This window comes from Procambarus clarkii, chromosome 10, assembly GCF_040958095.1.
Source record: "Procambarus clarkii isolate CNS0578487 chromosome 10, FALCON_Pclarkii_2.0, whole genome shotgun sequence".
NCBI classification, from domain to species: domain Eukaryota; kingdom Metazoa; phylum Arthropoda; class Malacostraca; order Decapoda; family Cambaridae; genus Procambarus; species Procambarus clarkii.
This window is the reverse complement of record NC_091159.1, coordinates 46,819,597-46,963,775: the sequence shown is the minus strand read 5'-3', so window position 1 is coordinate 46,963,775 and position 144,179 is coordinate 46,819,597. Positions and strand designations below refer to the sequence as shown.

Sequence of the window (144,179 nt, the reverse complement as noted above, 5' to 3'; positions counted from 1 at the left end):
CTGGTTGGGTTCATCCTGATAGGTGTGCTCTCTTTCTTTGCGGCCTTACCGAGCTTAGGATTGTTTTGCATGGTAGCAGCAGAGATGTACGCAGGCAGATGGGGTAGACTCGTTGATGTGGCAGCAGCAAACGTCAGGTTAGCTTCCTCCAGGGAGCAACACTAATGAGGTCGAGATGAGCTAGTAGGTTAGGTTTTGTCGAATATTTCGGTCACATTAAGGTCACTGGGTACTTAGCTGCCTTCTGGGGTAGTTACATCATGTTTGGGATGTTGTGGGCTCAAGGAGCAGCTGATAAAGTTAGAGGGGCAGCAGGGTCGTCAGGAGCGGATGAGCGTTCGTTGTTCGTATTAGATATGTATGTGACGGTAACGCGTTGGTGTTCGGCTGTTTAAGGCTAGGGGTATGGCCTCGTCACATAGTTATAAAAAAAAATAGAAAAAACTGGAACTTCGTCTGTGGTAAGGTAAGGAGAAGACACACAAAACACAAGTAAACTTTAACAATGAAATTTTAATTACGTTAAATAAATCAAAACATGAATAAAATGGACAAACAAATTCTTATAATAAAATCAATCAATCAAAATAATAAGAATAATTAAATGACACAATGAAAATTTACGTTAAGACAAAATAACAAGAAGTGCAATACAAAAATAAAGGTAAGGTGCTGGAATATTGGCTTTAAGCTACCACCTCTCTCAGTATACGCTTACGTCTAGCCGGGAGAAGTGTTAACTGTGGAAGCACAGAATATTCTGAGGTCTGAGGTCGTGGCGACCCCAGACATCAAGTAGTATGGGGGGGCGAGTGCAGTTGCAGCCAGACCGGCGACCAATCAGCGAGGAGCCGGCAGCGATCAACAGGTAGTTTGGCGGTTTGAGTCTGAACAGGTGTCCCTGGCTGCATACGTTTTGCGCTCTGGCAAACCTTGGAGATGTTGTTGTCGTTGTTGGACATTTCTTCCCTAGTAGTTTTATATAGTTTGTTGCGACGTATTTGTAGAGGGAAGAGCAGGCTCAATCTCTTGAAGGAGATTACCGTCACAGTATGTATATATGTATACGTATATATATATTTACATGTATGTATGAGAGTGTTCACATGTGTATACAACATTAATAATTTTGTAACTAGCGTCAAACATTGTTATTTGCTTAGCTAAACGAACTAGAGGGTTCAGTTCCTTAACCTTCAATCATAGCTACCTATGTGCTTTAATATACTGTACCTATAATTTTCTCTCATCTTTTTTTTTTTTTCATTCCATGTAATCTGTTATCATTTTTTTGTCTATAAATTTTGCAAGTATTTACCTCCTTAAAATTTTCTTAGATTAAGGACCTGCCCGAAACGCTGCGCGTGCTAGTGGCTTTACAAGACTGTAATTACCATAATTGTATCCTCACATTCCTTATGTACATTCTTGTATATGCATAAATAAATAAAAAATAAATAAAATAAAATAAACCTATTATGTGCCTCTGTAATCCTTTACACCACCGCCCACGGGATGGGTATGGGGTGCATAATAATCATGCCATGATCCAAGCACTACCACGAAGGAAACACGAGATTAATGAGAGCAAAAATAAAAATACTGACGCCATAAAAGAACTACAGGAGGATCAAAAGGTTCAAATTCAAATCTTTATTCAGGTAGAGGACATACATACAAGAGGTTATACAAAAATTGATAAATTTATAGCTAGAGCTAGTACATACAATGCCTAAAGCCACTATTACGCAAAGCGTGTCGGGCAGGAAAAACATTAAAGACTAAAACTTAATACTAATTGAGATTAAAGCATAAAATGTGTTGAGAACAAATAAAAATAAAAAAGGGGGAACATGGCAGAAAAAACAGCACAAACACAATTAGGTCGACAAACAGCGTTGTTTAAAAAATAACAGACATGGGTTGACAATATAGGGGTAAGGTAGGTTACAAGGAATTTATTAAGTAGTGCTTAGTTTTTATCTTAAACTGGTTGAGAGAGGTACAGTCTTTAACATGATTGGGAAGGTCATTCCACATTCTGGGTCCCTTGATTTGTAGAGCATTTCTAGTTTGATTAAGTCGTACTCTTGGAATATCAAAACGGTATTTATTTCTGGTGTGGTGCTCATGGGTTCTGTTACAACCTTCAATGAAGCTTTTGAGGTCAAGATTGACATTACAGTTCAGCGTTTTGTATATATATAAAACACATGAGAGGATGTGCAGTGACTTAATATCTAACATATTCAGAGATTTGGGGTACCGAGTGATGTAGGGGTACCGAGTGATGTCTGGGGCCAGAGTTGGATATTGTTCTAATAGCAGCTTTGTGTTGAGTAATTAGAGGATATAAATGATTTTGGGTAGTAGAACCCCAAGCACAAATACCATAGTTGAGATATGGATAGATGAGGGAGTAATAGAGCGTCACCAGGGCAGGGTGAGGTACATAATATCTGATCTTAGAAAGAATATGTGTTCTTGTTGCAAGGTTTCAATGGCGGTTCTCGAATCTGTATGTATGACATGTTGTCGGTGTTCAGCAAGAGCATGTTCCAAAGCCTTTTGGAATGGCTAGTATCTCTGTTTGTAAAGTCGAACACCCATTTGAGAGTCTCCAACTATTTACAGAGTTTCATGCTTTAACTGCAGCTCCTCTAATTTATGTCCTCTATCTACGTCCTCTAATTACTCATCACAAATCTATTATAACAATAACAAACTCTGGTCCCAAACAGCACCCGGTACCCTTACTTAAATCTTTGAACATGTTAGATATTAATTCACTGCACATCCTCTCAAGTTTTCTCATAAAAACTAATAATAAACTCCATGTAACCTACCTGACCCCCTTAATGGAGCAGCACGCACCTCACTGCCCGTAATGTATATTGTTGTTATAGATTTCGCGCAAGTCCTTAATCCTACGTTCCCTGGAATACGAACCCCGGCGAAGAATCGTTTTTAAAACCAAGTACTCATTTTACTTTTGGGTTAAGCAGAGGCTACAGTTCGATTATTTATGTTGAGGATGATAAGAGTTTCAAAAGTGCTTATTGCGTTGTGCTGTAGATAGAGGAGCGGCGACCAAAACAGAAGTGGGTGTTAGAGGGAGAATACTTCATACCCAAGACTCTTCTACAAACTAGAGGTATTGTCAGGCAACATCACCGTGACAAGGTAACTGAGGAAAGGAGGATAGAAGCACAAACCAGTGAATCTGTACGATGGTACAATATGGTTGCAGCTGGCAATCCCAATCATTATGGACGAAGAGAAGGAGGCCGCGGGGGAGAATCAGTAATAGCGAGAATCCGCCTTGGATACAAATATCCATGGAGATACGGAATGGAAACAACAGTTATAATGATAATAATAATAATAATAATATTTTATTTAGGAAAAGTACATACATAGATGCAGAGTTACAAACATTCTGATTGATTTATATATAGAGGTAGTACATACAATACCTAAAGCCACTAGTACGCATAGCGTGAGTTGCTGCTTGGCTGGTGGTGACGTAGCACACTTGCGATGGGGGTCCCTCTCCCTCCTGTGTTGAGAGTAAACTCCGTGGGACTGGAGTTTACGGGCCGTGTTGGCTATCCTTTAGTTGAGCTTGTCATGTGTGACATGCTCCGTGCTCCGTGTCCCGGTCGACGACGTCTACGGGATTGAGCTGGTAACTGCTCACCGGGTTATTATCAAGTTGGCGGGGGAGGAGGTGTACCGTGCTTTCCTCCGCCGTTACGAGGGGCGTTCCTTGTCGCTGCCAGATGATTCCGGCTCTGTGACTATTACGGACCGTAGTGGTGCCCTGACCTACGTGAGTGTGCACGGGGCGCCCTTGGAGTTTCCCGAGCAATTACTCAGGCGTTAATTCCAGCAGTTTGGCGCAGTCGTCAGTGTGCGGGTGCACACGCTATCCTCAGGGATGTATAAGGGTATGCGGACGAACATTCGTACCCTTGGGATGCGCCTGAGGTCTGACATCCCTTCTTCTGGGTGTAAGAGGGGTCTTTACCATGTGGGACCCGCCAAAGAGGAAAGGATGGATGGAACGACACGAGGACACATTACTTACAAACAGGAAACTTGTAAGATACATCCTAAGAGAAAAGGGAAGGTGAAACGGAGGAGGTTATCTTGAGGTTATCTTGAGATGTTTTCGGGGCTTTAGTGTCCCCGCGGCCCGGTCCTCGGACCAGGCCTCCACCCCCAGGAAGCAGCCCGTGACAGCTGACTAACACCCAGGTACCTATTTTACTGCTAGGTAACAGGGGCATTGGGTGAAAGAAACTCTGCCCATTGTTTCTCGCCGGCGCCCGGGATCGAACCCGGGTCCACAGGATCACAGTCCAGGCGTGCTGTCCGCTCGGCCGACCGGCTCCTCAAAAGTCAGGAATGGATAGTAGTAAGAAAGGAGGAATGATAGTAGAAAGGAGGAATGATAGTAGTAGATGAGAACTTCCAGGTGACAAAGTCGTCTGTCAAATCAGTGACCGGAGACTGGAGACTACCAGCAAAGGTGATCCAAAGACTGCTTGATGGGGTTCAGAGAGTAGTTCTACTCCTCAAGCCCGACCCAAGGCCTTGCTTGATTTGTAGAGAGCTTGATCCACCAGGCAGTTGTTTAGAGCGGCCTGGTTGGTCCGGCACTCCTTGAAAATATCTAGTTCTCTTGAAGACGTACTGCTGTTCCTGCAATATTTCTTATACTCGCTGGGAGGATGCTTAACAATAGTAGACCTCTGATGTTTGTACAGTGTTCTGAGCTTATGGCACCCCTGCTCTTCACTGGTTCTATTCTGCATTTTATATTAATTTATTTATATACAAGAAGGTACACACAGAAATCACAATTGCGTGATGCATCAAATGAACAAATCCACGGCCCTTGTGGATTTGTTCATACAAAAAGGTACATTGGGGGTTAACAGAACATAGAAATTAAGTTGATTTTACATTTTTGTAAAGCCACTAGCACGCATAGCGTTTCGGGCAAGTCCTTAAACCAACAGATAATTTTTAAGACAATTCATAGTAACTATTGACAAAAAAATGTTTACAGGTACTTTACAGCTTTACTTTACAGGTACATTTTCTTCCATATCGTTCACTCTAGTACGTTATTTTACTGTGTAGATTGGGACCTGTCCCTCCAGTATTTTCCAGTGTATATTTGATCTCTCTCGTCTCCAACGCCACTTTCTCGTTTGTCTCGACAACGGCACTCTCCTGCACCGTGGAAGATCCCTCTTTCCACTAAAGAAGCAAATTGAGAGATCAGCCCAAGCTTCGTCTTGGGACAAAGCTCAACGCCAATTAAGTCATTGATGCTGTCCACAAAGCATTCACTCGTCTCTTCTCCTTTCTAGAGTACATTTGGAGAGCTTTGAGACTATCCCAATCATTTAGGTGCTTATCGCGTCTTCTCTGTACTCCATCTATTTCAACAATCTCTTCTGCTCTGGAGGAAGAGTACCGAGCAGTACTTAAAACGGGCAGCACAAGTGATTTAAAGAGTACAACCATCGAGAGGATATCCCTAGGTTTGGAAGTTCTTATGCCATCCTAACTATAAACTAACTGGCTGACGCAATATTTGCTTGGTTATGCTCCCTAAACGTTAGGTTTTCAGAATTATTCCCAGATCTGGTAAGATTTCGATTTGGCTAGTTAAGTTTAGACTAACTAGCTAAATCTTCCACGACAGACGAAGCCTGTTCGTACAGGACAGGCATTTGCATTGGTAGTGCAGTTTAAGCTTACCATATGGCTTGCTCAAGTTTGGGCTCTGAAGCACAGGAATACCCCCTATCAGGGAAGCACAGCGTTGGCAGACGCGTTGCTCCCACTTTTCAACCAGTCTGATGAATACATTCAACACTAATGCAAAGACCCACCTAGCACACAAGCCTTCCTTGTGGATGGCCCAATGGCTAATGTATTTTACAAAACTACAGCCACGTTGACATCTTTTTTTCCAAAGGTACAACGCCCGGACGTTAGGTTAGGCATCCAACTAGTCCCAGAACGTCGTACACGAGCCACTACGGCTTTGGCAGAATACACAATTTAGGAAAATGAATGAACAAAGTAAGGTTATAGAAACAGAAGTTTATTTGTTGCCAATTTCCATTTAAAAGTTTCCTTAGCACACTGTTACAAAGTTTTTTTAGTATTTTATAGATGGTACTGTTATGGGATTTTTCGCCCGTTGTTAGGGCATTTTCAGTTTTTATATAAAGGTTTTACATTTTGTTTACCATTTGTTTTTAGACTAAAAACTGGCATGTCGGAACTGATCAACTAAAACCGGCTTCCTTGCTATTCACTCTTGGTTGACATTGTTCTGACCTGCCTTGTTGAAGTGCATTATAATGAACAGAAAGGTTACATTATAAGCATCTTCAGTTATAGTAGGTTACTTGTCTTAGATTTTTTTGGTTTATTTTACGATTTTTTTTTAGATTTTTTGTTTATATTTAACACCTACTTGACAGACTGTTCACGTGGTTGTGGTCGAACCTAAACAATTATGCCATATCTATTGGAGTCAAAACAGCGTGCAAACAATAACTAATGGCCTTTACTATAACCAATAGACCTTTAAAAAATTGAAAATAAAATTAAAACTCCAATGACAGGGCACAAGTCGAAAACTAAATCAAGCAAAGTACTGCAGCAAAAATGTTTGATGGTAGGGACTGCATGATGAAATTTACATGTCTTCTTTCTTCTGGGCTGCTACAGCCACAGCTACGACTTGTTGCTTAGCTTGGTGAGCCTGCAACACTGCCACTGCTTCTTCAACCTTGGCTTTGAGAGAATTGCGATCCTCCAGCATATGAAGGAGATCAGAATTATCAATTTCCAGCAACATGCCTGTAATCTTTCCTGCAAGTTCAGGGTAAATTTCACGAATAAGTGGGAACAAACGCTCCCCAAGCATCTGTTTCTGCTCCTGGGGCATGGCAGAAGCCAACATTGATGGTGTAAGTGGCTCCTGGCCTTGAATATGGACAGCAGGTTGGGTAACGGGAGCCACAGCGGCAGCAGCAGCTGGCCCACCACCTGAAACTGTAGGAGGATTACGCATGTTGTTGGTGTATTTGTAGTTGGAAGCTCTTGCAGCATTAGAGAGCGCACTAGGTGGTGGTACTCCTCCAGCGTTTGGTGCAACAGGCCTAGCTGCCTGAAGCAAGTTTGGAATTTGCTGCTGTTGAGCAGCTGCAGCAGCAGCAGCCATAGGACGGACACTGCGGGGACCTGGCTGCGCTTGACGAGGAGCAGACCTGAAGGGTGCTGCCTGCATGGGAAAAGCAGTGGTTGCCTGAGCACCTGCTCGCACCTGTGCAGCAGGTTGAGCAGGCCAGCGTGGGGTAGCTCTAATTTGGGCCATTTGTGGTGTATAGAATCGTTGAGCCTGAGGCATGGTTGGCATGAAGTAACTAGTGCCACCAGGTTGGAACATTTGTCCCATCTGTTGCATGCGCATCCCAGCAACACGTTGCATGTACTGCGAAGCAAGATGTGCCTTACGATCTTCACGACGTTGTGCCAAGGCAACATATAGGGGCTTACTAACTAAGATTCTCCCGTTCATTTCTGTAACAGCACGTGTTGCTTCCTCTGGGGTGGAGAAGCAAACGAATCCAAAACCCTTGGAACGCCCATCTTCAGTCATTACCTTGGCACTGGTTATTGTACCATAGTTGGAGAATTCCTTGCGCAACCTTTCATCATCAATGGTGTCATCCAGGTTCTTGATATAAAGGTTGACACCCTGGTATCTGTTCATGCGCTCAATCTTCATCATCTCGAATTTCTTTTTCAATTCAGCTTGTCTTTCCCCTCGCTTCTGGGCTCTTCCTACATAAATCTGTTTGCCATTCATTTCTTTGCCATTGAATTCATCACATGCCTTTTCTGCAGCTTCAGGTTCTTCAAATGCAACGAAGCCAAAACCTTTTGACTTGCCATCCTCGTTGCACATTACTCTATGACTGGTAATCTTGCCAAATGCCGAGAAAACTTCGTACAGCTTTTCATCGTCTAGGTCATCTCCGAAGTTCTTCACGTACACGTTAGTGAAACGCTTAGCCTTCTCTCCTAACTCCTTCTCACGTTCTGCCCTAGGGATGAACTTCCCTACATAAACCTTCTTGCCATTAAGCAACATACCATTGACTTTTTGGATGGCATTTCTAGCTGCTTCCTCTGTCTCAAAATGAACAAAACCATAGCCTTTGGAATTCCCAGCCTCATCAGTAGCAACCTGCAACAGAAGATAATAACCATAAATAATTAATCCTTTGTATATTAAAATTTGTACAGTGTTGTTGGTTGGAGATATGGATGTAGATTTTAGGAATTTTCGGGAACGTGAAAGAACTCTTGGTGGGACATTGAGTGTGACGAGGAAGGCTATGGGGGTCTGAAGGTAGGAGGGGAAGGAGGACCCATCTTTGTTGGCAATAAACCTATAAACTACTGGCAGGGATTTTATTGATTTAAAAATTATAATGGTTGCCACTGGTCTTCATTGTAAGAGCTATCATAGTGCAAAAACGAGTCAAGATTGTGACAATTACTATGTAACTACATTACGCATTCCAATAACAGCCAAGCTTTCACAAGTATCAAGTTTCAAGTTAATACAATGAAACCGAGAAATTGTAATTGAAAAATTTGATATTCTAGTGAAAAAGATGAACCCTTTGGAGATAAATTTAATTCTGCAGTCTGTGATAAAGACAAGATACAATATTAATGCACCAAAAATGAAAAATTTCAGGATATCTATGAAAGCAATCAGCAAAATAAGGCACTAAGCTGGACAAAAAAACTTAAAACTGGGATACCAAAAAATGCAGTTGGGCTAAAATAATTTGCCTCCAGGTAAAACAGAACAGCTACAACAGAGGTCTTGGTGCCAAATGCAGTATGAATGCAAACCTCCAAATCCACCAGGACATTTGTGCTGTGACTTGTTAAAAGTCAAATTGAGGGGGATGGGGGGGTACAACTGTCAACCATACAATACATATTTCCACATGATAATAAAGATTATATAACTAAACAGGATTAAAGAATGAATAAATAGGAATGATAAGAATGAGATTATAGTCTTTAGGGGCAGGTGGTGCTTTGTGCCATTTCTTTACAGGAAGAATAACTGCCTCATGCCAGTCCTCGACATCCCAAATGTATTTATAAACACATACTATAAGGTGTACACACAGATGGAGAAGCATTTCAATGCATACTGCCATGGAATTGTAAAGGGACAAGACACTAGTTCAGAAAAGGTCGAGGTTGTTGAAGAGAAGCTTAAAGAGTGCAAAGGTTTAAGGGACCAAATTCATTGGGACTTGCAGGTACGAAGACCAATTAGAAGCAATGACCTAGAAGTGCAGCACTCCTTCATAACCAACATCATATGAACAACCATGTAGATGAACAGCCAACCTTACAGATCCACTTCCAGATACTAGGAAGGGGGGGGTATCAACAGTAATTTGACTTGTTACTTCTAATGTTTAACTACACAGATGACACCATGTAGCACTGTACAATGGCTTCCAAAACATTGATTCGGGCATCTTTTGGTATACGTGTGTTTTCCCCAGACTGCATGTTTACAGCAAACAGTGCAAGCACAATCCAAATATGGCAAAGAGTAAGGAATGGAGGGCAGCATCTAGCAAGACGAGCTGAAGAGGAACAAGATGGGGAAAGGAAGATTAATCATTCAGCAGCAAGCAGTGGCAAAGATTCCAGCCAGCCATCAAATCCCCACTGGAAGAGGCTGGAGGGTAAGGACAGGCTTTCTTATCTTTTGTGGAGAAAGAGGGAGAAGGATTAGGTTCACACAGACAAGCTGCAATAGATTAAATGTACTGTGCAATTGCCTCCACAATCTCTACCAGAGGAAGGCTGATGCAGCCAGGATAACGGGTGACATCAGCCCTATTGGTCAGTGTCCAGATAAGGCCAAAAAGAGAGGTGGGAAGGTAAAGGAGCTATCAGAGGAAAGCACCAAGCCATTATGACTATATAGCACTAGGAAGAGATCAAGATAAGCATTTGGGATGGGACAAGGGAAAGGAATGGTGCCCAGCCACTTGGGCAGTCAGATTGAATGCCAAACTGCAGAATGCCTTCACTACTGTCCAGCCCAAGTGGTTGGGAGGGCAACGTGAAGAACAAGACCCCCAGAGGCTGGAAGGGGTCACACTTCAGATACACAAGGGCATAGGTTGAAAAGTACAAGTAGGGCAGACGGGTGGAGAAAAAATACAGAACACTGCATTAGATCACAGGAGCGTGTGAAAGTGAGCTAGTGGAGGTAGGTGTCAGGATCTAAAACTGAGGATGTGAAGGAAAGCGGACCGTGAACGAAAGCTAGGCCAATGGTAACATGTCACGAGCATAACTTGTCAAAAAGGCTAAGCAATCTTTTATTGGCATCTTGCCTCAGGGAAGGAAAGAGGGTTGCCAAGAGGGTTTTGGGGTTATGTTTACAATTCGCTTCACTTCCAATCATGAAGTCAATAGGTGAACACTGTTGCAGTAGACAATCAGGACAACCTTAGAGGACAGAACTCCCCTAGGTAAGGAAATTATGCAAAACTGTGTCCAACCACTGACAATATAATCAAATGCCATCCATGCAAGAAACATTTCTCTACCAAGTGGAAGCACCTAATACGCTTGTGCAGTACTCTAAATGTACCACATGCATGAAATTGCAGGAAAAGGGTTAGCATCATACAAACCTTTTACAAGTCATACTAACCTTACAACTGAGAATATTGCCAAAGGCTGAAAAGGTGTCATACATGGCTTTGTTGTCAATTGACTTGTCTAGATTTTTGATGAAAACATTGCCAACTCCAGATTTTCGAAGCGAGGGATCACGCTGTGACCACATGATACGGATGGGACGACCCTTCATTACATCAAAATTCATCGTGTCCAGTGCACGCTCAGCATCTGCCGGTTGTTGGAAGTTGACATATGCATAGCCCAAGGAACGACGGGTGATCATGTCTCTGCACACACGGATAGACAGCACAGGGCCAGCAGAGGAGAACTGTAAAAAATTGGACGAGGTTAAGGAAACTTGTATCTAAATGCTAGGCTCAGGCAAATCCCTTTACATAATTATACACGGTGCATTCCCTATTTGTAACAGTACATAGTATTCTAAGATATGAATAAAACGTGTTATCTTGAGGTTAGAGATGATTTCGGGGCATAGCGTCCCCGCGGCCCGGTCTTCGACCAGGTCTCCTTTTTGTTTCACATCCCCAGGAAGCAGCCCATAGCAGCTGCAACTCCCAGATACGTATTTACTGCTAGCTGAACAGCGGCATCAGTGAAAAACTTTTTGTCCTGTGCCTCCATTGGGTAGTACTTTTTATCAGTGAACCATTAAAAATAAGTTAGAAGACTGGGGTTCCAAGTTGGAGTAACATTCAAGGACTAGCCATGTACATCTATTCTAAAAGGTTTGTTTCCAGTTCTATAAAGCCAGCCATATATTTACTAGTTTTGCATAGGTTGCCATGTTATTGTTAATGTGCACCACCATTGAGGGTAGCAGATACACATGATTTTGGATGCAGTGCAGGATGCAATGTCAATTTTTTGACATTGCACCTACCTCCCTTTAATTCAATTATGTACCGGTCTGATCACCACTGCATTTAGATTTTATTTTTTACATTTAGTATTTTCCTAGTTAAGAGTGCTTTCTCCAACTTTTTAGACAAGTTTTTGGGGGGACAGTGTCAAAGGCTTTGACAAAATTAAATAACTCTTAACTGCATCTGTTAATTGTACATGCATTTCACACTAAACTATGGCCTCTTTCAGAGTAAGAGTCTCAATTTGCCTAGAGACAAGGGCTTTGCAAAATCAAATGCAATTTGATTTTGCATTTGCATTTCATAAATTTTCTTGGCAATAAAGATAATTTAAGGGAAGGGTAGTATACAAGAACTTTTGAATAATTCCTCTCACCAACTGCATCTTACGTAGCAGTAAATAGATTTCCAAGAGTTAGTCATTATGTTGCAGAGGCATTGTGGTAAAATGCTATGCAGCATCCATAGTAAAACTTAAGATCTTAGAAGCTTATCATAGAAGGGCGATTCGAGCAGCATATGCAGGCCTATTATCTCAAAATAGGGGTGGGGGCACAGGCAAGTTATGAAGACTAGGGGGGGGGGGGGTGTAGGAAGTCACAGGTGCACATTTGTTCAATAGATATTTTTCAGGGTTTTTAACTACACTATTTGATTACTCCATGACCAGTGTCTGGCACGACACCTGGAACCCCTCACAATCATAAGCTTGCCAGTATTGTGTTATTGGCAAAAATGGCTGGTGACAGCATTAGTTTTATACAAAAAAATAAAGCCTTCATTTTTATGAATGCATGATACTTATGTTTCAGGATCAACTTTTTCATGTGGATGTAAAATCCTTAAATTGTAGAATGACCAAGTTCTAAAAAACAGTGAATATGGGATAAAACTGGAGCCACAGGAACCCATTAGCCATCATGCTGCGTCGAGTTTGTGAAATTCCCCGTGCGCATTGCAAAAAATCATTTTTTTCTTCGTAAAATGATAAATTCCCTTCCCTGAACAAGTCTATAAAAATAAATACCAAATTCCACTTACTTTGGCTGTGGGGACGTGGATAAGGTGCGCTGTGACGTCATCAGGGCCTGGTCGCCCGTGCATGAATCGCCCAGACACGGTCGCGCGGGCCATTCAAGCACCAGGTGTTGCCGGTGTATATTTTCAATTATTTGTTCTATGTATTTCCAATGAGGTTTTATTTGTTTATCATATATGATGCATATTTGTGTCCATTACAATATGTATACAGTAGAACGTTCATAATGTTCCATGGAACTGTGATACATGTATCAGTTACTGTGTCCACAATAAATGTTTATTGTCACAACATTACTTGTTAAATTAAGATGCAGAAAAAATCTAGGTAACATCTTCATTTGTCAGATTCATCCAAAGATACCCAGGGGAAGGGGAGTCAATTTGTGCAGACAATTTTTATGCTTTACTGTTTCCAGATACAATATGGCTGTAGGAGCTCTTGTGTGCCCAAACAGGACAGTACTAAACTTGTGTAGCAAGTACCTCACCTTGTACTATTTCCAAGAGTCAAAGTCCCCAGGGTATGGTCTCTGGCCTTGTTAGCCAGGCTGTCAGATGCCTGGTTGATCAGGTATCCTTTGAAGGTGTTTAGCAATTTCTTTTAAACACCATGAGAAGTTAACCAGTTATGCCCCTCATGTTCAGAAGTGTTGAAGTGTCCAGCCCTTGATGCTGACAATTCTATTAGTAAACCTGCACCTCTTTCAAAGGGGATATTTTTCACTTCCTTCCATGCCTCCTGGTCTCGTGTGATATTTTCATGTGCAAATCTGGAACCAGCCACCCTCTATTTTTCCTAGTTACCAACTACAGTACCTAGTGACTAACAAAAAATCCTCCCCCTCAAGCAATCAACGTCGGCCAACAATACTTTGAATATTACGCTCTGACACTAACTTCCCGCCCAGCACACGCATTTCATAATTCAAGCTGAGCAAGTCTCCCCCCCACCCCCCTCACAGCAGACATCAGACCCGAATAGTAAACACCACCCTCCGTTAGCTTCATTAAAAACTACACTAGGCAGCTGTTAACTGCACACCAGTTTGTCAAACCTAGCCAATCACTGAAAGACATGGGCCAGTTAATTGCCAAGATGTTTACAAATTCAACTGACAAGTCAGTGAAGTCAGTATTATTTTTGTGTAAGATGTTAGCCAATTATTTAGCACGAAATTAATAACTTGTGAAAGTTTTACCAGCACACTTATTAATGATTCTGACAAGTTTCTTATAAACATTACTAAGTTATACCTTCAGATTTAAGACCCTTCAGCTACAAATTATATTTACTATCTAACATTAAGAATGCCATAAGTTGAACTTACACAGCAATTTTGAACTGTTTATATAACTATTCGTGAAGATTGTCAAACTATTAAGTACAGATTTAAATAATCACTTTAAATTGTCAGCCTTTCATTGATATTATGTAGAACAAGTTGTAAAAATTACCCTGAAGCAAGTTGGCCTTTAGTGGAGGATTTGTAAATGTTTGCTTGTACTGTATTTAAATAACACTGCACAACACAAGAAGATTACACATGCTCACAGTCTTAGCATCTTAGGGAGTGGTTGCTTGCAGTCGTGGTACCTTACCTTGAAGTTACCTTGAGGTGCTTCCGGGGCTTAGCGTCCCCGCGGCCCGGTCGTCGACCAGGCCTCCTGGTTGCCAGACTGATCAACCAGGCTGTTGGACGCGGCTGCTCGCAGCCTGACGTACGAGTCACAGCCTGGTTGATCAGGTATCCTCAGGTATGGTATGAGTGGTTGTTGATGTGGAGTTTGTGGTTTATTGTAATGGTGATCATGGTATTCTGTGGTTAAGAGATTGATCAGGTTACCATGTTCAGGGGAGGGTGTGAGAATGTTGGGCTTCACTAGCATTTAAAAAAAATTGTTAGACCTGCCAATCCATATGGATGAAAAATTTGACTATCAATACAACTTAACCATGTGAGAATGTCAAATAATAGTTATTTTACAAATATTCAACCTTTTACTATAGTCACTTTCTCCAAGCCAATAGAACACAAAGTAAAACAAATTGTCTGATTTTGGGAGTAACGAAGATTTTCCGACTTAAAACATATGGCTTGGTTATTATTTATAGTAAATACCGGACTGTATAGCTCAAGTCGCCAGCGGGTGAGGAGACAACACTGGACGGGTGATCCTGTGGTCCCGGGTTCAATCCCAGGTGCCGGCGAGAAACAATGGGCAGAGTTTTTCACCCTGATGCCCCTGTTACCTAGTAGTAAATAGGTACCTGGGAGTTAGTCAACTGTCACGGGCTGTTACCTGGGGGTGGAGGCCTGGTTGAGGACCGGGCCGCAGACACACTAAAGCCCCGAAATCATCAAGATGACTTCTTGAGGTTATTCCAAATTAAATTTTATATCTAAGCTTTGTGTATAATTATTTTCACACTTCAACCCATTGAGTAATAAGAAAAAGGGGGAAAAGTAGAAGTAACGAACTTTTGTCAAGATAAAACACTGCATGCACTCACTATTTACTATGCAATATATGAATGCATACACTGTAAATTCAATTAGAAAAATATTAATAAAAAAAGTTTACAAATTTGAGTTTGTAGGTTTATAGTTTAACTTTCCATAATGGTTTTGCACATTTCCTAAACATAACATTAGCAATGCTAAGCAGAACACATCAAGACTCAATGTGCTTCTGTACATAAGACCTGCTACACTAGGCCTAGGAGAGGTTAGGGCATTGCCTTAATTCTCATGCATTTTTAACAGTACAAATTTTTTTATTACCACAAGTGCCCTTATTTGAACAATCCAGTCACTATACGTGAACAGTACTATGAATAAATCCACATGGGCCGTGGATTTATTAATGCGTGGACACGCATTAATCGACTAAGCCACGACCCCGTCAAAAGAATTGCAACAGGCATTGCTACTGCTCTCGCACAGATCCCGCAGTCTCTCAGAGACAAACCGAGACTCGTTAATTTGATACATCATGCTATTGTGATTTGTGTGTGTATACGTGTACTATCTTTTTAGAATGATGTCAAGCATACTGAATTACACTAATGTAAGCAGCATGTAAGAACTGGCAATGTTATTACTTTGAGGCCACACCAACAACATATTTATCTATAAATAAAAATTGAAATGTTCGTTCGTTCAAAATCGCTAATCTCTGAAAGTTCTTCACCAATTGCTTTGAAATTTTCACACAACGTTCCATTCGCATCCGAGCAGGTTTTTATACACATCCAGATGTCACGTCTGACGATAAAAAAATATGCCTTCTCTGAAAAACTTTCGTGTGTTTTTCATGTGAGGGAAATCCTCGAAACGCCTATTAATTACTTTGAAATTTCGACAACATTGCATTTGAATAGGCACATTTTCATATATATACTAGATATGTTACAATTCCATTTCAATGTTTCTGATTGCATTGATAAATTGAATTCTCATAAGATTGATTTATTTCCATTTTGATTTAATTATTTTGTGTGAATTGCGTTGGAATTGAGCCGTGTTTACCAGACCGTTCATTTCGCGAGTATAGTTTTTTATATTTTTTCATATTTTCATTTAATTTTTAACTTTCTTATATTTCAGTGATGGGAATATCAGATCACTATGTTCCCAATTTTCTGACGGGAACAGACCATAAGGGAAGGCATCGGACGAGTGGGGGAAATGGTGGGGATGACAAGGGGACGGAAGTGAGATGGTGGGGAGGACGAGGGGACAAGGGACGGGGTAATGGTGGGGAAGAATGAGGGGACAGGGAAGTTTGGGATGGTGGGGACAAGGGGATAGGGGAATGGAGAATAGTGGGGAGGTTATCTGGAGATGATTTCGGGGCTTTTTAGTGTCCCCGCGGCCCTGTCCTCGACCAGGCCTCCACCCCCAGGAAGCAGCCCGTGACAGCTGACTAACACCCAGTTACCTATTTTACTGCTAGGTAACAGGAGCATAGGGTGAAAGAAACTCTGCCCAATGTTTCTTGCCGGCGCCTGGGATCGAACCCAGGACCACAGGATCACAAGTCCCGCGTGCTGTCTGCTCGGCCGACCGGCTCCAAAGGACCAAAGGGGAGGGGAGGACCAAAGACGGGAGTGGGGCACGGTGGGAAGGAAGAGGGGATGGTTGAGTGGGGAATGGTGGGGAGGGATGGTGTGGAGGACTGGGGGACGGAAGGTTGCTGTGGCTCAGCAACGCACATGCGTTGCTGAGCCACAGCAATGCTTGGCTGGGTACTGATAGTTTACAATATTTCTGAAAATGTATAGTAAATACCAAATATCAATTGAGCTATCAGGTCTATGGTTAAATATTGGGTCTATAAGATAGCCTTTATCTGCCACATTTGTACAACTATGGCACCGCATACCCACCCACTCGCAGGTGGTGAATGGTTGGTCATAAGTATAGTATACTACTACACCCTCTGAACAAACTTGATCAAGCTTCATTCTGGAGTGCTTAAAAGTGACTAATCACTACGTCCTCTGATGTATAGAAAGATGTACCTTAACCCTTAGACAGCAGTTAGCAGTTAGCGTCATTCATGGTTTCATGGGATAATGCTGTTATCGTACGACAATTTAAACTATTGTCTGGGTTTTATCTGCGAATGTAATGGATTTTCCTTGACCCATGAAAAATCCTGCAATCATTTCATGGTATGTGCACTAGGTGAATGTAGTGCAAATATTACTAGGGAAATGAGGTTGTCTTTATAAGACTATTTGAACAATTACCGTCTAGGTTTTACATGATGCATATGAAAATAGCTGTGGATGCGAGTGTTTACCTTGACCCATGAAAAAATCCTGCTACGATTTCATGGTTACGTGTACTAGGAGGAGCCTGCCATTATGTGCCACATTGGCAGCTTACACTTCTTTCAATCTATACTCCCACCCATATGGTGCCAATTAGGCCACATATCGCCCAGATACTACCACCATTGTATATTATGGTCATATCCTTTTCACTACCCACTGGTTGTAATGGAGTATACCAGGTAAATCAATCAGTTGATACATGTTATTGAAAATTATGTAAATTATGCAATTTATAAAGTTATGCAACATACTCTTGTAAATTAAGAGAAACAGGTGATAAACAATCAAGCGAAACATCCGACGATAACACAGGAAATGTCCGAGGATAACACAGGAAACGTCGGCAGAGTTTGGCACGGTGTTGACAGGCACCAGACAGCCAAAACACCTTTTGAGAGCACCTTCACAGTGAAACAACAAATATTCACATTCATGCATTTTTTTACATTTTGCAAACAAGTTTATAATTCTATAATGAAAAATGTTAATTTTGACGCTTTTTTGAGCATAGGCAGGTACTGCATGACAATTTCTCATTAGCCGCTGTAAGCAAGTTTAAACTAGCAAAAGATCTAGTGGCAGTACAGACTAGTACGTAGTTGCGTTGCACCAGTCATGGTTTGCATTTTTAAGTGCAGCAAATTTAGGCTGGAAAGATTTTAATTAAAATACAGTACTATATTTCCATTTGCAGGCTTTAGTAATCCTGGCTAAACCTATGGTGCTGATCCAACCCATCCTCAGACCAAGTCCATTCCATCCAGCTGTTGACCCCAAAGATGCATTCACCAATTTTAACACTTTCGCGCTCTCGGCGCTCAAAAAAAAAAAAAATACCCCAAATGCTTTCGGCACTCCGCGCGCCTACGCGGTAAGACCGAAAAAGTGTACACTCTTTTGACTGTCCTGACAATAATTGAAGGCGCACGTATTTAAATTTGGTATCACTGTGTTCGCAATGAAATTGTCTATAAGAGCATACCTATAAAATGCCGCCCAAGCATAAGGAGTATCAACACCAAATAAAAACTATGCAGATCACTCGCCGAGAGCGCCAAACAGCAACAAAATGTTTCCACTCTCTTAATGGTTGCGAAGCCTACAGTTGTCCTACATCGCTAATTTTGGTATCATTGGAATCGCAATAAAATTCTCTACACGGACATATGCATATGAATGTTTAATATTAGGTAATTGCCCACCCGCAAGTGTGTGTGAAGTGGAGAGTAGTTAGCCGCGAGCGCACTGGCGAAAACACAGGGGGGAAATCATGCTTGGAAAGTTTATACGTTTCCTGACCCTACTTTTCTACGTACGTATTTCTTTTTTATACCACATGCTTGGAAAGTTTATACGTTTCCTGACCCTACTTTTCTACGTACGTATTTCTTTTTTATACCAATGTGTTCGCAATAAAATTTTCTATAAGATGAACTGTATAACATTTGTACAAAGCATGTGTAAGAGAAGCGCCAAATATAGAACCACGTTGCTCAGTATGCGTTCGCGGCAGAAACGAACGCATTGTTTTCGTTCGTTTGATGTTTGTCATGTTTATACTTGTTGAAACATTTTATAATTTGTATGACAGTGATCGCAGTAAAATTCCCTACACAGACATATACATAACACACACAAATATTTCCCACGTGTTGGATATATCAACGGCTAAAGGGAACCCACTGCCACACGCTCGCCACCCCCCCAAACATACTTTGTGTATTTTTTTTTTACTCATAGAAGTTTGTGATATAATATTCATTCTTGTACCAAAAAATTCGCAAATAAATTCTCTACAAAACAAAAGTATCCCCATCCATTTCGGTTAAAAAATGGAATTTATAGAAATATTTTTTCGATGGACGAGAAAAGTAGGCTGTTATGCGGAATCGTAAGAAAAAACAGCGACGAGTTATCTAATCTAAAGCGCGAAAGTGTTAACATGCTGTTCATTCAAAATAGGAATTTTCTCAAATATAAATTAAGATTGTTATATATTAGCATACTGTGCATATTCAGGCATTGGTTAGGTTCTGTTGGCAATTATTTGTAATACATGGGTGAAGCCTTTACAGTCTTGATGTTCAAAACAAGTCATCAACGAAGCACTTGCTCTTGAAGTGCTTCGTTGGAAGTTCAAACATCAGTTGCAAGTCTTGTGTAAACCATTTTTCATTTATGAACAGGATTTGGCAGGTGCATTGGAACTTTGACCTTTGTTTCTGAGGACGGGCTGGCTGGTCAGTTTGCCGCCAGCAGCAGCAATGGCATGAGCAGATGCTTCCCACATGATCTGCAGTATTTGCAAAATAGCCCCCACAAATTACATACTGTACTCTAAAGTAGTGCCAGCATTTATCTAGGATAACTAATTATATGAATACTTTTATGATTTGTGTGAATGTGACCAAAGAGACAAATCTTGAGACCAAAGACATCACATTGTGTTAGTGGAATGTGTACTTAATCTGCATGCAAAGAAGAATATGGTAAATGTGGAAAACACATCATTGACAATATTTTTCAAATATATAGCAAGAGACTTAGGCATATATTACTTTATACAAGAGGTAAATTAGCTTATTAAACAGTGTACAAGCAGTTTCAACATGTATAACTACTGAAAAGTAAAAATAAATGCACCAGGTACAATAGGTTAACGAGCGAGGCTATACAGCTGGATCTTACTTTTCCCCACACAAGCTGGTAAGCACTGATTTTTAAAGTCAGTGGCAGCAAAATTAGCTTTTGAGCACATCAGCCTATTGCAAGAATATTAACTCAATTTTACATAAACAAGCAGTGAAGATCTTTTTTTTAAACTTCCTAGTACAAGGAATCGAATTACAATTCCTAGTACAAGGAATTGTGAATATCTATAATGAAAGGCAAAACCATTTCACTCTGCAAATGCACCATAGCATGGTAAAATCTAGAATGATTCATTTTCCACGAGTTGCTTGTTTCTGCCTTATTTGAATCATGGGGAATGAGACAGGGTTTTTAAAATTGTTACAAAGTTTAATTGATGTGCATATAAAGCAGATGAAATGGCAATTCTGATATGAATGGTCAACTATTCAACATGTGCAGTCATGTCTCAAATTTTACCTTCCATACACAGTATTATAACCTGAACTAGAGATTACCTAAACAGTAACAAAACCCTTTAATGCTTTTGTGACTACAGTCATTTGCTAAAAAGGCAAGAAAGTTCCAATGACTGGTCATTTTACCAAGTCAAGTAGGTTATCTAACTTAATTTGCCTGTCATTTTATTTTGCTTTTATTGCATTTTCATTACATTTTTTTTAAATATAAAAGTACAACTTAAAAAATTATACCAAACTGAACACTTTACCATGCATAGTAAATTTGCAGTATGCATTGGAGGTAAAATACCACCCATCATATTTGCACTAGCCTCAAGGAGTTTGTAGCACCAAAAATTAAGGGCACAAACAAAAGGGTTAATTATTAACCTTTGCATTGTGCATACCATCTTCAGACATTTGACCCATTATGGAAATAGCATCCCAAGATGCTTTTGCGTACCCTGCAGCATTTAAATTTCCCATGGGGGCAGCGTTTCCAATCAATAACCGAGCCTTCAGTAAACCTCTGTCGGCTTTAAACAATCTAGAGTAACAGCCATGACCATAGGCAGCAAATTTGAATAGGGGGGGGGATCTAGTGTCAACAGTTGTTGTGCAATTGTTCATAATTGCACAAGTTGAATTGGATGTGCTTTCCATGTAATTCTGATTGCAACCAAGGAGCTTGTTTAAGATGTAATGGTCGAGAATCTTGTTCATTACATTTTCTTTTTTACATTTTTTCCCATGTTCAGTCCATAGTTTATAGGAAACAATCCCTTTGCACATGCTTCAACCCTTGTGCAGTTTAGGTTAATACATACATATGTTCTACAATCAATAAAACTTAAATGACCTGAATACACTATCACCAAGAATAGATCATTTATGTTAGCCTTTAGTGCATAATAAATTTTACGACATTTAAACCTCATTCTTACCTTCTCAAAAAGCATGGCCTCTGTGCAGTCTGCATGGAGATCTCCAACATAAAGGGAGGCTAAAGGATAGCTAGGGCCACTGGGATTCATTTTGCAGCCAAGTTACACCTGAAATATTAAATGCATAAACTTAATTGTTAAATGCAAGTACAGCTGCAGTCTACTAATACTTACATAACTGGTATTCAAACTAAATGACTGCAGCAATGCTATATATATATATATACAGAATATGGTATTTTTGGGAACAGTTGTGTTTATCAACCACTAAATTTACAGCAGTCCGTGCAAGAAATGAAAGAAATATAACGAGCAACTATAATAAGGAACCAAGCTGGGTCAGTAATCAGGCCTTGGGAGGACAGCAATATGAGCCTAACGTACAGACGTACGTGCCATTACGAGTCGTCAAATTATTCCACACATTCTTGTAAATAAAGAATAAGTGATAGTGAAACATCCGAGAAGACAGGAATAATTAATGTCTAGTATACTTCGGTGTCAGCAACGAGGGCATTGTGCGCGACACGCACATCACCGCCACCCGCAATCCTTCACAACTTCACTGTCTTCCATTATGCATGCTTTTTTTTTTTTTTTTTGTGCACAGATTTTCCCATTGCACTGTTCAAGGGTTTAATAAAGTCATTGATCTCAGACCACCACACAGCCTTTTTCATTATTTACCATTTTTTATAACCAGATTAAAGTAAAATACAAATGGATACAATCAAACCATAAATTTTGTAACCACTATGCAGAGGTACTCGCGTAGTGGGGGCCGGCAGAAAAGGGTACATTTAGTAACCAAGTGGACCGTTAAGTCTGGCCAGTAAATGGATGCGTAACTGCACAGCCTCTAACCTTACAGGACTTGCCTAAAGGGACTTACATCATCCTAAAAGTTCAACGGTCGAACCATATGGGTTAGGTCAGGGCAATTAATTTTAAAGAGAAAAATCACTTGCCGTGACCACACTAAAACTATGATTAATTAGTAAATTCTGTATGAGAAATCAAAGAGTATGACTTATATTTTTCCCCCATAATTTCACAATTTGTAAACTCTCTAGTAAAACCAGACTATAAAACCGTGCTCAATTCTGAAGATACTCCCGAGGGGTTCCTAAGGGGTCCTAAAGTTCCTATAAGTAGGGCCAGCTGCTTGAAATCTTACAAAGCATCTTATGTACCAAGTGACTAACCTTGTGTACCAAGTGACTAACCTCGTGTACCAGACACACACACCAGCTGGCGGGCACCACCTGGGACCACACAGACCTACAGTTAAGGGACCAGCTGTGGGGCTCCCCCCCCCCCCCCACACACACACACGGGGTACTGCCACAACCCACCACAACACAGCTGGCTACCACACCCCGCCAGTGTGGTGGAGGGGGGCCAGGAGGGGGGCAGGCAGCAGGGTGAGAGGGGGCGCCAGGAGGCGACACACGAGTGAGAGAGGCGGCGGCCATGACACCCTCCTCACCCTCACCCTCACAATATGGACCCTTCCTCACGCCTCACCCTCCCTCACCCCACACCCTCACCTGCCTCACACCCCACGCCACCACCTGCCTCACCGGTACACACACTCACCTAGCCTCAACACCCAACAATAAACAACTCACAAGTCTCTAATACTCACCAACAATGTCACGAACACAAACTTGCTTCTTTTATACTTCTGTTTCTAAAACCGTTTGCAATTTTTATGGGGGGATTTTGTTATTTTATATTTTTTTTGTTATTTTTTTTAGTTTTTTGACAAAGATTTTATCGAGTGGTGTGTGATACTAATAAAATTAGCGACACACAACCACACGTGAACAGACCCTACGTTAAATGAAATAGGGGTAGGCCAAGCGCCGCTCCCGGGGGTATATATAGCCTCGCGCCGCCTCCCCGCCACCACCCTCCGCCGCACAAACTGCGCCCCTCTCATGCCCGCCACCAGCCTCGCTCGCCACCTATTACACTTCTATATCACCTTTCCCGGCACCTAGTGACGATCTATAGTCTACGTTGTGTTATTATTCGTAGGTTATTATCATGTATGTCTGCTTAATTGGGGTGAACAGAGCCCTGACGTCGTTGTGAAAGTGGTATTATTCCGCCGATATATCACTTCCTTGTAAGCATTTCTGGATACGTATTATTTATATTTTTATTCTGTGGCCCATGTAATATTTAGAGATCTCTGTTGCAAGAATAATAATTAGGAAATGTAGAAGAATTGAAAGAAAATTCAATTTGTCAAGGATTTAGAGCCAGTTAGAGTAATAATAATCAATATTCTCGCACATCAGTACCAAGGTTACTAACTGGAACGTGACTCTTACCGTACACTTTGGACAATATTTTAAAATTCCTTCATATACTTTTAATGACTGCTAATCTATAATGAAAAATATAACAAAAATTGGCAATTGATAGCAGCTTAATTCTGTCAACAATGTAATTAACGTGAATATTAATTAATGCAGGAAAAATGTCCAAGCAGTTAGGGGTAACTCTGTTGGGTCTGGCCAATGGTTGGAATGGTGACCGCGTGGCCACAACATCAACTTTGACTGTTTTCCGAACGCTATGAAATTAAAAAGTACTAAAAATTAGGCATTGGTGGTCCATCACTACAAATTGGTTCTTTCAACCAAATAGTTGCTATAATTAATATAATTTCAGGATATATGTATGTATACAGTATATATATATATACACACAAGGACAAATGGGGGATCTTTGACAAGCCGCCGGCATATTGTTTTCGTCGAGGCCACGAGAGAGAGATTATGCCCCTCAGGTAAATTCAGGTAAGACACACATACGAGATGACTTTCATTCCGAGAACAGCTGGTTCAGAGGACTGATCACACACACACACACACACACACAAAGTTAGTTAGTAGTTAGTAAGAGTTGATTGATTGACAGTTGAGAGGCGGGCCGAAAGAGCAGAGCTCAACCCCCGCAAACACAACTAGGTGAATACAGCGGCGTGTGTGCAGACACTAGATGAGTACACACACACGCGCACACACACCAGAGTAGTTAACAGATGGAATGCATTAGGCAGTGATGTGGTGGAGGGTGACTAGATATGATAGCGCCCAATAGGCTCAGGAACCTGTACACCAGTTGATTGATAATTGAGAGGCGGGACTAAAGAGCCAAACCTCAACCCCCGCAAGCACAACTAGGCTAGTACAAACATAGACCCTCATCCATGTGGGTCACATGGATGAGGGACCCTCATCCAACGTTGCATGTGACGTTGAAGCCTCATCCCTCCTTAAGGCATCACAAAGCAGGGATTGAGAAAGTCAGAACTAGAGGAGACTTGCTGTAGTCTTGTAGAAAACTTTTGAACTTTCTCAATCTTCGTTTTGTGTTTTTTATTATAATAACGACATTGGATGAAAAGATAAATAAAGTGGACATGATCTAGACATACAAAGCACTCAGAGATATCAAGACATCATCTTGATGATGACTCAGAGATACTTGCCAGCTTTGTAATAGTCAAAAAATATAAATTATTAAGGTTTCAGCGTGACCTATTTCCTCAGCTGGAGAGCAATATAAGGACAGCCACGGTGAGGCCAAAGGAAAATCTCTTGCTGAAAAGCTAGTTTAGCTCATTAATTATGCACCCTATACCCATCTTGTGGGCGGCGTGACAAGTACTTCCTTTGTTTGTCACAGGAAGAACGTCCGTGTCACGGGTCACGAACCCTGAGCCTGAGTATCCAAGCAGGTCTTACAAGTTACTTAGTCTGCAGGAAGAAGATCAAAGGAACTGTGATCGCACACTAACAATTAAATATGACCCATCATTAGGAAAAAAATAGAAAGTGCCGGACCAATCGGGCTGTGGTGAATATCTGCGGGCCGCTCCAAGCAAGAGCCTGGTGGACCAAACTCTCACAAGTCAAGCGTGGCCTCGGGCCGGGCTTGGGGGAGTAAAGAACTCCCAGAACTCCATTAAGCAAGTAAGAAAACAAATATTTCCTGCTATGTCCCAGGGAGCTATATCTTAGTGCGACCTTGCCGTAGTAGATACGATGAAGACCAAGGACCAATAGATTGGTTAGAAAGGCGGGGGGCAGGAGCTAATAGCTCGATTCTGCAGACAGAAATAGTAAATACACACGCACTGGAACAACGGGGACACCATGAATGTCGGTCTCATTTTGTAACCAAACACACACACACACGGAAGACCTACACCATGTTACTATCATTGTCCGCCGTATTAATAGGTGCACAATTATACATTATCGCTCATGATCTAATTATTTAGGTTAATGGAGAGTCATTAAGCTAAGCTTCAAGGTAATTCATCTTGATGGAACTTGCAGGTTTGGTGTGTGAGTGTGTGCGTTGGTGAGTGTGAGTGTGTGGGTGCGTGTGTGTATGAGAGTGAGAGAGTGTGTGTGGGTGAGTGTGTGTGTGTGGCAACAAGAGACACTGTGCAAGGTAAGCAGGCCGCCCCCCCCCCTCCACATTCTTCGCGTCACGCACCAGCCTAACTTTCACTTTACCAACTATCTCAAAGAAACCCGTGCTCCATATATATATATATATTGTTCATGTTACAGTGCACATAACGGTGAACATGTTGACCTTCATGACTTGTATATAACTGTGCATGATGAATTATGTCTCCCAACACATTTGTTAATGTTTTTCTTCTATATAGTATCGTCCATATTGTGTGTTGTACTCCTTCCTCTCTATGAGAGAGCTGTGAATGCACCATGCTAGCACAAAAATATATTTTACATTAAAAATAAAATAGATCTTGGCACTCACAGTATACAGTAAAGTTCAAGTAAGTTTATTGAGATAAGAAAGAAATACATCTCAAAGGGATCAAGCCTAAGCTACTCAAAAGTGTAGCTTAGGCTATTTCTACCCCTCAGAAATAGACTGAGAGCTGCAGGAGTAACAGCATTATAAACCAGGCATGATATGGCGGATCTCTCCCACACATTTAAAATACCGAGCAAAATGGAGGATATTAATCCCGACCACTTCTTTAAAAGGTCACATGTAACACATACAAAGGGTGGCAGCTTGAAGTTCAACAAGCTACAATGTAGGACAGAAAACAGGAGATGCTTTTTGACCTATAGGGTTACAAATCCATGGAACCGCCTACCCGCCGAAGCCGTAAGTGCCAAGACATTACGTCACTTCAAAATCGAGCGGGAAAAACAGCGGGTCAAATGGGATGACCTTTGACTGTATGAGTGACAAGCCGCCGGCTTCCTGTTCCTGTCGTGGGCTGTAAAGAATGTGGGTCTCGGGTAAATCCAGGTAATAATCCTTCTGAAATGAAACAGCCGACAGACGCTAAGTAATCCATCAGATCAAGGCCATCGAACTGTTGAAGCCTAGTTTTTTACACCGTTCCTTTGCTGATAAACGTTAAACAAATTAGTGAGGTGCGCTTCGAACGTAACACGTGAGCAAAACACTGTTCGAGAAATGGTGATCATGATCAGCTGTAAGTCGTGTGTAAAGTGTTTTTCACTCAAACAGTATGAAGTAGATGACGCATCACGCTATTAGTGATCAGCGTACACGTAAACACTCCAGTTGTTGTGACCATCAAGTACACCTTGTAAGACAAGTCCGCACAGAGACAAAAGACGCCAGCAAGACGGACAACAAATCTCATCACTCAACCTTACTTGATCTCTAAAGCCTTTCAACCATTAGACAGCACCGATCAAGAGCCTGTATCACACCGGGACCCGTGTCCTCACCCAGACACCCTACACGCGCCCCTGACCATGGTAAATATTAGCAGATTCAAGTACAGTGTCTTGTTGTTAACATCCGGGCGCCTCCGAGTAAGGGATATTACCTAATACTCATGTGACAGGTGACGTAAGTGCAATGGAAGTTGCATGTGACGTACATGCAACTTCCGGTATGTTTCCGCTCCTGGCTAGTGTCTTTGATGGAATGAACGGTTACATCAAAACGTAAGAGATTGATTTATTGACATATGAGCAAATCCACAAGGGCCGTGATGAGGGTTCGAACGTACGCCCGAGGGGATTCCAGACGCGCCTTAATCGACTGTGCCACAACACGGAAAAGAATTGCAACCGGGAGTTCATCTGGCCTTACACGGATCCTGCAGTCTCTCCGAAACACAAACCAGGGTTTTACACAATTCCCCGTGCACCCGGGCTCTGTCAGTAAGCTGTTCTACCTCTTCGAAGTAGATGAGGTAGAACAGATGAAGTATTAAACTTGTCTTATGTACTTATGTCAATAAACTGTTCTACCTCTTCGAAGTAGATGAGGTAGAACAGATGAGGTATTGACAGAGCCCGGGTGCACGGGGGAATTGTGAGGTTTGTGTCTCTGAGAGACTGCAGGAGCCGTGTGAGGGCAGATGAACTCCCGGTTGCAATTCTTTTCCGTGTCGTGGCACAGTCGATTAAGGCGTGTCCGCTCGGGTAGGTTCGAACCCTCATTTGATGCATCACGCTATTGTGATTTCTGTGTGTTATTGAGATATGCTTCTCTAAAACGTAGCTCATGGTAAAAAATCTTCCAAGAAAATTAGAATTAACCTTTTAGTTATCGTATTCAATTTGATTTCACTTTTGTTATCGTCCTTAGTGACAGGACAGTGATCCTATATTACACAAGAATAACCATCTTGAGACGCTGTTATCAAAATAAATGATTAACTTTATCCGTCCCATCTGTCAGGGTAATCACTCGACCTGCATATAACAGATATGAAATCCTTCCTTTCCGAAGGAAACTTGCATTTTGATCATACTGATGTTAATATACAGACTTATAGCCTAAACAACATAAGTCCTAAATTCACGTAATGCCAAAAGTAAAAAAAATATATAAAATTAGCTGATTACAACTGTCTGTCTGTTTGTCTCTCTGATGTGTGTTTGTGATGGAGTCCTTGACTGAGCGAGTGTGTGGTTGTCAGGGTCAGGTTAGGCTACCGTTACCTGTGGCAGGTGGCTGCAGGTGACGGATCTTCCTATCCTGAGCACTCCAGGTGCAAACTCTGTGAGCAGGAACTGTCATGATGTTCCTCACTACATCACCGAGTGCCCAGTCATCAGACCCTTCAGATCTGTCGGTATGAGGTACATCTGGAGCTTTAAAGTCACTTTATTAACTCTCGTGTTCTTGAGGATATTCCCATAACACCCAAAGTTTGCTAGGATAGGCTACTGAGCACACGGCCAGATGGGGACTTTCAGCATCACACAGCTAGTAGGTCTTAACGCAAGCTATGTAGTCCTTCATACAGTCACAAGGTAAAATATATACATAGTTCTGTATTTTATTAGAAGAAAGAAAATGAAGTGTAGGCTTCCCTGAGAGCTGATATTAAATCCCAAAATTTGTAGTTGGCCTCACAAGCTTGAATCGTTTGAGATATGCATATAAATCATAGCACGAAAACAAGAAAAAACTCGATGTATAATTCTTATGATAACTCACACTTATAATGAGACAGTAGTACCAACCCCGCGACCTTGGGCTTGCCTGCCGGGGATACAGAACATGTGTGTGTTGGTCAGCCGGTCAGTTGGCATTCCTGCCCGCTACCCACACAGGTGGGTGCTCTTGGCATACACACACATATATCCACACGTTCCATCAGATATAGATGGCACACACGCACATGTATGTGGTACACGTACACGCTCAGATGAACACGAAACACCCAGATCTACATGACATAAAGGCACGCGAAAAAATGACACGCGCACGCTCAAACACACACATGATATACATACACGGCATTATTAATGAAGGGAGAAACATGCATGGGGTCTTTCACGACCAAACATTACATCTATAATGATACAACTTTGTACGAGAGACAACATGGCTCTAGAAGATGAGAAAGCATATCTGACACACCTGATCAAGTCTCACGACAAGGTCACCAAGGTACGACAGGACAGAGAAGGACGGGTGGACTGCATCTTGCTAGATTGTCCTAAAGCCTTAGACACTGTCTCATGCACTAGGCTGAGTCACATGCAGGAAAAAGAGGTTGTGGTGACTGGGAAGATGTTGGAATGGGTCAGAGAGTATCTGACAGATATGAAACAAAGTGAGTTAAGCCACTACTGTTCCTGAAATATGCTAGTGTCAGGAGATGGTGAGTGACAGTGTTGACAAACGACGTCCCACTCAGAAGCTTACTAAGGTTGGGAGGGACTTTAGGCTACCAGGGGCCAGATTCACGAAAGCACTTACCAACGTGTACATCTTTCCTCAATCTTTGACGGCTTTGGTTACATTTATTAAACAGTTTACAAGCATGAAAACTTCCCAATCAACTGTTGTTATTGTTATAAACAGCCTCCTGGTGCTTCGGAGCTCATTAACTGTTTAATAATTGGAAACAAAGCCGCCAAAGATTGAGAAAAGATGTACAGGTTCGTAAATGCTTGCGTAAGTGCTTTCGTGAATCTGGCACCAGGTCCTTTACCCCCAGGTAAAGGACCTGGTGGTAATACCCAGGAAGACCTCGACCAGGTGCACCTCCTCCCATCCTACGCCTGAAATAACATTAATAAGGCATCCTCCTGTTTAGATAGTACATATTGTGACTTATTTTCGTCATTAGTCACGAATTCTCAAGACTAAGCTTTTATATAGTAGTATACTGACTAGAAAGGAATTATTTGTAAATAAATGAAGCTAAAAAACTAACTTAGATATTCCTAGGCCTGGTATAGCACATATATGTACTATATTAGGCTTCAGATATTGTATATTAGGCCTAGGGAGGTTAGGTTACTTTAGTTTGTCAAAGCAACACAAGTATAAAAAAAGGTTAGTTTCCGGTTTGTCCAACTCAATACTTCAGATTTCTACTTTCTAATTTCGTTGTACGTCTGTATATAGACTATGGAAGCTCACCATAGCCCGGCACTGTGGAGAAATGCCCGACAGACCACTGGAACATTATCTAACACAGTGCACAGTTACAAACCCATTAAGAATTCAACTTAGATTCAACAGAAGTTGTTAAACACATACAGTATGGCAAAATCTTACTGAAGCGACCATACGAGTCATAAATTACACACAGAAATCACAATAGCATGATGTATCCAAATGAACAATCGAGTCGTAAATATTCATACTCCCCCCAAGTAAAATAGAAACAAGCAACACTTAGTGGGACCAGCCAGAGGCTTAGGGCCCGCGCAGGAATATCCAAGAGACAATTAAGATATCGTTCTGGGCTATGGCAGAAGCACCCCGATACTGTCCAGTGATTCTCAGTGAACCACCAGACGGCCCACTGGCACAAGTACAATTGTTCAGGCCCAACACAGGCGTCTCTCAAAACTGGAGAGGATAACACAGACACAGAAAGGCAAAGGAGACTCAAGCTGAATCCAGGAGACCACACACAGGCATCGACAGATCTTAGCACAGAAAAACTTAATTAGTTTTACCATCTACTCGGGTATCGTCGAGTTAAAGACAAGTCTGTAGTTGTCTTTAGTCCATGTTGTGACCTACCTGGTTACCGTTGGGGTGTTCGTGTAGGGAGTAGGTATGTAGGTGACAGTACACGGGAAGCGACCAGCCGGCGGAAGCTTCACTGAAGTGAAGCTTCAAATCAGAGCGTCTCGTACCACAGGATGATCAACACTGACTGTGGTCCTCCAAACTGTGGTTTTATACACTATTGATAGAGTGTACCTCACCTTATTAGGTGAGGTACAGTACCTAAAATTATATACATCTATACAATTCATCTTTGAACACACGTTACGGGTTATTCATGCCCGTGCCACCTCTTGGGTGGCTTAATCTTTATCAATCTTTGAACAAATATTTGAAAAGCCGACAAAATAACCTATAAAATGATTAGAAACCTCGGCCCAGAGGGAGACGCTGCATACCTAAGGTTAATTAATTTAGCCTGGACTTCTCAAACTAGACCTTCTGCTTGGAATAGAGCAGACATAATGCCGATCCCAAAACCCAAAGATCCAGCTAATCCCAGGCCCATCTCTCTCCAAAGCTGTGCAGCCAAGACGGCTGACAGAATGGCACTCAACAGACTGGAGTGGAAAATGCCTAAACTGCACCATGATATGTATATGTATGCCTATAGAAGAGGGGTTGGCACAGTGGAATGTATTACAACTCTGTTAGCCCACTTGAATGACAGACCAGGAATGCTGATATTCCTGGACCTCGAAAAAGCCTTTGAACTGGCTAGCGCCCCAGCTATTCTCTGCTGCCTCATTGACAAAGAGGTCAGAGGCAACCTGCTCTCCTGGACCAAAAACTGTCTCATAAACAGAGAAGCAAGAGTAAAACTTCATGGCACAGTCTCTGAGTACAAAAGACATGAAAATGGTACACCGCAAGGGGGTATTCTCAGCCCTCTTCTCTTCAACTGTTTAATGGAAAGAATAATGAGGTTGAAACTTCCACATCACTGCAGGCTGCTAAACTACGCGGACGACTTTGTCATCATCATAAAAGGAAGGGATAAGAACATAAGAACATAAGAACAAAGGTAACTGCAGAAGGCCTATTGGCCCATACGAGGCAGCTCCTATTCTATAACCACCCAATCCCACTCATATACTTGTCCAACCCGTGCTTGAAACAATCGAGGGACCCCACCTCCACAATGTTACGCGGCAATTGGTTCCACAAATCAACAACCCTGTTACTGAACCAGTATTTACCCAAGTCTTTCCTAAATCTAAACTTATCCAATTTATATCCATTGTTTCGTGTTCTGTCCTGTGTTGATACTTTTAATACCCTATTAATATCCCCCCGGTTATGTCCATTCATCCACTTGTAAACCTCTATCATGTCACCCCTAACTCTTCGCCTTTCCAGTGAATGCAACTTAAGCTTTGTTAATCTTTCTTCATATGAAAGATTTCTAATTTGGGGAATTAACTTAGTCATCCTACGCTGGACACGTTCAAGTGAATTTATATCCATTCTATAATATGGCGACCAAAACTGAACTGCATAATCTAAATGGGGCCTAACTAGAGCAAGATATAGCTTGAGAACCACACCAGGTGTCTTGTTACTAACGCTGCGATTAATAAATCCAAGTGTCCGATTTGCCTTATTACGAACATTTATGCATTGATCCTTTTGTTTTAAATTCTTACTAATCATAACTCCCAGATCCCTTTCGCAATCCGACTTCGCAATCACAACACCATCTAGCTCGTATCTTGTAACTCTATCATCATTACCTAACCTCAGAACTTTACATTTATCAGCATTAAACTGCATCTGCCAATCCTTTGACCATTTCAAAACCCTATCTAGATCAACTTGAAGTGATAGTGAGTCCTCCTCCGAATTAATTTCCCTACCGATTTTCGTATCATCGGCAAATTTGCAAATGTTGCTACTCAAACCTGAATCTAAATCATTTATATATATTATAAACAACAGAGGATGCGGCGCGCCTTGCACCCAAATGCTTAGACTGCATCAGTAAAGAGGCAAAACAGATTGGGATCAAACTCAACCCCTCAAAGTCAAAGGCCATGCCCATAAAAATAGCGAAGCCCAACATCCAACTCACTGTACAGGGTCAACCAATTGAATGGGTCGACACCTTTCAGTATCTAGGAATCATCCTGGACACACACATGAATTTTAATGCTGAGGTCACTTACTTGAGAGAGCGAACTGCGGCCCGGCGGCAATCCTCAGGTCGCTAACCTCCCTTTCTGGAGGAGCCAATCTGCAAGTCCTTCGCACATACTATGTACAGGCAGTCAGATCAGTGATCGATTATGCCGCACCTGCACTCACAAATCTATCACACCAACAGTGGAAAAAGCGTGAAGTTGCCCAAAACAATGCTATGAGAGCTGCACTGGGAGCCCCCATGTGGACCAGGCTTGAAACCCTTAGACTTGTAATGGCCGCTTTACCCTGTCGTAATAACCGCGGCCTCTATTGTAATAACCCAATGTTCCCCAGTATCAATCCTGTTATCTTGTGATCTCTCATAATCGTACTATACGCTCTCTATTGTAATTCTCCGTCTCTCTTCACTCAATACCCCAGCTTAACACTGTTACAGTCCAGCATGACCCCTCACTGGACTGCCACGTATATAAGAGGAATATTAAATGAGGAAGATACACCAAGGACAAGGGTTATTCGCTTATTACTAATTATAAAATAAAAAACCATTAAAGCACTGCCACCACCTTCCCGACCAACCATACCTGAATGTGTCTATCACCGATCCCCCAAGAAGGCAAGGAATCAGTAACCATGGGACTCCGGGTAATATGAATTTCAGTAATAAATTTTGGAAAATTAGTTTGTGTAATTTACGTTACTAATTTAAATCCAAGGGCAACTTTAGTATCGATTAATTGTTAGGAGAACCTGGGGGCTTCCAATACAACACCTAAAAATGACAAAGTAGCAAAATATATAAAAGGGGAGTTAAGTGAATACCACTGGACAAGCTATACAATTTATTTTATGAACCATGTAAATTAAGACAATTTGAACATATACCCTATTCTATTTCCCTAGAGGCACAATGGATATTTACCGAGGACACAAAACTCAAGTGCTACTATACCTTAAATACCCGCACTACGGCCACGATGTTGATGGCTGCCCTCAGCCCCGAGGATACGGGCTTGCGGCCCTGTTCCTAATACACTCCCAAGACACACTGATGAAATTTTGTTTTACCAGCTTATTGCTGGGAAGGATTACTCCTCCCACCATCTACTACAGCCCCAGGGCTCCACCCATTATTTTGGCAATGGCCAACCATTTAACACGTAGGCCTGAGGTCTGGCTCTCTAGGGCCAATAAGGACTTGGCCCTTATCTCAGGCCAATCACCTTCACTGATCTGTCGTGGAAAGCTACATGAATTCCTGAAGATTGAGTCAGCTCTCCCCAGCTAAAGAGAAGGGGGACAAGGCGCGTCTATGGAGCCCAGGCACCTGCGAGCAATGTTTACAAAACTGATAAATTATGTTCAAGCCTGTCTCCTCTAAGATAGCGAGTAGGGACATTTGACTCTGCCTCGTATGGGGAAGAGGCCGGTGAGAGGGAAAGAGAGGGGATGGAGAGGGGAACATCTGAGTGGGGAATTGAGTAGGAGAAGCCAAGGTATCCAAGACCACCCCACCCTCAGGTCAACCTCTTGACCCTGACAAATGGGCGACAAGGGGTGGGGGGGAGGAAGAGGAGACGAATGACGGCCAAGGGGAGGGGAGAGGGAGAAGGAAAGGAGGGGAGAAGGAGAGGGAAAAGAGGGGAGAAGGGAGAACCAATGAGCTGAGCCCCAGATCATTACAGACTGGAGACGGGTTTGCCCTCTCTACATGAAAGAATATCACAAAGGACAGCTACAATTGTCAGTAAGATAATTATTTCTTCTGATCCAATCCCAGTACGGCAGGCCTTGGTGGTTGGAGTAGGCCAAAACAATGGAAACTCTTGGGTTGCAAGAGCAAGAAAAGTCCTAAACAGACTACATTTAAAAAACATGATTCTTGATAGAGAGGGTGATCATCCACACCCAAATTACACTCCTTCCGCGCCGTGGGAAGAGCCTACTTTCAAAATAGTAATAGAAAGTCTCCCAATGAAAAAGGCTGCCTATGATCCGACAATCCTAAGGCGCATAATAGAAGAGCAAATGTATAGCATAGCAGTAGCAGGAGCCACCCACATCTTCACAGACGGATCGGTGGACACAGAATATGAGAGTGCTGGCGCTGCTCTTTGCACGGCCAGCGTACACGCATATTGGAGACTGGGAGGACTAGTATCATCAACCCAAACTGAGCTGTTTGCCATACAACAGGCATTCGCATATGTGATTGCACAAAACACTCAAAATGCAATCATACACACAGACTCAAAAGCTGCACTTCAAATACTAGGACAAAAACAGTGGAAAGATAATGTGGAAATAATTACCACCATTTTGTATCTTGGAGCAGTCGCTAAAGGCAAAGGACTCAACATAACCTTAAACTGGATCCCATCCCATATTGGAATCCCATTAAATGAAAAAGCTGATGAAATTGCTAAATTGGCAACTCGTCATCCAGTGATACATAAAACAACTCAACCCAGCCTAGAGAACATAAAAAACATCATCCCCAAAAAACTCTCACATCTCAACAAAGCCGACCTACACCAGAGAATAGCTGAAGGTTCGCCATCTGCAACATGGTATCTTCAGGCAACCAAATTAGAAAGGTTAAATATCCCAAAAGGAATCCACAGGGAAATAGCAGCTAGGTTATATAGACTACGTCTAGGTTACAGATGCAACTGGGAGATTGGTGAACCCCGACAGAGAGAGTGCATCTTCTGCCAAATTGTCACAGAAAAGCCATTACTTCACTATCTTCTGGAATGTGAAGCAACCAATGACCTTAGAAGAGCTTTAAGAGTTCCTGAATCATGCAGTGGCCACCATGAAGCCATCAACACAGCCACTCTCCTGGTCAACAAAGGTGTCCAGCAGCTGGACACCCTCATAAAGACTGTGAAGCAGTATCCTCCCCCGCGATAACAGCTTGATGGTTAAATGCAACCTCAGAATACTGAGAAAAAAAATTGTACCACTTACGGGCTATTCATGCCCGTGCCACCTCTTGGGTGGCTTAATCTTCATCAATCAATCAATCAATATTTGAAAAACTCAAGCAGTATCCTCCCCCGCGATAGCAGCCACATAGTAAGGTCGCTTTAAATGCGATCTCAGCACACAGTATATCCTTTCACGACCAAAGATCACATTCGGTCGGCACACAGATCTTGGAATACCTCAAAAAGTTGGATAAGAGGATTGGAGCTTTCGAAAAATTAGCGATGGCAAACAGATGGTGTGAAGTGGGGAGTGTGGTGGGGAGTGTGGTGGGGAATGAAGCGGAGGGGGAAGAGAGTAAGGAAGAACATAAGAATAAAAGTAACTGCAGAAGGCCTATTGGCCCATACGAGGCAGCTCCTATTTATAACCACCCAATCCCACTCATAAACATGTCAACCCGCGCTTGAAACAATCGAGGGACCCCACCTCCACCACGTTACGCGGTAATTGGTTCTACAAATCAACAACCCTGTTACCGAACCAGTATTTACCCAAGTCTTTCCTAAATGTAAACTTATCCAATTCAATTGGAAGACATTGTTAAGAATAGAGTTACCGTTGATGGTAGTAGGGGGCGTGTACAAGTGCTGAGCAAGAAGAAATATCAAAATGTAGGGCGTCTCTGACTAAGGAGATATTGCCTCTCAGTAACTTAAAATGTGGGGAGGGTGTGGACGAGGCCATGTCCATTATCAATGAATTAGCAAACCGCATCAAAGTTCAGTGTTGGAACATAGGGAAAAAATACTGCATCTTTGTATTCCTCACATGTTGGTGTTAATTGTTAATCATGTTTTGTAGCATTAGAACATAAGGACCTTATTATGATTTCACATGCATTATTAATTTTTTCCCACCTTATGAAGTGAGAGGATTAATACATTAGCTCCCTCGCCTCTCATTAGTCTAATCGCTGAAGCTTCAGTTATCTCTGAAATTCTATCCCCAGTTCTCTGTAAGTTCAATCATATCATAAGAACATAAGAACATAAGAACAAAGGTAACTGCAGGAGGCCTATTGGCCCATACGAGGCAGCTCCTATTCTATAACCACCCAATCCCACTCATATACTTGTCCAACCCGTGCTTGAAACAATCGAGGGACCCCACCTCCACAATGTTACGCGGCAATTGGTTCCACAAATCAACAACCCTGTTACTGAACCAGTATTTACCCAAGTCTTTCCTAAATCTAAACTTATCCAATTTATATACATTGTTTCGTGTTCTGTCCTGTGTTGATACTTTTAATACCCTATTAATATCCCCCCGGTTATGTCCATTCATCCACTTGTAAACCTCTATCATGTCACCCCTAACTCTTCGCCTTTCCAGTGAATGCAACTTAAGCTTTGTTAATCTTTCTTCATATGAAAGATTTCTAATTTGGGGAATTAACTTAGTCATCCTACGCTGGACACGTTCAAGTGAATTTATATCCATTCTATAATATGGCGACCAAAACTGAACTGCATAATCTAAATGGGGCCTAACTAGAGCAAGATATAGCTTGAGAACCACACCAGGTGTCTTGTTACTAACGCTGCGATTAATAAATCCAAGTGTCCGATTTGCCTTATTACGAACATTTATGCATTGATCCTTTTGTTTTAAATTCTTACTAATCATAACTCCCAGATCCCTTTTGCAATCCGACTTCGCAATCACAACACCATCTAGCTCGTATCTTGTAACTCTATCATCATTACCTAACCTCAGAACTTTACATTTATCAGCATTAAACTGCATCTGCCAATCCTTTGACCATTTCAAAACCCTATCTAGATCAACTTGAAGTGATAGTGAGTCCTCCTCCGAATTAATTTCCCTACCGATTTTCGTATCATCGGCAAATTTGCAAATGTTGCTACTCAAACCTGAATCTAAATCATTTATATATATTATAAACAACAGAGGTCCCAGGACAGAGCCTTGAGGCACTCCACTTACAACATTTTCCCACTCTGACTTGATTCCATTTATACTAACTCTCTGTTTCCTTTGGTATAGCCATGCCCTAATCCAGCTTAATATAGCACCCCCAATACCATGAGACTCTATTTTTTTAATCAGTCTTTCATGTGGCACTGTATCAAAAGCTTTGCTAAAGTCAAGGTATACAACATCGCAATCCTTACCACTATCAACTGCCTCAACAATGCTAGAATAAAAAGATAACAAATTTGTTAAACATGAACGGCCATTTATAAAACCATGTTGCGACTCAATTATTAATTTATGTTTTTCAAGATGAAGACGAATTTTATTTGCTATTATAGATTCGAGTAACTTTCCCACAATAGACGTTAGGCTAATTGGTCGATAGTTAGACGCAAGTGATCTATCTCCTTTCTTAAAAACTGGTATCACATTAGCAACTTTCCAAAACTCTGGCACTCTGCCTGACTCTATTGATTTATTAAATATGGTTGACAGTGGGTCACAAAGCTCCTCTTTGCATTCTTTAAGCACCCTAGCAAACACTTCATCCGGCCCTGGGGATTTGTTTGGTTTGAGTTTTACTATTTGTTTAAGAACATCCTCCCTGGTAACTGCTAAACTCGTCAACCTGTCCTCGTCCCCACCCACATAGACTTGTTCGGCTGAAGGCATATTGTTAAGTTCCTCTTTAGTAAATACAGATACAAAATATTTATTAAAAATACTACTCATCTCTTCATCACTATCTGTTATTTGACCTGTCTCAGTTTTTAATGGACCTATCCTTTCCCTAGTCTTAGTACGATATAACTGAAAAAACCCTTTAGGATTTGTCTTTGCTTGCCCTGCTATGCGAACTTCATAGTTTCTTTTTGCTTTCCTTATCTCTTTTTTAACATTTCTAACCAGTTGTACGAATTCCTGTTCTAAAGTGACCTCCCCATTTTTAATCCTTTTGTACCAAGCTCTCTTTTTACCTATAAGGTTCTTCAAATTCTTTGTTATCCACTTTGGGTCATTAGTATACGATCTATTCAATTTGTATGGTATACTACGTTCCTGTGCTTTGTTTAGAATATTCTTAAATAAGTTATATATTGAATCCACATCGAAATCCCCATTTAAGTCACCTATCGCTGGGTTCATGTCTCGCTCCAAGACCGGCCCACACCCCATACCCAAGCCTTTCCAATCAATTTGACCCAAAAAATTTCTTAGGCTATTAAAATCAGCTTTTCGAAAATCTGGCACTTTAACAGAATTTTCTCCTACTGGTCTATTCCATTCTATGCTAAATCTGATTTCTTTGTGATCACTGCTCCCTAGCTCACTCCCTATTTCGATGTCATTAATTTGCGTTTCCCTGTTAGTTAACACTAAATCTAAAATATTATTTTCCCGTGTTGGTTCCTTAATGTGTTGCGTAAGAAAGCAATCGTCAATTAATTCTAGAAAATCTTCTGCTTCACTATTCCCTGTTTTGTTCAACCAGTTTATTCCGCTAAAATTAAAGTCACCCATGACATAAATACTGTTAGATCTAGATGCTCTAGATATTTCATCCCATAGATGCTTTGCTTCCATTCTGTCTAAATTTGGTGGCCTATATATTACTCCTATTATAATATTATTAGCTTTTTCGTTTAATTCAATCCAAATAGTTTCTGTGTGTGGCTCTGTTTTGATTCCCTCTTTGAGACTACATTTCAAATTGTCCCTAACATATATGGCTACTCCACCTCCTCGTCTAATATATCTATCTGTGTGAAATAGTTTAAATCCATATATTTGATATTCAGCTAATAGTTCTCTATTTTCTACATTCATCCACGTTTCGGTAAGTGCAATAATATCTATTTTTTCTGTGCAGACAAGAGCATTTAATTCGTTAATTTTATTTCTTAGACTTCTACTGTTAGTGTAATATACCCTAAGTGAATTGTTATTTTGCGGACCTTCTCTTTCCCTGATCGTTTTGCCAATTCCTTTCTCCCACAAACACATACTTTTATTACCTCCTTCCTCCAAATCAATTCCCATACCTCTATCTACTAACAGTTTAAACCCAAACAAACACCTCTAACCACTTCTTCTAGCGAGTTCGCAACAGCAACAACCCCAGCTCTCGATAGATGCACCCCATCACGAGCATACATTTCATTTCTTCCATAGAAGTGTTCCCAGTTGTCTATGAAAGATATTGCATTTGATTTGCAATATCTTTCCAGCCGGCAATTGACACCAAGTGCCCTCGATATCCATTCATTTCCCACTCCCTTTCTTGGAAGAATGCCACATATGATCGGGATTCCTCCCTTGCTCCTAACTAACTCTATGGCTGTTTTATACCTCTGAATCAGTTCCTCACTCCTGACTCGACCAACATCATTTCCTCCCACGCTAATGCAAATAATGGGATTGTTCCCATTACCAGCCATAATATCATTCATGTTGTTTATAATATCACCAATGCCAGCTCCGGGATAGCAAACCCTTAACCTGTTCCCCCTATCTCTAGCACAAAACGTTCTATCCAAATACCTTATCTGGGAATCTCCCACAACTAATGTTTGCTTAGGTACTTCCTTTACTTTCTGAGGGGCCTGCGCTTCCTTTCTCTTCGTTGCTTTCCCTTTTGCGCGATCCACAGTCTCTCCACAGCACTCGTCCTCCAAAACGTCAAATGAATTTGAAGTTGCTATGGCGTTTGAAGGCGGCTTTATCAAAGTCTTCTTAAGGCCCCTGTCTTTCGCAACTCTCCAGGACGAGGTCCCTTTACTGCTGGTCTCCTCCTTCGTTACTTCTCGTTGTTTTTTAAGCTGACGCACCTCCTCCCGCAGAGAGTCCAACTCTGTCCTCAGGGCTCCCACTAGAGTCACCAGGTCCTTCACTACAACTTCCATATTGCTATGATAATATAACAACACTCAGGAGCTCCGGTTAACACAACCTCTCACTGCGACTTCACCTGACCGGAGCGACTTCACCTGACCGGTGAAGATAATGATATCATCATTATCTGAGTACAGTTATAGTACTTGTTGACCAGACCACACACTAGAAGTTGAAGGGACGACGACGTTTCGGTCCGTCCTGGACCATTCTCAAGTCGATTGTCTTGTAATAGTACTTCTTTTGACACGGGGGAGACATCTCCCGTCACGCAGGGTGCAGTCGCACCTCCACAGCTCTCCAGTATCAGCTAATGATACTGGTAATGGCTCAAAAGGGCCACCACTTACGGGCTATTCATGCCCGTGCCACCTTTTGGGTGGCTTAATCTTCATCAATCAATCTAGTATTTCTTGGGTCATGAGAATAATCTTGGGATTATTCTCATGACTTCATTTTGTACCTTCTACAATGTTTAGTCTACCTTTACCAACACAGACATGACAGGGGCAGCATAAGCAATAAGAGATCTCACAGTATGTCATGTGATTACCATTGGAATGTGAAATATAGAATATAAATAATAATTGTGTACTGTGTGGGTTACGGTTTGTGAGTCCCTTGAGTGACCTTATATAGACGAGGGTAGAAATTGCCTAATACGGGCTCACCATAGCCCGTGCTACTTGGAACTTGTTCCGAGTAACTGAATCTATAACAACAACAAATAGCCTAAGCTACTCTATCCTTTTTGAAATGTACTTCATTTTCCCAGGAAACTTACACACAGAAATCACAGTAGCGTGATGCATCAAATGAACAAATCCACAAGGATTCGAGGACGAGGATTCGAGTGACGAGGATTCGAACCTACGTCGGGATAATCTCGGACGTAGGTTCGAATCCTCGTCACGGCCCTTGTGGATTTGTTCAAACTTACTTGAACTTGTTCAATATCTCAAGTCCCAATATCCCAACACCCGGGTCTTCTGCAAGTTCCCCATAGGGTAAGACTTCACATATTTGAGGAAGGATTGATTGATTGATGAAGATTAAGCCACCCAAAAGGTGGCACGGGCATGAATAGCCCGTAAGTGGTGGCCCTTTTGAGCCATTACCAGTATCAAGAGCTGATACTGGAGATCTGTGGAGGTGCGACTGCACCCTGCGTGACGGGAGATGTCTCCCGTGTTGAGGAAGGGATTATGTTGTTAACGATGCAATAACATTCTAATATCCCAACACTTGGGTCGTCTGCATTTTCATTAAGGGTAAAGCTCCGCTATTTTGTATATGAAAGTATTCAATAGTCACCAAGGAACACCTGGACTGACTGAAAGTTAACGTGTACTCTGAAACCCTGTCGTTATCTATGTGTATGTGTGAGTTGGTGATGGTTGGTCTGGTAACTGGAGTTGGTAACAGCCTGGTTGATCAGTCCGGCAACCAGGAGGCCTGGTCGACGACCGGGCCGCGGGGACGCTAAGCCCCGGAAGCACCTCAAGGTAACCTCAAGGTATGGTGTGGGGGGGGGGGGGGAGAGTGAGGGAGGGAGGGGGGTGGAGGGGCGGGGAACATCTCACTGGAGCAGAGAAAGCAGTTATCACCTCCACCTGTTGCACTTGGTGTCGTACACAGTTGCTTAAACTCTTGTTACCGGGGTAATTGCCTCCCCCACAGGTGCTAACGTATATGTGTGGGGCTCAGGGAAGGGTATTCATACCCCTCTTGACGTTGAGATGAACACTAGCATTGGCTGCCCGAAACGCTGCGCGTACTAGTGGCTTTACAAGAATGTAAATACTGTACTATCCAATGTATTCTCACAAACCCAATGTACCTTCTTGTATATATATAAATAAATAAATAAATAAATAATAACCCTCAAAAGTGTAAATTACCTTTTATTCACATATTTTAAGTTATGCCCGAAACCGGGCATAAATTAGTAGCTGTATATAATATGCAAATTCAGTATGTATCTACAAGTACAGTGCTGACTTCATTAATAGTTATCACTCATCCCTAAACAGGGGACCATAGAGACATCCGTTGTAAATGTTTGGTCTAAGGAAGAGCTTAGGAGAGTGGAGATACCTGTAGAGGAGAGATAACTCAGGTGCTTATCAGGTCTCCGGCCACCACCACCACCACAGGGACAGGGGGGGGGGCTTCGTCTGGACCAACCTGACTGTTGCTGTTACTGCGTCAGGAAAGTGTTTGTTACTCTTTTTGCATTGTAGTGTGTGGGGTTCACTAGGTATTTTGTAATACCAGTACCTTTATACTCAGATTTAGTAAGAAAAGAAAAACAGACTTATTATTGGTTTAGTATGGGGTGAGTGGCGTGAAAGAGTGCCCGAAACGCTATGCATATTAGGGGCTTTAGGTATTGTATGTACTAGCTCTATCTATAAATCTAACATTATGTTTGTAAATCATCTATGTATGTACTTTTCCTGAATAAAAATTTGAATTTGAGTTACTTGTAGCTTTTACAAGGCGGCTTCACGGGTTTACCCAGGTTACTTTTTCGACCATAAATATCCGTTTTCTTTGACGATACATTAAATAAAGAAAACGCGCTCAGTATATTTCAATTAACAAGAGCTGAGATATACTCTCCAACACTATATCTGTGATTGGTCTGTTATAAGTGACTTCACACCAAATGGTATGAGGTACTTTGAGCTCTGTAAATACTTCATACACTCAGGAATATTGGAAGATATTCTTGTATTGTACCCAAATTTTGTTAGTGGAGGCTAATGGATCAGCCTTTCATTTTATGTTCTCAAAAAAAAAGTTTATTCAGGTAAAAGTACATACATATATGATGAGTTACAAATATAATGTTGGATTGATAGATAGAGCTAGTACATACATTACTTAAAACCACTAATACGCACAGCGTTTCGGGCAAGGTGTGGGGAAAACACAGTTAGACTAAAGCTTAAAACTAATGAGATTAAAGTATAAATTGTGTTGAAAAAAGGAAAAAAATGGGGAGGGGGGACATGGCAGAAATCAGCAATTATACAAGTTGATCAACAAACAGTATTGTTTGAAAATAGCAAGACATGGGTTGACATTTAGGCGGTAAGGTAGGTTACATGGAGTTTATTAGGTAGTATTTAGTTTTTCTCTTAAACTGGTTAAGAGACGTACAGCCTTTGACATGATTGGGAAGGTGCGTTCTTGTTCTTGAGACATTCCACATTCTTGTTCCCTTGTTCTTGTAGAGCATTTCTAGTTTGGTTAAGGCGCACTCTTAGAATATCAAATAGGTATTTGTTTCTGGTGTGGTGCTCATGGGATCTGTTACAACCTTCTAGGAAGCGTTTAAGGTCAGGATTGGCATTACAATTCAGAGTCTTGAATATATAGAGTACACAGGAGAGGATGTGCAGTAATTTAATATCTAACATATTCAAAGATTTAAGTAAAGGTACTGAGTGCTGTCTGGGGCCAGAGTTTGATATTGTCCTAATAGCAACTTTGTGTTGAGTAAATAGAGGATGTAGATGATTTTGGGTAGTAGAACCCCAAGCACAAATACCATAGTTGAGATATGGATAGATGAGGGAGTAATAGAGAGTCACCAGGGCAGGGCGAGGTACATAATATCTGATCTTAGAAAGAATGCCAACAGTTTTAGAAACTTTTTTTGCTATATTTAGAATGTGTCCCTGGAAATTCAGCTTGTTATCAATGAGGACACCAAGGAATTTTCCATCTATTTTGTTACTAATTTGGATATTGTTTATTCTTAGATTAATTTGATCTGAGGATTTATTACAAAACAAAATATAGAAAGTATTGTCAATGTTAAAGGTGAGTTTGTTGGTAGTTAGCCAAAGATGGACTTTATTTAGTTCAGTATTCACTGTGTCCCTTAGAGCAAGAGGGTCAGGAATGGAGAAAAGGAAGGTTGTGTCGTCAGCAAATATAATTGGTTTGAGGTGTTGGGAGGCATGTGGAAGGTCTACCAGCGGAACTCAAAATGACGTACATATTTCAAGTGTAAAATATGGAGAGGAAAACAGGTGAAGGAAGTACTTAATAGCGCCAAGAGGAGTGCATGTTCGTCATATTATTTTGATATCAAGATAGACGACACAAAGAGTTTAGTGGGTTTTGATATTTATTTATTATAGTCTTGGTTACAGGAGTCGGTTTGTTGGCAATGTAGTATGGTGGTAGTTGAGACGGAGCCTGGAGCAGGACAGAGAGCTGAGGGAGGCCGGGGGTAAAGAGCAGCTCTGGTGCTGGGGTGAGAGTATAGAGTCACCACTCTACACGAAGAGTCGTCCGAACGACGGGGGAGACATCTCCCGCCAACACATCACAAGGCGCAGTGTGGTCACAATGCGACCCAAACGTCTTAAGGTCAGAGCGACTCCACTTGACGGTCATGCTATCGGAAGAAGCAATACTTTAAAGGTCCTGAAGAACGTTACTGGCCTCGAACCCGCTGACATTAGTCAGGAAGGTGAAGATATCGTGCTCTACTTTTCATGTGAAGAGGAGCTAGAAAAACTCCTGACTAACGATGCCATTCTTCGCAAAGAACACTACCTACATCCTCACTTCCCACGTCAGTTCCTGGCCGGAAGAACTGTTTTTTCCAGCAGGACCAGCCAGTGGATCGCTGAGCGACCTCAACATCATATCATGGACAATATCGAGGACGAAAATCCAAACCTGTCGGTATTCAACCTAGAGTTCTGCAACACCGACAAAACATCAATGAAGATTACGTTCACCACCATAGCTACGGCCACCCAAGGATTCTACTGCTTCGGCCTAAAAATACCACCCCACCAAATAAAAAAGGAACGATACCATGAGATCCAGCAGTGCTTTCAGTGCTACGAGCTCTCCCACCCGACCAACAAGTGTCAGCACCCTGTCCAGAGGTGCAGACTATGCGCACTGGACCATCACTACTAAATATGCAAGGCAACAGTCCATCACTGCTTGCTCTGTGATGGCAATCACCCCGCAATTTCCTACCGCTGCCCTCGCAGACAGGCAATCATCAAGGCCCAGGTTGAAGTCAAGAGAAACAACCCTTCTATCTCCTCGACCAGAGCCCCAAGCGTTCAACCCACCACCTTAGCTCTTACTAGTCGACCAGAAGACTTTCCGATCCTACCAACATGTGGCTCCTCCCAGCAGGCGACACAGTCTTCTCATTGGGGATCCAAGGTCCCAAAGGCTCCTTCACAGCCCCCTGCATCACGTGCAGGCATTATCCCTGGTCTGCTTAAACTAGCGGAAAGGCTTGCAGGACCAGACAACCAGCGCTTTGCCAGTGAACTAAACGCATTATATATAGACAATGGCCTGGCCCCCATCATAGCCACTAGCGTAAATCTCACTGCCTCCTCTACCACTCCGGAGACTACCACCAGGACGACCAGGTGGTCAACTTCAACACCGGCTCCAGGACAGCCCATGACCCGGGCGACACAAACAGAGGTAATTCCTTCTCCAGCTCCCAACACTCCTACCATCACTATCTCAGCAGCCGCGCTAGCAAACGTGCTGTCTACAAACGATAACAGCACCACCAGCGCTCCTGAAATAACTACAACCACCAATCAACGACACCTAAACCTACCTAAGGCTGCGAGGCGAAAGACAAAAACGCCCACTACGGAGGTTACGGACTCCTCAGACGAGGAAATCATAGTAGGAGCTCCACCGCCGCATTACAAGTACGACACCAACACGGTTCAAGACTTCCTCATGGAGGCCACGACACCAAACTCTAACGAGAGCACTGCTCAGCCAAAGTCGCAGGCAAAGAAAAAACGGAAAATCTAGAGGTCTACACTAACCCCACCAGCTCCATAACTAGTATAGCCAGCCCCCCAGGCTGAAAACCATCATGAAGACCCCATCCATCGCCACATCTCTAGTATCAGCCACTGATACAGATAATGGCTCCAAAGAGCCTCACTTACGGGCTCACCATAGCCCGTGCTACTGGAACTTATTAGAGAGAGAGAGAGAGTGAGAGAGAGAGAGAGAGAGAGAGAGAGAGAGAGAGAGAGAGAGAGAGAGAGAGAGAGAGAGAGAGAGAGAGAGAGAGAGAGAGAGAGAGAGAGAGAGAGAGAGAGAGAGAGAGAGAGAGAGAGAGAGAGAGAGAGAGAGAGAGAGAGAGAGAGAGAGAGAGAGAGAGAGAGAGAGAGAGTGAGAGTGAGAGTGAGAGTGAGAGTGAGAGTGAGAGTGAGAGTGAGAGTGAGAGTGAGAGAGAGAGAGAGAGAGAGAGAGAGAGAGAGAGAGAGAGAGAGAGAGAGAGAGAGAGAGAGAGAGAGAGAGAGTGAGAGAGAGAGAGAGAGAGAGTGAGAGAGAGAGAGAGAGAGAGAGAGAGAGAGAGAGAGAGAGAGAGAGAGAGAGAGAGAGAGAGAGAGTGAGAGAGAGAGAGAGAGAGAGAGAGTGAGAGAGTGAGAGAGTGAGAGAGTGAGAGAGAGTGAGAGAGAGAGAGAGAGAGAGAGTGAGAGAGAGAGAGAGAGAGAGAGAGAGAGAGAGAGAGAGAGAGAGAGAGAGAGAGAGAGAGAGAGAGAGAGAGAGAGAGAGAGAGAGAGAGAGAGAGAGAGAGAGAGAGAGAGAGAGAGAGAGAGAAACATTGCAACAGCTACTTGATGGACGGGGGGGTCGCAGAGCGTAAATAGGCTTGAAGGTGGCATCTTGCAGCATCTCGCTCATGTATCACACTCCGCCCTCCTAAAGAAAATCATTTCCTTTCCCCATACTTCCACTGGCCCCGAGGTAGCCTGTATCGCAGTGAGTGTAGCACCTGTAGTGTCGCCGCCGTGGCCGGTGGGGAGGGAGCCAGACCCCGTCGGAGGGTACACCCAGACCCACCACCGGACGTAATTGAGGTGAATTTAGCCATGTTAATGCTAGATGGCTCTCAACTACACAGTAGACTCTGTCTCTCCTGCAAATTTACATACACGTTAAAGTTTTTTTCGTTATAATCGAACGTTTGTGTTTCAGCCGTTGATATACTCTTTAAGAATTTTAATGTATTATACTTTTTTTTAATCGGGTATAATTTGCAAGTATATTAGGCTACCATCTGTTAAGCTGCCAGATGGTTGGCTATGTCTACTTGTTTAACAAACAGTTGCAACAAATCCACACTACTGTCTGTGATATCCTGTAATCAAATACCACATTTTTAATTCTGTCTACTGGCTCACTGTGTTTGAGGTAGTGGGGCCGGTTTGGCAGGTGAGAGAGAGAGAGAGTGTGTAGGCTAGGACAAGAGTAGACCACACTCACATCTCATGTTTTCTGATTCCATGTATCACTAACCATCCTGTGAGATGGGAGGATGTTAGATGAACTTATATAGCTAGCTTTTGATCTATATTCTATAAGCCTTCAAACAGAATAGTTAGCAGCACATTAATACTGTGTATACCTAAGCTTGTTAATAAAAAAATAAAAAAATTAGATCCCCTTGTAAAGACTCGTAGACAAACGTAATATTTAATAGCAGTTTTGGTTTGCTGTTGGGCTTTAGGGCTTGGCCTTAAACCTAACAACCTCTAAAGGGTTATTAAGGCCATCCCATTTGACCAGCCAGCAGGAATACTTTACTCCTGAACATAGGACTAAAGTACGCTCTCAGTGTTATAATAGAACCTATGAGCACCACACCAGAAATAAATCTCTTTAATATTCCTAGAGTCAGACTAAATCTGTACAAACATTCCATGCTATAAAAAGACTCAGTCTATAAAACTCACCACCTCATGAATTAAAAAATTGTCCAACCTATATTTTATTTAAACGTAAAATTACCTAATTTCATCCTTTTAGTTTCCCACCTTGTGCTCCAAACTCACATTACATCTTGGGCTACCCACGTACACAATTTTAATACTTAAAGACATGCAACTTCACCGGTATATAATCTATACTATCAATTTATATTGTAGTTATTATGTTGAACACAAATTCTGCTACAATGTACTTATTATTACATTTTCAGTTAGTTTAAGGACCTGCCCGAAACGCAGCTATGCGTGTACTCACCTAGTTGTGCTTTCGGGGATTGAGCTTTGGCTCTTTGGTCCCGCCTCTCAACTGTCATTCAACTGGTGTACAGATTCCTGAGCCTATTGGGCTCTATCATATCTACGTTTGAAGCTGTGTATGGAGTCACTGCCTAAAGTATTTCATCTGTTAACTGACACCGAAAAAGTTCTTTCTATCGTCCCTGTGGCTCATTTGGGTACTAAGTTCCACTTATGTCCCTTTGTTCGTGTCCCACTCGTGTTAAACAGTTTATCTTTATCTACCCTGTCAATTCCTCTGAGAAATTTATAGGTAGTGATCATGTCTCCCATAACTCTTCTGTCTACCAGTGTCGTGAGGTTCAGTTTCAAGCGTGTTAGTGGCTTCACAAGAATATAATATAGGAACATAGATACTTTCACAACTCATTGTAGCTTCTTGTATATACAAATAAATAAAATAAATATATACCCCCTTGGAATTGCTGTTGAAAGAGATGAGGCCGAAGAGTATGAAGTTTAGAGGAGAGTGTCGGGTGACTTGCGACCCGTTATATACCCAGCTGGCAATATACCGGTTGACTGATGCGTGTGGTGGCGGGATCAGCACCAGGGCTTGCAACCATGGTATCTGTACGTATCTGGGGCCACAGTGTGGGGCGGTGTGTGGAGGCGTGAACACCTCACCATAACCCAGCTGGCCGACCCTCCTCGCCCTCAACCAGCTGGCTCAGACCAGCTCAACGAGTGTGTATTAACTAAACACAACAATTTTCTTGAAAAGCAAGCAACACGTGTTGCTCAAAGTGTCAAGTTGTTTAATAAAGAAAAAGTCACTGGAAGTTGTATTGTTGTAATACAATCACTGAAAAGTTGTATCAAGCTGGTGTGTTGCTTAATAAAATACACTTAACGTACAACTTTTTATATAAGATACGTATTGTGCCAGAACCATTCTATAATATGTTTAAAAGTAACACTAATGTGACAGCCTAAAGCAGTTGCAATGACGTTTGCCACTAAATGCTAGCAAAATGATTATAGCTTATTTGTTAATATTATGGAAATGTTTATTTTTTTTAAATAAATCTCTTAATGACAAGCCATGCAATGGATGAGGAATTTATACATGGGATTAACGAAAGAAACAGTACAGTACCATTGGACGTAGAAACCCTGCAGAATCAGAAGCTACTGACACGGGGCAGAACCAGGCTGCATGTGTAGCTCAATCAGCGTGATCTTTGAGAGTGTAGCTCAGCATACGCTTGAGTGTAACTCAGCGTGCGCTTGAGAAAGTAACTAAACGTGTGCTTGAGGGTGAGCTCAAGCTCACTGTTGGGAAGTTCAAGTTCGGTTTCCTTGCGCTGGGATCACATATCATCACGTGACTGTCCTTGCTCACCACACCGAGGTAAGTGTCTCTTGCCTCCACAAGTTTTGTCGTTCCAGAAACTTTAATCGTGACTGGAGGTGGTATAGTCTTCTATATAGGCTGCCTATATAGTATCTAATAGTTTCAGATACTATTATCATCATCACCAGAGGTGGTAGTCTCCTAGGCTGTCGTTCCAGACAATTGGAATTGTCTACTAGGTGATTGGCTACCAGGGTATCGTTCCAGAAACTATTATCACGACTAGAGGTGTGATAATGAGAGGCTGTCGTTGCAGACTAGTCACAATGTCTAAAGGAATAGGCTACTAAGCTGACTTGAGAATGGTTCAAGACGGACCGAAACGTCGTAGTCCCTTCACCTTCTAGTGTGTGGTCTGGTCAACAGGCTACTAAGCTGTCGTTCCAGACAATATATTCTCGACCAGCAGGTGGGAAGCCACTACTGGTATAGTTTTAGTTGTTTTAATGACGAGAGGTTCTAGGCTACCAGGCTGTCGTTCCAGACACTATTATCATGACCAGAGGTGGTAGGCTACTAGGCTATCGTTTCAGATACTTATCAGGACCAGAGATGCTGAGCTATCATAGCTGTCGTTCCAGAGGTGATAGACTACTGCTGTCGTTCCAGACACTATTTTGTCGTTGTAGTCATTTACAGGTAGTAGCCTGCAGGTAGGCTACTACGCTATCTTTACACAAGTACTAAAAGAGAAGGGAAGGGTACTATCAGGGGGGAAACCGCGAAGCTATTATGACTATATATCACTTGGAAGGGGTCACGTTAAGGATTTGGGATGGGACTGGGGGAGGGAGGGAGAGAGGAATGGTGCCCAACTACTTGGACGGTCGGGGATTGAACGCCGACCTACATGAAGCGAGACCGTCGCTCTACCGTCCGAGAGGACGGTACTAAAGGATAAGGATCAGACAAAAAAAAGTTAAATAAGATAATTAACCCAATACCTGCAACGGCAACTAATGCTATTCAATCTTTCATCTGCGTTGCGACTTAATTGCGTGTGTAATTAACTAAGTGTAGTTACAGGATAATAGATAAGCTCGTGGTGTCCCGTCTTTCCAGTACTCCTTGTCGTTTAACACTTTGAAACTACTGACGGTTTTGGCCTCAGTTTGCTTGTTCCAACCGTCTACCACTCTGTTTGCAATATTAAACAGATACACACACTGTGTACTCACCTAGTTGTACTCACATAGGTGTGCTTGTGGGGGTTGAGCTCTGGCTATTTGGTCCCGCCTCTCAACCGTCAATCAACTGATGTTCAGATTCCTGAACCTACTGAGCTCTATCATATCTACATTTGAAACTGTTTCAGGAGTCAGAAGGAGTCAGCCTCACCACATCACTGCCTAATGCATTCCACCTGTTAACTAATCTAACACTGAAAATATTTATGATTCTGATTATGACTATGATAAAAGATTCTTTCTAACGTCCCTGTGGCTCATTTGGGCACTCAGTCTCCACCTGTGTCCCCTTATTCGTGTACAACTCGTGTTAAAAAGTTTATCCTTATCTACCCTCTCAAATCCTCTGAGAATTTTGTAGGTAGTGATCATAGTCTCCCCTTACTCTTCTGTCTTCCAGTGTTGTGAGGTTCCAGCCTTTCCTCGTAACTCATGCCTCTTAGCTCTGGGACTAGCCTAGTGGTATACCTCTGAACTTTTTCCAGCTTCGCCTTTTGATTGACAAGGTACGGGCTCCATGCTGGGGCCGCATACTCCAGGATTGGTCTTACATATGCCGCATACTAGGTTCTGAATGATTCCTTACACAGGTTCCTGAAGGCTGTTCTAATGTTAGCCAGCCTCGCGTATGCCGCAGATGTAATTCTTTTTATGTGGGCTTCAGGAGACAGGTTTGGTGTGATATCAACTCCTAGATCTTTCTCTCTGTCCGTTTCATGAAGTACTTCATCTCCCATTCGGTATCCTGTGTCTGGCCTCTTGTTTCCACCGCCTAGTTTCATTACCTTGTATTTACTCGGGTTGAACTTTAGTAGCCATTTATTGGACCATTCATTCAGTCTGTCTAGGTCCTCGTGTGTGTGTACTCACCTATTTGTGCTTGCGGGGGTTGAGCTTTGGCTGTTTGGTCCCGCCTCTCAACTGTCAGTCAACTGGTGTACAGATTCCTGAGCCTACTGGGCTCTGTCATATCTGCATTTGAAACTGTACTCACCTAATTGTGCTTGCGGGAGTTGAGCTTTGGCTCTTTGGTCCCGCCTCTCAACTGTCAATCAACTGGTGTACAGATTCCTGAGCCTACTGGGCTCTATCATATCTACATTTGAAACTGTGTATGGAGTCAGCCTCCACCACATCACTTCCTAGTGCATTCCATTTATTAACTACTCTGACACTGAAAAATTCTTTCTACCGTCTCTGTGGCTCATTTGGGTACTAAGTTTCCACCTGTGTCCCCTTGTTCGTGTCCCTCTCGTGCTGAAGAGTTTGTCTTTGTCCACCCTGTCAATTCCCCTGAGAATTTTGTAGGTGGTTATCATGTCTCCCCTTACACTTCTGTCTTCCATGGTCGTAAGGTGCATTTCCCGCAGCCTTTCCTCACAACTCATGCCTCTTAGTTCTGGGACTAGCCTAGTGGCATACCTCTGAACTTTTTCCAGCTTCGTCTTGTGCTTGACAAGGTACGGGCTCCATGCTGGGGCCGCATACTCCAGGATTGGTCTTACATATGTGGTGTACAAGATTCTGAATGATTCCAATGAGATCTCATTGAGATTTCAGTGAGAGCCACCATGTCATACCTGGTTTACAGTGTTGTTAGCCCTGAGGCCCTCAACCGTTTCTGATTCGAGAGATGACTTAGTTCTGGAATGATTTTTGTTGCCCGGTGTTGCACTTTTTCCAGAGGAGCTCTGTCTTTCTGAAGATGAGATCTCCATGGCTGGATGCAATAATCCAGGTGGGGGTGGACCAGAGACTTACACAGTTGAATGACTACCTTCGTTTTCTTAAAGGTAAAGGTACGCTTGATTATTCCCAGGGTTTGGAATGTAAAGTTGTAATGTAAGCTGTTCGGAGAGTATTAAAATGAAAAATGTGTGTAGCCCAGGAAGCCCTTGCTCAACGTCTTGAGGACTCAGGAAGCCCTTGCTCAACGTCTTGAGGAGCTCAGGAAGCCCTTGCTCAACGTCTTGAGGACTCAGGAAGCCCTTGCTCAACGTCTTGAGGAGCTCAGGAAGCCCTTGCTCAACGTCTTGAGGACTCAGGAAGCCCTTGCTCAACGTCTTGAGGACTCAGGAAGCCCTTGCTCAACGTCTTGAGGAGCTCAGGAAGCCCTTGCTCAACGTCTTGAGGAGCTCAGGAAGCCCTTGCTCAACGTCTTGAGGTGCTCAGGAAGCCCTTGTTCAACGTCTTAAGGAGCTCAGGAAGACCTTGCTCAACGTCTTGAGGAGCACAGGAAGACCTTGCTCAACGTCTCCAGGAGCTCAGGAAGCCCTTGCTCAACGTCTTGAGGTGCTCAGGAAGCCCTTGTTCAATGTCTTAAGGAGCTCAGGAAGCCCTTGCTCAACATCTCCAGGAGCTCAGGAAGACCTTGCTCAACGTCTTGAGGAGCACAGGAAGACCTTGCTCAACGTCTTGAGGAGCTCAGGAAGACCTTGCTCAACGTCTTGAGGAGCTCAGGAAGACCTTGCTCAACGTCTCCAGGAGCTCAGGAAGACCTTGCTCAACGTCTTGAGGAGCACAGGAAGACCTTGCTCAACGTCTTGAGGAGCACAGGAAGACCTTGCTCAACGTCTTGAGGAGCTCAGGAAGACCTTGGTCAACGTCTTGAGGAGCTACAGAAAGCCCTTGCTCAACGTCTTGAGCAAGGACAACGCAACTATATCTTGTATGGCTCAGGAAACATTTGCTCAAACACATTTATAGTCTCAAACACTTTCACTCAACGTTTTCTATAGTTCAGTACACCTTTACTCAATTCTTTCTGTAGCTCAGAACATTTATAAATCACTAAGAATCATGCATTATACCTTAATTGTGGAGGATGTTAATTGTAACAGCACATCCAAGAAGATAAATAAATACCAACTCTCCAGATTTCTAGCTCCTGTCATTGAATTGCGCTACAACAAATCACTTAAACTCCAAACCTTTCCTGATACTCTAAAAAAAGCGAGAGTAACCCCAGTCCATAAATGTGTTGATCACACTGATGTCAACAATTTCAGACCTATATGAATTCTGCCAATCTTGTCTAAAATATTTGAAAAGCTAATCTACAAGCAGCTTTACTCTTATCTAGCTAAGCACAATATACTTAGCTCTTGCTAATATGGCTTCAGACCCCCCCTAAAAAAGCACTAACGATGCACTGATTAGTATGATTAACTTAATACATGCAGCTCTTGATAATAATGAGTTGCCTATTGGGTTATTTGTTGACCTGCGTAAGGCTTTTGACACTGTTAACCACCAAAATCTTCTTCTTAAATTACATCATTATGGAGTCAGTGGTCACTCCCTCCAATATCTTCAGTCTTACCTTACTGACAAGCTCCAGTATGTTTCTGTAAATAATTCCATTTCTCCCACCCTACCCATCAACATTGGTGTTCCTCAGGGCAGCATACTTGGCCCTCTCATCTTTCTCATCTACATTAATGACCTTCCAAATGCCTCTTAACACCTCAAACCAATCTTATTTGCCGATGACATAACCTTCATTTTCTCCAGTCCTGACCCTCTTGCTCTAAATGTCACAGTGAATACTGAACTAAATAAAGTCCATCTTTGGCTAATTGCTAACAAACTCGCCCATAACATTGACAAAACCTTCTAAATTTTGTTTGGCAATAAATTATCATATGAAATTAATCTAAGAATAAACAATATCCGAATTAGTAACAAGGTAGATGGTTAATTCCTGTGAGTATTTAGTGGCTTTAGACATAGTATGTATTAGCTCCATCCAGAAATCCAACATTATGTTAGTAATTCATGTTGTATGTTTGTACTTTTACCTTAATAAACATTTGATTTGATGTGATTTGATTTGAAATCGTTGGCCTCAAATTTTCGTCCAATTAGTTTTAATGTAGTATGGGGAAAATAGATTGAAGCAATATTCTCTAATTCAATTCTTATTTACCTTGAAAAACATAGATTTATAACAGATTCATAGCATAGCATAGTTTCTCAAGCACATCCAAACGGTAAAATAAAGGCACATGATACTGGGGAGGATATCTTAAATTTGATCAGGGCACGGTTATTGCACAGGAAACACTGCGTTAGGATAAATGGAGTGAAATCAGAGTGTGGAACATTGGCAAGTGGAGTGCCCCAGGGTTCTCTTGGAGCCTTTATTGCCCACTACATACATAAATGATCTCCATATAAGATTTTTATATAAACTCAGACATGTTGCAAACATCGGGGAAGCATTATATAAATTAAGTCAAACTGACTTAATTTCGTCAGTGCGTCAATATGAGGCAAGAGGTGAGGGATAGTACTCGCCTATTTGTGCTTGCGGGGGTTGAGCTTTGGCTCTTTGGTCCCGCCTCTCAACTGTCAATCAACTGGTGTGCAGATTCCTGGGCCTACTGGGCTCTATCATATCTACATTTGAAACTGTGTATGAAGTCAGCCTCCACCACATCACTTCCTAGTGCATTCCATCCGTTAACTACTCTGGCACTGAAAAAGTTCTTTCTAATGTCTCTCTGGCTCATTTGGGTACTCAGTCTCCACCTGTGTCCCCTTGTTCGCATACCACCCGTGTTTAAAAAATCTATCCTTATCTACCCTGTCAATTCCTCTGAGAATTTTGTAGATAGTGATCATGTCTCCCCTTACTCTTCTGTCTTCCAATGTCGTGAGGGGCAACTCACGCAGTCTTTCCTCGTAAGTCATGTCTCTTATTTCTGGGACTAGTCTAGTGGCATACCTCTGAACATTTTCCAGCTTCGTCTTGTGTTTGACAAGGTACGGGCTCCATGCTGGGGCCGCATACTCCAGGATTGGTCTTACATATGCCATATACAAGGTTCTGAATGATTCCTTACACAGGTTCCTGAAGACTGTTCTTATGTTAGCCAACCTTGCGTATGCCGCAGATGTACTTCATTTTATGTGGGCTTCAGGAGACAGGTTTGGTGTGATATCAACCCCTACAAATACAAATATTTATTCCGGTAAAGTACATGCATACAAAGTGAGATACAACATGTTGATGGATTTATAGATAGAGCTAGTACATACAATGCCTAAAGCCACTATTACGCAAAGCGTTTCGGGCAGGAAAAACACCAAGACAAACTTAAAATTAATTGAGATTAAAGTATAAATTGTGTTGAGAAAAAAAATATATATAAAAAAAGGGGGGGGGAACAAGGCAGAAAAAATAGCAAAAATACAATTTGGTCAACAAACAGCATTGGTTAAAAAAAGTAGACATGGGTTGACATTTTGGGGTGAGGTAGGTTACATGGCGTTAATTAGGTAGTACTTAGCTTTTATCTTAAACTGGTTGGGAGAGGTACAGTCATTAACATGATTGGGAAGGTCATTCCACATTCTGGGTCCCTTGATTTGTAAAGCATTTCTAGTTTGATTAAGTCGTACTCTGGAATATCAAAAAGGTATTTGTTTCTGGTGTGGTGCTCATGGGTTCTGTTACAACCTTCTAGGAAGCTTTTAAGGTCAGGATTGACATTACAGTTAGCTTTTTATATATATAAAATACACATGAGAGGATGTGCAGGGACTTAATATCTAACATATTCAGAGATTTTAGTAAGGGTACCGAGTGCTGTCTGGGGCCAGAGTTGGATATTGTCCTAATAGCAGCTTTGTGTTGAGTAATTTGAAGACGTAAATGATTTTGGGTAGTAGAACCCCAAGCACAATTACCATAGTTGAGATAAGAATAGATGAGAGAGTAATAGTGTCACCAGGGCAGGGCGAGGTACATAATATCTGACCTTAGAAAGAATGCCAACAGTTTTTTTTAACTTTTTTTGATATATTTAGAATGTGACCCTGGAAATTCAGCTTGTGGTCAATGAGAACGCCAAGGAATTTGCCATCTACTTTGTTACAAATTTGGGTATTATTTATCCTGAGATTTATTTGATTTGAAAATTTATTGCCAAACAAAATATAGAAAGTTTTGTCAATATTGAGGGTGAGTTTGTTGGCAGTTAGCCAGAGATGGACTTTATTTCGCTCAGTATTCACTGGGACATTTAGAGCAAGGAGGTCAGGACTGGAGTAAATGAAGGTCGTAGATCTTTCTCTGTACGTTTCATGAAGTACTTCATTTCCCATTCTGTATGCTGTGTCTGGCCTCCTGTTTCCACTGCCTAAGTTTCATGACCTTGCATTTACTCGAGTTGAACTTTAGTAGATATTTGTTGGACCACTCATTGTCTATCTAGGTCATCTTGTAGCCTACTTTCATCCTGTTTTAATCCTCCTCATAATTTTTGCATCATCAGCAAATAATGAGAAGAACGAGCTATACCCTCTGGGAGATCATTTACATATATCAGAAACAGTATAGGTCTAAGGACTGAACCCTGCGGGACTCCACTGGTCACGTCTCATCAGTCTGAGGCCTCACCCCTCACAGTGACTCGCTGTCTTCTGTTGCTTAGGTACTCCCTTATCCAATGGAGTACCTTCCCTTTCACTCTTGCCTGCATCTCCAGCTTTTTCAATAGCCTCTTGTGTGGTACTGTCAAAGGCTTTCTGGCAATCTAAAAATATACAGTCTGCCCACCCCCTCTTTCTTGCCTGGTCACAGAATTCAATTAATCCTGTGATGCAGTACTTGCCATCCCTGAACCCATGCTGATGCTGTGTTAATAGTGGAGGTGTGGGAGTGTGTCAATATGAGGCAAGAGGTGAGGGATAGTGGAGGTGTAGGATTGCCACCTCACGTTTAGGTGTACGGATGATTCAACTGAACACTGCACTTGCCTTCCGAAACAGAATAAATGATTCAGGTGCAGACAATAAGTCACAATGACTGAATATTAGACACCCAACCCACAAATCTGAAACTGAAAGAACTGATGACGTTTCGGTCTGAAATATTGACTTTATACGGTTCAGCACGGACTTAAACGTCGTAAATTCTTTTATTTTGAGAATTGTGCGCTGGATGTTTAAAAGATTTAAGTGTTAACCGACGTCGCTGTCTCTTTTCGGGTTGCACGTGTAGTGTACAGCACATGTAGAGAGTACATCACGTATAGAGTGTACACGTGTAGAGCATACATCACGTGTAGAGCGTACATCACATGTAAAGCATACAGCTGGTGTAGTGTACATCACGTTTAGAGTGTACAGCCCATGTAGAGCGTACAGCACGCTCTACACCACGTATATAGCATACACCACGTGTAGAGCATACAGCCCATGTAGAGTGTACATCACGTATAGAGCATACAGCTGTCATATCTGGTATGCAACCCGCTGCTGCCCTTGTAATAACAATACTCTACCGATCTTGTACGATGTTACTGTAACACTCAGGCCGTCATACAAGGACCTAAACGATTAATCAAGAGAGAGAGAGAGAGCGATTTTTTTCAGCTGTATGCCTATGAAACATGCATTTTTCTTCCACACTGTCTTCTGAATTTGGGCGAGCCAACTTATTTTATTATCTGATTTAATAAATCATTTATCTGAATTTAACTGAGGGCCTCTACACACTAGTGGCCTCGACGAGGACAGGAAGCTGGCAGCTTATCAAGTCTTCTGTTTTCAGTCCAACACTGACTTTTTGAGCTTGAAACCATTGCTCCCTGTCTGTTACATCTGACCTTTCGTAAAAAAAGAAGTCTGGATCAAGGCATCAGATTTACAGAGGATTTTACTGAGGGACATATGAATCAAAGGAGTACAGTATTGGAAAAAAAAAATCCAAGCCTAAAAATCAGACATTCTATGAAGAGGTGCACAACCATTAGCAAGAAAATGCACTTTTGACAGTAAGATATGGGTCTTTGTTCCATTAAATGCGCACGAGTTAAGTACGTGTGGCCATTACGCAACCTAGCCAGAGATTCTTTTCACTTCCTGATACACAACATGAGGAAGGATAAAAGGATAGGTTGCATTTAATAGTGAACTACAGTATTTGTTACTCGTAACCATATCTCTCTTTCTCCAGCGGTTGCAGATTACATTATGAATAACAATGTAGAAATTCGAGCAAGAAATTTGCTTCTGGGAAATGGGACAAACATGAACAACCTCTTTAGCTACGATGCCTGAGAGGCCATTAAATACAATACCAATATAGTTGGGAACTCAACGAAACTATCTAAAACAAATTCCCCCACAAGAAAACCATTGCTGGGCAAATTAAGGAAAATAACAATGTGAAGCACTTGGAATAGTTATTTACTTTTAATGGTCAACACATGGACAGCTGAGTCAGGTACAGGGCTAAAGCTTTAAAGGAAAAATTACCTCTTTCACAATACACTTATAGTATTTATGTTAGGTTTCAAGTTACAAAAAAGCCAAGTGCTTATATTTACCTTATAGGGAGTTATTTACAACAGTTATTTATGTTTTCAATATGAAAAAATATATATAAAGATCATTTCATTATAAATAATGGATTCATTGTAGGCAATCACTATTTTCATGAATGACTTTCTGAAGCCAATGACAGATACTCTCCAGTCCACTGTTGAACAAATTAATAAAAAATTATGATTACTTACAAATACAGTATGGCAAAAGAGGCAATTATAATACCTGTACAATCTTTTGAGCTAAACTTTTAGGAAATAATTTGGTCATAAATTTATGAACTCTAACATCTAAACAAACCAGTGACAAATCTAATTGATCATCAATATGTAAATTCTATACTGTACTTTTGATTTGTATAGCAATTTTATCTTTAATTTAAAAAAACATCTCAATGGTAACCTGCCTCCATATACAGTACCCAGTATTAATCTTTTGTGCAATTTAAATGAGATATCTCGGTTAACGAGCCACATGGACAGAGTATGAGAATTATCCTCAAAACAATGAATAAGTGGGAAATACAGGCTATACAGTATTTACTTTTATTCACTGTGAACCGAAAATATTAACTAATCAGCATTTACTGTATAACTTTAATAATTAGAAATATAAACTTCATATAACAAACTTCAAAAATTAGAGTTACATTTTATTCTTTAATGTATATGAGTTTTCAAGATTCTTTAATATAAATTTTGTTATAAGTAATACTCTTATGAATCATTTTTTGAGTAACTATTGGTTATTAAAAGCAAAAAACTATAAACAAATTTGCAATACTGTGCAAGGTGGTTATATATATAAAGGTCAGGCCATTGCAAGGGGTAGGAGTAATAACAGAATTTCAAACAATGCCGTAACTATCAAAGCACCTTCATGCAGGTCAGGCTAACATTATGTATATATGCCTTAATATTAAGTGTAAAAGGCTGACCACACAATTTTAGATTTAAGATACGGTGAGATAATCATTAACTCTCTTTCATACCAGTTAGCTTTAATGTACATAAATCAATAAACATGCAACTAATAAACATACCAAACTTGTCTATTTACCTTAGCATAATATAAACATTATATGAAAAACAATAAAATATTAAATATGCTACATTCATTACCTTCCATGACAAAAATGGCATACCTAAGACTAATGAATATGAACATTGCAAGATTAACTTACTGCAACACAGACAATGCTTGTTAAAATAGTTCATATTCATCTTGGCAAGACCTCCAAAATAGTCAGGATTTAACATAAAAGCAACAGACAACATACTGTGTTTCATAACCTTTTTTTTGTTACATATTTTTTTACCAATGAAGTGATATACTGTAATTCCACACATTACCCAACCCACTCTGCCAATGTATGGTGCTCATCATACTGATTAAGTAAAGATACTGGCCTACAGCCATAATTCACAATAATGGCATCTTAGTGAATAGTGACTGAAAATAGCTGCATATATTAGACTGAAGCTGCTTCCACATAAAGTATTATTTTGATGGGAGAATCAACAATGTAGTATTACATAATCACTACCATATACAGTCCGTTCTCTTTTCTACACATGGGTACAGTATGTAACATGGCCCACTTCTATACAAGGTAGAGATTTACACTCTTCGTCATTTAAACAAAGTCAACAAATGGTTTTTCATGTTACGCTTTTTCACAGCTATTTAATTAAAAAGACTTTAAATGCATAATTTCTGAATTATGTAGTTTCAATTCAAATTAATATTTTGGAATACCTTTTGCTGCAGATACAACACAAATATACTAGAAATAAAATGTAATCATTTTACAACAAAGTATACAATAGTGTACAGGTATTCTACTGCAGTGTTAATGAAATCTTCAAAATATACAGAACAACGTTACTGAATATTAATACTGAATTATGCTAATAATTCTTGGCACTTTATGGCACAGTATATAGCTTACTTTATGTGAATAATTTGTAAAATAAAATTCTTAAATCCTGAAACACAACTTATTGTTCCCTGTGAGATGCATAACAGAACATAAAATGCAGACTGTAAATATGGGTTGTTGGGGGAATGTGTTCCCGTGTAAGAGGAGTCGACGGTTCAATTAAATAGTGTATTGCAACACACAAGATGGTCAATAGTGTATTGCAACACACAAGATGGTCAATAAATAGTGTATTGCAACACACAAGATGATCAATAAATACTGTATTGCAACACACAAGATGGTCAATAAATAGTGTATTGCAACACACAAGATGGTCAATAAATACTGTATTGCAACACACAAGATGGTCAATTACATTAGTGTTTGAAGTTCAGATATTAAAACTAGACCATATTACAGAATTTAATTATAAACTGAGCACAAAATTCTCTCTACATTTTGTTTTATTTGTTCCAGGAGAGGAACAAGGAAATGTAGACAAAACAGAAGTTTGTGCATGTAGGTCTTTGCAATGTTGAATTCTCTTTTGACAACACACATTACTGTACTGTGTATAAAATATAAATTAGTCATGTAGTAATTGACTTGAGATTGCTAGCTTTGAAATAAATAAATGAGTAATACAAGTTAAATGTACAGATGCGCTATCCTTATTACAGTATACAGTACTGTATATAAGAATTGACTCAAAGTTATTAGGAGTATGCATGGAGTGATGGAGGGGGGGGGGGGCAATTATCTTTAAAAATCTTGATATTTTAATTCTTTTTAATTATTATAATACAAGTATTGTTTTGGAATTTGGGAGTTATTTTTCATTTTAAATTTTTATATCAAACTCACATCAAAGAAAACAAGTAGATAATCATCCAAAATTACATAAAATGGTAGAATAAAATGGTAGAACGGTAAAATAACGGAAGTAGTGATGGTTGTCAGTAGTATTAGTAGTAATAATACAATAATAAATAATAATTCTAATAAAAATTTCAAATTAGAATTCAGTTTAACATGTTAAACTTGTAAGTAAACCCCCTGTAACAAAGTATTAAATATGTATAAGATTTTTGGGTTGGACAACTCAAATACTGTGTCTGGCAATGAGTTAGGTTGTACGTTTTCTATAACATAGCAGGTGATTTCATATCAGTGATGAACAAATTTAAAATATTGTTTTATAGGCATCTCTTGATTTGTGTGGGAGGCATACTTGCAAGCAAAACAAATTAAACCACACCTAAATTGAAGTTAAAGGTGCAATATATCAGATTAATCAAGGTTAGGTTCCAAAGACCTCCCGAGGGGCAATTTCTTCCACTTGTTATTTAATAAAATAGCTACAGTGACACCTCGACTTACGATTGCCCCTACTTAGGAAATTTTTGAGTTACAATTAAAATTGTCGGAAAATGCGACTCGACTTACGACCGTGTCCTCGACTAATGACCTTTGTTGATACGCATTTGAGTCAACCGAGCGCGTGTTCCTGGTGGCATGCCCGACCCCGCCCCAGTTTACCAGAGCCGCCCGCTTAGTGACGATCACACTTGTAAAGAATTTCAGTATTTTTGTGCTTTTTTGTTTTTTGAACATAAAAGTAATTATTATATAGTATCACCCCATGGGTCCTAAGAAAGTCAGTGGTAAGGTTCAACTTAAGAAAACACACGTGAGGATGACCATAGAGGAAAAACAAGAGATCATTCGTAAACATGAGAATGGTATGAGGGTTGTTGATGTAGAGTAGAGGATGTCCCTTCCTCATTTATTAAGAAAACATGTGCAGAATGGGAGGAATTGCAAAGTTTTGCTGAAAAATGTCACCCAAATCAAGCTGTAGCAGGCCATTGTGTTAACCTTTTTAATGACAATGTGATGTCTCACTTCAGACAAGTGTTACAACATAGGGAAAAACAAGTGTTGCTAGACAGGTTTTTAGTGAGAAAAACAAGCAGTGAGCAACAAGCAGGTCCTAGTGGTATGCAACGTAAACGTGCCAGAGTGTGTACCCCAGAGAAGTCATCTGGGTGAATTAATAACAACTTTTCAACATCGTGTTTGTGTTCTTTGTTTCGTGATTGTTGATACGCCTTTTGCCACTTAAGCACTCATAATGTCCTTTTTCTTAGCAATTGCAGTGCATATCGTTGACATTTGTTGTACTGCCTAGCTACTTCAACGACCCGTGTACCATTTTCATGTTTACAAATGATCTCTTGCTTTTCCTCTATGGTCAGTCTCACATGTGTTTTCTTGACTTGAACCTTACAACTGGCTTTCTTGAGACACATGGCAAGATAGATAGATAGATAGATAGATAGATATATATATATATATATATATATATATATATATATATATATATATATATATATATATATATATATATATATATATATATATATATATATATATATATATATATATATATATATATATATATATATATATATATATATATATATATATATATATATATATATATATATGTCGTACCTAATAGCCAGAACGCACTTCTCAGCCTACTATGCAAGGCCCGATTTGCCTAATAAGCCAAGTTTTCATGAATTAATGTTTTTTCGACTACCTAACCTACCTAACCTAACCTAACCTACCTTTTTCGGCAACCTAACCCAACCTAACCTATGAAGATAGGTTAGGTTAGGTTAGGTAGGGTTGGTTACGTTCGGTCATATATCTACGTTAATTTTAACTACAATAAAAAAAAATTGACCTCATACATAATGAAATGGGTAGCTTTATCATTTCATAAGAAAAAAAATAGAAAAAATATATTAATTCAGGAAAACTTGGCTTATTAGGCAAATCGGGCCTTGAATAGTAGGCCAAAAAGTGAGTTCTGGCTACTAGGTACGACATATATATATATATATATATATATTTATATTTATTTTAGGGGTACCACCTCTGGTGCAACTGCAGGGACCCACATCCTCGAAGAAGAAAACAAAGAGCATTCAGAGATGATCTTGTGGATTCTCACTGAATACTTTATTCTTTTCTTCTCCTACCACCCCTATTACTTTTTTTGGATGTTTTGTTTTATATATATATATATATATATATATATATATATATATATATATATATATATATATATATATATATATATATATATATATATATATAATAATAATAATAATAATAATAACTTTTTATGTTCAAATACCCACAAATCCGAAAAAACATTTAAATTCTTTACAAAGATTTCAGGGGTGATTGTCACTAAGCGGGAGGTACCGGTAAACTTAGGCGCGGTCGCCATTCCAGTACGCGCTAGGTCGGCCATACACATCAACAAACTTCGTTTCCCAACGCAAAGTTCGTAACCCGATTCGGATTTTACAAAGAAATTAGACTCGTAACCCGAAAAGTTCGTAAAGAGGGACATTCGTAAGCTGAGGTGTCACTGTACTGTATAATCTAATAAGTTTCTAAAACACAAAAATGTGGAGTCAAGTGGAATCCTGATGAGAATGCAGTAGATACAAGAACTATTCACACTAATCCTTTCTCAACTTACATAACTTTGAAATTTACCAATTTCAATCCTTGGTATAAAAATGCCTACTCCCATTACTCCGAACTGGTACACTGCAGTCTTTGTCAGGCAAATTATGGGCTGCCTGTAATTCTTTAATAAAAGACTTGTGTAAAGAGTAGTCATCTTTTGGAACATTTTAACTCATTCATATTACCCTTTCATGGGTATATGTATTACTATGGGAAAGTATTTGTTAAGGGTAAAGAAACTGAGAAACTTTAATAATAATACAGTACAGTATTATATCTATAAGAGAATATACAGTATACATCTCTTTTGTCAGTCCAAGGCTGGAAACAACACACTTAGGGATATCCTCTCCCAACTTTCCACGGTGACTGGTGATGGATACGTGGAGAAAAAAAAAATTCTTTTTATATAAAAAATTATGAACTGATGTTGGAAAAAATCTACTCACCATAGATTAGCTGTACTTGGGGGGGAAGAAATGTTGATGACATCATGGAAATTAATCGCTCAAAGGCTCAATCGCCAGCCAGGTCTTGGGATGCGTTGACATGCAGCATCCAATATGCTACATAGGAATACTTGTTCTCATTTATTATTGTTATTTCTCGTCTTTTTTTTTTTTTTTGGGTGGAATGATGCCTGGTCGACCCAAGCTTAAATTTGACATGGTATTAGACAAGGTATGTATTTTAATTTTAAGTGCTGATACAGGTGCTGATAATAAAATAAAATGGAAAGTAAAACACTTATTGTTCTCTAAGATTCAATGGCAAAAGACAATGGTATTAAAACTCTTATTTATTAACATTTTCATTTTAGGTTAAACATTATTTACTGACTTTACACTCTATGAATTAAAAAAATGAAGTGCTATGATTCAAAATTATTCACCTAGAAATTATATAGTACAATACTTATAAATGAAAAATGCACTTCCAGAGGTGCATAAAGCAACAATCCTCTAAATAATACATAAATTTAAAAACTTTACAATGCAATATAGAACTGAGTGAAAAGTAATATGCAGTCTTATATACACTGAATGTTCAGTTCAATGTCGAGAGAAATCACAGAAGTCTTCTTGGCAATTTTTTTCATTTATGTTTACAATATGTTTGGTTGTGCACAAGGTCTACCTAACACAAACCATGTGTGCTACTTTTCTAACAACTTTCAGGTTTATAGTACGTATAAGTCTTAATGATACTTTTATAACAATAATAATATATAATACTACAATTAATAACTGAATAATTACGTAATGAATTTAATGAGATATTTAACAGCTTGTACAAGTAGAATTAAGCAGAGAGAAAAAACAAACAGATTTTTGCCTTTGATAAAGGATCTGAACGGGTTTGAAAGAGCTAATGCTTTGTTTCCCACTTTTTCAAATGTGGTCTTCCTGCATTTATGAATAATTAAATTTAGTTTTTACATTACAGTATAGTATTAGAGCAAAATAAACACCATCCTAATGCAATGTATTTCAAATGAAACAATATACATATATAAAATAAGCCATAACTTTGTAATAACGACTTCCTACACATATCATGGCTTGGCTTAGTTCTCATTAATTAAACAAAGCTGAATACCATGAGTGAAAATTAACAGTTCTATTATGTAACATACAGTATAGGAGGCCTGGTCGACGACCGGGCCGCGGGGACACCAAGCCCCGGAAGCACCTTAAGGTAACCACCTCAAGGTACAGTAAACTTAAAACATGCAAGACCAACTAAAGTCTTGAGAGTTTGATACAATGCATATTACCATATTGAGATTCTTATAACAAATATTTAAGTTAAATAAACGTTTCCTGTGGGAAAAGGAATTTAAGTGCATATGTGTGCCCCCCCCCCCCTCCAACCCCACATACACACGCAGCCAAGTGGACAGTGCTCTGGGGTCATAGTCCTAACGGCCTGGTTCGATTTCTGGTCAAGGCAGAAACAAATGGTCAGTTTCTTTCACCTGATGGCTCTGTTCACCTAGCAGTAAATTAGGTACCTGGGTATTAGATAGCTGCTATGGGCTGCATCCCTGGGAATGTGTGTGAAAAACATATGTAATAGATATGATAGAGTAAAAAAGGTCGGGAGTCAGCACGTTAGACAACTAACAGTTAGAAAGGCGGGGGTCCAAGAGCTAACCGCTCGATCCTGCAGGCACAAATAGTAAATACTCATGCAAACACACACACGTGGATGCTGAAATACTAAAGAAACTGTTCATGACTTTTGTGAGACCAAAATTGGAATATGCAGCAGTTATTTGGTGCCCATATCTCAAGAAGCACATCAGTAAACTGGAAAAGGTGCAAAGGCATACTACAAAATGGCTCCCAGAACTGAAAAACAAGTTATGAAGAGAGGCTAGAGGCATTAAACATGCTCATAAATAAATAAATATGAATTAAATATTCTAGAAGATACAAGAAAAAGAGATAAGAGTATTATGACCACCACTTACAAAATAATAGCAGGAATCGATCAAATTGACAAAGGGGAATTTCTGAAACCAGCAACCTCAAGGACAAGAGGACACAGATTCAAACTGTGGAAACAAAGGTGGCAAAAACAAGTATTGGAAAGCTTTCTTTTGCAAACAGAGTGGTAGACGATTGGAACAAGCTCAGTGAAAAGGTGGTGGAGGCCAAAACCATATTTAGTTTCAAAGCATTATACTACAAAGTACTGGGAAGACAGGACACCACTAGTGTAGCTCTCATCCTGTAACTACAATTAGGTAATTACACATACAAATAGTTAGCAAATTGTTCTGAAAGTGAATACTGTACATTATATATTGTGCAGATTCTAAGGGTTGTAAAAGAACCAAATCCTAAAAAGGGTTCCATATGATCCTTCACAGTGTTAAGTAGCAGCCAGAAGAGTACATTGTTGTGGTTGAACATGTATTTTGTGAGTACCTGAGCCACCATTAATTGTTGACCTTGTGGAATACATTTGTGGAGCCTTGGGTATTCATCATGAAATGTGCATGGATTCACAATGAAGGAACTCTTGTATCGGTTACAAAGAGCTGGAAAGAGATAATAATACCCATTGAAAAACTTAGTTGCAAGATACAAAGTGTTCAGATACAGCATTTCATTTATACAACTTTTAGTGTTTACACAAAATATCCTTTTTTTTCCTTATTTTGAGGACCACTGTGAACAACATGTTTAATCAATTGTTTACAGGATAGGAACTCCAGTTCCTGGGACCCATTTCCCACATTATAGCCAAAGTGCTCTGTGTATTAGTGCCTGTAGGTGATGTACCTGCCTGCTCATGAATCCTACAATCTACTAATATCCTATGTATGTACTTTTGCTTAAATAAAATGTCTATATTGGAAAAAAAAGAGAGAGAGAGAGAGAGGGGGGGGGAGGTGAGTGTGTGGGTGATTGTAATTAACTAGGTATAGTTTACAGGATGAAAGCTACACTCGTGGTGTCCCATCTTCCCAGCACTCTTTGTCATGTAACGTTTCAAAATTACCGACAAATATGTGTCTTTTCTGAGTACGTGCAAGTGTGCGTGCATGAAAAAAATATTTTCTCTCAAAATATCCCCTGATACCTAGACATGGGTGAGCTAATATTGATGAAGCCATGCTTCCTATACATATTTATACATGTTAAGGGGTCCCTGCAGTACTATCGGATTCGTCCTCGACACACAATAGAAAATTCCGGGTTCGAATCTCGGGTGCATTGGGTGCATTTCCTATCACCAAACCCTAAAAAGGGTGCCCCTGTTCATCTAGCAGTAAGTAGGTACCCATGAATTAGCCAGCTTGCTGTGGGAGGGCAGGTTGGGTTTGCATCCTGGGGGAAGGGGAAGGGGGTTCAGCAATTTGATGTAAGCCTAACGTGTATAAAACACACTGGCTGCCTGTTTCCCGACACAATGAATAATATAATTAAATTATAAGCACTGAAAATTTAACCCAAATGCATGAAAGTATTCCTCAAGTACAGTACCACATAAAGGTTAGAAAACAATTATATAATTATCTTTCTGATTTCTATGTACGTATAGCATCATTAATTATTTAATATAGCTCAACCATTACATTTTAATGTCTTAGTTTTATATAACTACCAAAGCATAATCTGAACTAAAAAAACATATTTTACACTCGCACACAATTTAAATTTTGTTTTTCTTCTAAGTAACTCATTCTGGTAAGTTCAAATGAAATGTTTGGTGAAATGTACATGTGGGTTCTGTGCCTCGTCCATACATGGAGTACATGTTCTCAGATACACACTCACCTTGGCATATACTCAATCTTCACATTATCAGATTGTTGTATATTTATGCTGAGTTCAAACACACACACACACACACACACACACACACACACACACACACACGTGATAACAGATTCACATCTACTCAAATTTATTATGCTACAGATCTTGTGAAATAGTTAACAACATGAAGCCCTATAAAAGTTTGAAGACATCACATACTGAGTAAAACTGCACAATTTTTATATGGACAGTAAACTACAATCTCAAAATTATATCAAATCCTATCTCTATGATAAAATTCCACCACTAAGCAATAACTAAATACACAAGCCAGAACATAATACTAATTTACATAAATAATATATACTTATTCTTGCACACAGTACTTGGAAATGGAGTTAACCCTTTATGGCTCTTTCAAAGAGGAAGTCTCAATATTTTATCACTGGGAGTTATACATCTACTCTGCATCCATACCAAACCTTGTGCACAACACAGCACAAAGTAGTAATCATTTATACAACATTTTAATTTGCATTGTTTATAAATCACCTTTCTTCATACTTACTGCACACACACACACGTGCGTGCACACACCCACACAAACACATAATACAGCTTCTTGAGATAGAGCTCAAGAAGCTCAGGAATCTGTACACCAGTAGAGTGACGGTTGAGTAGCAGGACCAAAGAGCCAAAGCTCAACCCCTCGCAAGCACAACTAGGTGAGTACATACACACTTTTTATGCTAGGTATGCAGACGAGGAGTCACAATAACGTGGCTGAAATATGTTGACCAAACCACTCATTAGAAAGTGAAAAGACGACGACGTTTCGGTCCGTCCTGAACCATTCACAGATTGATTGTGATAATCGACTTGAGAATGGTCCAGGACGGACTGAAACATCGTCGTCTTTTCACTTTCTAGTGTATGGTTTGGTCAACGTGCTAGGTATGCTGTGCTATGCTATATTACACTTTCCAATTTCAGAACTTCTTTTAAATACATGGATGTTGAAATACCTGTATTACAGAAATTATTCACGAACTTTGTGAGACCAAGGTTGAAATATGTAGTGGTTGTATGGTGCCCATATCTTAAGAAGCACATCAATAAACTGGAAAAGGTGCAAAGACATGCTACTAAATGGCTTCTGGAACTGAAAGACAAGAGCTACGAGGAGAGCTTAGAGGCATTAAATATGCCAAAACTAGATGATAGAAGAAAAAAGAAACAATACGATCACTACATACAAAATAGTAATGGAATCGATAAAATTGATAAGGAAGAATTCTCAAGATCTGGAACTTCAAGAACAAGAAGTCATAGATTTAAGTTAACAAAGCTGCCAAAGAAATATACGAAAATATGCTTTTACAAACAGAGTGGTAGACTGTTGGAACAAGTGCATATGGAGCTTGTTCATGTGGAACAAGAAGGTCCTGGAGGCCAAAACCATCATTAGTTTAAAAATGTTATATGCAAAGAAGTACTGGGAAGACGGGACACCACAAAGAATGTAATGTATGGGATGACTGCAGTACACTGCCCCAACCACCATACAAAAATTCACAGAACAAAGTATTTAAATTACTTTAAACTTTAAAATATCTACTCTTGTGAAATTATGTGTGTGTGTTCACATATCTTCTACACAAAAAATGATAAATATATAATGTTCATGTTTGAGTTATCAATTTTATTTTCCTTGTTAAAGGAATAGATATATGTGTTTTTGTTTTTTGTGTTTGTACACATGTGCTGTGGATGCACATCACACAACCCATCACAATAAGGCCAGATCTGGATGGGTGATCGTGCAGACAGCTTTGCCACTTGCTTGGGGGTATAATTGATAAGAATAATGCACTTCCTGTGCATGACCATGGTTAACTAACAACACATAATATACCATTAATGCATGTTTCAAGAAATTGGTCCACATGTGTTGTGATTATATATCATGTGTGTGCACAGATGTGTTAAAATTGTTTATCACATGTGTATATAGGTGTGTTATGATCATATATCACATGTGTATATAGATGTGTTGTGACTGTATATCACACTTGTGCAGATGTGTAGTGACAATATATTTGTATGCTAATCTGAATGTAACAGTACAGTATCTTAATTATGTATGTATATTTCTTTGTAAGTGCTTGAGTGTGGGTATGTGTATGTACAATTTTTACCAAATCATTTATTTTTTTCTAATATTGCAATAAATAATTCTCAATAACAATGTGAATTCAAGTAAGACACAGGCATATCACCACATTACATTACCTTATCCATTCTGAAATTCCATTTTTTAATTTGCTTGATTCAGATGACAAACACAATTATAAGGTTAAAACTATTTGCAAGCAAATGAAATGTTCACGTTTGAGTTATCAATTTTATTTTCCTTGTTCATATCTATGAGAAGGGGGAACTAAGATTATAAAATCACAGAGATTCCTATAAAAAGCCCTAGGAAATGTCACATGGGAATCACAGGATCAAAGCTCGTGCTAGCTTACAGAATAAGACCTCTTCTCCCATCAACCTTTACAGTGTATGTAAGCTTTGCAGCCTAAGTAGCAGCCAACTATATTTTTACATTTATTAACAGTTGCTAAATAGGGAGAACATGATTTTACACGCTTTGGGCCAAATGTTTATAACTTTCACATTTTCTTCGTCTATAGAGAACAAATTGTGACCCCAGATGGTTCAGAGTGAGGAAATTACAGAAATCTACCTAATATAGGAGAGAATACACATTATATATACTGTACTGTATATGTATTTACAGTGTGTGTGTGTGTGTGTTTTTGTATGTGTGTATGTATGTATGTATGTTTGTGTGTGTGTGTGTGTGATTATTTTATATATATATATATATATATATATATATATAAATAAAATATATATATATATAGTCGTACCTAGTAGCCAGAATGCACTTCTCAGCCTACTATGCAAGGCCCGATTTGCCTAACAAGCCAAGTTTTACTGAATTAATATATTTTCTCTAATTTTTATCTTACGAAATGATAAAGCTACCCATTTCATTATGTATGAGGTCAATTTTTTTTATTGGAGTTAAAATTAACGTAGATATATGACCGAACCTAACCAACCCTACCTAACCTAACCTATCTTTATAGGTTAGGTTAGGTTAGGTAGCCGAAAAAGTTAGGTTAGGTGAGGTTAGGTAGGTTAGGTAGTCGAAAAAAATATTAATTCATGAAAACTTTGCTTATTAGGCAAATCGGGCCTTGCATAGTAGGCTGAGAAGTGCATTCTGGCTACTAGGTACGACATTATATATGTATGTCATACCTAGTAGCCAGAACATACTACTTGGCCTACTATGCAAGGCCCAATTTGCCTAATAGGCCGAGTGATTTTTTTTATTTTCAATAAATTGTTTCCAATTAGTTTATTTTAATTATTATTATATTATTATATTAGGAACATAAATTATTGATGAAGTTGTGTTAGTTTAGGTTAGGTTAAGATAGGTTAGGTTGGGTTGCTTAGGTTCGGTCATATATCTACGTTACTTTTAACTCAAATTTAAACAAATTAACTTATACATAATGAAATAGCCAGATTAATCATTTCGTAAAAAAAATTGAAAAATATATAAATTCAATAAAACTTGACTTATTAGGCAAATTGGGCCTTGCATAGTAGGCCAAGTACAACATTCTGGCTACTAGGTACAATATTATATATATATATATATATATATATATATATATATATATACAGGGGCACCTCGTTTAACGAGCGGCTCTATCTACGAGCATTTCGAGTAACAAGCAAGCCACTCGCAGAACATTTGTCTCTACTAACAAGCTTTTCCTCGATTAACGAGCGTTTCTGCTGGTTTTCAGACACCTTTTACGACAGTTTTGTTGTTGTTTCACAAGACGAGTTTTCCACATGACGAGCTCGGTGCCGGAACGGATTAAACTTGTTAATCGAGGTGCCACTGTGTATATATATATATATATATATATATGTATATATATATATATATATATATATATATATATGTATATATATATATATATATATATATATATATATATATATATATATATATATATAATATATATATATATATATATATATATATATATATATATATAATATATATATATATATATATAAAGCATATGCATATACAGTATGCATTCAAATTTACATACCATGTGTGTGTGAGTAATGTCGTATCTAATAGCTAGAACAGCACTGCTAGACCTGATAACCAAGTATTGTTTTGCCCAACAGTGATTATCAAATATTTAAAAATTAACCAACCCTTAATAATATTAACAGATATCAACTTAATGATTTACTAAATTGGAATTAGTTTTAATTATATCAGGGTATACTTGGAAAAATAGGCCTATTTAGTTTAGGTCATATTGTTATGTTAGTTTTGGTTAAAATAAAATAAAAAGTATTTTATTCATTAAATTAAGAATATCTGTGAATCCACTATTTAAAATCTTTGGAACAAAATTAGCTTGATACGACACACACACACACACACACACACACTATGCTCATGGCTCTCATCCTGGAACTACACTTAGGCAATTACACACACACACACACACAAACACAAGCCCACACAAACTATATATATATTTCTTTCATACACAAATTATTTTCAGCTGGCATTGCTAACACCAAGATTTAGTATATAAACAAATATACCTTAAAAAAAAAAAAGATGATGCGAGTTTTTTGAGCATACACATGGTGGGGTCAGCCAATGAATATCGTGGCACATACTCGGGGTCAACATCTTAATACACTGTAGTGCCACAGTGTGCCAGGGCCGGGAACCCCCAACCTTTTATTTGGTAACCATGCCCATCATCAACCTGGCAAAGATATAAAACAAAATAGTTAATATTGCGCTTCAATATTTTTGAATACTGTAATTTGACAAATGTTCCTTTAAAATTTTTACAGAAACAAAAGAAGGCGTGGTAATTAGGCGGGTACTGATTGAAAAGTAATGAGGCTAGACCAGTACTTTTCAAAGTGATTTACTATATTTTATAACTTGCCACATAAGTATTTTGATAGTGCCTACACTACATCACTTATTATGCTTGATACATCCTTGTTCTCAGTCCTATACTATATATACAAATTCTACAACAATAATAATAATAATAATAATGATAATAATAATAATAATTTCTCCCTTGTTACAACACCCAAGTTACAATAACAGTTCTTATTGTAGAATTCGTGTTTTACTACAAGCTTCATAGCAATTTGATCCTTGTGTATACAACACGAGTGTTGGGCAGAAACTACCCAATGCACACAACTTGATTATGGAAAAACTAATTTCAAAATTATAATCATGGAATTCTTCCTTTCCAACCATTCTTAATCTTTTCATCATTGACCTTAATCTTTTCATCTATTGAAAAAATTGAGAATGATTTTTTCTGACATCATAAAGGCTGGTTTAACTGTGACATATACATTACATATTTTCTTGAAGGGAAGTTGGGCGCATTCTGAAAAAAAGAAGATAACAAATGTGTTTATGTGTGGGTTATGGAAGTTGTATGACGTGTCCAGCACATCCTTGAGAATACTGTACTTTCAAAACATTGATTTTGCTCAAGTTTCCAGGGAGTTTGATGTAAATTATGAGAGAAGTGACAAATTAAAACTGAAGATTTGAAACCGTACAGAATTTTTATGTCCTAGCAAATAGAGTGGCAGCATAAATCAAGATGAAAAATATTGAAGAGCAAGTGTTTAAGGTCAAGACTGCACAGAGAAAGAAATATTTGCATTAGACAAAAGATAAACAATCTGCAAAAACTTTTGATAAAAATGGGTGCATTTGCCCTCAGTGAAATAAGTCTTGAAATATCTTCCAAAAATATAAGCTTGACTTCGTCCACTATGACGACGCTGGAGCCCAAACCTGGGAGAAAGGCATGTTTGAAAAGGAATTAGGAGTCTAACCAGGAGAAATCTTGTGGATTGATGCTTCGTCCTTTAAAGCTGCACAACTGACAGCCTTTCAAACAATTTTTTTTTGTCAAAGACAATTCTTTGGTAAAGGCAGGAGTTATCAAGTACTAAAGGTAAAGAGGAGTTATCACAAAAGTACTAGATTTGGTCATTAAATTTTGAATATTGACTACATCAAAACTAGCCAAGAGATTAAGATAAACTTTATATAGGCAGACTAAATCTAAGCATGCACAGGCCTACTATTGTTGTAGTTTCACTAACATTTATTGTTATGTGACAAAGTTTAATGAAATATAACAAATTTAAAGAGAGATTCCACAAAATATTAACACCACTGGATAAAGCAAATAAAAAATACTTGAATAGAAATGCAATTACAGTATTAGGAAAACAACTGACTTGCCATAACACCATTCCCATAGATCTAATGAGTTTGTAATAATTACGGAATGTATCAGTGCTATACTGTATATAAATGGCCAAATGTGAGAAGTTGATTATGCATACCATAAAATTAAATTAACTCAGATGAAATATAGCTGGACTGCAAATACAGATTTCCATGCAGAAACTTCTTTACCATTGTATCATAAATACACACCAAAATATTATCGCACATATATACCAGCATCACATATGCACAACTTCAACTTTTCTTGAGAGATACACCAGAAAATGAAAGTTGATTGTATGATGCATGTTTGAAGACAGCAACATAGCCTATCTTTGCTACTTACTGTGGAAATATAAATATTAATTGTAAGAGTTTGAATTTCACATTCAGTTAATAGAGAATCAATAAATAAATCATCTTGTGTCTGCTGTGGAATGTGTAGTGATAACTGTTCTTCGTTAATTAATTTCCAGCCATTTACTTGCACTGAAAGAAAGAACTCCAATGAAAAACACTAGAAAAATGTGAACACTTACCTGAAGTCAATAATGCGGGCAGCCAGAAGTTTATTACATTCTGCACTGTCAGGCAGCGGCAAGGCAAAAAAGGGACTCTCGCTGCCGCTTTCAGTAAATTCAAACTGGCATATGTGTGGATCGACACGCATGTCTCCGAAAGGCCCTCGAAGAATCATGAAGTGAACTGTCATGGGACTGCTAGGTTTATTCTTCACAATCAACTTGAAAAAAGAAAAAAGGGTACATACATTTACTAGAATAGAATAGGTCTATGGAGTCTTATGAGAATGGGATCACACTAATACTGCAATGAAATAACAAGTTATAGCTTGGCAATTTAAAAATCAGCACTGTTCAAACAATGGAACAATGCACTTACCACAAAATTAAATAATTAACATTTTGTTGTGTATCATCAGTTGAACATCAGTTAATAAAGATCATATTTTTCATATGTGGGATTAATAAAATAAACAAAAACACCTTCAGTATTTACAATTAGTCAGTATCAGTAAATATTAGTATGGGAAACAGCAGTTAGGTAAGAGAAGAAAGTAAAAGATAAAATGTAAAAAAGACTGTGTAACAAAGTGTTCCTCAGAACTAGTCCATTACTTGCTCCTCGAGCCAACACCCATAGAATACCCAGGACATGCAAACCTGTCCCCACCATGACAAGTATCTTTGCAAATAAACTTACTACATAACCTGGGGGTGAAAACTGAGGAGAATTCTCATTCCAACACAAAGTGACCAAAGATAATCCTTTCACTCAGACATTACTGCCACATTCACCACTGGCCACTAATCCCAACAGAAAACATGGTAGTCATATGTTTCAACACACTTCCTCAATGTACAATTTTGACAAGAATGAGGATAATGGGCCCTGGAGAACCTTACCAGGGCCTCACAAAAACACAACCATCAGTCTGTGAATTAACTAATGGGAGCTAGGCACTTGTGCTGGATTCAGTGGTATAGGCCTATACATTTCAGATAAAGAGGTATCATGGATACATCACGCTTCTCTGTCATGATGATTGCAAACTGACCCTCAAGGTCTCGGGTTTATCGTCCCTTGGTGGCTTATGCACTGTCTACACCTCTCACGATAGTGGATGCCTGGACACTTAGTTTCTACTACATGAATGCTTAAACTTCATATCTAATCATACACTGGATTCACGAAGACCAATTGTGGCATAACTACACTGCTAGTACTGTAATGAGAGCTTCACGGGCATCCGACATGCTAGACCTCGGTCTAGGCATAAGAATTATAGGACATGCACTCTGGCTTTGTACATTCCGGGGCACTCAAGGGTGAATTTCCCAACTGAGTGCACTGCAATGTGTCAAAGTCAACTGTCGAAAATTACTCCTTACACTGCCAAAAACCTAACAAATCTTAGATCCAAGGATGAATAGGAACATGCTAATAAATGTTCAGTAGATCCAGGGACACCATCCGGGAGTTGGCCTTCAAAACCAGGTTGATATGATCTGAGGTAATCGTGCAGAAAGTTAGACAAGGAATGAAGTGATTCAAACATGAATGGCCAAGAATATAACTGCAGGCTCTGGTGAGTCTCATTTGGTGACTAGGAGTAACCAGGATGCCCATCACAGTGCAGGGGGTTAATGTGACTACTCTGGCATCCAACTATATTCTGTGATGACCAAGAGGAACTGCAGGGTAAACTGCTGGCCCTGAACCCCTGACACCAAAGGAGGGGTCGAGGACCACCACTGCAGGACCGGGGATATCACCCAGATGACCCTCACATCATGGGATCAAGAATTGGTAAAATGAGGCAGACATTCCTCAACAGCACTGTCAAAGGAGTGAACAACGAAAGAACCTTCCCTCAAAACATAAGCGATGCTGAAAGAACCGAAGATATTTGAAGAACCGATATAGATCCTTGGAAAATTAGAGGCAAAAAAGGGGGGTGAAGGACAAAAGGGAGGACAAAGGGACAAAGATCAAGTCAAATCTAAGGTATGGATCAGAACAGCCCAATAACAAAACAGATGTCTGGCACTACCTCCCAAAGGAGAGGAATAAGCAACTTGGGAAGTGCCTGCGAGGCCCTACCAACAGACAACAAGGATGCAACTCAGGCAGGCATTAAGAAAAATGGGTAAAATATAGGAAAGGTTACAAGCAAGGAATGGAGAAAAGAAGAAGAAAAGGAATAAGATAATCAAGAAAAAGTAAGAAAAATAATGTACAAAATCTAGTAACATAACATTAATAGCAGAAAGAAGATCCTAGAGAGGCTACAGCTAAGTCAGATCATGTTTGTTAAGTAGGTTCGAATATTTAATTAATGTGCTGTGAAATGAAAATCAATCGCAACAAAGTGGTCAATTGCACAAAAACCACTTTTGTTTTTCATTACATGACTTCATAATGGTCCAGGACAAACCGAAACATGTCAGTGTGTCAATTTCAGATTTGTGGGTTGGGTGTCAACTTTTCAACCATGTTATTGTGACTCCATCTGAATAATTATCATTCCTAATTATTCAGATGGCAAGGGGATTCTGTTTCATAATTTGCCCTTTTGTTTTATAGCAAATTTATCATTTGGCAGCAGATTGGGAATTCTCCACTGTCTTCATTCTCGAGGCTGCATAACTTAAGACCATTTACAAAGATGCCTGTCATGGTTAAGAAAAAAGTTGATAAGAACCTGTCAAAGAGGTTAAACACATTACAGCGTTTAAAAAAAAAAGTATAGGTTTTCTATAATTTTTTACAACAAAAAGTTAAATAACAGATACTAAAGGACTGTTATCTAGTTACCTGGTACGTAATAAATCTGTTACATGTAAGGTGAGGATCCTTTTGGTTGTCATTGAGGCGTGCCTTTATCACCCACTGGTAGCCTAAAGCCGAGAACCGGCTTGTCTCGTAGAACAGCTTATGGATAAATTCATCTGTCCGGTAAGGTTTCAGCTGCAAATCTTTTGAGAAAACATAAATTACAAGATATTGTTGTCAAAGTTAAACTGTATTGCATTATAAAAATACAATTTAGAAACCAGGGACAACTTTAGTACTCCTGAAGACATATAAAGAATAGTAACGTATTGAAAGAGAAGCAATGTTGAATTTGATGATACTAAATATATAACAATTTAAAAAACTAACTATTTATAAATGTTTGTACATTTATAGTTGGGTACGTTACAAAAGTTTACAGTAAATTATTTACACGAGTCATAATAAAAACATATAATGTCTATAAATTATATACTGTATATGCAAGATTTAGATTTAGAAGATACATTTATCAGTGACTTAATAAAATTACATTTTGTCAAATTATGAATCAGAAACTATGTTCATAACAACTTATAGAAATCATTACAATAATGGTCGAACTCAACAGGTGTACAAGTAATCTAAATCAAACTACACTAAACTTCACTACAAACTACACTAAACTACACTACAAACTACACATACAACATAAAGTGTGCCAAAATCGGGACAAAATCCCATCCCAAATCCTTATCCTGATCCCTTCCAAGTGCTATATAGTCGTAATGGCTTGGCTCTTTCTCCTGATAGTACCCTTATCCTAATCCCTTCCAAGTGCTATATAGTCGTAATAGTTTGGCACTTTCTCCTGATAGTACCACTTCCCTTACAATTTGAAAAGTAATATACTGTATATTGGAAAAAATAAAGTAGTTTACTTTTCAGTGATTAATCTTTCTTTTAACAAAAACTCTTTGACAACTAGTTTAAGTCTTGTTTTCAAAGGATCGATGTGATAAAATTGAACATTTATAATGTATTTAAAATATGTATACATTTATTATACATACATGCTAATACACATGTGCATGCATGCACACACATGCCCACTTACACATACATGCAGACAGACACCCAAACAAATGCAAACAAACACAGACACACGTGAAAAAGCTGGAAGATAGAAGAAAAAAAAAGAGATGATATGATCACCACTTACAAATATTATCAGGAATCAACCAAATTGACAAAGAGGAATTCCTGAAACCAGCAACTTCAAGAACAAGACGACACAGATTCAAGCTAAGGAAACCAAGGTGCCAAAAATATTACAAAATTTTCTTTTGCTATCAGTGGCAGACCATTGGAACAAACGAGAAGGTGGTCGAGGCCAAAACGGTCAGTAGTTTCACAGCGTTATACGACAAAGAGTACTGGGAAGAGGAGACACCACGAGCGTAGCTCTCATCCTGTAACTACACTCTACACTTAGGTAATTACACACTTTAATGCACAATATGCATACCCAACAACACAACAGATCACATCACAAGCTCATACAATGTAATACACAATACAACATATAACATGATGCAACACAACACACAATGCAATGCAGCACATGTAGTAATCATTTATATATTCACATTTGCTCACCCATATTAATACATTCCAAAGACAGAAACATATAAATATTTCTTCATCATCCAACAAAGCACAAGCACACTTATAATACAATGAAAAGTTACTATATAAAATATGGTTTCCATATGAAACTATCCTGGATAACTGGTTCTCACCATTAAATGTGATCTTTTCAAATGAAAGTACTGACATAATTTGATTGAAAGTCTTGGAGGCCTCCTCTGCAGTCTCCGCCTGTCTTTGCAGGTGTGAGAAAACCTGAATAGTATAGAGCATTAGTGGGTTCAGCCCCATTACAGATGCACATGATTAGCAATTATCTAATAAGTTTTGCTTTAGTAATACTGTAAGATAAAGTTACCAACTTCATTTGAATCTTAATTTATGTACAGTAACGTATAAATCCTACATGTTTAATCATGTACAGTAATTATTTCAGATATTAAACAAAGCTGTATATTAACAAAAATGTATAGATGAATAATGTCCAGTACTTCCATATTTACTCTGTCGAAATTAAACTGAATATGTGAATTTCAAAGACTAGTGACACAGCATATTGAATATGTGTTGTGTTGAAAATAAGTAGAGGAGTGCGTGCATGCCGACCTGTTCCCCCGTGTGCGAGGGGTGCTGACACTGCTGCTCGTGACTGGTAACATCGTGATGTGGACCTCGCCACCCACACCCAAGAACATTATACTGGCAATGCACTGGTCTGCAACATACACACTTATTATGTAAATATTCATATTATATGAATGTAATTTAACTCGAGTCAAATTTATAAAATTTGTAAGAAAATAAACAAGGTCTCCTGTAATAAAAATATTGGGAAATTAAAATCATCTGGGAATCGATTTTATTAAATTTCTTAACGTTAGGAACAGCAACCATGGGTTTAAGATTTTCACTTGCCCAAATAGCGTGGAATATTAATAGCAAATTTTAAAGGATGAAATGTTTCATGTGCTATATTTTAATGTACTATACACTGAAGTACTGTACAATTTTTTTTATGCAAAAAATTACTGTAATATGTATGTATTTTATTTATTTATATACATATACAAGAAGGTACAATGGGTTGTGAAAGTACATAAGTTGGTAATTCAGTGGAACATTGGTGCAAAGCCACTAGCACGAAATGTTTCGAGCAGATCCTTAAGCTAACAAATAAGTGGTATCTTTACATACAACAGAATTTAAATTCACCTCAGCTGAATTGAAATTAATTAAATTCAGCTACATCAGCATGAAGGGATAATGAAATGCCTGTTTCTAATGGCTCTTTGGTGGCTCATTAATGCTTCATTAATGCTTGCTGTCTGGTAAGCTCCACCCAGTTACAATCATGCAAGGCCCTTAAGTGTCATAAATAAGCCTACCAGGGACCACAAACCAGATCCTAGCCCCCCCCCCCCCCCTTTTTAGAGTGAGGCAGGAGATTGAAAATCACCCAAACCAAGAAATGGCCATATTTATGTTTTTATTTAATTTAGTCCTCATTTAAGCTTTTAATGAAGTTCTATTATTTGCCACTTTCCACGCAGTATGTTATTAATGTTATCCAATTTGAGTGCACCTCTGGTGTCATTGCTGGAATTATGTCCATTCCCATGTCTTCGTCTCTTTGCGGTTTTTATAAGCGTCTGTCTTATTGTTTACATTCTTTCTGGTCTTCAGTCTCCCAATCTTCATTATCTTACACTTGCTGCTGAGGAGGATGATGATATTTAATTAGGTTCATCATATTCATGATATGATTCATGGTTCATGTATTTCTGTACTGTTCATGGTTCATGTTCATAGTTCATGTTCATGATTGGTGTACATGTTCATGGTTGGTGTACATGTTCATGGTTGGTGTACATGTTCATGGTTCATGTACATGTTCATGGTTCATGTACATGTTCATGGTTTATGTACATATTCATGGAATTATATACAAGTGATGTAAACCCCCAACAGTAACTGTAAGGTGGTCACGTCTAGCTCTTTATGTCCTCCTACTACCCTTGTTGTACCTGCTGACTTTTTGAAATCTAACATTTGAGTGTGTTATTGCAGACTCGGGCTGCCTTGAAATTGTAACTGGAGGCAGCTTGCATGACTACATTATTGCATTCCATTTATTGACACCCATTCAGGCCAGAAGTAATAATTACATTTATATTTATTCATTTGCATTTACCATACTGTAATTATACATGAAAACACCCTGAGTTCTCTAGTCACACCAAGGAATTATTAAGATTTAATGACTTTAATAACTGATTAACTGGAATAATACACTACTGTATAGTATGACAGTGTCAGACCATGGAGGAAAATTGAAACAGGAATTTCCTTAGGTACTTTCGTATATTAATACATCTTCAGAAGGAGTGATTTAACAGGTCAAGTATTGGACATAAATAGGCAGGAGAGAATGGTGGAGTGAGGTGAGGTACAATAACAAATGAATGGGAAATACTGTATAGTACGTAATAATTAAAATTAGTAACAAACAATTTCTTACCTTTCCTCACAAAGTTCAACTTCATGGCGATCAAGGGAATTCCGAGGATACTTCTGCCCACAAAACTGACACTCTGCTGGCAGTTCTGACACAGCCTTTTCTACCGCTACAAAAGAATAATAGCCTAGTAATTAATAACAGATATAGATATAATTCAATTTTTAATTATCAACTGATGGACTTGGTAAGGCACAAGAAACACACACATCCCTGACCAATTAGTCTTAAGAACAGCTTGCTAAAACAAAAAATATGCATTCAATTATATAAGCAGTAGCAAGATGATTTGAATGCTGTGAAAAATGCAACCGTTTTAATAACATTGGCACTTAAGGAAAAATAGTACCCAAACAAATGAAAAAGGTAGAGAAATAAATACAGTACATGATACACTGAAGGCTGAAAAAGCAAATGTGATTATAGATTAATATAATATTTGTAATATGATTGGAATGATCAAATTTAATTAACATAACCGGCCTAATCACAGATTCTCAGTCACAAATCTGACAGGTCACGAACTAAAGAATTGGCAGCTTATTCTGCTAGCAAAGTCAAATACTATTCTTATTAATGTGTCCCTTTTTCCACTGTGAGGAAAAAACAGCAGTATCAGGCAGAAAGCACTATAGCCCCATAATAAATAGGATTAAGGACAAACTCAACACACATCCAGCAAGTTGTATTTATATGAACTACCTGAGAAATACAGAGGTCATCAAATATGTTATCCCATCTCAACAAATAGAAGAGATTAAAAAGAAACTTTTAAGCATCATGTCAGTACAAAATACTGTCTATAGAGAGAGACTTAAAAAATATACATATCCATCTTGTGTGTGTAGCAGTACGACAGGGAGTCATTAGACAGCTGTAAATTTGTCACCTAAACATTTCAAATCTTTCTTGAACCAATTACAGTATACCAGAAGCAAGGAAGGAGCATCACAGCAGCAAATCAAGTGTAAGAAAGCCAGCTGCATACTTTGGGCAAAGTGATGCCAACAAGGCTCTGCAACCCTTTAGTTCTGTGGCAGTTCTAGCTAGTAATCTTGATAAAACAAGGAGTCTCAAAGAGAAGATAAGCACACAAAAAAGCAAAGAAATAAATAATAATTGGACAAAAATTCTTTCTACCGTATCAACCTTTGCAAATTGGGAAAATACTGAGGAGACCAACATGGCATAAAACAGAGTTCATACCTAAAATATAAAGGTAACCCCAGCAGTCAAGGCAATGTAAACATTATATAAAAAAAAAATGACAGCTACAGAACTTTGTTCAGATAGCTAACAGTGACTCAGAACTTGTTTCACATGCCTAAGTGGGTCTTTGAACTTTTTTCACAGAACTTGGTTCACATAGCTAGGAAAGACTCAGAATATGGTTCATTCAGCTAGGAGTGCAGCCCGTCCTCATAAACAAAGGCCAAAAGTGATTCCATGCACCTAACAAACCTTCAGCTTATAAATAAATGAAAAACTGTTTACACACAACTGACAACTGATGATGTTCAAACATTTCCAGAACAAGTGCTTCACTGACGACTTTTGTTCGAACCACAATGCTGTAAATATTTCACCCCCTGTACTATAAATACAAATAATTGACCAAAAAAAACTAAACATAACCTAACCAGTGCCTAAATATGTACAGTATGCTAATATTTAACAATATTAATTTATATTTGAGAATTCCTATTTTGAATGAATAGCATGTTAAAATTGATGAATGTGTCTTTGGGGTCAACAGCTGGATGGAATGGACTTGGTCTGAGGATGGGTTGAGGAATGACTCAGAACATGGTTCACACAGCCAAAAGTGACTCAGAACATGGTTCACACAGCCAGAAGTGACTCAGAACATGGTTCACACAGCCAGAAGTGACTCAGAACATGGTTCACACAGCCAGAAGTGACTCAGAACATGGTTCACACATTTAGGAGTGACTCAGAACATGGTTCACACAGCCAGAAGTGACTCAGAACATGGTTCACACAGCCAGAAGTGACTCAGAACATGGTTCACACATTTAGGAGTGACTCAGAACATGGTTCACACAGCCAGAAGTGACTCAGAACATGGTTCACACAGCCAGAAGTGACTCAGAACATGGTTCACACAGCCAAAAGTGACTCAGAACATGGTTCACACAGCCAGAAGTGACTCAGAACATGGTTCACACATTTAGGAGTGACTCAGAACATGGTTCACACAGCCAGAAGTGACTCAGAACATGGTTCACACAGCCAGAAGTGACTCAGAACATGGTTCACACATTTAGGAGTGACTCAGAACATGGTTCACACAGCCAGAAGTGACTCAGAACATGGTTCACACAGCCAGAAGTGACTCAGAACATGGTTCACACAGCCAGAAGTGACTCAGAACATGGTTCACACAGCCAGAAGTGACTCAGAACATGGTTCACACAGCCAGAAGTGACTCAGAACATGGTTCACACATTTAGGAGTGACTCAAAACAAAGATATGGAGGGAAATCATCTTTGGAAATAGATGCTTGAAAACGATAATAGCTGACCCCAAGCATAGATCTCATTCTAAAGACGAAATCATGATAAATGGCATCTGACTGGCACATCGTACACACACACTTCTCAAAGACTCCATGTGTACAAGATTTCATTCATTCCCTTGTCATAAAGTAAGGCAGATTAGGCAATCATGAATGGACAATATTAAACTATGGACAGTAGTAGACTCAGTTCAGTGCATTAAATATTCCACTTATCCAATAATGACTGAGGATTATGATGATGATAACAAAGGTGTACCAGTGATAAGGAGGACAAGACTTTGAAACAATACCTAAACTGAACTTCACAGCAGTTGTTAAAACAAAAGGTACCGAATTAACACCATGAACAATACAAAAACATCGTATTGAGCGAGATGAAACCCTTTTCAGAGTGGTCATGCAGAGTAGTCCCCTAACAAGGTCATGCATGCAGCAATTCAGGTCACTCCATACATGCCAGGCTCTGGTCAGCTTTAAGTCCCACAATGAAAAGGAATGTTTTGAATGCTATCATCACATAGTTCAGGGGGTAGAGAGAGTGGAGAGCATACCTTGATACACCACCTCACTGTGACACTGACAAAATTGATCAAACCTTCAATGGCCCCTTTAAAAGATCACTGAAACTGAAAGAATCGCCATTGTTCTTCGGAAATTACATAACTAGCAAACCACCATACTATATTATATAGCACTAGCCAGAACAAAATGATTGGTAGGGGTGGCATCCCTCACACTAATCCTAGGGCCAGATTCACAAAGCAGTTACGCAAGTACTTACGAACGTGTACATCTTTCCTCAGTTTTTGACAGCTTTGGTTACATTTATTAAACAGTTTACAAGAATGAAAACTTCCCAATCAACTGTTGTTATTATTGTTATAAACAGCCTCCTAGGGCTTCGGAGCTCATTAACTGTTTAATAATTGTAAACAAAGCCGCCAAATTTTGAGAAAAAATTTACAAGTTCGTAAGTGCTTGTGTAACTGCTTTGTGAATCTGGCCCCTAGTCCACCAACACACATTCAAGGATGATGAGACCCAGGGAGCAATAACAGAGCAGCCGAGGACCGCTCAGAGAAGTGCATTTAGTTTCATGCAATGCCCTAACTTTTGAACTTGACCCCTTCAGTTGGTACCCTGGGGGAACTCTCCATGATGCACAAGAGTAATTACACAGATGACAGCCATCCCAACACACTAGTGGGTTGACCAGGTAATGAAAGGTAATGGACTGGCTTAGATCACAGGAATTGAGAGAGCATTATTAAAACAGGCTTGAAAAGACACTAGTACAAAGTCACAACTTGGCACAGAGGATGGTGAAGAGATGGGAGAACAAATCAAGCCTAAACCAAAATAGGGCTATAATAAAAGACAGAGGATAACTACTTTACTAAAAAAAAAAAAAAAAAAATGTCGATAGCAGCAAATGCATATCTCAATATAAGCCTAACGTGTATGAATATACTGTGGCTTCCTGTCCCCCGACACAATGAATTATGAATTAATACAAGAAAACTGTCAGCAGCATACAACACTCCAGAAATAACCATGCGAAGAATTAAATAATAACATCAACAAACTGGGAGAAAGCCTCCCAGTTTATCGATGTTATTATTTATCCCAGATATGTTCAAACCCTCCTGCAGGATAAAATGCACCGAGGAGACATGTTCAATCCCTCCTGCAAGACAAAATGCACCGAGAAGGCACCAACAAAGCCTAAACCTCAAACCGGGATGAAGGGTAAACAACCTCTGATTCTGTGAAGACTCAACTGGCCACTTCAAATCCATCCTCTGACCAGACATCATCTGCCTTCATACAGATGCCTCCAATAAAATCAAGGGAAAGTTGGAACAAACAAGGAAGGAGCCAAGGTCCATGAACCGGGTTCAATGTTTACAAGTCAAAACCCTCTGCCAGAAACCATATACTGTACACGAAATTAAACGGTATGACAAACCCAAGTGAAAAATGCCTCATTACAGTGGGTCTCAAACTCAACCAGAGACTGGTATGTTGGCAGTGACCTGGGTAGACCCACGGCTCTTCTAGGATGCAACCGAGGGGGCCTTGCTCAGAAAACACAGGCACTTGTATCATCCATACTTATGTATAATGATATAGTAATATAATATCAATTTTAAAATACCTTATGCAAGAATAATTACATAATCATACCTCAAAAATTTTAACTAAAAGCAACACTTGCTGACAATCAATGCCTTTAACTTAAATGCCCAAATTTTGGGAAATTACATCTTGTTACAGTAACCAGATTTTTGCTTGGTACAATAGGGTCTACTGTACAACAGAATACAGTAGGCCCTACTCTACTCTATTTAAATTTTATATAAAAAATAATTAAAGTATGTGTATGTACAGTATATGGAAGAATAATAAAAACATCAAATTTCAAACTGTAAACCCTTTATTTTTAACATTCCAGACAATGATGATCCTTTGGGCAATTTCTGGATCCAGAATGACCAGAAAAATTCTTACCCAAATTCCTTGTGGCGAGGGAACGAGATATTTCCACACGACAGTTGGGGCATGTGGCTGTCTCGTCCCGAATGCGGGCATCGGCAAGAAGATGGGTGAAGCATCCCGCACACATGAGATGTCCATTTGAACACTGACAAAGAATAATGTATTATAACAAAAACCTTTGTTATCCACATTACAATTTGGGATCTGAATGCCTAGCCCCATAGCCAAGCAGTGCTACTGCATTTCAATTTCACAGTTCTGTATGGCCTCAAAGAAAATAATACAACAGAAATTAGTACAATTTTCAATATTTTTCATAACAGAATTTTATATAAATTATCTCTGAACTTTATGCTATCATATATATTTATATATATAAATATATATACTTTATATATATATAAATATATATAAATATATATAAATATATATATTTTTTTTAGCTTTCACTATTACAGTACTGTATTGCTAAAATACAGCATATACCAATACTGGTATACAATATTGCAGACTGTATATGATTGGTATAAAACTGTTACTTACAAACTTTAAAGTTACATAGAGGAAGAGGATGTTTATGGAACATAAACATTGAAAAGAAGAATGACAGTTAAATTCTGTAAATGCACAACATCAGTCCAAGCTTGGCTAAACAAGATGCGTCAATTCTGAATCTCGATGAACCAGTAAGTCAACAACAGTCTTTACAAAGCAATGCTTGTATTCAGTTTTCTTTAGCTTTTATTTGGAGCTAAAGTGTTTTGAAATATAATGCATTGAGAGGCAGTCTATGAAATGTATACAGTACTGTATAACTGTACTTCATATACAAGTAAATATAAATATCAAGAGGGATATTAAAACAAGAGGGACATGTCCTCAGGGACATTAAAATTCTGAATTGCTGCATCCTCAACTAAGTAGCTCTTGGCACTGATATTTTAATGAAAAACGATCTGAAATTTAATTTGTTTAAATCAACGTTGCCTGAAAATTTTTGCATATTCAGTACAGTATGTACATTTTAGCTGATCAGTTCATCAGGAAATTATAAAACCTAAATAGTATGAATTATTTGTTTGTAAAGTCATTATAGTATATCCCATTTTTCAGAATACACTACAGTACATTTCACTGCTATAATAATTTAGATTTTCCAGTCTCCAGCTCCAGTCACCCAATTGTGAGGTAATTATTTGTACAGGCACCAGTGAAATCTAGTTTATTTCTTTAAAAGTATTATAGTGGCATTGAGCAAGAAAGTGCAGGAGATGGTGCTCAAGTCATCTTAGCATGTACACAAGAACAGTTGATAGTAAGTAGTAACAGTTGATTGATTGACAGTCGAGAGGCGGGGCCGAATGAGCAGAGCTCAACCCCCGCAAGCACAACTAGGTGAATACAAGAGTAAGGGTAATATGCCTTCAACACCATGTACAAGGGCTTAATGAGAGAGATGAAGGAAATGGTCATAATATATAGTACAATGAAGACATTTTTATGGACAGTAACATGAATATTATAAACTTACAATGATGTAGAATGCAAACAAATACATTTTGCAAAAACAAATTAAATAAATAAATAAAATGCACACACACTCAAACTCAAGCCAAGGAAACAAAGGTGCCGAAAAAAATATTAGAACTATTTCTTGCGCAGCTTGGGAGACACTTGGAACAAGTGAGAAAGTGGTGGAGGCCAAAACCGTCAGTAGTTTCAAAGCGTTATATGAGAGTGCTGGGAAGACAGGACACCAAGAGTGTAGCTCTCATCCTGTAACTACACTTAGGTAATTACACACTTTCTAGCTTCAGAATTGCTTTTAAATATGTGGATGGCAAAATAGTAAATAAATTATTCACAACTTTTGTGAGACCAAAATTGGAATATGCAGCAGTTGTATGGTGCTCACATCTTAAAAAACACATCAACTGGAAAAGATGCAGAGACATGCAACTAAATGATTCCAGGACTGAAAACAAGAACTACAAGGAAAGGCTAGAGGCATTAATTAAATACGCCAAGCTAGAAGGTAGAAGAAAAAGAGGCAATATGATAACTACATATAAAATACAGGTAGTAACAGGAATCGACAAAATTAAAGAATTCTTGAACCCTACAACTTCAAGAACAAGAGGTCATAGACTTTAGCTAAGGAAGCAAAGCTTGTGACGAAACATTAGAATTCCAATTTTGCAAACAGTGGTAGACAGTTGGAATATGTTAAGTGAGAAGGTGGTGGATGCCAAAACTGTCATTAGTCTCAGGCATATGACAAAGCAGCCTTTTCTCATGAGCATTCCCAACATCAAGAAACTGTCATACTAAGATGCCCTAACCTAACCAACCAGAGGACACACAAACAGAAAATGGGACATCATTGTCAATTTCACGAGAGACGGCCATTTTCTTCTACATCAGTTTTTTGCCTTGGGTAAAGTATACGTCAAAATGAGACGGGCTATAAAAAGAATAAGGGAAGACAGGATACCACATGCTTAGCCCTCATCCTGTAACTATATTTGGGAAATTACTCATGCATACATATAACCTCCAGTATGCAGCTAGTAGCAACTGTTTTAACTCTCAGGTGTGTACCTATTTACTGCTCAGTGAACAGGCGCATGAGGTGCAAGAAAGTCTGCCCATTTGTTTCTGCCTCAGTTTGGGCCCTTAGGACTTCGACCCTACAGATACCCTCCCCTCCCCACAGAAACCCACCCTGTACCCCATTCAATGCCCACCCTGCCCTTCCCAACCCAGGAACTTCCTGCCCACAATCCAATGCCCACCCTACCCCCCTCAATCCAGGAAACCCGTGCCCCCCCCCCCCCCCATCCTCCAAACCCCAGTTAACTACCACACAGTGCCAGAACCCCATGACAAAAGCACAATCTCATATGGAAGTGGAGTGAAAATAAAAAATGGTGGAGATACAGAAATGGTGAATATTTACAGGGAATGAGGAAGGGAACATAACACTGATAACAAAGTTTCTGTAAAAAAAAAAAATAATGTTGAATGTAATGAAATGCCAGTTTCTTGGTAAACCCCAGTGGCTTCCCAGTGCTTCAGGGAGTCACAAGGCCCACAAGGGGCTATTCCCAGAAAAAGGGGGATGGGGCTGGAAAAAGAAATAAAATGTAATAGGTAATAAAATTAAGAAGTTGAAAGGATTTGGGTAGTAAACTTTGTTCATATATTTAGCTAATAAAATCCAAAGTATTAAAAATCCAGTCATTTATTATGCTGTAGCCCCAAAGATAACAAGGATGAGCCATGTATGACAGTGTGGTATTCTCTTGTGTAACTGTAACCCCATACCCTCGAAAATTATGGATTCTTAACATTTATTTATTTATATATACTGTATACAAGAAGTTCCATTGGGTTTATGAGAATACATAGCACGATGTGTTCACATTCTTGTAAAGCCACTAGTATGAGCAGCGTTTTATGCAGAATGGTAACATGTTAACAGATGTTAACTGTTAACATGTAAACATGTTAACAGATCAGAGCAGATATTGAATTTGTAAGGTTAACAATAATAATGGGAGTGCAGAAAGAATATGCTGGGTCGAAAGATGTCGTGCAAATAATCAACATACATTAATATATATTTGAAGTACAGTAAATGTTAGAAATTTAAATAATGTTAAGTAGTCAATAGAAATATTTCAAGAATATAAAATGTAGGTGCATTCTAGAGGAAAAGAATATGCTTAACTGAGAGGGACACCAATATGAAAACAGATTTGTATTATATGACAAACACCTATGATTCATAGTGCTGTATGCTGAACATATATTTGCACAAACGGTTGGTAATCCTACAATATTGAAGATTTATAATAAAATCTTATATGGTAAAATTGGTTATAAATAATTGCTTGATGACATGTCCATTCACCTAAGAAAATGGCAAAGAAAAAATGTTTTCTAGACAAGCTTTGTTCATAAAGACGTTATGCTATCCAGCGAGAAGTATACTGTAATTTGAATCCCTGAGAGTGGACATGTTCCAAGGAATTAAGGAATTACAAGTTCTGAACACACAGCAATAAGAGCAGATAAACTCTAACATAGGCTATGTAGGGCTGGTTGAGTGTGAATTGTAAGAAGAATCCTTGTAGATCCTCTCCAGTAACTTCTGCTGGATTCTCAAACCTTTTACGTGCGTATAGCACACACTGATGAAATAATGTTACATCTAAAATTAACACAAAACACATTTATATATTTTTTAAGATTCTATATTTGTAATCACCCCTACACATCGCATTTCAGATGTACTTCAATTCAGCATGACCTGTAGTAATTCTAAACTAAAATGTAAGTAATGGACCAACAATATAGTTAAATAAAGAGAAAGCTAATATTGTACCAGGTCTCTGAGACCCAACCATTACCTACCGAGAGCCAGGATTAGAATCTGGCTCACTCTGAGCCGAGGGAAGCAGTAGATCAAAGATCAACCACGGGACCTTGGAAAACCCCACCAGAAAGTACATAACAATAAAACAAGTACATGCACAATAAAAACATCTGCTAATCATGAGAGCTTGAATACAGTCAGCTGACTGAACTGAACCATCTTGCGGATGAAAAGGAAATAGCAGACCTCGGAACAAGGTAAGTAAACACAGGATTAGCAAACAAAAGCCCAATCCTAAAAGTACTGCACTGTGGCTACAGAACAGAGTATGATGCTTCCCTGGCTAAAAGACCCCTTAGGAAGGCATAAGTTGTCATCTTTGCCAAGAATGAATGAGAAGGCCACAGGTGAGAAAAGTGTGCTCTATGGAACAAAATACCCCAATGTCCTGTGAGCACCACCTACCACAGAGGAAGGCTCTGAAAAGGAACCTACATCCCCCATCAGAGCCCAGGGCCTCAACAAAAGGAAACCAAACAGCAGTCAGGGATGCCTCAGAACCCCGGAATGCCAAATTCCTGGGGCTATCCCAAATTAACAGGAAAATAAATTCTGGGAGTAAGTCCACTAAACCCTGTCATATTCCCCAGAGAAGGAAGCCCCAACTCCAGTACATCAGCTGGTACCTACAGGATTGTAGCACCATACTGTGAAGAAGCCCGACCGAATGATGGAGACCGAAACACTGAGTAAGCCGAGGCTAGCTGAACTGTTTGGATGCTAGATTTACCATCCAGAAGAAAGATGAAGTCATTAGACAAGTGTTTAAAATGAGATGCTTGTAAACCTCTTCATAAACATCAGGGAATCATGAACTGCACCACCCACTGTATACAAGGGTGGCCAAACCCTATAATATAAAGCCAGGGCCTGCAGCCAAATAGGCAGCCAACAGGAATGGCCATTAGAATCTAAAAACACAAAATCTCATCCCAGAAAACTGCAAGCACCAGTCAAAAAAAATCATAACAACCTGGATGAAAACTCTAAAGATAATAATCCCCCACAGGAATGAGGAATACTGGTCACCCATACCATCACACATACATGTAGGCATACAGGAGACGTGGACAAAGTGTCTGGGCAAAGGAACACCAAACCTCAACCTCGAACACTCAGCAAACGAAGGCACAAGCAACAACTAACCATGAGAAGCAACATCTGCAACCAAAGCATGCCTTCAGCTAAAGTGCAAGGCATCTAATGCTCACAGATGTAGGCACAACACAATAGGAAGGTAGGATATAGGGAGACAAGAAGTGACCTCAGCCACAACCAGAGGAAAATGTAATGTTGAGCACACACTGTGTGTACTACCATAAGCTCAGTCATGTTGAAATAAAGCAATGGCCCCTCTAGCAAAGCAAATGTTCCTAAGAAAAGCTAGCAATACTTAGCCAAAAGCAAGGAGCAATGACGGGCCTAGTAAAGACTATAGAGTTGGACCAACACTGAGGAAGCAAGCTGGCTAAAACCCTGAGTGACGTGGGCTACCATCTAGTGACAGTCATTTCCTGCAAGCAGTTGCTTGTTTTGTTGTGTGTATTTTACCAGTTTTAGTAGGTTATCTTTGATTCTCTGCTTCCCTCACCTCATAGTGAACCACATTCTGGTCCAGGCTTCCAATAGCAAGCGAATGATTCGATCGGGCCATATACGAGTTTTAGATATATTTGCCTAATAAGCCAAGTTTTCCTGATTTTATATATATTTTTAAATTTTTTCTTAAGAAATGATAAAGCTATCCATTTCATTATGTATAAGTATTTCTTTTCATTGAAGTTAAACTAACGTAGATATATGACCGAACCTAACCTACCCTACCTAACCTAATATAAGTAAATATATATAAAATAATAATAATAATAATAATAATAATAATAATAATAATAATAATAATATACCAATTGGAAACAATTTTATGAAAATAAAATAATTCACTTGGCCTATTAGGCAAATCGGGCCTTGCATAGTAGGCCAAGTAGTGCATTCTTGCTACTAGGTACAACATACAGTACATACATACATACCCAAGCGTGCCTTCTTTATGCTGAATAGCTAAAGTGCTATTATTATTATTATTATTATTATTATTATATATATATATATATATATATATATATATATATATATATATATAATATATATAATATATATATATATATATATATATATAATATATATATATATATATATATATAATATATATATATATATATATATATATTATATATAAATATATAATAGCCCAACAATCTCCTTATATAGGCAAGACAACAAGATCTCTTTCAAGGTGTCTGCCAATCTACAAACAGCAAGGCCCTATCAAGGAACATAGTCTCTACACATAACCAGATATCACCAGAGATATCCAGATAAACAACACTAAAATAATAGACAGATACAGCGACAATAGACGATTGGACATTGGTTAGGCACTATAGATCAAACAAATCCAATTAACTATTAACAGCTAACACCAGGTTACACCGAGTCATCTTTGAGAACAAAATGAAGCATCCAACATATCACCCCAGCCATCATTGAAAGATAAGACTGGTAAACTGCAATGGGCCTAAGAAGGTTAGGTTAATTAAATTTTCTTAGCAACGTCAGTACGAAACTTTTCTTGTCTGTCCAAATTTAATAGTACAGTACAGATTTCTACTTTGTAATTGGCTTTTATGTCAATATATGTTCAATATTTCTTATTGTTACTGTAAGTTCTACCTAAACAGGAGGATGGGTTATTATGGGTTTATTATGCACATCCTGCCCTGGCTCCTGGGTTTATGTAATTACCTAAGTGTAATTACCTAAGTGTAGTTACAGGATGAGAGCTACGCTCGTGGTGTCCCGTCTTCCCAGCACTCTTTGTCATATAACGCTTTGAAACTACTGACGGTCTTGGCCTCCACCACCTTCTCACTTAACTTGTTCCAACCGTCTACCACTCTATTTGCGAAGGTGCGTTTCTGCGTGCGAAGGTGTATTTGCGCTATGTGGAGTTTCTTCTGTGCAGATTTGCAACCAGTCCCTCTAAAATTTTCCAAGTGTAAATTTTTTGTATCTCATTTGCACTATTAGAAAATATATACACAATTTTTAAGCAGTCCCAATAATTTACTTGCTTTATTGAATGCATTCCGGCCATAAAAGACCTTAGTACATACTCCAGGACAGCATTTTCTCCGGCTTTGACTGGGGCTGTCAGTGTGCACCAATATTCCACTCAAGAGAGCACTAGTGTCTTGAAAAATATCATTGGTACAGTATTTCTTGTTTGAAAGATTCTTGTTGCCCCACTTGTCATTTTTCTTGAAGTGACAGCTTATTTACTATGTTCTTCAAAAGGAAGGTCTCCGACAATATTATTCCCAAAGCTTTTATGGTGTTTCTCCTTTCAATAGTATGGTTTGATGGCATTTTGTATGTGGTTTCCATTTTGACATTTTGTTTTTCCATAGCATAATAGCTGGAAATGATCTGCACTAAACATGTTATTTTCTGTGGCCTAATGAATGACTGATTAACATCAGATTAAGGTTTATTGTGTTCTCTATATTGTCCACTCTCATGAAAATCCTAGTGTCATCTGCAGATGATGATACAGCACTGTAGTTTGTATCTTTGTGTCTGATACAAGGATGAGAAAAGTACTGAAACAGGCACAATACTTTGGGGGGGAGGGAGGACTGAGGTTTTCACAGTGAATGATCGATTTTGTTTCGTTGACTATTACGGTCTGGGTTCTCCTTGATAGGAAATCAAAGAGCCGTTTCCGTACTTTGCCAGTATTGTACTGTAGTTTTTGTTGTTCACATTTTATATGCAATACCTCCATAGTCACATTTGTCAAAAGCTTTTGTGAAATCTGTGTCTTCAGGGTTTTGCTTGTCTTCCATGGCGTCTAAGGTCATGTCATAATGGTCTAGCAATTGTGAGGGGGTCAGAAGTACTCTCTTCTGAATCCATGTTGTCCAGGGTTATGTAGACACTGATTCCATGTGTTTTGTGATCTTACTTCTTAGCATACTAACATTTTTATGATGCATACATATGGTATAATATACATACACTGTAAATGTGATCAAATGAATCATAGGACTGGAATGAATTGGTTAATGGAATTGAATCATGATGGCCAAGAATATCGTATCTGCTTCACCAAGTTGTCTTGATAGGCTGGCTCAACTCTATATCCATTTTTTTTAACCTTGATCAAACTTATGGATCAAGGTGCTATTAATGATGCTACGAGGTTGTATAGAGAGAAACTAATGGACAAGATAACGGTTGATGATCATAATGAAAACAAAAGGAAAGAACACTTAAGAGAATTAAGTAACAAAAAAGCTATTTATAAACTTTAATAAGTCTTGCTGTAAGGTAAAGAAGTCTGCTTTGCACTTGGAGAAGTCATGGAATAAAATGAACAAGTCTGTATCCTAGAGATGTAATCAAAATGAAATTGATGAAGGCTTCGGCTATGAAATCCATAGAATGCTTTAAGATGGTGAAAAGTTGATTGAATAATGTTGTGGAGTGATTAGCAAACAGATGACTGATGGCTAGCAACCCAGAGAATGGGTTGCTAGCAGAGGCTGAACTTTGTGTATTGGTAATGGTCAAGATTAAGGTAAACTACTATGTTACCAATGTAGATTTTTACAAAATTTATGTAATGGAGAATGAGAAAATTGCAGTTCTTTATACACACTTTATGCTGGCTAAAGAATATTATGTGAAGATGGTAATTAAGAGCATGAAACAGGTGTATGTGGACAGACATGAGGGAACTCCAGTATCTAGACCAAGCAGCCGAGACAAGATGGAACCCTCAACTAGAGAAGATCAAGAGGTGGTCCCTCAAGCAGTACTAGTCACAGTGCTGGACTCTCTGCTACACCAAATTAAAAACTACAAAATTATATGTACACAGTAGCAATACTTATATTTTAAGTTTTGATTCCACTGACAAAATATTTTAAGTTCATCTTGGATATCTTTAAGTATAGTGTTCTATAATCATTTATTTAGAGGATTAGAAGAGTAAATTACTGTACAACATAGAGCACTATTTGTGAGAATTCTTGCATGTCGCACACAGTACAGTACTGTACTGTATTACTGTACCTGTATTGTGTGCCCACAATCCCACCTTCAGATAACTGTTAACCCCTGCACTGTGCACCTGTTTCATGTAATTACCTACGTGTGGCTACAGGATGAGAGCTATGCTCCTGGTGTCCCGTCTTCCCAGCACTCTGTCATATAATGCTTTTAGCCTCCTCCACATTCTCACCTAACTTATTCAAACCGTCTACCACTCTCTTTACAAATGTGAATTTTCCTACATTTCTTTGGCAGCTCTGTTTAGTTAGGTTTAAATCTTTGACGTCTTGTTCTTAAAGTTCCAGATCTCGGAAATTCTTCCCTATCAATTTTACTGATTCCCGTTACTATTTTGTACGTAGTGATCATATTGCCTTTTCTTCTTCTATCTTCTAGCTTTGGCATATTTAATGCCTCTAACCTCTCTCCTTGTAGCTCTTGTCCTTCAGTTCTGGGGGTCATTTAGTTGCATGTCTTTGCACCTTTTCCAGTTTGATGATGTGTTTTGTTCAAGATATTGGCACCATACAATCGCTGCATATTCCAGCTTTGGTCTAACAAAAGTTGTGAACAATTTATTTAGTATATCACCATCCATATATATTTAAAAGCAATTCTGAAGTTAGAAAGTGTAGCATAGGCTTCTAGCATGATGTTCTGTATGTGGTCCTCAGGTGACAGTTTTCTATTTAGAACCACCCCTAGATCTCTTTCTTTATCCGAATTCATTAAAGATTTCTCACATAATTTACTGGTTATGTGGGATTTATGTTCTATTCAACATTCCATAACATGGCATTTATTCACATTAAATTCAATTTGACAAGTGGTGCTCCATATACTTATTTTGTCCAGATCTTCTTGAAGGGCATGACAATCATATAAGTTTCTTATCTTGCCTGTTATCTTAACATAATCAGCAAACATGTTCATATAATTCTGTATTTCATGTGGTAGATCGTTTATTTAGACAATAAAAATATCCGGTGCAAGAACTGAACCCTGTGGTACTCCCCTCGTATCGGTCTGGAGAAATGCCACATTGCCTCTCATTACTGCCCTTATTTTCTGTCAACCTTTTTCATCCATGTTAGAAGCCACTCCTCCAATATGTTCCAGTTTCCAGAACAACCTCTCATGTAGAACTATGTCGAAAACCATTTTTTGCTTTAGTTCCGGAAAGATGCAGTCAACCCAACCATCTCTTTCCTGTAAAATCTGTGGCTTGATCATAGAAACTGAGTAAATTTGTTACACAGGATCTTCCAGACCAAAAACCATATTATCTCTTATATAGTTTTCTCCAGATGTTCTACTAATTTAGTTATAATTATTTTTTCCAATATTTTGGCTATTACACTTATCAATAATACAGGTCTATAATTGAGGGGGGTCTTCCCTGCTGCCACTTTTGTAGACTGGAACTATATTAGCCTTTTTCCACACATCTGCTAGGATTCCTGTACACAAGGATGCCGGGAAAATCAGTTGAAGTAGAATGCTGAGCTCAGGCGCACATTCTCTCAGAACCCATGGTGAAACTTCATCTAAGCCAACTGCTATGTTCTTATTAGCTCTTTGAGCTGTGACATCATCATGGTGAATTTTTAGTAATAATGAATTATTACTGAAAATTTGTAAAAACATGAAAATGCCAAAATATAGCCAAAATCAATAACTGTCATTTCAAATCACAAAGTGAAAAACACACTAAAATTAATTAAAATATTGCTAAATTCAATCATTTTTTTCATCACTCGTCTTAAGGCGTTACGCACACTGCAGGGGTTATCGTGCATGTCTGAAAGCAAAGGACAGTTTCACTCATTTTTTCCCTTCCTTTTACCTTCTAGTATATTTAAAATCCATTGCTTATATATTATTTGGTATATGCACAAATGTATGTTTTGTGATAAACAAAATTATAATTGCGAAATGGCAAAAACCTTGGTGGTCCTCTCAAGTTTTGCCCCATCAAAATAACACTACTGTATGTGTATACTATTCACTCAACTAATTGTACACCCTGTATATAAAAGTACCCAGAATACAACAGGGTATTTGAGCGTTTTCAAAACTAAAATAAATTTGTAAATATGGATAAGTCACAGTACATGAGCACGGGCATGTGTGATTAGTTTTATGAAGTGTATTTATGGTAGATGGCAGGGTTCTGTGGTGTGGTATGATCTGTTTCACGAAAGTATACAGGCAGTCCCCAACTTATGAATGGGATTCATTTTGAAAAGTTCTTCTGAAGTCAGCCATTCTTAATGCCGAACCAAATTCTCCATAGGTGCATTGTAATAAATGGGGGAATGTGTTCCTAGGTATTCAAAAATCAAAATATAAACCATTTCTGGGACAAATATTATAAAATACTAATTTTCATTTACGTCAAATAAAGTAGTTGTCCTTGCTTGTAGGATCTGATGCTCTTTGAAGAATTATACAGTACAATTATATATGTACTAAAAGGGGGCACCAGAAGAAGCTAGTGATGTTTAGGCACTGGTGCATGACTGGTACACTTAATTTTATTCATTAAAAGAATAATAATTTGATAAACAATTGAAACACTGTACTAAATTAGTAACATTGTCCATAATGTGGGGACTCTAAAATTGATCTGTATATTTAGATAAACATAAAATTGGACCTTGGAGGTTCTTTGTAAGATCAGATGTTCATACATTGCATATTATATACGTGAATTTTCATAAGTAGGGGACCTCCTGTACAATATTTGAATCCATCAACCCATCCAAGTTATTAAATTAAGATAAAAATAAAAGTTTATTAATATGAAAACAAATTCTTCCATAATTCTATGGGAAGTATGATGTAAAGTATGTGACAAACTGATAAGTTTGTTTGTTTCATGAGTGGGATATATATTTGCATATATATTGTAGTGTGTGTGTGGAATTACTACATTTCACATACTACAAGATTCCATAGTATAAAAAAGAACTTTCAAGTCACCTATTTATTTATATATACAAGAGTTCTTTCATTCTTGTACAGCCACTAGTACGCATAGTGTTTCGGGCAAGTCCTTAATCCTATGTTCCCTGGAATACGACCCAGCAAAAAACCGTTTAACAACCAGGTACCCATTTTACTGTCAAGTTAAACAGAGGCTACAGTTAAAGATTTGCGCCCAGTAAATCCTCCCCGGCCAGGATACGAACCCAGGACAAAGCGCTCGTGAAACGCCAGGCAAGCGTCTTAACAACTACACCACGGAGACTGCAAATACCACATGCAACTCCAGCAACTGTAGAAAGATCTTTAGAATGATTATACTGTATATTTAATTTGGGTGAGCAAAATAATTTATTTCGTATTGTGGGTGGGAAAGAAAACATAACTTGTACCCAAAACATTACAGCAGCCATCAGTTCCTTGTCCTGTTGGATATGATGTGGTTGAGTGTATGTTCATGTGTATCTATATATACAGTATTTTATTTTATTTATATATATATATATATATATATATATATATATATATATATATATATATATATATATATATATATATATATATATATATATATATATATATTTATTTATATATATATATTATATATATATATATATAATTTTAAGCTCAGATGAATTGTTTCCACATAAGCATTTCATTTACTTATGTCAATCAAATCTGCATGGAAAAAAAATGATTAATTTGCATTTAATGCCAAGTTCAGTGAATACTGCAATGGCCAAATAAATGTGTCTGTGTGTTACCATTGCAAGTTTCTTACGGTGAAGTCCATTATATCTACAATAAGCAATACCTTGACCAGTCAGGTTATCCAGAGTAAGCACTTTACCACTTGCCCAGAGGCTCAGACTACTACTGTATATGTAATGGGCTAGTCGTGACTTCCGCATTGATTACCTGAAAGAAATATTCTGAGATACATTACGAGATGACCTTTTCCAGAGTCAACTTCAATGCAGTACTTTATAATTAGGACCCCTTACTTAATGCACTTTGATCTTTAATCAATAATCTTTTTAATTATTGTCCATTATATATAAATCTTTTCACAATCATTTATATTTTTGCCTTAAAAGTCAATCCTCTTCAGGAAAATTAAGATTTGTTAAAAATAAAAATAAATATATATTTTATTTATTCAATTATTGTATATTACAAACTTTAGGCATCCATTGATGATGATGACTTTGCAAATGATGATATGCAGTCTGTATGATAATGCATGTCTAAGTTTTCCCCAGGGAAGCATGAAGCACAGTATTCAAATTCATTCACCTGTACAAATTAATAAGCTTCTGGTCAAAATTTGTTCAAGAATGTAAACAAATACTGTACTGTCAGTCACTCTTCATAGCTTTTTGGGGTCATACCTTTCAAATATAAGTGGCTGTTCTCCAACTATAATACACAATACATATAGTAGAGCACAGTATTTAAGAATCTTGGCTCCATTTTAGGAATTACTAAATTATACAAGATAAATAACATTATGACAAATTTACGCTCTTCTTTCTGACAATATATGAGTGCCAGTAATGATATCCAATATTCCGAGGTCTGACCTTACATTTGGACAATATCCCTTATTCTTAGATGGCATCAAAGAATTTGCTCATTGAAGTATCACAGAGCATACCTACCAAATGCTATATGACTGATTCTTAATTACCATAAAATATCATTTGGATTTATTCAAAATAAAGCAAAGCTGTTATAAAAATTTTATTTAAAAAAGAGAATTCATACAAGGCAGATTGTTATTACATGAAACACCTGACGACAGTGAGCTCTATCCTGGTTTATGATGTACTGCATATGACCATAATGAATGAACTTGACAACAAACTGAACTCTAAGCTAATAATGTTATGAGAATGCTTTACATTCCTCAGATTTATGACTAAGTACACCCAAAAAGTTCTGGAAGTACTGTGTGCTTGTTTGTATGTTTCTTACACTTCATGTTTTAAGGATTTCTCTATTTTCAAATACCAAAACAATTAAGTCAATTGAAGAATAAAAATATTTAGTTACTAATATGCCAAATAGTACAATTCAGTTCATAATTTTTTTAAAGTAAAATCAGAACATTACCAGCAATGTAATATTCAATCATACTCTCGTCTTGCTTCATCACTTCACTAAAGTATACCGGGCAATCTTTCTTTCGAGATTTCATCTGAAACTTTTATTTGTAGTTGATCTATGACTAATTTTCTTATTTTATACATTTATTATTAAAAAAAAAATACAGAAGCAAACAACTCAAAAAACATTACTACATAATCTCACTAATTACTAAAGGCACTAAATTCTTTAAGGCAGGTACATCAGCTCATAAACAGATTCAAGCAGGTACATATTTATTAGTCCTAAAAATTATCAGCTTACTCCAAGGTGAATTTTTTGTTTTCTGAGTACCAAAATTTGGATAATGTTCAGTTCAAAACTAACTACCTAGCAAGATACTGTTATGACAACTACAATGGTTTAATGTTTTACCATAACAACCATGAGAATCAACACTTGCTACATATCCTACTGTATTAACAAAGTCTCACTAAGTTTAATCTATAAAGTAAGGTTTCATTACATGATGTAAACATTTATTTGAACATGGAACTTGGGGTAACTCTCCCAGTATTTCGATACTGTGTTTAACAAATACACACCAATATTTATTTATGTTAACATGCACACACTAATAAAAGGTTTAAATCAATCCTGAAAAATCAATGAGCCCCACATCACGCTAAAACACAAAATATTTTTAAATCATAACTTCCAGGTCTAACATTTATTAGGATAAAATTCACCTAAATTTATTAATAAATAAGAATCGAATGACTGCAGTATGATGTCATTGCTGAAAGGCAAATACTAAAGTTGTTATAGTTCCCCCCCAAGAAAGATTTTTAATGATAAAAATAACTACAAACTTTACCACTTCTATTACATAAATTATTCATTATCCATAACTACTTTGATTGCTATATTTTCATGACAATATTAGACAGGTATAAACAATAAGCCAAAGATATATAGTAAATTATTTATCTCCCTTTGCCAATTCATTAACTTTAATAAACCTGTTATTGAGCTCGGTATATATATAAAATATAACTCGAGATACAAACAAACAAAAAAGTTTTTGTAATTTATTAAATTGAAGCATCAATATGAACTTTTAAACCACTATTCTGAAAAAGAAATGTGTATAGATAAGATCAGATCCCAGTTCCTATTATATAAACTACCTACCTTGGTGATCCAACCTAATGACTTACTGAGTACAAAGACACTTCCCCACTGGATTCATGTTACAAAATGAATATGACTATATTCTTTCATATATATATATATAAATTCATTATTATTGGTATTTCAACAAGGTCAACAACATTTGTCATCCTATCATGCTAAACTGTATGGGAAAAAAGGCACAATGTTTCAGATAAATTCATCAATAACTCCAAAAAATAAGCAGCCATGAAGCACCCATAAAGAAAACGCACTGACCTGATACACAGCTGACCGAGGCAGGTCGAGGCAGACAGCGCAGCACAAAATGCCTCCCAGACGAGCTTCCAGCTTGTTGTCCGTGTCGTCTCGGTCACAGGTCTCGAGTCGGGGTTTCTTAGCGGCCACCTCGTCCTCTTTGGCCTCGTCGCAGCGCTTCTCGGCGAGAGCCGGGGCTCCCGAGGAGGAGGAGGAGGAGGTAGAGGCAGGCTCCGTCATTGTTCCTGCGAGGCTCCCTCTCGTTTGTTGTCCTGCGATCAGCTGTTGGCACAGGCGTGTCCCGCCACGCTCGCGCCTCCGAAAAACAAAGTAGTTCCTCTCTCTCACACTTCGATTTCCCCCAAATTTTCTCTTTAAATTTCAGTTTTCTCAATTTAAAATTGCCTAGAAATTTTTTAGATCTATTCCTTGAATATTTTCAAATGTAATTTTTTTTTAATGCGAGGCTAACGCCCCCCACATGGCTTTGTTAGGAATGGCGTAAGAGGCCAGAGGGAGAGGTTTGGTGGCCATCATACTTGGCGTCGAGGCCATATTTGTCTCCTAATACGGCTCCCAGCCCCCCACCTCACACCTCCCCTCTCACCTATCTTCAAAATCCCCAAACATTTCCTTACTGTGGAAAATGTTCCCCCTTTATGATAATAAACGCTTATAATAAAAACCCGTCAAGCGTAATGGCCGCGAGGAGAAAGTAATGACAAAGGAGATGAGCCTCGACATAGTGAATTTCAATATCATTCTACGCAGTAATTTTTCCTGTGGGTAATGTGGAGGTGGAGGAGGAGGGTGATGGCGGCCACTGTCTGCCCCTCACCTGGCTCCTGGCTCCCTCCTCACGCCACTAGTGCTAGTTGTGGTGGACTCATTAACACACACAGTAATGAAATATGGGTCTGGAAGAACATGGAGTACACTCCAGCTCTTCATTATAATTACACAGTACAGTGCTATATATATATATATATATATATATATATATATATATATATATATATATATATATATATATATATATATATATATATATATATATATATATATATATATATATATATATATATATATATATATAATAGGGGTGGTAGGAGAGGAAAAGATTAAAGTATTCAGTGAGAATCCACAAGGTCTTCTCTGAACACTATTTATTTTCTTCTTCGAGGATGTGGGTCCCTTTAATTAAACCAGTGGTGGTACCCCTAAAAATATATCTGGTGCAAGTGTAGGGTCCCATAGCCTCGGAGAAGAAAATAAAGAGTACTCAGAGAAGACCTTGTGGATCTTCACTGGACACTTGGATATTTTCTTCTCCTAACACCACCTATTCTTTTTGTATGTGTGTGTATATATATCTAACTTTATTTTAATTAAAATTTCATTACACAAAAAAGGGTTACAACATTGGTTACATGCAGGGTACAAGACTACTTGTCACAGGTTGTAGAGCTCCTCCAGCTCCTCAGATGGCGGGCAGGAACCATGGATGCAGTGAGCATTTCCTCTCTGGATCGCCACACTAAGGCGCTGAAAGAGAAGACTGGCGGCTCTAAGTTCTCTAGTTGTTTCAATTAGCTTGGACCCCAGCTTCTTCAAAAAATTAGCAGCACTTTTACCCCAGGCACCAAGTGTCTCTGAGGCAATGGGGACAAAATTGTAGCGGTGATCAAGGTCTCTGTATTTACGTGACTTGGCCGCTTCCCGGTGATTGGCAGCACCTCCTGCCTGTGTAGCACTAAAGTCAACATTGGTGTTGGCTAAAGTTGAAACGCAAGTGTAGTCCCACACCAACTGTCTACCATTCTTCCAGGGGTTCATGGTGGTCCCGTCTGGGCGACCGACAGGCTCATCAGAGTTGAGGGGGTTGAGCTCTGGCTCTTTGGTCCCGCCTCTCAACTGTCAATCAACTGGTGTACAGATTCCTGAGCCTATTGGGCTCTATCATATCTACATTTGAAATTGTGTATGGAGTCAGCCTCCACCACATCACTGCCCAATGTAGATTGTTTATTTAGACAATGAACATTACCGTCTGTTAACTACTCTGACACTGAAAAAGTTCTTTCTAACATCCATGTGGCTCATTTGGGTACTCAGTTTCCACCTGTGTCCCCTTGTTCACGTACCACCCTTGTTAAACAGTTTATCTTTATCTACCCTGTCATTTCCTCTGAGAATTTTGTAGGTAGTGATCATGTCTTCCCTTACTCTTCTGTCTTCCAGTGTCGTGAGGTGCATTTCACGCAGCCTTTCCTCGTAACTAATGTCTCTTAGTTCTGGGACTAGCCTAGTGGCATACCTCTGAACTTTTTCAAGCTTCGTCTTGTGCTTCACAAGGTACGGGCACCATGTGGAGCTGCATATTCCAGGATTGGTCTTACATATGTGCTATACAAGGTTCTGAATTTATTTTATTTATTTACTTATTTATATATATGCAAGAAGGTACATTGGGTTTGTGAGAGTACATAGCATGATGTGTTTACATTCTTGTAAAGCCTCTAGTACGCGCAGCGTTTCGGGCAGGTCCTTAATCTAACAGATAATATTAAGTAGGTAAATTCTAGCAAAATTTATAAAATGTTAACAAGTACATTGTAAGAAAATTTAAATAAAGATTAGTAGGTATATTAAGGCACATTGATAGCATTGATAGCTTGACTGATAATTTGACAAAGATTACTAGGCACAATAAAGCATATTGATAGCACATATAAGATGACAGCAATGATCACAATGGTAAAGTTGATGGCTTAGGTACATATATATTGGGGGATTAGGTAGCACTAGATACAGTGAGAGTTTTAAGCACTAAATAGTAGAAAACTATGAAGATGAAATTGGGTAATTTTTGTTTTTTATTTTTGAATAAGGCAATTGGACATTTTTTTAAATTCATTAGGGGAGTGAGTTCCATAGACTAGGTCTCTTTATTTGCATAGAGTGTTTACACAGATTAAGTTTGACTCTGGGGATATCAGAGAGATATTTATTTCTGTTGTGGTGATAATGGGTCCTATTACATCTGTCCAGGGAGAGTTTAAGAACAGGGTTTTGTAAATGTGATTGACACAAGAGAATGTATGGAGTGAGTTTATGTTTAGCATGTTTAGGGATTTAAACATGGGGCTGTGTGTTGTCTGAAAGCAGAGTTTGTTATTGTTCTGATAGTAGATTTTTGCTGGGTGATGATGGGCTTGAGGTAGTTTGCAGAGGTTGAACCCCAAGCACAGATACCATAAATAAGACAGGGATAGATAAATGCATAATATAGTGAGAGGAGAGCAGAGTAGACTACATAATATCTGATTTTAGAGAGTATAGCAACTGCTTTAGAGACGTTATTAGTTGTGTGTTGTATGTGGGTGCTGAAGTTGAGTCTCTTATCTAAGTATAGGCCAAGGAACTGAGAATTTTAGAATTTTTCCCCCTGAGAATTTTGTAGGTGGTTATCATGTCTCCCCTTACTCTTCTGTCTTCCAGGGACGTGAGGTTCAGCTCCCTTTGCCTTTCCTCGTAGCTCATATCTCTCAGTTCCGGGACCAGTCTGGTGGCATACCGCTGAATCTTCTCAAACTTTGTTTTGTGTTTAACTAGGTATGGACTCCAGGCTGGAGCTGCATACTCCAGGATTGGTCTTACATAAGTGGTATACAGGGTCCTGAACGATTCCTTACACAAGTTTCTAAAGACAGTTCTTATGTTGGCCAGTCTAGCTTATGCCGCTGATGATATCCTTTTGATATGGGCCTCTGGGGACAGGTTCGGTGTGATATCAACCCCCAGATCTTTCTCTCTATTTGACTCTTGCAGGATTTCACCTCCCAGATGGTACCTTGTGTTCAGCCTCCTGCTCCCTTCGCCTAATTTCATTACCTTACACTTTCCTGAGTTGAACTTTAGCAGCCATTTTCTAGACCATTCCTCCAGTTTGTCCAGGTCGTCCTGTAGTCTGTCTATCTTCACCCGTCTCGATTCTTCTCATAATTTTTGCATCATCAGCAAACATTGAGAGGAACGAGTCTATACCCTCCGGAAGATCGTTTACATATAGTAGAAACAGGATGGGTCCAAGTACTGAGCCCTATGGGAATCCGCTGGTGACATCTCGCCACTCTGATGTCTCCCCCCTCACCGTTACTCGCTGTTTCCTGTTGCTTAAGTACTCCCTTATCCACTGGAGCACCTTCCCTTTTACTCCTGCCTATTGCTCCAACTTTTTTAACAGCCTTTTATGGGGTACTGTGTCAAAGGCTTTCTGGCAGTCCAGGAAAATGCAGTCGGCCCACCCTTCTCTTTTCTGCCTAATTTTTCTTGCCTATTCATAGAATTCTATTAAACCTGTGAGGCACGATTAAACATCTCTGAACCCATGTTGGTGGTGCGTTACAAAGTAATTTCCCTCCAGATGCTCTACGAGCCTTTTCCTCACGATCTTCTCCATCACCTTGCATGGTATACAAGTTAGGGAAACTGGCCTGTAGTTCAGTGCCTCTTGCCTGTCACCCTTCTTGTATATTGGGACTACGTTAGCTGTCTTCCAACTTTCTGGTAGGTCTCCTGTTTCCAGTGACCTGTTATACACCATAGAGTTACACTTAGTTAGTTATGTTAGTTAGTTAGTTATGAGTTACACCATAAGGCACACTTAGTGCTTCTGTACCTTCCTTTAGTATCCATGGTGAGATTCTGTCAGGCTCAACAGCCTTTGTCACATCCAGCTCCAGCAGGCACGTTTTGACCTCATCACTGGTGAGGTCAAATTCCTCCAAGGTTGCTTGGTTTGCCTTCTCATTTAGTGCAGGGGCTTCTCCTTGTTCTATTGTGAAAACCTGGAATCTCTTGTTGAGTTCTTCACACACCTTGTCATTCTCTGTGTATCTGTTCTCCCCTTTTTTCAATTTCATCACCTGTTCCTTCACCGCCGTTTTCCTCCTGATATGGCTGTGGAGCAGCTTTGGTTGGGTCTTGGCTTTACTCGCGATGTCATTTTCAAATTGTCTCTCTGCTTCCCTCCTCACTCTGAGGTACTCATTTCTGGCCCTCTGGTATCTCTCCCTGCTCTCTGGTGTTCTGTTATTTCTGTAGTTTCTCCATGTTCTTTTACTCAGCTGCTTCGCTACCTTGCACTCCTGGTTGAACCATGGGTTTTTCTGTTGTTTTCTCGGTTTTCTCCTTTTGGACGGGGATAAACCTGTCTGCAGCTTCCGGACACTTCTGGGTGACAAAATCCATCATGACCTGCACATTCTTGTCTCTAAGTTCTGTTTCCCATGGTATTCCCCTTAGGAAGTTCCTCATCTCGTCATATTTTCCTCTTCGGTAATTTAGTCTTTTCCCCTCCGATCCCATCCTTGGATAGGTTATCCCTACCTCCACCAAGTACTCAAAGGTCAGTACACTGTGGTCACTCATTCCTATGGGGGCTTCAACTTTGACTTCCCTTACTTCTGACTCATTCAGGGTGAATATCAAGTCGAGTCTAGCTGGTTCATCATTGCCTCTCACTCTTGTGGGTTCCTTGACATGTTGACTCAGAAAGTTTCTTGTTGCCACTTCCAAGAGTTTAGCTCGCCATGTGTCTGCACCACCATGTGGGTCCCCATTCTCCTAGTCTATCTTTCCATGGTTGAATTCGCCCATGATTAAGAGTCTTGAGCCATTCCTGCAGGCAACTGAAGCTGCTCTCTCTATTATATTATTGGTTGCCATGTTGTTTCTATCAAATTCCTGTCTGGGTCTTCTGTCATTTAGGGGAAGGTTGTAAATGACTGCCACTATTATCTTAGGTCTACCCATTGTTATAGTTCCTGTTATGTAACCTCTGAACCCGTCTCAGCCCGAAATTTCCATCTCATCAAAACTCCAGTCCTTCCTTATCAGCAGGGCCACTCCTCCACCTCCTCTCCCTTCCCTCTCTTACCTTACTATATAGTAGTCCTTTGGAAACACAGCATCTGTTATGACTCCTGACAATTTTGTTTCCGTGAGTCCTATTACATCAGGGTTTTCTTCTTGCGCCCTTTCTACCAGTTCACTTGCTTTATTGGTAATCCCATCAATGTTCGAGTACATTACCTTGAAGTTCACTTTCTTATGTGCAATTTCACCCTCACTCCCCACAAGTGTAGGAAGCTGTTCCCTGGTCATTGCTACTTGGGTAGGCTCCTCCTCCTGTGAGGTAGTTGCCAGGGGTTCAGGGGGAGGTGGAGTGGGGGATGGAGGGCTTAGGTCTTCCTCAGGCCTGCTTGGGGCAGGAAGAAGTCCTGGGGGTGAGGGGGCAGGGATTGCTTGGGGAGAGGGCACGCCCTCCTGTGGTGTAGTTGGCAGTGTGTGTGTGTGTGTGTGTGTGTGTGTGTGTGTGTGTGTGTGTGTGTGTGTGTGTGTGTGTGTGTGTGTGTGTGTGTGTGTGTGTTATCTGTGTATCAGTTGTTATGATGTGATTATGGTACAGCGTCGCTGGAGGAGCCTGATAAAAGCGGGGGAGGCGATAAGGCTGCGCCTGCACCAGTCTCCATCACCAGCTTCAGGTGTGCCCCTCTCACTGCTTGCGCTCCTCTACATCTGCCGAAGCAAAGTTACACACAGCACCACCAACAGCTCGTTCTCATCCCAGTAACAGACCAAACATTGCCTCGTAGTGTGGTGTGACGTAGAGCCTCCACCGCGAAGGACCGTAGACCTCAATGTCTGGGTGAGCGGAGCTTAGCCCATAGTGATAGTGAGTTGTCAAGGCTACTAAAAAGGAAACCTTTTCTTTGCGGTTCAGGAGGATGGCGAAGACGGGCATGAGGGCGACGGTGGTCACCTTGCTGCTACAGTCTGTTCTTCTACAAGCTCAACAGATCCTATGGGACACCTTGACCACCGCAGCTCCGCAAGATTGGAAACGCGTCACCCTCTTCGACGAGGAGCTAGACACCGAGGGGCAACTCACTGTGTCTAAGGACAGTCCTTACTGCAACTGGAAGACGGTCATGGGCCCCATTTGCAACTTCAACGAGACCGACCAGGTAAGACTTTGATATTTCGTTGACTTTGCTGATGAGAAGAATAAATAAATAAATAAAATAAATAATAAATATGTTTATTCAGGAAAGGTACATACATACAAGTGATGTTACATTAATGGATCGATATATAGATAGAGCTAGTACATACAATGCCTAAAGCCACTATTACGCAATGCGTTTCGGGCAGGAAAAACATTAATATCTAGAACTTAATACTAATTGAGCATAAAGAATAAAATGTGTTGAGAACAGATACAAATAAAGATAAAAAAAAAGGGGAAACATGACTGAAAAAGCAGCACAAATACAATAGGTTGACAAACAGTGTTGATTAAAAAAAAAATAACAGACATGGGTTGACAATTGACAGGTTGACAATAGAGGGGTAAGGTAGGTTACAGGGAATTTATTAGGTAGTTTTTAGTTTTTATCTTAAACTGGTTGAGAGAGGTACAGTCTTTAACATGGTTGGGAAGGTCATTCCACATTCTGGGTCCCTTGATTTGTAGAGCATTTCTAGTTTGATTAAGTCGTACTCTTGGAATATCAAAACTGTATTTATTTCTGGTGTGGTGCTCATGGGTTCTGTTACAACCTTCAATGAAGCTTTTGAGGTCAGGATTGGCATTACAGTTCAGCGTTTTATATATGTATAATACACAAGAGAGAATGTGCAGTGACTTAATATCTAACATATTCAGAGATTTGAGTAGGGGTACCGAGTGATGTCTGGGGCCAGAGTTGGATATTGTCCTAATAGCAGCTTTGTGTTGGGTAATTAGAGGACGTAAATGATTTTGGGTAGTAGAACCCCAAGCACAAATACCATAGTTCAGATATGGATAGATGAGGGAGTAATAGAGAGTCACCAGGGCAGGGCGGGGTACATAATATCTGATCTTAGAAAGAATGCCCACAGTTTTTGAAACTTTTTTTGATATATTTAGAATGTGTCCCTGGAAATTCAGCTTGTGGTCAATGAGAACGCCAAGGAATTTGCCATCTACTTTGTTACAAATTTGGGTATTGTTTATTTTGAGATTTATTTGATTAGAGAATTTATTGCCAAATAGAATATAGAAAGTTTTGTCAATGTTAAGGGTGAGTTTGTTGGCAGTTAGCCAAAGATGGACTTTATTTAGCTCTTTATTTACTGTGGCATTTAGAGCAAGGGGGTCAGGACTGGAGTAAATGAAGGTTGTGTCGTCAGCAAATAGAATTGGTTTGAAGTGTTGGGAGGCATTTGGAAGGTCATTAATATAGATGAGAAAGAGGAGAGGGCCAAGTATGCTGCCCTGAGGAACACCAATGTTGATGGGTAGGGTGGGAGAAATTGAATTATTCACAGAAACATACTGGAACCTGACAGTAAGGTAAGATTTGAGGTATTGCAGGGAGTGTCCTGTGACTCCATAATGATGTAATTTAAGAAGAAGGTTTTGGTGGTTGACAGTGTCAAAAGCCTTACGCAGGTCCACAAATAACCCAACAGGAACTCATTTTTATCAAGAGCTGCATGAATCAAGTTAATCATACTAATAAGTGAATTGTTAGTGCTTTTTTTGGGTCTGAAGCCATTTTGTCAATAGCTAAGTATATTGTGTTTGGCTAGATAATAGTAAAGCTGCTTGTAGATTAGTTTTTCAAATATTTTTGACAAGTTTGGCAGGATTGATATAGGTCTGTAGTTGTTAACATCTGTGAGATCACCACATTTGTGTACAGGGGTTACTCTCGCTTTTTTTTAGAATATTTGGAAAGGTTTGGAGTTCAAGTGACTTGTTGAAGAGCAATGCAATAGCAGGGGCTAAAGATCTGGAGGCTTTTTGTAAATTAAAGTTGGTATCTTCTCAAGGGCACTAGACTTGGTTTTAAGGGAAAGGATTATCTCATTAACATCAGTGGAATTAGTAGGCTTTAAGTACAGAGACTGTGGATAGCTACCTGTAAGATAGTCTTTAACGTCAGTACTGGAAGATGGAATATCATTTGCAAGGGATGACCCAATGGAAGAGAAGAACCTATTGAACTCAATAGCAGAATCTGAGGCTGAAAGCTGACCAGCGTTATTGGACAGGAGTGTTGGTTTGTTATTTAAAATCTTCTTTGATCCAATATTTGTGAAATTGTGCTCCAAGTTTTTTTTAATGCTCTTTATTTTGGTAAATTTATCTTCGTAGTATTTAGTTTTGGCTCGTCTAATTATCTTAGATAGCAATAACGAGTAATTCTTTGAGAATTCTTTGGAGACGGTTCCTAACCTATACTTCTTCTCAAGGTCATGTTTTTTATTAATGGATTTAAGTATTCCCTTTGTAAGCCAAGGATTGTTAAGCCTTTTGGTTGTAACTTGTTTTGTAAGCATAGGACAGTGGGTGTTATTAAGGCTAAGAGTTTTTTGGAGAAAAGATTGCACTGCTAGGTTAATGTCCCCTATGTTACCTAACTCGGACTCCCAGTTGACATTATCAGCAGCAGTTATAAAATTGTCTATAGCAGTTTCATTGTGCAGCCTAAAGCTTATCTCCCTTGTCTCTAGAGGTGGTTTGTTAATGTTAGTTAAGAGAAATGTGGGGTAATGGTCTGTAGTGCTATCGGTGATTATACCTGAAGTAAGCGGAGAGGTTATGTTGGTCCAGATGTGATCTAGAGTCGTGGCAGTACTATCAGTGATTCTAGTAGGTCTAGTGATTAAGGGTATGAGGAAGCAGGAATTCATACAGTTGAGGAAGTTGGCAGTAGTAGGGTTTTCAGGCTCACAGAGGTCAATATTAAAGTCCCCTGCGATAATTAGATGGTTTTTGTTCAGTCTGTTATCTAGTATTAGATTTCTAAGGTTTGAGTTGAATTCGGACACATCAGTGTTAGGAATTCTATAAACTGCACCCACAGACAGGACAGACTCGGCACCCTTGACTCTGAAACTGGCGAAGATATACTCCCCATAGCAGTCTCTAGTTCTAATTACTTTTAAGCATGTTAGTTGTTGGTGGTAGTAAAGAGCAGTACCACCACCTCTCTGAATTTGACGACAGTTGTGAATTGCCGAGTAGTTAGGCATGTTAAAGAGTTGAGTAGTATCCTATTTTAACCACGTTTCAATAAGTATAATAAAAGAGAATTTGTTGTCAATAGTTTCAATCAAGTCACTAACATCATCGAAGTGTTTACCTAGGGATCTAACATTCAAGTTGATTACAGAGATATTGTGATTATGTGTTAATACATTGTTTACATCATGTGCTGTAAAATATCTGCAATTTAGATAAGAGGTAATATAAGAGGCAGCTTAGAAGTAATATAAATAAAATTGTTCTTCATTCTTTAAAATAGACAAAGAAATTTTGGATAAATCGTTAGGTCCAGAATACCTGAGTCAATAAAATAGTTACACAGTTGGTGGTACAAGAGACCAGGAGGTCTAAAATCTTTTACGGTTTCACATTCAACACTGTAATGTTCTAGTGAATGTATTAGAGGTTTATCACAGAGTTTACAATCTGAATATTCTGGTAGTGGCTCAGCCTCACTAACCTGCCAGATGTGTCTATAGCTAAGGCGAATTCGCGCAGTGACTACATCACATTACCTGGTCCGGTTACTGTGCTGACCAGCGTAGGGGCACCTGACAGCTGAGTGGACAGCACTTCGGATTCGTGTTCGCGAGGTTCCGGGTTCGATGCCCGGTGGAGGCGGAAACAAAAATGGGCAGAGTTTCTTTAACCCTATTTCCCCTGTTACCTAGCAGTAAAATAGATACCTGGGAGTTAGATAAGAAGATAACCATACAAATACCTATTATTACAAAAGTTGTCGTAGCTTTTAATACTACAGCTTTCAGGTCTCTGGGCATTTCTCAGTTCTTCTGTTGTTGTTGTTGTTTAAGATTCGCTACTCAGAACAATAAGTTCCAGTAGCACAGGCTATGGCGAGCCCGTACAGTTCTTCTAAATCTGAATTAATTTCTTTAATTCGTATGGTTGTGCGTGCAGGTGGTGGTGGTGGTCCCGCCCGGCCTGAGCCTCTCCGCCGGCCAGCTGGAGCTGGAGGTCCACGGCGCGAAGGTGGTCCATGTCTTCCCGACCTGCGTCTCCTGGATACAGGTCTTCACCGCCGGCCTCGTCAACACCTTCCCTTCTCAGGTACTGTCTCACTCTCACACACCCACCGTCTGTCTGTCTCTCTCACACCCAGGTACTGTCTCACTCACCCAGGTACTGTCTCACTCACACCCAGGTACTGTCTCACACACCCAGGTACTGTCTCACTCACACACAGGTACTGTCTCACACACCCAGGTACTGTCTCACGCACCCAGGTACTGTCTCACGCACACAGGTACTGTCTCACGCACCCAGGTACTGTCTCACGCACACCCAGGTACTGTCTCACTCACACACAGGTACCCAGGTACTGTCTCACTCACACCCAGGTACTGTCTCACTCACACCCAGGTACTGTCTCACTCACACCCAGGTACTGTCTCACTCACACCCAGGTACTGTCTCACTCACACCCAGGTACTGTCTCACGCACACCCAGGTACTGTCTCACTCACACCCAGGTACTGTCTCACTCACACACAGGTACCCAGGTACTGTCTCACTCACACACAGGTACCTAGGTACTGTCTCACGCACACACAGGTACCTAGGTACTGGCACACACACAGGTAACTTCATAAACCCCTGAGATTGACAATAAAAAGGATACATAAATGTTTGAAGGAGTGAGCTTCAGGTCATGGGTAGTGCATATGTAATAGTCAGTCGTTTATGACAATATCTCCCGCAACCTGTTCATTCCTCCTTATGCTGGCTTAAACAACATAGGCTTAGTATTTCTAAGTATTTCCTCTAGTATTTCCCACTCTAAATTAGTTTGACATGTTCTTTTTAAGAAAGTATCTAAAACTGTAGGTATTCTCTCTCTCTCAAAAAGAGAGAGAGAGAGAGAGTGAGAGAGAGAGAGAGAGAGTGAAAGTGAGAGGAGAGTGAGAGTGAGAGAGAGAGAGAGAGAGAGAGAGAGAGAGAGAGAGAGAGAGAGAGAGAGAGAGAGAGAGAGAGAGAGAGAGAGAGAGAGAGAGAGAGAGAGAGAGAGAGAGAGAGAGAGAGAGAGAGAGAGAGAGAGAGAGAGAGAGAGAGAGAGAGAGAGAGAGAGAGAGAGAGAGAGAGAGAGAGAGAGAGAGAGAGAGAGAGAGAGAGAGAGAGAGAGAGAGAGAGAGAGAGAGAGAGAGAGAGAGAGAGAGAGAGAGAGAGAGAGAGAGAGAGAGAGAGAGAGAGAGAGAGAGAGAGAGGAGAGAGAGAGAGAGAGAGAGAGAGAGAGAGAGAGAGAGAGAGAGAGAGAGAGAGAGAGAGAGAGAGAGAGAGAGAGAGAGAGAGAGAGAGAGAGAGAGAGAGAGAGAGAGAGAGAGAGAGAGAGAGAGAGAGAGAGAGAGAGAGAGAGAGAGAGAGAGAGAGAGAGAGAGAGAGAGAGAGAGAGAGAGAGAGAGAGAGAGAGAGAGAGAGAGAGAGAGAGAGAGAGAGAGAGAGAGAGAGAGAGAGAGAGAGAGAGAGAGAGAGAGAGAGAGAGAGAGAGAGAGAGAGAGAGAGAGAGAGAGAGAGAGAGAGAGAGAGAGAGAGAGAGAGAGAGAGAGAGAGAGAGAGAGAGAGAGAGAGAGAGAGAGAGAGAGAGAGAGAGAGAGAGAGAGAGAGAGAGAGAGAGAGAGAGAGAGAGAGAGAGAGAGAGAGAGAGAGAGAGAGAGAGAGAGAGAGAGAGAGAGAGAGAGAGAGAGAGAGAGAGAGAGAGAGAGAGAGAGAGAGAGAGAGAGAGAGAGAGAGAGAGAGAGAGAGAGAGAGAGAGAGAGAGAGAGAGAGAGAGAGAGAGAGAGAGAGAGAGAGAGAGAGAGAGAGAGAGAGAGAGAGAGAGAGAGAGAGAGAGAGAGAGAGAGAGAGAGAGAGAGAGAGAGAGAGAGAGAGAGAGAGAGAGGAGAGAGAGAGAGAGAGAGAGAGAGAGAGAGAGTGAGAGAGAGAGAGAGAGAGTGAGAGTGAGAGTGAGAGTGAGAGAGAGAGAGAGAGAGAGAGAGAGAGAGAGAGAGAGAGAGAGAGAGAGAGAGAGAGAGAGAGAGAGAGAGAGAGAGAGAGAGAGAGAGAGAGAGAGAGAGAGAGAGAGAGAGAGAGAGAGAGAGTGAGAGAGAGAGAGAGAGAGAGAGAGAGAGGGAGAGAGAGAGAGAGAGAGAGAGAGAGAGAGAGAGAGAGAGAGAGAGAGAGAATGAATTTGTTTTACGAGTAACTAATATGTTTTTCTCTCGGGCCTGTGTGTGTGTGGCGTTGCCTGACCGGCCGGTGTTCGGGTGACGGTCCAGGACGCTAAGGACTGCCGGACCTGGCTTAGGATCTACAACTCTAAAGTGGACACCGTGGCCTATGGCGTCAAGGACCTGACCATCGTTGATTGTCAGGTGAACTCTATTAACCTCGTCGACCAGCGGGATTTCATGGCCATCAACTCCACCATCAACTCCATCGATGCCCTGGAATGGGAAGGCTACCGCGGCACCATCCTCAACACCACTGTCCTGAGCGTTAGCAACATCATAGCCAAAGACAGCTGGCACATTTTGGAGAGTCACTTGGGGTTCATCGCGACTGGAGGGATAACATTTTATGCTCGGGAGATGTCGGTCATCAACACGACCATCTCTCACATGGCGCCACACGCCCTCACCATCGTCATCGGCGCTGTATCCTTCACCAACGTTACCATCGAGATCCTGGAGATGAACGCCATCATTATGACAACACCCGTGGGGTTCCTGAGCATGACTAACGTGACCATCACGTCGGCCTTAGCTCCTTGTTTCGTGTTGCCGGATAAGGACAGGATCTCACTCACCAACGTGACCATACAAGGGACGCCTCTCAACGTCTCCTCCTCGTACTTTAAGTTCCGCGACGACGAGTTAATCAAAGCAAATGTCTCCAATATCCAAATAGAAACTTTAACCGAGAGCTGCTCCAGCAACGGTACAACCCTCACCTGCGACCTCTCCAACGTCAACCGAGTAGGTTCAGTTTGATTTATTTGTTTATTGTGAACGCCACATCCATCCTCTGGGAACGCCTTGGCGGAAACTTTGCTGTTACATAACGGGTTCAGGTACTGGATCCTGGCGCTCTTGGAATCTGCCACAAAATGCTTTTATCTCTCTAAGGTTTTGGGTTTCTTTCAAATTAAGTGGGAGAATGCTTTAGCCTGGTGTGGGCTTTCTTGGGCGGTGTCTGAACAGTTTAATGTTTATCTTAATATTTCCGTATTTGGTAAATTGTTTACAATCGGGGAATGATTAACAAGAGCAAAATTTTAACTGATAGAGTAAGAGAGCATGAATGTAGCCGTAACTGGCTCCATAACACGCATAACCAAGTCCAAGTTTTGTGCGAGGTGACAAATTAAGATGCCGAAGGAAGTGGCCTGGTAGGCCTAATTTGAGACAGGCCACTGCCACGGGCTTTGGTCCAGCATCTGTACCCGTCTGGCTCGTGTTGTGGTGATGTAGGTCAAGTATTGCTCTCATGACCCCAGTTATGACAGCAGGGCGTCACACAGGTAGACGTGAGAGTGTGACGTCCACGAGTTGTGTTCCATCACACTATTTAGAATATATTCAACGTCAATGCGTCACTCTCAGTATTTTGCTGGTATTTATATTGATTTTAAGTACAACACTTATTGTTCAATTCTTCACCATAATTCCTACACTATTCCAAATTCCAAATTAAATGAATCTCTTCAAGTACACAATGACACAGCCACATAGCCACGAACTACGTGGCTGTGTCATTGTGCGAACCACGAACACAGTAGACAATTCCTTTAACAGCCACGAACTCTATTTTCAGACGGTTGAGGTGCGGGGTGCCGGTGTCAAAAATTATCGTATATTGGACTTCCACAACTGCCGGGCCCTGAAGGTCATATCGCTCCCCTGTGGGACGGAGCTGCGTCTCAACGCCACCAGTGCCGCGCTCTCTCGTGTCTTCCCCGTTATCTCTGAGGACTCCACCTCCTGCAGCATCAACCTGACGGTCAGGCACTCCAAGCTCAACGTGGTGTCGGTGGCGCACATCAGTACCATGAACGTCTCCCATAGCATCATCAGGAGGCTCCACGGGGGCCAGCTGGACAACCTGATGATGGAGAACGTGACGGTGGAGGAGGTGGACGGGGTAGTGGTGGCTGGGGTCGGGGGTTACTGGCATGATGTCAACATCGGCTCACTCTTCAACCTCACCATCGCCGCCCCCGTCGTCGCGGAAAATCTCCGACTGCGAGAGAAGGTGAGGCGTGGGGTCCCGGGAATCTCTTCCTCACACACTTCCAAATTAAATGAATCCGTTCACGATCTGATATTGTGTCCCCCCGTCCCATTATCCGTCCCGTCCCAAATCCCTTCCAAGAATTATATAGTCGTAATGGCTTGGCACTTTCCCTCCTTCCTCCATCCCTGTAATAGAACCAAATCCTTAAATGACAGTACTTACAGTCACCAACTGGTCGAGCGTCACCGTATGTACTGTTGAACCCCAAAAAAGTTAACTTTTTGTAACATTAATGTAACAGAGGACCCGAAAGAAACTAAAAACCAAACTCAAATATTTCTAGGCCTAGTGTAACATATATGTACTATATTAAGGGTCCCTGTATTAAGGGTCGGGTTCCTTCTTGACTCACAGTCGAGAATTCCTTGTTCGAACCCCGGGCGGGACAGAAATGGTTGGGTGCATTTTCTATCACCTAATGCACCTGTTCACTTAGCAGTAATTAGGTACCCAGGAGTTAGTCAGCTTGTTGTGGGGTGGCGGGGTCAGTAATTTGACCTGGGGGGGGTGGGGGAGACAGATGTCGATATAAGCCTAACGTGTATGAATACACTCTGGCTATCTGTCCCCCAACACATTGAATTATTATTATTAAGCTTAAGATAGCATATTTTAGGCCTATGAGTGGTTGGTCAGGTTAGCTTGGGTGTTTTAATTACATTTATAGTTGGGACAAATTCATTAAAGGTGAACATTTTGGGGTGTCCAACAGTACATGTTTGACCAAATACTCGCAATATGGCAGCTGGTACTATCAGTACTATCAGTTTAGGAGGATGGGCTGGATATTCATTCTCTCATCCATTCAAGTGTTATTCATTATCTTAATCATCCCAGTGTAAGTGTCATTAGTATGATAAATAACAGGGGTCTCAGAGTACAGGTCCGGGGCACTCCACTCACAACAGTTTCTCCTCTGAAACTTAACCCCATGATACTGACCCTCCGTTTTCTGTGAAATAACCAGCTCTAAATTGTTAAAAAAATTTACATTTTGCTCCGAGGGGCGAGATTATTGGGCAGCGCCACTCATCCTGTGAGTGGACACACCGCCATAGTGACAGTATTGGGCAGTGCCACTTATCTTGTGAGTGGACATACCGCCATAGCAGCATGTACAACACTCCCCAATAGGAAGAAAACCCGCTGGGTTGTTCATCCTGTCACTTGTACCCAGACACAGCTGGGACTTGCTTAACTGTCTTAAGTGAACAGCTCCTCAAATAAGAAGATTAACTTTCGTCAACCCTTAAAAACTTACGTTATGTTTAAGTGCAAAATAGGGAAATCTTTTAAGAACAGTATCAATATTTGACAAATAGTGTTTTCCTAACTCAAACAATGTGGGGTTTATTATTTTACACATATTTCTAATGTCTCTTAGTTGTCCACCCTCTCTCAGGTAGTGGTCAAGGCGGTGTCCATCACTCTCACCACAGATTCTGCAACTCCGTTGCTCAATTGTTGTTTCCATTCCGAATCTCCATGGATATTTGTATCCAAAACAGATTCTCGCTATTACTGATTCCCTCCCGCGACCTCCTCCTCTTCGTCCATAATGATTGGGATTGCCAGCTGCAACCATGTTGTACCATCGTACAGATTCACTGGTTTGTGCTTCTATCCTCCTTTCCTCAGTTACCTTGTCACGGTTACGCGCTTCCTCTATCTTATGCAAGTCAAAGCATTAAAGACTGCTGAAATCTAGGTTCATAATGCAATAGTTTCCAGTTCTTAAACATGAACGGTTCTTAATAAAGTCATGTTTCCCCACTATGTAAATGTTTTCTTCTCAAGGTGTGTTGCAGGTGGCGCTAGAGTACGGTATTACCTATCAGTCTACGAGGGAGCGAGGTATAGCTTTTTATGCCCCCCTACCAGCTTTGTTGTACATGTTGCGATATAATTTAACTGTGCCAATGTTCGAATTTCTTGTCGAATCTGGCCTTAAATTTGTGGATGGAGGTGGCTTGCATATTTACATCTTTCAGTACATTCTACTTGTTGATCCCCCGTATGAGTATTTCCTTAATATTTTTGTTACTCATTTGGGTTTCCAGTTTCTACCTGCGTCTTGCCTTAATTTTCTCTCCATTTAAAGAGGCTTTCCTTGTCTACCTTGTCTATTCTCCCTCAGTATCTTATTGTTGCTATCATACCCTCTCTGTTTCTTCAATCCACTAGCGTTGTGAGATCTAATTCCATTAGCCTATCCTCTTAGCTCTGATACCAATCTTGTTGTTCCATCCCATACCTCTGTTACATAGTCCAGTATTGGGCTAACAAATGTTGTGTAAATAACCTTGAAGGTGTCCCCTGGTTCAGGTTTCAAAATGATGTAGTAATGTTTGCCAGCGTCCCATATGCTGTTGATGTTACCCTGTTTATATGTGCCGCCGGTGTTAGTGTTGGAATTATTGCACTCCAAAATTGATTTCTTTCTCGAGTCCTGTAGTTGCTGTCCCCTTATGGTTTCCTTTCTTCATTACGTTACACTTCTTAGGGGTAAGTTTTAGTAACCACTTACATATCCACTCCTGGACTACATTACACTACACTACACTACACACAGACGCTCTCGGACGTAGGTTCGAATCCTCGTCACAGCCCTTGTGGATTTGTTCATCCACTCCTGGAGTTTGTCAAGGAACGAACTTAATTCCCTGTAGTCCTCTTCTGTTTTTACATTCCTCATCAGCTTCGCATCATCTGCAAAACATTAATAACATGTTCGAGCTCACTCCCTCGAGTTGGTGCTTGACATAAAGCAGTCCCAGGACCGAGCCTTGTGGGACCCCACTTGGCACAGCCCTCAACTTGAAACCTTCTCTCTGACTGAATCTTTACTTGTGTTCTTCATGTAGTCCCTCACCCAGTTCAATGTTTCCCCAGTTATCCCAGCCTGCTTCTCCATTGTGTACATCACCAGGAACAGTCTCAAGTGCTTTTGACAATCTAGGAAAATGCAATCTACCCGGCCATCTTTTTTTCTGTCTTATTTTAGTAGTCCTTTTATACAACAAAATATACAACAAAATCCTGTTATACAGTCCGGGTAGATGGGACTCGTTAGCCTGGGAAGGCAGCCCATCTAGGGGGAAGGAAAACCCTTATTCCAAACCTCCGCTACCTTGCGGCCATACCCCTCTTTTGGGAAAGGCTTCAGGAGTCAACCTCGAGGAAAAATCAGGAGTTGGAGCCCCTAAGGCACTTCGTTGTTGACTTCGACCTCGTTCTGGCAGCTCCTGCGACGGTGCTGGAACCATGTGTATTGGCATTTGCCTTTCCATTGGATAATTCCAGCTACATGGAGAGGGTGGGGGGGGACCTGCTGCGTGGGTAACAGCTTTTCCTCCATATCTACCTACCCAGGCTTTGCGCCCTGGAGAGATTGACAACCAGAGCTCAACTCCATAGTCTCCCGAGACTGAAGGATGCCTACTACAATAAAATCAACTTTGTCAGACAGGACTTCCTCTTTCTAAATCCATGTTATTTTTTTGTTAAGCCCTCCCAGGTGAGCCACCATTCTTATCCTGACTACTTTCTACCATAATTCGTGGATATTTCATGTCTCAAATGTTTTACTGAACAGTTTAGACAGTGGGTGACAAAATACTTCATAAGTCATGGTGAGATTAAGCAGGCGATGAGTCACAATAACGTGGCTAAAGTATGTTGACCAGACCACACACTAGAAGGTGAAGGGACGACGACGTTTCGGTCCGTCCTGGACCATTCTCAAGTGAATGGTCTTGAGAATGGTCCAGGACGGACCGAAACGTCGTTGTCCCTTCACCTAGTGTGTGGTCTGGTCAACATGGTGAGATTAAGTCTGATCACGTTGATTTTGTTACATCTAGTTCTTCCAAGTGTTGTTTTAACTCTTCTACAGTGACTACAGTGTCATCCATTATTCCAACCTTTCATCAAAGTACCTTAATGGTCTCCACACTGGATGTGTTGCAGGCGGTACTAGAGTATGGTGTGTTGCAGGCGGTACTAGAGTATGGTGTGTTGCAGGCGGTACTAGAGTATGGTGTGTTGCAGGCGATACTAGAGTATGGTGTGTTGCAGGCGGTACTAGAGTATGGTGTGTTGCAGGCGGTACTAGAGTATGATGTGTTGCAGGCGGTACTAGAGTATGGTGTGTTGCAGGCGGTACTAGAGTATGGTGTGTTGCAGGCGGTACTAGAGTATGGTGTGTTGCAGGCGGTACTAGAGTATGGTGTGTTGCAGGCGGTACTAGAGTATGGTGTGTTGCAGGCGGTACTAGAGTATGGTGTGTTGCAGGCGGTACTAGAGTATGATGTGTTGCAGGCGGTACTAGAGTATGGTGTGTTGGGCTAGAGTATGGTGTGTTGCAGGCGGTACTAGAGTATGGTGTGTTGCAGGCGGTACTAGAGTATGGTGTGTTGCAGGCGGTACTAGAGTATGGTGTGTTGCAGGCGGTACTAGAGTATGGTGTGTTGCAGGCGGTACTAGAGTATGATGTGTTGCAGGCGGTACTAGAGTATGGTGTGTTGCAGCCGGTACTAGAGTATGGTGTGTTGCAGGCGGTACTAGAGTATGGTGTGTTGCAGGCGGTACTAGAGTATCGTGTGTTGCAGGCGGTACTAGAGTATCGTGTGTTGCAGGCGGTACTAGAGTATGGTGTGTTGCAGGCGGTACTAGAGTATGGTGTGTTGCAGGCGGTACTAGAGTATGGTGTGTTGCAGGCGGTACTAGAGTATGGTGTGTTGCAGGCGGTACTAGAGTATCGTGTGTTGCAGGCGGTACTAGAGTATGGTGTGTTGCAGGCGGTACTAGAGTATCGTGTGTTGCAGGCGGTACTAGAGTATCGTGTGGCCGGCGGTACTAGAGTATGTGTGTTGCAGGCGGTACTAGAGTATGGTGTGGTTGCAGGCGGTACTAGAGTATGGTGTGTTGCAGGCGGTACTAGAGTATGGTGTGTTGCAGGCGGTACTAGAGTATGATGTGTTTGCAGGCGGTACTAGAGTATGGTGTGTTGCAGGCGGTACAAGAGTATGGTGTGTTGCAGGCGGTACTAGAGTATGGTGTGTTGCAGGCGGTACTAGAGTATGGTGTGTTGCAGGCGGTACTAGAGTATGGTGTGTTGCAGGCGGTACTAGAGTATGGTGTGTTGCAGGCGGTACTAGAGTATGGTGTGTTGCAGGCGGTACTAGAGTATGGTGTGTTGCAGGCGAAGGTGCGTGACATTACTGAGTGTTGAAGGTGGTACTAGAGTCCAATGTGTTGCAGCTGGGCGCGGGGTCCCTGACGGTGAAGCACCCCAACGAGACGAGCGTCCTGCGCCAGACGAAGGTATCACGGCTTGATCGACGGAGCCTGGTGGTCACCAGAGGCAGCAACCTGGTCCTCAGCGACACGCTTGGCCTTATGGCCGCCAAGGACGCCATCATCCTCGAGGAGAACGCCTCTCTTAAAGTCGTCAGACCTACCTTCCTCCTCCCGACCTACGGCATCATCTCTGCTGTCTCCAGAAACCAGGTGCGCCCCGCAGACCGAGTGGGAGACGGTATGATAACAAAGACATATAGAAACATAGACAGGGATTGCTTAGATGATACACGCCGTCTCCTGGCGTGTATCAACCCGTCATCTTAAAAATAATGTCGCTTTTCGCTCGTATGCTATGGGCCAAAAATGGACGTAATTTGAAATGAAATCTGTTCGCGAAAGTGATGTACTGTCCCGTTTTCTGTTTGAGTCCTCCGGCTTACTCGGAAAGGTTAAGAGAGGAAACTTTCAATTTTTCAGGACTTTTGGAACTTTAAGAGAATTTCCTGCCCTCCTAACCTATCAGAGGACCCTTAACTGACTGTTTTGAAAAAAAATTCCCAAATTTATTTTCAATTCTTTTCATTTTCAAATTACGTCCATTTTCGGTCATACGGGTAAACGGCCAAATTCCGACGTAATTTGTAAGAGGACAAGTTTCCCTCCGTCCCTCTTCGTTATTTATTTATTTATTTATTTATTTATTTATTTATTTATTTATTTTTTTTTATTTATTTATGCATATACAAGAAGGTACATTGGGATTGTGAGGATACATAATATGGTAATTACAATCTTGTAAAGCCAATTTGTACGCGCAGCGTTTCGGGCAGGAAACCGTTGCTCAGTTACGGTTGATAATTTAATTTTAAATTTCACTGAGGGAGGGAAAGTGTAAAATTGTTTTCCATTCCTTTTAAAATTGTAGACGACCCTAGCTAAAATCAGTATTTTTCTATTCTGTGAGCGGTAGTGGTAGAGGTTACAACTACCCAAGTCCTGAGTTAAATAATGAGCTCAGGAACTGAACTACCAAGTGCCAGGTAGCGAGAGACTATACCTGGGACCAGGTAACGAGAGACTATACCTGGGACCAGGTAGCGAGAGACTATACCTGGGACCAGGTAACGGTAGGGCTGATCTTACTACCTTTACTGCTCTCCAGTAATAGAGATATATTAAGAAATAATCTATACATCACGTCATGTGAACGTGACAAAGTATCCATCTCTCTGACTTACATAAAGTTACATTCTCGCATTGGGTTGTATCAATTTATTTATTTATTTATTTATTTATTTATTTATTTATTTATTTATTTATTTATTTATTTATTTATATACAAGAAGGTACATTGGGATTGTGAGGATACCTAGCATAGTAATTACTATATTCTTGTAAAGCCACTAGTACGCGCAGCGTTTCGGGCAGGTCCTTAATCTAAGAAACTTATAAGTAGGTAAATACTTGCAAAATTTATAAAAATGATAACAGTTACATAGCATGAAAAAAAATAAAAGATGAGAGAAAAATTGTAGGTATATTAAGGCACATAGGTAGCTCAGAGTGATTGCAATGACAGCTTGAATGGTAGTTTAACAAAACTTAGCAGGCACAATACAGCATATGGCTAGCACATAAAATATGACAGCAATGAACACAATGATAAAGTTGTTTGGGTTAAGTACATAAAGATTAGGAGATTGGGTAACACTAGGTACAGAGCAAATTTAAAGCTCAGTGTAGGAAACTACGAAGATTAGGTACTTTTTGGTTTTGGTTTTAAATGAGGCAAAAGTTGGACAGCTTTTCAATTCACTAGGGAGTGAGTTCCATAGACTGGGTCCCTTAATTTGCATAGAGTGTTTACACAGATTAAGCTTAACTCTGGGGATATCAAAGAGATATTTATTTCTGGTGTGGTGATAATGGGTCCTATTACATCTGTCTAGGGAGAGTTTCAGAGGATGGTTTGCTTTTAAGAACAGGGTTTTGTAAATGTAGTTGACACAAGAGATACACTTTTCAATTGATAATGTCTTATAAGAGATAGTGTGTGTGTGTGTGTACTCACCTAGTTGTACTCACCTAGTTGTGCTTGCGGGGGTTGAGCTCTGGCTCTTTGGTCCCGCCTCTCAACCGTCAATCAACAGTTGTACAGGTTCCTGAGCCTATTGGGCTCTATCATGTGTGTGTGTGTGTGTGTGTGTGTGTGTGTGTGTGTGTGTGTGTAGAATGTAATAAATGCTACATGTAAGTTCGTCAATTATTACCCATAAAGTATACCCACATTATTCACAAACTATTCCTTTTACAATAATAGACTAAATGTTTCACTGCACGAGTATATATGCCTTAGTCTCATGTGGTTGTTGTGTGGTTGTTGTGGCTGGCGGTGGCGGGACGCTGGTGGTGGCGGGACGCTGGCGGTGGCGGGACGCTGGCGGTGGCGGGACGCTGGCGGCTCACAGGTGACAGTGCAGGAGCCCACATCCCCAAGCATGGTCCACGTCCGGGCTCCGGCTCTCTTCGTAGGCGACGTCAATAACCTCACGGTCACCAACGTCCACAGCTCACCCTTCTGCCGTAAAGTCCTGCTCTTCGACCAGATCTGCAACTTTTCCAGCGCTCCAGAGGTACGCACAGTTAAAAACATAAGAATTCAGGTAACTACAGAAGGCCTATTGGCCCCACACGATGACAGCTCCTATCTATAACCACCCAATCCCACTCATATACATGGGAATAAATTGGTTTAACAAAACAGGGAATAGTGAAGCAGAATATTTTCTATAATTAAGTGGCGATTGCTTTCTTACGCAACACATTAAGGAACCAACACGGGAAAATAATATTTAGATTTAGTGTTATTTATTTATTTATTTATTTTATTTTATTTATATATATATACAAGAAGGTACATTGGGTTTGTGAGAATACATTGTGTAGTACAGTATTTACATTCTTGTAAAGCCACTAGTACGCGCAGCGTTTCGGGCAGGTCCTTAATCTAGCAGATAATTTTAAGTAGGTAATTTCAATCAGAATTGATAAATGATAAAGATACATTACAAGAGAAAAATGAGATGAGAGAGATAAGTAAGTATATTAAAGCACATTGTTATATTAAAGCTCTGATTGATTACATTGACAGCTTGATTAGTAATTTAAACAAGATTAATAGACACCATACAGCAGATTGACAGCACATATAAGACAGCAATGATCACAATGGTAAAGATGTTCAGAATGGGTACATAAAGATTGGGAGACTGGGCAGCAAAAGATACAGATAAACAAGATTTATAAACACCATACAACAGATTGGCAGCACATATAAGAAAACAGATCACAATGGTAAAGATCACAATGATCACATTGTGATCATAAGATCACAATGGTAAAGATGTTCAAATTGGGAACATAAAGGTTGGGAGATTGGGTAGCAATAGATACAGTGCAATTTTTAGGCAAAAAGTGAAAAACTATGAAGATGAAATTAGGTACTTTTTAGTATTGATTTTGAATGATGTAAAAGTTGGACAGCTTTTCAATTCAGTAGGGAGTGAGTTCCATAAATTGGGTCCCTTAATTTGCATAGTGTTTACACAGATTAAGTTTAACTCTGGGGATATCAAAGAGATATTTATTTCTGGTGTGGTGATAATGGGTCCTATTACATCTGTCCAGGAAGAGTTTCAGACAAGGATTTGCATTTAAGAACAGGGTTTTGTAAATGTAGTTGACACAAGAGAATTTGTGGAGTGAGATTATGTTTAGCATGTTTAGGGAGTTAAACAAGGGGGCTGTGTGTTGTCTGAAAGCAGAATTTGATATTATTCTAGTGTTAGTGTTAGCTAACAGGGAAACAAATTAATGACATCGAAATAGGGAGTGAGCTAGGGAACAGTGATCACAAGGAAATCAGATTTACCCAAATAGTGACTAATACCCTAACATCATCCCTGGTAACTGCTAAACTAGTCAACCTGTCCTCGTCCCCACCCACATAGACTTTTTCGGCTGAAGGCATAGTGTTAAGTTCCTCTTTAGTAAATACAGAGATAAAATATTTATTAAAAATACTACTCATTTCTTCGTCATTATCCATTATCTGACCTTGTCTCTGTTTTTAATGGACCTATCCTTTCCCTAGTCTTTGTTCGATATAACTGAAAAAAAACTTTAGGATTTGTCTTTGCTTGCCCTGCTATGCGAACTTCATAGTTTCTTTTTGCTTTCTTTATCTCTTTTTAACATTTCTAACCAGTTGTACGAATTATTGTTCTAAACTGACTTCCCCAATTCTTAATCTTTTTGTACCACGCTCTCTTTTTACCTATAAGGTTCTTCAGATCCTTTGTTATCCACTTTGGATCATTAGTATTCGATCTATTCAATTTATATGGTATACTACGTTCCTGGGCTTCGCTTAGAATATTTTTAAATAGGTTATATTTTGAATCCACATCGAAATCCCTTTTTTTTACGTCACCTATCGCTGGGTTCATGTCTGGCTCCAAGACCGGCCCGCCCCCTATGCCCAAGACTTTCCAATCTATTTGACCCAAAAATTTTCTTAGGCTATTAAAATCAGCTTTTCGAAAATCTGGCACTTTAACAGAATTTTCTCCTACAGGTCTATTCCATTCTATGGTAAATCTGATTTCTTTGTGATCACTGCTCCCTAGCTCACTCCCTATTTCGATGTCATTAATTTGTGTTTCCCTGTTAGCTAACACTAAATCTAAAAGTATTATTTTCCCGCGTTGGTTCCTTAATGTGTTGCGTAAGGAAGCAATCGTCACTTAATTATAGAAAATCTTCTTCACTATTCCCTGTTTTGTTAAACCAATTTATTCCACTAAAATTAAAGTCACTCATGACATAAATACTGCTAGATCTAGATGCTCTAGATATTTCATCCCATAGATGCTTTGCTTCCATTCTGTCTAAATTTGGTGGCCTATATATAACTCCTATTATAAGATTATTTGCTTTTTCGTTTAATTCTAGTCAAATAGTTTCTGTATGTGTGGCTCAGTTTTGATTTCCTCTTTGAGACTACATTTCAGGTTGTCCCTGTACAACTGAGGACGGTTGCTTCACGCTGCCCTGGAATATGAACCAAAGATTGTACAATAGCAACAACAAAATAATAACACAAAGGCAGTTTTTAAATTGCAAAATAATACTGAAGAACTTTTTAATGAAGCAAATTCGTGACTGAGAGATCACCCCATTTGTGAGTGTTCATAAACGTACACTCACAAATGGGGTGTACATGTTTAGGACTAAATTATAGTATACATATCTGTTGCTCAGTTAGCTATAGTGCGATGGGCCTTAATAACCTTCCCTAACTACTCACCTATCATGGTGACCAGACCACACACTAGAAGGTGAAGGGACGACGACGTTTCGGTCCGTCCTGGACCATTCTCAAGTCGATTGTGAGAATGGTCCAGGACGGACCGAAACGTCGTCGTCCCTTCACCTTCTAGTGTGTGGTCTGGTCAACATACTTCAGCCACGTTATTGTGACTCATCGCCTGCACCTATCATGGTGTTGAAATATATTGTCTATCATGGTCATGGTGTTGAAATATATTGTGTATCATGATACTGACATGATCGTTCATATAGCACAACACAGTGACATGCCAGTATCACGATAATTAACATGTGGGTGTGTGGCCAGGGGGAGGTGATCGTCGACCTGACGGACGGACAGTTCAACCACCGCACCGTCGTCACCTTCGCCGCCTCAGTCCTCATCTACCCGTCATGCATCGAGAAGGTCAGTCAATACGGGATCACCATAGCCCGTGCTACACGGACACTTCCTTCTGAGTAGCTAAATCTAAAACAACAACAGGTCAGTTACACATAAAAGGTAATTCTTTGAGAAAGTCAAGTTCTTAGGACGAAAGTAAGAAGACTAAGAACAATAGATAATTACTTATAATAATAATAATTTATTCAGGTAAAATACATAAATACAAAATGAGTTACAAACATAATGTTGGATTTCTAGATAAAGCTAATGTATACAATGCCTTGTATATATTATACTCTGTGTGTATTAGAGCCACTAATACGCACAGCGTTTCGGGCAAGGTGTGGGGGAAAAAATGAAATACTAATTGAGATCAAATTCATGAATTGAACGGAATAGGAAAAAAAAAAAGAATGGCCGTAATTACATGTTGAATGGAACAACAGAAATTGCAATAACAGAAATAATTTTAACTAAATAAACAGACGGACTTTAATTTTCTTTAAGTTTATATATGGCAGATATCAGCAGTTATACAAGTTAGTCATTAATAATTAATGTTTGATAATAACAAGACATAGGTTGACATTTAGGAGATAAGGTAAGTTACACAGAGTTCATTAGGAAGTACTTAGTTTTCTCTTAAACTGGTTGAGAGAGGTACAGTCTTTGACGTGATCTTCTTGAGCTTATCTTGAGATGATTTCGGGGCATTTAGTGTCCCCGCGGCCCGGTCCTCGACCAGGCCTCCAGCCCCAGGAAGCAGCCCGTGACAGCTGACTAACACCCAGGTATCTATTTTACTGCTAGGTAACAGGGGTATAGGGTGAAAGAAACTCTGCCCATTGTTTCTCGCCGGCGCCTGGGATCGAACCCAGGACCACAGGATCACAAGTCCAGCGTGCTGTCCGCTCGGCCGACCGGCTCCTTTCTTATATTTCTTCGTGAATGGGAAGGTCACTCCACATTTTGGGTCCCTTGATTTCCAGAGCATTTCTAGTTTGTTTGCCCCTTAGGCACTTAGGAACCTGTGTCATAGGAGATCAATGGACAGCCACGAGGCACCCTCACACTAAGCGATTTGACTGCATAATACTGGTCCAAATTATTTTCACTAGATCTGGTACTGACGTAATGGTAAGGGGCGAGAAGTCGGACTGGCGAACAGTAACAAGTGGAGTACCTCAAGGATCGGCGCTGGGACCAATCCTCTTTCTAATTTACGTAAATGATATGTTTACAGGAGTGGAATCCTACATGTCAATGTTTGCGGATGACGCAAAATTAATGAGGAGTGTTGTGACAGATGAGGATTGTAGGATCCTCCAAGAGGACTTAAACAGGTTGTAGAGATGGTCAGGGAAATGGCTAATGGAGTTCAACACCAGTAAATGTAAAGTTATGGAAATGGGATCAGGTGATAGGCGACCAAAGGGACAGTACACAATGAAGGGGAACTGCCTACCTGTAACGATTCGAGAAAGAGACCTGGGAGTGGACTTAACACCTAATCTAACTCCCGAGGCACATATAAATAGGATAACGACAGCAGCGTACTCTACACTGGCGAAAATTAGAACTTCATTCATAAACCTATGTGAGGAGGCTTTTAGGGCGCTTTTCACTGCCTACGTGAGACCAGTCTTAGAGTATGCCGCGCCATCATGGAACTCCCCACCTGAAGAAACACATAAGAAAACTGGAGAAAGTTCAGAGGTTTGCGACGAGGCTTGTCCCAGAGTTACGAGGGATGGGTTATGAAGAGCGTCTGAAGGAACTGAACCTTACGACACTAGAGAAAAGAAGGGAGAGAGGAGATATGATAGGGACATATAGAATACTCAGGGGAATTGACAAAGTGGAAATAGATGAAATGTTCACACGTAATAATAACAGAACGAGGGGACATGGGTGGAAACTGGAAACTCAGATGAGTCACAGAGATGTTAGGAAGTTTTCTTTTAGCGTGAGAGTAGTGGAAAAATGGAATGCACTTGGGGAACAGGTTGTGGAAGCAAACTCTATTCATAATTTTAAAATTAGGTATGATAGGGAAATGGGACAGGAGTCATTGCTGTAAACAACCGATGGCTGGAAAGGCGGGATCCAAGAGCCAATGCTCGATCCTGCAAGCACAAATAGGCGAGTACACACACACACACACACACACACACACACACGCTGGATCCAAGAGTCAATGCTCGATCCTGCAGACACAACTAGGTGAGTACACACACACAAGGCCTCCATGGCCCTTGGCATGTCCAGTACAATAACCACTCAGCCACAGACAGTACAAAATATTGGAAAGTCGTTTGACTTTTAAAACCAATAATCGACAGCGCTCGTGACTATTTTGAGCACAGATATTTCATCAAATCACTTCAGCTTGATTGGTCCCCAAGCCAAGCCATCAGTTTTCTGATGCATGTTGGCTTGGGGACCATTCAAGCTTAATGCACAAATGTTGCTCATGTGGCTTGCTGAAGTGATTTGATGAATACATGTATTTATTATTTCCTCCTTTGCAGTTAATTCTGATGGACGTGGTTAATGCTACTACGGTGGATAATGGAAGGGACTGCCAGACGTGGCTGGAGGCGACGGGCGTCCACTTCACTAACATCACCTCCGGGGTCCTGGATGTCACCCTTACTAAATGCACCGTCGACCTCCTCTCCCCCGACCGCACCCTTAGAGACGTTGACCTGGAGGACAGCACAGTGGCAAAGGTCTCTGGGGTTCACTGGACCGGCTTCACTGGTATCTTCAACAACTCCAAGTTAGGTCAGGTGGAGGGCATGCAAGCCGGCAGTCGTATGATAATGGCTAACTGCACTGTTGGAACACTCCTTGCAGGCGGCCTCACCATCGAGGCCGAGGGAATTATTTCTAATAGCACTATACAAAATGTTATGGCTGGTGGAATCACTATTAAGAAGCTGTCGCATATACAGGACGTCACCTTCGGCACACTAGCCAAAGGCGCCATCGTTGTTACCGATGGTCTGCTGTTGCTCTCCAATGTCACCATTGAAGTTGCGGACGAGGCTAGCATTGTTGCCCACAAAAATGGCGGCGTATCTTTCAATAACGTGACCGTGTCTGGCAAGGCAGTCCATTGGCTCGGCTACCTCGCTGACCCTCTTGTGCCTCGCGAGAATTCCCTTGTATTTCTAAACAAATATTTTAATGACGGTAATAAAAGTGTTTCCTCCGTAGCTAGTACCACTCCCAGTAAACCCACCACCACCAGCACTACCAGCACTACCACCTCTACCACCTCTACCAGCAGTTCGTCACTTCGTCATACGACGAAATCGCCAGAGATCATCCCAAGCTTGGTCACTCCGGACATGTTGGTGGCTTCTGGCGACTCTTCGTGGAAGTGGGCCGTTGCGGGAATTGGATTCTTCGTGGGTCTCCTGGCTGGTTGCTGCATATTCATCGCCGTCAAAGTCGTTAAGTAAGTTTTATCTGTGTACATGTGTAGGCACATGAGTACAGGAGAGGAAATCTGGAGTGATAAGGCTGACGATTGCTTCATGTAAGTATCAATATATTTTGAATGAAGCAATTATCTTGTAATTAGAATCGTTGCCTTGTTGCCTCACTTTATGTTATGAGTAAGAAGTCACAAGTTGAGCAAAGAAAGTTAATTAATTTGTTTGAAAATATTAATGACATTTCACTACTGCTTTTATCATGTGAATGGAAGACCAGCTACTTGCCAGCGTTTTTTTTATCTAAGCATATGTTTATTTTTTCAGACCAAACAAGGGTCGACTACTTATGCCCACAGTCTTCTGGAAAGTGAAAGACGACCATCATGAACTGTTACAGGAGGAGCAGCCTGGCGGAGAACTCATGGCTATAAGAAGGGATCAGGGCTATCGTTCCGTCCCAGGTTCAGACGTCTTCTAACCTATCTTCAGTAATCCCTCGTTCCAGGCTTTAATATATAAATTTAAGTTGTCTAAACTTTGTACCAGACTTCGATGCCTTCTATTGAAATTGAAATAAGTTTATTGAGGTAAAATACACACACAAAGGGATGAGGTAGCTCAAGCTATTCTCACCCCGTTCAGTACATCGTGTTAATACATACATAGACACACAACGATGCCTTCTAGCTTAGCACCAGACGATAAGAGTTCTGAGCCCAGTACCAGGCGCAGAACTCTTTCAACTTAGTACCACTCATGTCCCGATTTAGGGTACGAGGATCTTTACTTTGCAATAAAACTTTGTTGTCGTTGGCTCAAAAAATTCTCAGACGAGCACCAGTTATTGTTGTTCCAGGCTCTGAGGCCTCTCAGACGAGCACCAGTTACTGTTGTTCCAGACTGAGGTCTCTCAGACGAGCACCAGTTACTGTTGTTCCAGACTCTGAGGCCTCTCAGACGAGCACCAGTTACTGTTGTTCCAGACTCTGAGGCCTCTCAGACGAGCACCAGTTACTGTTGTTCCAGACTCTGAGGCCTCTCAGACGAGCACCAGTTACTGTTGTTCCAGACTGAGGTCTCTCAGACGAGCACCAGTTACTGTTGTTCCAGACTCTGAGGCCTCTCAGACGAGCACCAGTTACTGTTGTTCCAGACTCTGAGGCCTCTCAGACGAGCACCAGTTACTGTTGTTCCAGACTCTGAGGCCTCTCAGACGAGCACCAGTTACTGTTGTTCCAGGCTCTGAGGCCTCTCAGACGAGCACCAGTTACTGTTGTTCCAGACTGAGGTCTCTCAGACGAGCACCAGTTACTGTTGTTCCAGACTCTGAGGCCTCTCAGACGAGCACCAGTTACTGTTGTTCCAGACTCTGAGGCCTCTCAGACGAGCACCAGTTACTGTTGTTCCAGACTGAGGTCTCTCAGACGAGCACCAGTTACTGTTGTTCCAGACTCTGAGGCCTCTCAGTCGAGCACCAGTTACTGTTGTTCCAGACTCTGAGGCCTCTCAGACGAGCACCAGTTATCTGTGGTCAACTGATCTTCGGTTCAGCATGGATCATTTGTCGTGTCAGCCTTCAAGATCTAGCTGTTTCAAAAGTATATTCTGTAGTTTGGGGCACTATTTTTTGCTGAAAATAAGTTGTTAAAATATAGTTCCATTTCAATCATAGTTACCAACGCCAGAATTAGGCCTAGGACCCGAAATTCGTTCATCCGTAACTGGCCCCCAACTAGCTTAAACCAAAGAGAAAGTTTATGGAACCAAATGTAGAATATATATCACTTTAATTCTATGACCCCTCAGAGGATTCGAATCCAGGCCGCCAAGGGTCTCCCCCATCAACAGCACTGGTACTTTGCGAGTATCTTTGCCGTCAGGCAACACTGAGGCCTGCCAGACTACACCGGGGCCTGCCAGACTACACCGGGGCCTGCCAGGCTACACTGGGGCCTGCCAGGCAACACCGGGGCCTGCCAGGCTACACCGGGGCCTGCCAGGCAACACCGGGGCCTGCCAGGCTACACTGGGGCCTGCCAGGCTACACTGGGGCCTGCCAGGCTACACCGGGGCCTGCCAGGCTACACCGGGGCCTGCCAGGCAACACCGGGGCCTGCCAGGCAACACCGGGGCCTGCCAGGCTACACCGGGGCCTGCCAGGCTACACCGGGGCCTGCCAGGCTACACCGGGGCCTGCCAGGCTACACCGGGGCCTGCCAGGCTACACCGGGGCCTGCCAGGCAACACCGAGGCCTGCCAGGCTACACCGGGGCCTGCCAGGCTACACCGGGGCCTGCCAGGCTACACCGGGGCCTGCCAGGCTACACCGGGGCCTGCCAGGCAACACCGGGGCCTGCCAGGCTACACCGGGGCCTGCCAGGCTACACCGGGGCCTGCCAGGCAACACCGGGGCCTGCCAGGCTAACACCGGGGCCTGCCAGGCTACACCGGGGCCTGCCAGGCTACACCGGGGCCTGCCAGGCTACACCGGGGCCTGCCAGGCAACACCGAGGCCTGCCAGGCAACACCGGGGCCTGCCAGGCTACACTGTCGCCTGCCAGGCTACACTGGGGCCTTCAAGGCCCCATGTATCCTCGAATAAATGTTCATTTATTTACCCAGGCAGTCTGGGTTCTAATCCTGTGATGGGTCATAGGGTTAGTAATATGCAGTAGGCATCCTCTAGGTCTTGGGAGATTCCTGCCAGAATCATAAGTCTAAAACTTTCTGTCGGTTTCAACTAATATATATGCAAGTTTTCTGTTGTATATCGGCTTGGGGACCATTCAAGCTTGTTTCCGTATATTATATATATATATATATATATATATATATATATATATATATATATATATATATATATATATATATATATATATATATATATATATATATATATATATATATATATAATATATATATATATATATATATATATATATATATATTATATATATATATATATATATATATATATATATATATATATATATATATATATATATATATATATATATATATATATATATATATATATATATATATATATATATATATAATATATGTTTCATAAATAATTTTGTCATTGAGACAGTCATGAATTTTGTTTCCCATTGATGGGGCACATAAACCCTTCTAGACTTAGCGATGGGTCAACAAAATAAATATGTTGGTTTTTCTATGATAATTACAAGTGTAATATTCCCCAGTGTTAGCGTCTTCCATATCCTTGCGTTACCTTAACTAATGACAACTTATAATATAGTAATAGGTTACTATATCAAAACTCTGGAATTGGTGAAAGTAGCCCTCATATCTTACTATTACTGAAGACAAATGTGGCTACGTTTGAGCATTGAAAATATAATAGATAAAAATGTATTGTTCTAGAATCCAAATATATTTCTACTAAAGAATGTGAAACATGGTTTGATATCTGAAGATAGGCTTCTATGTAAATCACGTATAAATGTTCAAGTCCCATGATTTATTTAAATCCTAAAGTTCTATCAATTTTTTCTTGGCATATAACGGATATACGAAGATATAATGGATATGTAATTACCGTGGTCTGGAGTTGGCGCCAGCCAGGAGGTCTGAGACCCGAAATTCGTCCCTCCACAACTGGCCTCTCCACCCGCTGAAACTAAGAGAAAGCTCCAGGAACCAACCGTAGGTGATAATATATACTGTAGGAGTGTATTGTCTGTTGAGTGGTGCAATGTATGATGTGTGCGGCATTCTGTCAGTCTAATTCAGCACTATTGGTTCTGGCCAGTAAGTGAAAAGGTGACCAGTGACGTCTGGTGCTGTGACGCAACGGATGGACACAATATACAAAGTGAAGACAAATCTCTCAAATTTTTCTTACGTGTATACAATACGAGGAGGACAAGTGGCTATATTATCACAATAAATCTAAATCAACAATAATACCAATAAAGAAATCTCGAACCCATTGATGATGTGACGACGTATATTGAATTTTGTAACTAGCTCATCACGATTGTAACTTGCTTAGCTAATTGATTTGTGGGGTTCAGTCCCTGAGCCCATTATGTGCCTCTGTAACCCTTTCCGCTACCGCCCACATGATGGGTATGGGGTGCATAATAAATGAACTAAATTAACTAAAGAAACCAGATAAGCTGGGAAATTAATCAATCAATTGATTATACACAGCATTAATAAGCTGTTTATTTAACTTATTAGAACCTATACTAAACACTTCGTGGTGCCATAGGATAGGAGGTTAGTATACAATTAATAACAGCCTACCAAATCCAGTATAATAGCATTAGCCATAGTCTGGCTAACATAAATGCTGGAGTTTGGCTACTATAAAACAAGGAGCAACGGTTTCAAGCACAAGCCACAATGTACGCCTGAGAACATGTTTCTTCACCCACAGGGTTATAAACCCATGGAACCGCCTACCTGCCGAAGCTGTAAATGCCAAAACTGTTGGGGTTTAAAATACAACGGGAAATGATCATCAGGGCAAGTGGAGGGCCCTATGACAAGCTGCCGGCTTCCTGTACTCGTCGAGGCCACTAGTTAGTGGATCTCAAGTAAACTCAGGTAAGTCACATCGTACAAAAGACGATTCGCCAACACATTTTTTAAACCTAACTCAATCCAACCCATCCAAGCCTAACCTATGCCTATACATCCTAGTATATACGGTTTCAACAACCAGAAAACGAGCTTCGTTGAAGTATGTAATTATCAAAAGAAGGCACCACCAAGCCGGGAATGCTATGTAGCACCATCAAAAATGTGGGGGCGCTAAATATCACAAAGGATGCCAATACGAGAACAGAAACGCATAAGGCAAACGACATCAAAAGTATCCGATTCACAAAGAATTCTATCGAGAGACAAGTGACCGGGGGGAGGGGGGGGACGGTCAGAAAGCAAGACACGCTCGTCCTGAAAATCATGACATTCAACAAGGTTATGCACGACTGTAAGAGGGATAATGCAGTTTGGACAATAAGGAGCAGGGCGGCGCTCCATAAAGTGACCGTGAGTTAAGCGAGTATGGCCAATCAGCAACTTTGCTAGAGCCGTTTCCCACCGCCAGTTTTTTTTTTTTTTTGAGATATATACAAGAGTTGTTACATTCTTGTACAGCCACTAGTACGCGTAGCGTTTCGGGCAGGTCCCTGGAATACGATCCCCTGCCGCGAAGAATCGTTGTTACAACCAAGTACACATTTTACTGTTGAGTTAAACAGAGGCTACAGTTAAGGATTTGCGCCCAGTAAATCCTCCCCGGCCAGGATACGAACCCATGACATAGCGCTCGCGGAACGCCAGGCGAGTGTCTTACCACTACACCACGGAGACCACAAACCACCACAGTTATGGTGGCAGGAAGGCCACAGGAACACACCACGTTTGAGAGTACGCGGTCCGTCTAATTACCACAAGCTACACAAGCTTCAGAAAGCTTCCTGGCAATACGTTAGTAATGAATAAATATGATATATTTACTCATTATAATGTTGGTGCTGAATGTACAACACGAAAAAACATAACTTTAATCTGAATAAGTATCTTTTTATAAAGAAATTAGGCGAAAATAAAAAGCTGGTGACGCCAAATCAAGTCGACGATCCAAGCGTCGGTTAGGTTAGGTTTGGTTTGGTTTGGTTAAGTTAGGTCAGCCTAACCTAACATATCATATTTATTCATTACTAACGTATTGCCAGAAAGCTTTCTGAAGCTTGTGTAGCTTGTGGTAGCTTGTGGTAATTAGACGGACCCCTGCTGTGAAGACGCTAGCCTCCGAAGGGAGGCGTCACATACAAGTGCACTCAGGAAAAAAACAGAAGCTTGGACAATAAGAAGCAGGGCGGTGTTCCATCAAGTGCCTGCGAGTTGAGCGTGTATGGCCAATACGCAACCTCGAAAAGATTTATGAGTTTTCAAGGGAAACCAGTTTCCCTCATCAATCAATCCTGTCCAATACCACTTATGGACTACTCATGCCTGTGCCACCACTTGGGTGGCTTAATTTTCATCAATCAAGTACAATCACTTGAGAATAAACCTTGTAGGTTCGAAACAATGAGTAAATTTATAATAAGATATACATTCTAGTTAATTTTTCTTTTAGTCAAACCTCGCAAGAGCCGTAGTCAGAGGGATAGAAGCCCTAAACAAGAAAATAATGAATATGGAATATGCAGTCATAGTAAATTATTACAATAATGCACAAGCTTCAGCCTTGATATCCATCAGTTTAATCTTAAGAAAGGGATAACAAACTAGTTTTTATTAGGAAAAAGAACTGTACACTTTATATGATAGCTAAATACATTAATTGTACATTTTAAAATACATACCCTTTGTTTACACAGTGGTCTGTACATACATATACAATCAAGAAGAGATTCTTTTGATGACAACAGCTTCAGGTAATTTTAGTCCCACCCACCTTGTCCATTTTATATGCCTGACTCAATAAATGCATCAAATAACCGACTTGGTCAGTCATCTTGCTCTTGTCAACATAATTCACCTGATTACTTTCACCTCTTAGCTGCAATACTATTTGATGCCGAAGAAGTCATCTGTATCAAAGAATTGGTTTAGCTGAGTATTCCCAGTCCATAAATTTGATCTTTCTACTAAAATATCCTAAATTGTAACATAGTAAGAAACGACCTCCAGGTCTCCTACAGAATGAAACAACATTGAGGCATTACTGGCTGAAAATAAGTATCTCAAAAATGAAGCATACCAACTGCAATTTGGCTGAGGAAGTTAATAAAAGATGAGGTTACACATTTCTACCAATACAGGTATCACAAAGTTCCATCTTGTTTCACAAACTATATAATGTTTAAGAACCCAAACAATGTCAACAAAACCTTCTAGGGAACATTTCTCTCCTGTTTATAACACCCTCAACCATAGCTTCTCTCAATGGAAGCAAACTCCTTCATCACTACCTGTTGTTACGTAAAATGTTTTCATGACGAAAGTGTAATTTTCTTGAAAGGAGTTATGAGCCTTTAATTCTTCAATGTTGAGGGTTCCATGTACTCTCTTAAGCAATGAAAAATGGCTGTCCAATGCAAATTTTAAATATCAGAAAATGAGCCAAGCCAAACCTGTTCATTACTATAGATTATTAACAGCATACTACAGTGTACTAAAAAAATGTGTTATCTTTATCACTAAGTTTGTCTTTTAGGCTCACCCAACGTGAAACCCAACCTATGATAACCATTCATGTAACTGAATGAAATATGAAATGTGTGTCTTCCATGGCTGGTCACTTGATAACCATGTTCTACTCCCATATTTATCCTGTATCATGTTGTATTGTTTGTTTGTTTAAGAACAGAGTAGCAGATGCAGGTATTCAAATATTTAGGCTACCACCTGTCTTCATACCCCAAAAGCTAAAGACAGAGAAGCTATGATAAAAAATATTTACTTTAGGAATTCTACATACTGGACTGGCTATCATACAGGTAAATGAACCATGAATTGCTACACCTCAAAATGAAACAAATTATGAGTTGCTCTGCACTTACAATGAGTCAAGTCAAAAGGTGTCTGTAGGAAGGCATCTAAAGCAGATGAAGCAAGAGAAAGGAATAATAAAATTTTATACAGTAGTTACATAGATCAGTAGCGTGTGATAATTCATTAAATAACGGGTAATAAAAAAAAGTGGCTAAGACAGGAACACTTTTTGGAACAAACAATATTCTTTCCCCAGTAGTGGTTCCGTGGGAGTCAGAGGTATTTTTATCTTAAAAAGATTGCATGAAAACCAATGAAATAAGAATATAACTCTGTAATCCAAGCTATCTACACTCAATACTGACTATTAATTATTCATGCTCTCACATAACTAATAACAATTCATTGCACTTCAAATCTGACCCAAGTCCCAGAAATGCTCAGGTTACATAAAATGACTAACACCTACTGACAGATACTGCCCTTGCATATAGCTTTTGACCACATCCAAAGATGTGATCACTGCAGAGCTAAAAATACCAGTACAAAACTTGAGTGTGTGTATTTGGAACTCCAATAAGCAGCTATACTGAAGGCACCTGCTGATTATATTAACACCTTGTTAATATGTAAACATTGCTCACCAACAAGCTGATTAGCCACAATATTAGTGTTTGCATTTGATTTATATAGTTTCTGTTCTCAAATTATATAAAAACTAAAATTCAATGCCGATTCCAAAAACTTTCTAGAAAAATTATATTCAATCAAGATTGAAAACAAATATACAGCTGTGCCATATAATTATATGCACCAATGAAAATTTTAAGAATTTCGTTTAAATACATGCTACCCCTTATATGCAATTTTGCTAAGTATAAAGTCCAAAGAAATTATAGCAATTCATTCACATTATGATACAACCGACTTTCAACAAGTAAACAGCTGCACACAGTACACTATTATTTGATGTTCAATAAGCCTGAGATATTTATGCAACATATGAGAAGGCGTGGAGAGTCACATTAATGTATAGGCCCAAGGACTAACATCCATTTTGTTACGAACCTGCACTGTGCTTCTTCAGCTGTCCGCTTGTTGTGCCTCAACACATAGATAACAAAATCAAAATTATCTTCAGGAAGCTTTCAGAGGGCAGCATATTGTACACTCATCACTAAGCCTAAACAATATAGATTTCATCCAGGGCTTGTCTCATTTGATTACCTGATCAAGGAAATGTTAAAATTACTAATAAAATTTATTATTTTGCCTTGATAATTTACTATAATTGCTTAAAAAATATATTTTATTTAACATTTACAACAACATAAACCTAAGGAGGACAATAAGGAATGAAACAAGAGTAATCTATCATACAATCATCAAATTACAAATATAAAATACCCTATGTTTCTTCAAGGAATATTTTCACCAGGAAAATTGATAATAGTTACCTACCATTGATGTAAATTTCATAAAACTTGTATGCATCTCATTACCTGATACAGTAACTGCAGGCAATCACCTACATAGCATACGTATTCAACTAACCTCAGACAAGTTTATACAAAGAATGAAATTGAAGACCTCTGTCAGTTCAGAAAGATAAAGATGCTTGAAATAGCTGAAGTGTGTAATGCCCCATTAAATATATTGCTGACACATAGTACTGGGAGGAATGAGAAGTACTAGAGAACTTTTCTAATGAGCTTGAAAAACACTGTTAAGATGGTCAGTTCTTCATCTGATCAAAGGCACCCATCATCCTCCCACTGTTTGGATTTGTCTATAGAACACCCTCGCTGGGTGCTCCCGACGTCAGTGATCACATGATAATGCATCCATCTAAGAATATACTTCTATTACATTCAAGGGTTTAATGCCACAAATAATTATATGATTATTATAAATATTAGGTCCTTTGAATAACATCAACCTATGAATTTAATATACCATACTGTGAAACCTAATAA

The 144,179-nt window shown here is 40.0% G+C and overlaps 4 protein-coding genes across 6 annotated transcripts in view; 1 reads left to right on the top strand and 3 right to left on the bottom strand.

The window, feature by feature from the left end:
• Window positions 1–6,106: 6,106 nt before the first annotated feature.
• On the bottom strand, window positions 6,107–23,467 carry pAbp (poly(A) binding protein). Its single transcript, XM_045768168.2, has 4 exons — window positions 23,232–23,467; window positions 21,584–21,691; window positions 10,811–11,107; window positions 6,107–8,287 (listed from the first exon to the last, which is right to left on the bottom strand). Exons 2-4 carry the CDS (start codon window positions 21,671–21,673, stop codon window positions 6,731–6,733), a joined length of 1,944 nt encoding a protein of 647 aa, XP_045624124.1. The 5' UTR covers window positions 21,674–21,691; window positions 23,232–23,467; the 3' UTR covers window positions 6,107–6,730.
• Window positions 23,468–49,803: 26,336 nt separating this feature from the next.
• On the top strand, window positions 49,804–135,649 carry LOC123774030 (uncharacterized). Of its 2 annotated transcripts, none has more exons than XM_069322004.1 (10): window positions 49,804–50,545; window positions 111,589–111,832; window positions 115,825–115,974; window positions 118,176–118,874; window positions 119,713–120,150; window positions 125,455–125,703; window positions 127,965–128,129; window positions 131,195–131,293; window positions 133,804–134,738; window positions 135,043–135,649. In XM_069322004.1, exons 2-10 carry the CDS (start codon window positions 111,593–111,595, stop codon window positions 135,194–135,196), a joined length of 3,129 nt encoding a protein of 1,042 aa, XP_069178105.1. In that variant the 5' UTR covers window positions 49,804–50,545; window positions 111,589–111,592; the 3' UTR covers window positions 135,197–135,649. The 2 variants fall into 2 exon arrangements, with proteins under 2 accessions (XP_069178105.1, XP_069178106.1); XM_069322005.1 differs by lacking the exon at window positions 49,804–50,545 and adding an exon at window positions 111,280–111,349.
• Window positions 73,964–105,258, bottom strand: LOC123774035 (zinc finger TRAF-type-containing protein 1 homolog). 2 transcript variants are annotated; one of them, XM_045768148.2, is made up of 9 exons: window positions 104,823–105,258; window positions 88,751–88,883; window positions 83,700–83,805; window positions 81,788–81,896; window positions 81,334–81,436; window positions 79,574–79,734; window positions 76,777–76,979; window positions 75,345–75,374; window positions 73,964–74,720 (listed from the first exon to the last, which is right to left on the bottom strand). In XM_045768148.2, exons 1-9 carry the CDS (start codon window positions 105,039–105,041, stop codon window positions 74,693–74,695), a joined length of 1,092 nt encoding a protein of 363 aa, XP_045624104.1. In that variant the 5' UTR covers window positions 105,042–105,258; the 3' UTR covers window positions 73,964–74,692. The 2 variants fall into 2 exon arrangements, with proteins under 2 accessions (XP_045624104.1, XP_045624111.1); XM_045768155.2 differs by lacking the exon at window positions 75,345–75,374 and having other exon boundaries at window positions 73,966–74,720; window positions 104,823–105,244.
• A 5,348-nt stretch (window positions 135,650–140,997) lies between the features above and the next one.
• The window catches only part of LOC123774016 (cortactin-binding protein 2), an 87,173-nt gene continuing 83,991 nt past the window's right edge, over window positions 140,998–144,179 (bottom strand). Inside the window, 1 exon segment of the mRNA XM_045768091.2 lies at window positions 140,998–144,179. This exon segment is cut by the window's right edge and continues 2,286 nt beyond it. The gene's annotated coding sequence lies outside the window, so the exon portion shown is untranslated.

What these genes read in the sequence shown, in the direction of transcription:
- LOC123774030 (XM_069322004.1), top strand. Translation starts at nt 111,593, where the DNA reads ATGGCGAAGACGGGCATGAGGGCGACGGTGGTCACCTTGCTGCTACAG. An exon ending in TCAACACCTTCCCTTCTCAG is followed by an intron (nt 115,975 to 118,175) that starts GTACTGTCTCAC and finishes GTGACGGTCCAG; the next exon opens with GACGCTAAGGACTGCCGGAC. An exon ending in ACTTTTCCAGCGCTCCAGAG is followed by an intron (nt 128,130 to 131,194) that starts GTACGCACAGTT and finishes GTGTGTGGCCAG; the next exon opens with GGGGAGGTGATCGTCGACCT.
- LOC123774035 (XM_045768148.2), bottom strand. Translation starts at nt 105,041, where the DNA reads ATGACGGAGCCTGCCTCTACCTCCTCCTCCTCCTCCTCGGGAGCCCCG. An exon ending in CCTCGCACACGGGGGAACAG is followed by an intron (nt 81,437 to 81,787) that starts GTCGGCATGCAC and finishes TATACTATTCAG; the next exon opens with GTTTTCTCACACCTGCAAAG. An exon ending in GCCCGCATTATTGACTTCAG is followed by an intron (nt 75,375 to 76,776) that starts GTAAGTGTTCAC and finishes TCTTTTTTTCAG; the next exon opens with AATGCGCCCAACTTCCCTTC.
- pAbp (XM_045768168.2), bottom strand. Translation starts at nt 21,673, where the DNA reads ATGAATCCCAGTGGCCCTAGCTATCCTTTAGCCTCCCTTTATGTTGGA. An exon ending in AGGCCATGCTTTTTGAGAAG is followed by an intron (nt 11,108 to 21,583) that starts GTAAGAATGAGG and finishes AATTTTTTACAG; the next exon opens with TTCTCCTCTGCTGGCCCTGT. An exon ending in GCAATATTCTCAGTTGTAAG is followed by an intron (nt 8,288 to 10,810) that starts GTTAGTATGACT and finishes CTTCTGTTGCAG; the next exon opens with GTTGCTACTGATGAGGCTGG.